Source organism: Rhopalosiphum padi, chromosome 3 (genome assembly GCF_020882245.1).
Source record: "Rhopalosiphum padi isolate XX-2018 chromosome 3, ASM2088224v1, whole genome shotgun sequence".
Classification (NCBI taxonomy): Eukaryota; Metazoa; Arthropoda; class Insecta; order Hemiptera; family Aphididae; genus Rhopalosiphum; species Rhopalosiphum padi.
This window is the reverse complement of record NC_083599.1, coordinates 14392603-14536781: the sequence shown is the minus strand read 5'-3', so window position 1 is coordinate 14536781 and position 144179 is coordinate 14392603. Positions and strand designations below refer to the sequence as shown.

Here is a 144179-nt window from a genome sequence, read left to right as displayed (position 1 = left end):
ATATGTGCATTTTATGAACATTCGCTGACCGGGCCCCCGCCCGTGGATGGGTCTCCCTTGGACTGAGGCCCTAAGAATATTTTGTGTCTATTAACCATATCGAAAAACGGAACAGAAAACGATTAGAGCTAATAATCCCGGGAACGATGTGTCACGAAGTGTTCACGATGCATTGACTAATGACTATGGCCTGTGAGCTAATTAAAGTTTAAGTATAATAAGTAATAATTGCATCTCGAACGCATATAATACATACCCGCATAATACATATTGACTATCCGTGAATGCGTGTATATTATATTCTAAACGTAATATCATAATATCGTTTATGATTGTATAAAATATATTACATAATATATTATGGCAGACACTCTTAAGTCTTGACAACGAGAACAGAAAACTGGGAGAATCTTTACAAACCTATTATACAACCGAGTATTTGATATAGTATTTATACATTTTTAGATTTCGAGCAATTCGTTTAACAATGACGTTTTTTATTTTTTGTGTGTATATGTACACGATTTATAGTTGGACAAATACATAAATATTCAACTTTGACTTTTTTGGATGGTTTCTTGTAGAAATTTGAATTTATAGTTGGTACTTTTCGCGCGGAGGTCAGAATAAAATGTTTTTAAAATTTTTCAAAATACTCGAAAAAACCCAAAAATAAATTAAGCAAAACCAGTTTTTAAAAAAACGTTTTTCTTATTTTGTGTTAATACAGTAAAGAATAATTAAAGAAACCTACTTGAAATTTTTATCAAATATTTGTATATGCATTTTCAATTCATAGTAAAATTTTCAAAATGTTTTGGCTATTTTTAAACTACTCGTATATAAACGTATGAAATTTTCAATTTTTTTTTAAAAATATGAAATTTTATACAAATTTTCTCTCGAGTAAAAAGAAAATGAGTGTAAATTCACAATAATTTGTTATGAATATTTTAAGTTTTGTGAAAATCGCAAAAATTGTCAAATTATTTTGTTGTTGAAAATGTATAACATTTTTAATATTGATGTCGATGTTTTGAAAATTTAATACAAGGTTTCTCATATTATTATTACTTCAAAAAAAAGTTTAACACTTAATTCGACAATTTATTAAAAAAACGTCTATAAGTTTCATTTTTGAAAAAATTGAAAATTCACGCTTCAATTTCGTAAATAACGATCTTGTATGATTCTTTTTATTTTGTGTTATTTAAAAACGAATAACCATAACTACTAGAAATTTTCACCAAATATTTATACAACATTTTTAAATATATGATATAATTTTAAGCTATTATTGTAGACATTTGATATTTTTGATTTTTTTTTCTCATAAATATCGATAAATATAAATATTGTTTCATTGTTTGGTCAAAAAGCCTGAAGAATTAATTAAGGTTTTAATTAATTTAAAATGTATGTACACAATTGCCAACAAATTGTTTTTAAACATTATAAGTTAAATTCTGAACAAATTAAAAAAACGAAGAAAAATGGTTTTAGTTATTTTTAAAAATGATTGAAACTTGTGCATAAATGATTATATTTTATATACACAATGTCACAGTATCTTTTTCAGAACACAAAGATTAATTTTGTGATATTACGGAATGCTTTTTTATACCATGAACCTATAATCTCGTAGACCGTAGTTCAACAAGGTAAGTCCGCGGTACGATATTTTTTGACTCGATAATATAATATGTCTAATATGATATATTTATATAAATATATACTATTATAAAATAAATGCAATATATTCGGTAAAAATCAACTCAAGGTACCGCAATACTAACATAAACTTCGTAAATACTAAATAGCAATATCAAAAAATATATCGTCTTATAAGCTGACAGACCATCAGAATCGTTTTTCGTATTCAATTATATTTAATTGAATTTAAGTTTAAGACATTACTGTGACTTGGGTATACTCGATGCGTACGACGGTACGCTCGTCACTTGCAACTGTACACCAGAGCGGTTACCTACTTTAAACTTCTCTTTTCTTATTCCTTTCCGAATGCTGTTTTTTAAAAGCTCTCGTTTAATATACGAAAATTTCACTTTAAATAAATAATTCATAGCTAATAACATTTTGACAGTGAAATCTATTGGGTCTTTTTGCGGACAGGATGAGCTTTTTCTTTAAGTCCACCACTTAGGACATATTATACGATTTGCTGGGCGGCGACGACAAAAACACAACCATCATATGACATGGGTCGTGATGGTCACAATATTGTTATGGCGTACTACTACGCTATCGTTCACACAGATCGCGGACAAACGTCGCGTTGTCCGTCGTGTCGCGCGTTTACATGTCCGCGGCGTCGAACGGGTTGTCCGTCCGACCGCCACCGGTTAGGACGGCCGCGGAATCGAGTCTCGAGGCGCGCCGTTCTGCTGCTCCTCATCCGCGCGCGGTTTCTGCTGCCGCGGCGGGGACGGTCGGATACCGCGCGTACGGCCGAAACCCGCGGAGGGACAGGGTCTACGCGGTGGTATATTATAGAGTGACGGAGTGACGGCGAGAGATGATGGACGGAGACGGAATTCGGAAGAGTGAGCGAGCGAGCGATCGGGTGAGTGAGAATACACCAGCGAGCAGCCGGAGCCAGAGCAACACACTTCGGGTGTACGCCGCCCCCGAACGATGTACCCACCCGATGCAGCGGCGGCGGAGCGGCTATATAATATAACAGCGGCGGCGTTCTACAGCCCGTAAACGGTACCACCGCCCTCCACAGCCGACTAACGCACATAATATATATACTTGTGTACGGGTGTGCGAGTGTACGTATATATATATGTATATATGTATAATATACAATAAATATATATATATATATACATGCAGCTCGTGCGTTAGGGCCCTACGGTCCTATATAGCCCCCCCACCCGCACGCCAGCCCACCCGCCGACCGACGGTAACTGCGTGGCAGCTGCACCACCGCGCGACCCACTACGCCGCCGCTCCATCACGCAACGCTATACATAAAGAAACTACGGCGGTGCGCGCGGTGGTAACAGTGACGGTGTTGCTGCGGCGGCGGCTGTCGTGGCGGAGCGACGGGGCAGGGGACTGTGAACGGCGCGCACCGGCGGCGCTGTTATAGTAGTTTACTACTACTACACGCACGCCGTACCACTACAACTATACAATATACGTCGGCCGCGCGCGCGGAGTGGTGGGCGGCGGGTAGAAAGAGACGGGTCGAGTGAGACAGAAATCGAAAGGGCGAACGGGCGGGTGGCGGTCGAGTGGTAGTACGGTGTGCGTATATCGGTGAACGATGGGCGGACGGGCGGGCGGGCGGGCGGCAACAAGAGAGAGACCGTGGGGCGCGCGCGTGGGGGAGAAAGAGAGCCATAACGGAAGAGGCGAGAGGGTCGGACGACGGTGAGACGGGAGCGGTGCGAGAGAGAGTGAGCGGGTGCGAGCGAGAGGAACCGAGCGAACCGGTGACGGGAGTCCGAACGAGCGAGACGGAGAGAAACGACCGTGTGTTGTACTACTACTACTACGGTACGACGACGATCCACCGCCGCCGTTCGAACTATCGCCGTCGCACGGTTTCCAACGGCGTACTCGGCCACGATGCACAAAGCAATAGTAGAAGTAGTAGTGGTTGCCGCCGCCGCGTACTAGTAAAATATTATTATTATTAAAGCAGTGCAGCCAACACCCGAATGCGCGCGCGTATAAAACCATAAACGCGGCCACGAGCGCTCGGCCCACAGGACGCCGCTTGACGGTCTTGACGATGTATCCTCTCGCCGTTGCACCACCACCACTCACTGTTGCTGTTGTTGCTCTATCGCGGCGACGACGATAATTTTTAAACCGTACAGGCCACGACCGTACGCCAACCAACGCGTCCTCAACCGAAAATTCCCATTTTTTTTCTCGTTCTCTCCGCTTTTGACCTATAATATTATTATACCGACTGGCCAAAAACGACTCATTAATGTAAACACCGTCGTCCCAAATGTATAACATTAACAATAATATAATATTCACGTTCGAAGATAACGCACCACGATTGAAAATTAGGCACAACCATAACTTATGACGGACGCGGAATAGGGGAAAAAATACTTTTGAATTACCTACACCACACACACACACACACACACATGCACATCACTTGGGTGGTCGACGAGGATCGGCGTCGACACTAAGACGCCAGCGCGTTATTTCGTTACATTAAATTATTATTTTCTTAAGGATTTAAATATTTTTTCGAATATCTCCGAATATTATTTTTATTATTATTATTTATTTATACACTGAGCCTCACGAACACGAACGTTGTTATACGTAATCCTCTGCCTAAATAAATTGATCGCTGCACTGCACCGCCGCCTTCGCGGTCGTTACGTAAAATTCGATTAATTACGGAATATTCAGAATTAGTTGCGTCCCAAAATCCATTTATGATGTAAATTGCGGCCCCGGGGGTTTTTATTTTTTGTCATTATAATTTATACGTAAGTTGTCCAATGGTTATTTTTTTTTTTTTTTATGAATCTACGAATCCAGAAACATATTTTAAAATAATATGATTTTTTTTCCACTTATTTTAGTCTGTTATCATTTTTTCTAGTAAAATAAACGAACCGCAACTTTTAAAATACCAAAAAAAAAAAAATACTCTCGTATCCATCGATTGCACATTTTATATATAATACTCGCTATAGATTAAGTTATTTTTTTATTTTTCTAATAATTACATCAAGTTCTTGGTAACAAGTATTTACTCTCGGAAAAATACAAAAATAAAAAATTGGTGAAATTTACTGTAAAACATTTCTGGTAGAATCGATTTAGGTTAGTCAGTTGTATTAAAAAAAAGGAAATAATCTTGTAGAGACTTGACCGATTTTAGACTTAAGTCCATCTTAATCTATTTAGTTAAGGATAACTGGAAATAATTTTCAAAATATGCTAACCATTTTTGAACCAAAGATAAAATTTTAAAATATATAGGTAGAATGTTTTCTCTCAATTGTATTGTTAAAATTGTTATACACTGTACAACGTATTATATTTTTAGATCTTGATAATAGAAAATATTATAAAATATTACAATGCTAAGCGTATTATTCTAAATATATAACTGAAAATCGTAAGTTGATGCTGTTTGATATTTGTGTCTACATATATTATTAATTTTCAAAAAACTGCGATTATTTTAAAATGTTTAAAGTAAATCAAATTAACAATATGTAACTTGTACTTTGTACTAGATATACTATTAATAATACCTGAAAATGCTACATAAAGTAGGTAATAATAAATTGTATATCTTGATAACAAATACAATAATATGTACCTATTATATATTTACTCTATATAGATTACAGACTGTAACAGGAAAAGTCGACTAATGTAATTGGCTATTTACATGTAATAATTTTTATTCTAATCAATTTTTAAATTTAGATATTAAGTGATAATGTATATTTATAAAATCATTGTTAATTATATATTTAATATTTTCAAGAACAAAATATATTAAATTTATCAGCATTAATTACGTTTTTTTTTTTGTTATATCTCGTATTTGTATACTACCTAAATAATTATTTGAATTGCCCGTCTTATCCTGTATCCCTTACTTTGTTATCCTTTTACTTTTTATTTTATTATCATGGATAATGAGTAATTTATAAATGTTTAAAAATAAAAGTCTATTGACTATAAGCACATACTTGTACAGTAAATAATATAATTATATCATGTTTAAACAATTGTTGTTTCGAATGCGGTAATTTATTGTATCATAATTTGTTCTAACAATAAGCCCTAACTGTCTTCACCAAGGTAAGCGAAGTAAACCGAGTTGCTAACACCCGGTATCTATCTATATTACCATATTCTGTCTAAAACTCTAAAGTCTAAATTTTAATATATTTATGTATTATGTGTACTTAAGTCAGTGTTGTTTTGTATTTTCTCGTGTTCACGGTTTGAGGTGTCAAAAATGGTAAGAAGTTATAACTATAAGTCTGAACTACATAATCTAAATATATCATGTTTTCAGACATATAACTTTACGGTACCAGTTGTAACAAATTTGGAAAAAAATTACAAATTCTTGCAAAATGTGTTTATTGATCAAATTGTAAACAAGTATTATAAAATCATAAGTTACAATACTACTGGAGGTTAAATAATAAATCATAAATCAAATTTTTTTTTTTTTATCCGAAAACATGTTTGAGCATTTTTGAGCTCTTAATAGGTCTTTATTGCTTCTATATATTATGGTATTGAAAAAAAAATAGATTGTATAAATATATACTCATCAAAAGTTATTTTTAAAAATATTAATTAATTTTTGAAGAAAATAAAACAAATTATATGTAACGAAGAGATTATGATCGAAAAGTTTTGAATAAAGTGTATTAGTTGTGTTTTGAAGTTCATATGTGATTTGTAAATATGAAAAGTATTTTTTATTTTTAAACTTATTATTTATAGAGAAATGTATAATTAATTTTTTAAACTTGTCTTATAGACACAATAAGTTGAATTGTTTGAATAACAGTTCAAATGTATTTTTAATTCTATTATGACTGATTTAAAGTCAATTGGTATTAAGTTATAACGAATGTTTTTTTTCCATTAAGTGAAAAGACTTAAAAATATATTATATTTAAAAAAAACTTTTAAATTCAGTTTATAAAATTGTTTTAGGCATTTTAAGTTTGGTAATTTTATTTTCTGAGCGAAGCGATGAATAATTTGGTTTTACAATGATGCGTGTTTTTTTTTAATTAATTAATTAATTTTATGTATTTCATAACCTTTTGAAGCAGTTTCAATCTTCAAGCGTGGTTTCTGATAGCAAAATGAATTGTTTTTGCTTTGAGAGGTCAAAAGTAGAAATTCCCAGTATTTTTTAAAATAATCGGAAAAACCCAAATGGGATTATATTTTACATAGCATTGGTTTTCAACAAAATCGATTTTTTTTTTTTGTAATACAAATATTAATAACCTTGGAGACTTATAAATTACAATGGTCACCAAATTTTTAATTAATTATTCTAGAAATGGTGACCTACAATTTTTTTGAGCTGAATTTTTGGACATATAAACATTTTTGATTTTGTTCGATGCATATTAATATAATAGAATTTTTTTCCTAGTTCAAAAAGCTTGGAAATCTACTATAAGGTTTCTCATAAATTGTTCTTTTATAAATTTAAGACATTGAGTATAAACGGGAAGGATTTTTTGTACTAAGAGGACGTTATATCCGCATGTGTTGTCTTTGTCTTACTAACGTACATCATAGCAAATTTACGTTCAGCAAAAAAACATTTTGAGATGTTAGCTTTCATATTAGAGTAAATTTACCTATTATCAAATTTAAAGATAAGAATATTGTTTAGAAAATGTGATATGTTTTTATTGATAAAATAATTTAAAAATGAGTGTAAGCTATGTAAAATATTACAACTTTAAAATGTTCATAACTCACTTTAAAATTATAATATCAATTAAAGTATATCACATTTCCTAGATAATATTCTTGCTTTTAAATTTTATAATAGTTAATTTACTTTAATATTAAAGCTAACATCACAAAAATACAAAATGAATTCTGCTGAACCAAAATTTTCCATATTGTATGTATGTAGACACTAGACAGATAACATATACGTGTATAACGTCCTTTTAAGATTAGAAATGTTGAAAGTTAAAATTCAATATCATAAACATTTTCTATTATTTTATCGTTAAAAATTACGTTTTTAAAACTAATTCTTGAAAAGGTTTTTCATATTTTGTTCAAAGTTTTACTTTCTGAGATTAAAATAAAAGAAATTTTAGAAGAATTTTTTATGAACATTTGAAAATCAAATCATTTAATATTTATACAAATAACAATGATTTTTGTTTATATTAAATTGTACTTTAAAAAATAAATAATTATAGAAACTTAAAATATTTCACTATTACTAAAATTATCATTTTTTTTACACGTGGAAAATATTACAAAATTATATTTTGCTAATTTTTAGTATTTATAGCGTTAAAGAATTCGAATTTTTAAATTTTATATTTTATTTTTTATAAATTTCGATAAAAATTATTTTCTTATGTCAAAAAGCTTGAAAATTCAAAATTGAACGCGAGATTCATCATAAGTTCTATTTATAGTAAATTTATAAATCACGAAAGTACCAATATGATGAAAGTTAAAAATAATATTTAGATTAATTTACTATCTTTTTATACCCAGAACCTATAATATTTGACTGTTCTATAAATAATACTATATCGATATTTACTTATTATAATAAGTATATAGATTTACATGTACGATATATAATTATACAATATAATAGTAAGTTGCTATTTTGTAATATGTACGATGTTTTTAGTGAAAATTAGTTTAATTTATTAATAGTAAATTAAATTGTTTATAGTTAATAGTAATATACATAAATAATAAAATTTTCCTTGAAATAGATGAACTCGGAGATGCTCAGTATCGTTTTTAGTATGAAATAATAATGAATAAACATTTATCACTGAATTTAAATATTGAAAACGTCCATTAAAATATTGCATTATTGACCTACTCAATAATAAGATACATTCAAAATTTACTAAACAGCAATGTGACTTGCTAGGTTTTTCAAATTTATTCTTTCAAGGATGTTATTTTATTAAACATACAATTTCACATTTATGCAACACAATTATTGTTACAACTATTTTCTGAATATGTATATAAAAATCCTAGCTAAAAAACTGTATGCTATAATTTTTGTATTTAAAATATAACATAAAAAAAATACACTGCAATTTTTTGCAATTAATTTGTTAATTATATCTTATTATTATAATTTTTATACCTCATAATACGAGTATACATTATAAAGTGCAAACATTTTTATTAATTATAATAATTATAATCACTTAATTTTACAAAACTGTCACGAGCTCTATAATACGACTATAAACCAAAATATAATATAATAATAATCTATAGTGAACAAGCTGTACTCAAAATATTTTTTCGAATACGGTTGCTTTCAAATTTATAATAATTATTATTATTGTTCTGCAGTCTACAATACACTATCAAGTACTGAGTTGAGCGAACCGAGACGAGTGGCCGACAACACCCAGTCTCGGTATCTGGGCCGCTTTTTTCATATTTAATAATTTATTATAACTTTAAAGTATTAGCCATTAGGTAAGTAATGATTATTCGTCGTAATTAAAATAATATTTAATATAATTAATACAATTAATACAAATTATTATATTATATTCCGTACGGCAAAATAATAATATCGAAACAACACACATGGGTTTGTTTTTACTTCTAATATTAGGTATATATTATAATATGTATATCTAAGTATGGCGCGCATGTATAATATTACGTTATTACGTATCTTAATATATACGGCAACAGCAACTGCGGCGCATTGCCGTCGAATGTCCTCGGACAAACCAACAGTTTTAATTAACAAGCCCTCGGAAACGACAATGGTTTTTACGTTCAGACTTCCAATGTCTTTATTCGCTGCGCAGTTAGTGGCCAGGAAGATAGGTAATACCTACCAATAAACGCATTTTATATAAAATTAATTATACAAAACGACGATTCGGGTAAAAATCGTTCGCGTTTTCCACATTTTCATTTCTCGTATACCCGTGCCGCTCTCGATACGGCGTGCACGATGATATTGGAACGAAACGCGCGGTGTGATATTTATATAATATAGAACGTTCTACGCCGCTCTCTTTGCCGCGTACCATAGCGGAACGTCGACGTCGTCGTCGTAAATAACAAGGTGGATGGCGGCGGCGGCGGCGTTTCTAATACAGCTGATAATAATAATATTATTATTGCGAGTACGTTTTAAAAAGAAAAAAAAAGTGTTCTTAGAACTCAAACCTCGCGATTTCAAGACGATTTACCTACATTTATTGTATACGATTGCGGTCGATCGCCGTGTATCGAGGGGGAAAAATTCGATCGCAAAATTTACAATCGATTCCGGAGGATCGACAATATTTTAATACGTTTATCGATACACACGTTAATACATTATACTATAGTTTGTTGATTTTTGTTATTTTTATTACAGTGGCGTGGACGTCATACCACCTACCACTATATTATCATGTTCATGAAACGTATATGGGTAATAATTAACATAATGCACGATGCAGTCTAGTTTTTTTTTCGCTTTGGCGCTCGTCCGTCAGCGTATTTAGCACTGAAAGTTGCCTTGTACGCGTCAGAGCGCTTTACTCAGTGGAAACGCCGAATTCAAAAATATACATCGCTGATCATAGAGTAATGTAATGAAGGTACACTATAACTACAAGTGTAGAAATACGAAATTTAAAAAATTCACCAATTATTACAATTTGATGACAACAATATCGCTTTGATGCACGGTAAAAACGTACATAATATTATTCAGTATTTTCGAATTGCACCGACTGACGGTTATGCGATGGCTTGTCGGCGGGAAAGAATATCAGCACCGTCTGATATTACCCGTAGTGCACGGCGTCGGGAAATTCCGGCGGCGATTGCGATCGTCAGCACGCCGCAGGTCTGTCGCGTACAGATGAGAGGACGCCGCGGCCGGGTGGTTATATAAACGCATTATTATTATTATTATTATTATTTGTTATGTGCGTCACACGAGAGACGTACGCGGCAGATGACTCATGCGTTTTCCTCCGACAGATTTTTGTCGCGTTCGTACCCCGGCACACAAGGGTGAACGACGATTCGCGGACGCGACAGCAAAAACCGTTCACCCACCGTGATCCGCCACCCTCGTTTCTCTACCACCGATTATTCTCGTTTTTACGCGCGCGCGCGCGACAATAATAATGCAATATTATAATACAACATCATATTAATGTTTTTAAAAATATTATCGTAACTTTTAAACGGGAAACGTTTGCAATGAATAACTCGTCCCGTTTCTGAGGCGCAACAACCGATTCGGAGCGACGTGTACTGTAGTGTACATTATATAACGACATCGAAACATATTTTAATATTATTACAATAAAATAATAGTAATAATAATATATCGTGTACGACCGAAACGCGACGGTATCGTCGTCGTAAGGTGCGCAAGGTAGAGCGATATACTCTCGTAGTATGCAATACATAATATTATTATTATTTATTATGTAGTTTTTCGAATCCGTCGAAAAATGTGTTAATCGCGCGCTTTTTTTTTTTCTCTCTTAATAACAAATTCCGAAGGGCATCGTAGCCGCGCCGCGTCCAGCACCAATGCCGCGGCGACCGCCACGCTCACGAGTTTACGTGCATAATATGCGCGTTATTATTACGGACATTCCGTGTCGGGTTAGCGCGTGTGTGCGTACGCCGTGCCGTGTGTGCGTGTGTATGTGTGTGCGCGCGCACCGCTGACGAAGGCAGCGGCGGCGGCGGCACCGACGACTAATACGCAGCGACGGTGGTAATGGTATGGTATAATGCCGAGGACTCGTTTTGGTCGTACGCCGCCGCCGCCAGTCGGTCGGCCGCCGCCGCCGCTGTTCTCCCGCCCGCCGGCCCACCGCGGCTTTGTACATCGCTTCGGCGGACGCCGCTTCGCAATCGGTGGCGGCGGCAACGAATGCTACGACTGTATACGACTACGGCGACGACGTCGACGGCGATGGCGGCGGCGGCGGCGAACGCCGTTTTTACAAAACAACCAGCTATATTATAATATGGTCGGCGGCCTTCCCGCGCCGCCCGTCCGCCAACGCCGCTCTACACACAACAACACTACCGTCACAGTGTTGCCGACACCGACCTCTCTCGTCGTCGCTGGCTTACAAGCTTTAATAATAATAATAATAATAATAATAAGGAGTAGAAGAAGAAGAAGAAGAAGAACATTATTATGATAATGACGACGACGTAGTCCTTAAATAAAATAAATATATGTATATATATATATATATATATAAATATTATTATTCGTAGGAATATCGTTTGTCTCGTTTTATTTTAATGTTTTTAAAAAAATTTTTGTAAAAATTCGAACGGCACGCAATACGCGATAAATAACGCGCGCGGCGAAAAAAAATAATTTCGTAATACACACATACAAATGCAATGCGCCTGTACGCGCACGAACGCGTATATTTTACATAACTTTATTATATTATTATGTACACGTTTGTATTCTATATATTATTATACATGTAATATATAAATGGATGTAATATATGAATACATATGCAACGATACGCGTGTACCTACGTCATTTATAAATATAATATATTATAATATAATATTATAATCGTTGTTCGGTTGTAAACGCGATTGCGATTGGCACATATACGGCGATGGAAAAAATATGCATAACGTTTTGGGAACAAAGTACGCAAGATGATGATAATAATAATAATAATAAAAATAATAGTAATAATGATAGTAATAATATGATAATGACGAAAAGAAAAATTGAAAAGAAAAACCAAAAAAAAGTTTTTACGCAAAAGATAATAACGCTCAGAGTAGTGCCCCCGATATAGTAAAATATTAGGTCCCGCAGAATATTTAATCACATTGTCAAACGCGATAAATCCTGTCGGGATTCGTTCGGGACTCGGGTCGAAAACGAGGGCGACGATATTTTTACGTTTATTTTTTTGAAAATAAGCGGGCTTTTCACGGACGGGCATAATAATATTATTACTATTATTATCATCTCGTCTCTACGGCGCACCTAACGGCAGGCCTCATTGCCAGCAGTGCAGGCAACTAGTAATGTGTGCCCGCGCTTGCGCGTATGTGCACGAGCGTGTATATTATTTGTATATGTGTGTGTATATATAAATGTGTATACACTCGTGCGCGCGCGTGTGTATATAATATGTGTGTGTGTGTGTGTGTGTGTGTGTGAATTAAAAAATGCAGTAAACCGACACAAAATATCCCCGCCATCCGCTTGTCCTTATTTCGTATACGACGGCGACGTAAATACACATTATATATATCTTTCGGCGGCAAACTCGACTTATTATCAGTGACACAAAAAAAAAAAAACCACGATACACTCGTGCTACGCTGTTGATCCCGTAAAATAGTAAACAAAACAAAATTTTAAATAAAACTTCTTCTAGTTTTGTTTTAAAAAATCGGTGTCAAGACAAAATGTTTTGTGTGTTCGTTGCTCTGCGCTAACTATTGTATTGCAATAGTTACAGATAGCTCGTGTAAGGCCATTGTACATTGATAAAACGTTCGAGATAAAAAATTTTTTTCGCGCGCGCATTTACAATAATAATAATTGTTATCATTATAGCGATATAATAATTATAAAAAAAAAAATAGAATATGTTTTTAAGTATCGGTCATAGGACTCTGGTTTCCGCTTGTCGGTTATTTTCATTTCTAGAGAAACAATAACGTGCAAAAACTTTGTGCGTCATATTTTATAAAAAATCTGGCTAGGGCTATTACGGAAAACCATTTCGGTTGAGTAAATAACGACTGATTTCGTGAATATATTTTCATTTCTTTTTGCCCCGACCTGTTTTGGGTTTGTGTAATGAATATGAAACAATTATAAATAAACTTCTACGTTTGGGTTATAATGTCTTCTACTCAAGTGATTAACGGTGTGATTTTCTTGTGGTATTTTAATGAATTAAAACTTACGAGAAATAAGTGTATGTTTTTAGCAGTATTGTTATGTTATATTAATATTTTTAAACATTTAAACACGGCCACTTAGTAATGATATTTATCTAGTGTGTTGTGCCTGTTTTAATGCATAAAATAGTCGTCGACGAAGTAACCGAAGGCTGTTGTGGAGATTCTTCGAGGTGTACGGTGGAGGCGTAGGCTTGACCGGGAATCGGTAGGTGGTAATAGAAATGGTGGTAGTGTAGTGTAGTGTAGTAGTAGTAGTATTAATAGTAGTAGTGTAGTAGTAGAAATAGTATGTATATAGTAGTCGTAGAAATAATGGTACGATAAGGCCGGGCGAGTTGACGGTGAGGCGGCGGGAAAACCAGGTGTACACGTTATACGCGCGTATATTATAATTGGTAGGTGGTGGCGGTGGGTGAGTAGCACAGAGTGGTGGGCGCGACGACGAGGACGCGCGGTGGAGCGGATGGGGAAAGGGAATGGTGCTACGACGGCGGCCGACCTCGGTTGGGCGCTATCCGCGCGGTAGGTATGTGGAGAATCCTAAAGCTATCACGCTCCGGTCGGACGGCAATGTGAAGTTCGGCTGAACGCTTTCGACCGAACCGGTCGAGGCGACCGCCGTCCCAACCCCGAAGCGAGCTTTTGAGCTACGCGCATCGCCGCTGCGACAAAATCACCGGAAACCGAGAGAGATCTCACAGAACCGAATCGAATTCGAAAAATCATTGTCGGCAGTCTATTGATAGGCCTCGAATACGGTTTGGCGCTGAGACAGGTGCAAGACAAGACAAAGACGTGTCCGTCGTGTCAAGTGTCTAGGCGGCGATACGAGTCAAAAGTGTTTTGTCGTCGAAGCATTGCTCGCATAGTTTCACCCGAGCACGTGCATTCGATTGCCGCCGCCGATAAACGCATATCGTACACCCAACGTCCGCGCAGAACGTAGAGATAATACCGCGGAACAGTGTACCCGCCACACACCGGCCGAGTGTAATAGACAAATAGACAGTAACGAAATCGCAAGAGATAAGTGGAAAAAAAACAAGGAAAATCGGCGATAAGCGTCGCTGGTGCGCGTGCGCTCCTACGTACGTTGCACGTGGTGATAAAGTATTACATGTATGGTAGTCGCCGTACTATAAACCATACACGCACATTATTACAATATATATAATTCAATGCGACGCGCTACCGCCGTTTTTGGTTCGGCCTTTGGATTCGGCGGCGGCGGCGGCGGCAGCGACGGCGGTGGTGGCGACGGCGAGAGCGCGCTGTCGGCCACGCTTGTTTAGATATTACAAAAATATGCGCGCGGACGATGTAATGGCGCGGCGGCGGTGTGATCCGCGTACGGCGGCGGAGGAGTAGTCGGGCGAGCAGCGTACAGTAACGGTACGAGTGTGGCTCGGTGGTAGGGAGCGGCGCGCGGACGACGATATCGCGACTAGTGGGCCGCCGGTGATGGCCGACGGGTAGAGGCGGCGGTGCGGCGCGGGCGAGAAGTGGAATATATATTATATACTATATAGTTATAGCGCGCGCGTGTGTGCGTGTGCGTTTTGTGCATTGGTATAAGCGAAGGAAGCAGAAGTGTACAGCGTCGGAGGTGCGTGGCGGCGGGTCGGTGGGTGAGCGCTGGCAGCGCGGCGGCCGTGGCGGGGGTAACAGCAACAGCGAAGGAGCGTCGTCAACAACAGCGGCGGCAGTGTTATTCACGAGTAACGCGCCGTAGCGTTCCATAGCCCGCCACTGTACGTCCAGCTCGTTCGAGCGCCTCTCAAACACGTCTCGCCGTTTGCGCGCGCTAGGATTTTATATTTAATTCGTGCGTACAGCACACGATTATTAATTACCGATTAATTTTTTTTCCGCGTCTATATAATCCGTTCTGTCGGTAAAGAATTAATAAATAATTAATTTTTTTTTTCCCCCGTCGTCCAAACGGCGGATCGCGTCTGCGATAATATTTAAATTTTTCACGAACCGTCACCGACGACCACCGGCTGGGGCCCGTCTGATAAATCCGTGTTTATATATAATTATAATATTATTATACACGTTGTCTACTGCGGTTTCATTTTACACTATACCATTTTCATTATCGTTGCTAATATCAGCCGAACGACGTTCGACTCGGGTTACACTCACACGTCTGTCCGTCCTTCAGTCACGACGGAGTTTCACGCGGACGCCCGGTGGACGGAAACCACTGTCATCGCAGGCGTTAGCGGTATATGATGTTGGCCCGGCGCCGAAGACGCCGATACCGACGTGACAACGCCACAGCGACCGTAAGGAAGACAGTGACTGGCAGTGGAGCAGCAGCAACAGCAACAGCGACAGCGACAGAGACAGAGACAGCGACAGCGACATCGACAGTTGCAGCGACGGTCGGACACATCGGGTACAGCAGCGACCGCGCACCATCGACGAAGAGCAGACATGACAACGACGGTGGGTCTTCTGTCGCCTTTGTTGCCGCCTTCCGCGGTGACCGCTGCCGTGGCCGAAGAGCACCAGCAACAGGACTATTATTACGTGCCGCAGCCGCAGCCCACGCGCGTCGTACGCATGAAAATGTGGAGTGACGACGACGACGAAAACAATTATTGCGCCGACGACAATTCGACGGTGAGCATTAAAAAAAAAAAACACAATATTTTTTTTTACGATAGTTATAAGTAATTAGTCATAAGTATGATCATAATATTGGAATCGGCCGGTGATATATCGTCGCCAAGACGACACGGGTGCTCGGTAATATATTTATTTGCAATGTGTTAGTGTGACGGCGGACGAGGGTTGTTGTGGTGTTAGTAAAAAGTGGGTGCGAATAAACAAAAAATAAAGGGTTGACGAAAAAACAAGTGGCTGGAAGTAAAGAGGCTCGCGCGCGAAAGCGGTCCCGCACGATTCAAAGTTCCCGCCAACCGTCGCCGACGTCGCCGCCGCCGCCTGATCCACCGCCGCCTCCTCCGCCGATTCCGCCTCCGTCGCGGGGTTGACGGCGGCGGCGGCGGCGGCGACGACGGTTCGCGTGGAAAAACATGTGCGTGATGATAACGACGTCTTTTTTCCTTTTATGTCCCATCGTTTACGGGTGATAACTCGTAGATTAGTCGTTTGGCCTTTATTCGCACACCGGCTTTTCTTCTGTCGTCGCCAAATTAAAGCTTTTTAACGTCGGGTGGCGGGTGGGGGTGGTAGGGGGAGATGGGTGTACGGTTTACACGTCTTGCGCGACGTTCTGCTATAGTATATTATTATTATGTATTAATGTCTAACGGGTGTATAATATGTATTTTGTTGTTCTGTCGGGTTTTATTGTTACGAGTACTTGTGCATAGTAACATTATAATAATTATTATATAATATAAATATTTAATTTTTATTTTATAGACATCGATTTGCCGATATTTCTTTTAATGCGTATAAAAAGCAAAAGTGTGTCACGTATTAAGAGATAATATCGGAATCGATCGATTTTAATTCGACCGGAAAATCGCTATGTTCGAACGCCGGTAGTAGGTAGGTATAGCGTGGGGTCGCTACTATACACGGCAACGGTGGTCAGTGGTTTTAACGATTTTGCGCGGCGACCAAATGGGTGCGCGGAACGGGTCGGTCCGAGTCTGGGTGATTATTAATTAACGGCGGATCGATGATGTGGGACTCTCCTCCGTCTGTGGCCGCTGCAATATCTTTTTATCTCGCGCCACATTATTGATAATATTACCACGATTACACAAGTGGCGACTATGATATCCGTGGTTTTTTTTTCGGTTAATAATAAGTGGTATATAATATTATGTTATTTATAGAGCCTAGTACATAGACATATTATAGTCATTGTCGTCGTATCGTTGTTGTTGTTGTCGCCGTAATTGTAGTTGTACTTTTGTCGGCTGCAGTGGTAAGTGAAGGTGGTGGTATCCATATTGTGGTAGTAAAACGGCATATTAGAAAGCAACGTAGTACGACGCGGCGGCGCGTAGGTTGATACCGCGGTGGTGGGGGAGAAAGAAGTATGTGGAGAAAGTGTGTTAACGACACGCCACCGTCGTCGACGCTATAAAATTATAATAATAATATAATATTGTAACGAATAATATTAATAATAATAATAATGGATACATGGGTTAGTCGGGGATACTCATTGCAAAAATACGTCTCAAATTCGATGTAAACATTTTTTTCCAACATGGCGCACATCATCGCGGGTGTTCAAGCGTGTTCGAGAAGACTGATCAATGATTGACGAATGGAGAACGATCGATTTTCCAATAATCATTATATCATTATTCCGTACGTTATAGAATATTGTCGAAAAGGAGCTTAACTATACGTTTTATATACGTTTCTAGGACCTTAATATGTTATACAATATACGTTTATTTGGTCGGGTTTCTTCGGCGTTGGGAGGGATATTACCCATAATAGTAATAAAGACCGAAAATACAATTTGATTATGTAATTACGTTCGTTAAGGCTATGTGCGTAAGACTCTCAATGCACCTATTGGTGCGAGGGGGCTGTTACCGACGTTAGGAAGGGGTGGTGTATTCATCCCTCCGCAAAACCCGTCCCGCGCACAGACGCGCCACTGTTTCTTCCTCCGCCGACGTCCGATAATAATTATATTTAATATCGAAACGAACGTTTCGTAGAAATATAGGTGCGCGTTTCGGGCTTATGAGTATCCAACTCGAGTTTGTTTTAAACGTCAAGTTCAGTAGGCAAAGAGACCGCCATTGCATTAATATAATCTATTGTGTTATACATGGACGTTATACGTATATAGCGTGTATGTACTTACGGGACTTCTGGGAAATCTCGAGGCAGCCACCGTAATTGGTAACAGTCGCACTTTTATCACTACGTTACCGTCTCGCGTAGGTAGAATTATATAATAATAATGATGATACTGTAGGACGTGTGCCGTAAGGAAGGTAGCAGGGCAATTTTTTTTTTTATCGAAGCGTTTTATTGAGGTTCACCGTGGTGCTAGGGTCCTAGTTCATCGGGCTTTGCAGTTTTCCCGACCGATTTAAACGGGCGGTTATGTTATACGGTAGGTACCGACAATTTAATGAAAACGTTTTCCTCGTGATCATTATCCCAACGCCATCTACACGGGCACGCCGGGAAAAATCATACGAGAGTAGTTACCGGATCGGCCGGACAGATGGCGTCGTCGTTGCCCCCGCCACTAGATTGTGTGTCGAGTAGACCCAGTAGTTTTATTACTCTGAGAGTAGGCCAGCAGCAACACGTAGAAGGCGAACGACGTACAACGGGAAATTGAAAAAAAGAATAATATATTATAATGTATTATAAACCAGTGATTTTAAAATTATTTTTTTTTAACACTTTTAACAAAAATACATTAAAACACTTAATTTGATAAATAAAATGTATTTTATATTATCATTTTATAATTATTTAATTATTTTAACAAAATTTCGTAGCATCCTATTTGAAAATCACATTATAATTATTAGAACGCCGAACACTCTAAAATCTAAATCCGTAAAATACAGCCACAACGTCCAGACATTATGTCGTAATGTACAATTGACATAATGTATAACGATAGTTTTAAAGGGAAAAATACATGTGTCACTATTACAGTGAGATATTATATCTCTTTATGGATAATATATTTACGTTGAACGAGTTTTATTTAATTTTTTTTAATTTGGTAGATACGAATGTAGGACAGTATTGTATTTTTATTTGTACATCTTAATCTAATATTTCAATAACTTTTTGCATAACATTATAGGAGTTTATAACTGTTTTTTGGATTATTAGTTAAGCTCATATTATTATTTTTACGATTTATTTCATACTAATATAAATGCATTTATAATACAGAATGTTACGACGTTCAAATCGGAATAATAGTTTATTTTAAAATTAATATATAAAAAATTACATTACAACAATTATTTTAATTGCATATATATTTTATAACAATGTTTAATTATCTAATATATTTTTTTTTTTTTTTTGTCAACAGAATAGTTTCTTATTACTGAACAACATGGGTATTCATGTTCCTCCGATGACAACGATAAATGCAAGCATGTCAAATGAAACTGGCAGTGAATCAAATGCTTGTAAAAGACGGTTATCCTCGTCATTAGAAAATGATCATATTCCTAAAATAGCAAGGCGTATGCTTAATAACGAGGAACTTTTGCAAAATGATCATATTGTCGAGCAATTGGATACGGCGTCTCGACTAGACGACGACGATGCAACATCTTCAATTGTTGCTGCTATAGCGGCTGTTACTGATGATTCTGATTGCAGTATTGACGATGACGACGATGATGACGACGATGATGATGATGAAGACGACGACGACGATCAATACTTGCCCGCTGGTAGCTTGTCACTATCATCATCCAACAGTAGCAATGTCGCAAATTCCACAAATTCTTCAATGTCGACATTATCGCCTTCCCAACAGCATCACACTCAGAACCATTGGAGACAAAATCACCAGCAGCAGCAAACTATCAAATGCGACACTAACGGTAAGTGTTATTTGGATTTAGGTAGCGGTGGTAGCAGCACAACGCTGACAACAACCATGACTACAATACAACCACGAATCAACAGTGAACCGGAATGTTGTGAACTGGGGCGTTGTGTACCTTCAACGCAGTGCTACAGACGGCGTAGAGCCGCAGTGTTTGATGCTTCAATGCGCAAATTAGGAAAATCAAGCGGTGGGTCTGGAAATAGTAGCTCACAACAAAGCTGCGAAGCTGGACTCCGGAGGTCCGTACTCATTTGCAACACGCTGAGATTGATTGAGCGTGAAATGTCCCGAGAAGCTGCTGCCGCAGCGCAACAGGCTCAACAACGGCGTTGCTGTGCATCGAATACGTCACAGCAATTGATCCAACAGCAACAAATCGATGTTTCACACCAACATAACAACCATAACAACAACAGACGATCTCCTACACCATACCCCTCGGAATACAGAAATGGCCGACCGGAAATGATGGTTGAACATAACAGTAGTAGCAGTAGCAGCAGCAGCAGTAGTAGCAGCACAACAGATTCCATAGACTCTGGTGTCGATGACGAATACTATTACGATGATGATGAAGACGATGACGATCAACATAGCCACACTACAGTGATGGCAAATAATCATCAAAATCTAAATAATCATCATCTCCAGTATTACCATTTGAACGGAAGTATTGAAGATTGTGACAATTATATTCATTCTGATGATTATGACGAAGATGATGACGATGAAGACGACGAAGACGAAACTACTAATTCTCCTTTAACGGAACTACAAATTTATGATAACAGTTTCAACAACAAAAGAAACACTGCATTGAGTATTGGGGATCACCATTGTGACGATAACATACTACCGTTAATGGGAAATAGTAACACAACGACAGTTACATCTATCGATTGGGGCTCAGTTCTAAGTTTGTCATCATCGAACAGCAACAACAATGGCAATAATTCGCAGTCTACTTCGTCAAATTCAATAACATTGATGACCAATATGGATAGTGATTGTGACGATATCACAACGATAATATCTTCTTCAAATCTAGATCGCAAATCTCAACAACACAAACGTAGAAGGCGACACTACAAACATAATTATCATCATAGTCAAATTCATACCAAACACAGACATCACCATTCCCACAACCATCAAAGGTCGCAAAAACGTCGAGAGCGTGGAATAACATCATCATTACCAATGTCAAAAAACAGGGCATCAAATTATCAAGTTCTGTCACAAGTAGGTCCTTGTAACAACGAATAGATTATCTACTTTATAATCGAAATAATACGCTCATTGGATATTTGCTTCAAATTTTAAAAAGCATCAACACTAAGGTATCAGACTTTGATATTACAATGGCAAACTATATTTACCTAGATGTTTACACGTGTACCTGATAGATCACATATTATATAATTATTGAATGCCTACCTAAAAAGGTATGGATATGCAAATAGCAACCAACAAGGATGGCTGTGTAATATTATAACCACCGGGCAGCTCAATTATTATTATTATTTTTTAATTTTAATGTAGGTTATGTTATTCTTTATTATCTCTTATAGTATATATTTATGCGGACGTATGTTTTTTTTTTTCAAAATAAATTAACAACCAAACTTTACTAAATTTTCCATCATAACACTTTCACTATAACAATTTAATGTTTTGCAATAAATATATATGAATGCGTTGATATAATGTCATATAACATGTTAAGAGACTTGTTACCATTTTAAAAGTTTTATATATAATATAGTATATATATAAATTTTTATATATATTATTATTATTGTCTTATCGTAATATTAGACTATAAATTATATATTACAATCAATTGTTTTATAGACTTAGGTTCCAAATTTCAGTTACAGATAAGAACCCCTCCCACAACACCAACAAAAATTACTTATTTATTATTAAATCTTTTATAGTATGAATATAAATTTTAACCGTACACTTTTGATTTTTAATTGAAACTAGTTATTCAATACATGGTGTAATGTAACAACATTATATTTTATCTGATGCGGCCTATTTTGTATTTGACAATTTTTGATACTAAATGTATCATTATATCCGTCCATAGATAATGAAACACAAGATAAAAATTATCAACTTACAATAATTAACAGCTGTATCTGAACAAAATTAATTTATCGTCCAAATAGTAACATTTGTTTTTTATCAAGATCTCTTTTTTCTTTTAAAACTTATTTGTATGTATACAATCATTTTGTTTGGTTTTTTTTAATAAGAATTAGGGTTTTGGTTAATACTGTAAATTAAATGTTGTGTTGTCTACAAATTCAATTATGTACTTATTAATAAAATTACTTTGTAATTACAGTATTATTAATTTAAATAATAAAATATATAAATATGTTAAAAAAGCAATAATAATAAGTAAATTAAATTAATTTTTACTCTCTGAATGCACTGATGATGTTTGTTAATAATAGTAAAATATTGTATTATATTATTAATATCGAAGAGCTGCTCAATGAACCAATATTTAGCAACATTGTTTATTAAATTATGTAATTAAAAATATAAATTGTATAGATAAATAAGTTATAAGTAAAATATATATAAACGTGTATAGATATAAAAATCATAATGTTTATTTAATGAACAGAAAATGTATAATGTATAATATATTATATTATAATATTGTTGTGGTAATTTAATTGTTTTACCATAATCAAAAGTCGAAAATTACAATTATTTTGTTAAAATAAATAAAGGATAGGTATATATGTGAATTTTGACTCTTAAATACATTATTTCTAATATAGTTACCTAAAAATTCCTATTTAAATATTACTTAATTTATACATGTAGAATAGAAATTGATCAAAACGACAATGAATGAAGTTCTTAAAACTGAATAAGGTACACCTTTAAGTAAACAAAACTTATGCATGAAAATATTGATGATAAATACATTTTAAACAATTTAACCAACAGGAGTATAGGATGGTTTGAAATATTGCAGTGGACCTATAATATAATCAATTAAATGGTCGTGTATATATATTGTATACTAATCATAACGATTTGCATATTTATACAATATTCAATTTAAACCATCGCCTCGAAATGTTTAAAATTCTAAAATAATTTAACCAAATTTTTTTTCATGTTAATAAATAGCAACAATATGTAGATGTATTCCATATTTAGTTTTTAGTTTAAGCTCAGTGGTGTTACTACTAATTTGAGATACGTTAAGTTAGAGCAGGGGGAAATAATAAGCAGCCCAATATTCGTATAGTAAAATCAACTGTCAACAAAACTAATCGCTTCGCTCGCGAGGACTCCTCTATTGTAGTTATGACTTGCCAATTAACTCGACCCTCGACAGATGACCTGTTTCCGACAGACGTTCGTATGTTAACTTATGTTTGTATAATATAGTAGGTATATAATATTATGTAGGTATTAAAAGACGACCAGTTGATCAACTGGTTATTAACCGTTCTGAGAAAAAAATCCAACCAGAACAGATATTAGTAGAGGTCCCTGTAAAATATATCTAAACAAAATTAATAATGTACCGCCGTAATACAGGGATATAATAAATTATATTATTAACTAATTAAGTACACCATTGTTTATTATTGGGTTTAGGTATAATTGAAAAACTAATTTGTCAAAGAATTTTGCAACAAACTTTAACTTGCATCGTCTGACGTAATAAATATCTTTAATCAGAATAACAATCAATTTAAATACCATTTTATCAGCTGAGGAACGAGTTGGGATGATATAACAGCAAAGCCATTATAAGTTAGTTCACAACGAAATTATATAGAAAGTTAGTTACAAAGAATCTTTACTAAATGTTATTGTAGATTTTTTTTTATAATTTAATTTTAATAATTACTTCACTTTAATCAGTAATCACATACTATTAAACAAAATATTATATAAATAAATACAAAATTAAAAGCTGTGCTCAAATTTGAATTTGTATAATAATTTAATTTCTACGAGTGCAGTAATTAGTAATAACTCAAGTCTTAACCATAGATCACGGTATAATTAATGTTTGTCATTACGAAGTATGCGAAGTAATGTCGATTTAGTATTTATAATAGAATGTTTTTGAACACATTAAAAAAAAAATAAAGGAGTATTTTTGATTTTTAATTTTAATTGTTTCCAAATAAAACCTTTAGGTCTGATCTTCTAATAATTAATTGTTGTTCTTTGTAAATCATTGTAAAACTTGACAATTGCTTATAAGTTACAACTTACAAAAGTATTTACTTACTATAATTCCATAATAGTGGTGTATGATTGTTTTATTATTTTATTGAAATAATACGTTATAGGAGCTATTCAGTATGTAGTATTGCTGGAGTAAAATACGAACGCTCACTGTCAAAAAGAATAAGGCATAGTGATGAATGATAGGTTTGATCTTTAATTTGGTGGTATCATTGTTGTGTTTTGTTTATTTAGATAATAATCACCGGACTTTTATTATGTTAACAATAATTGTACAATGTTTAAAAATGTATTCAAAGTCTAATTTATGTTTACGTTGACTTGTGGGTGTACCTATAAATAATACAATATAATATATGTATATATATATATATATATATAAATTATTATTTAAATAACAATACATTGTGCTGTAGAAAAAAAAAGTGGTAGGTATGGTTTTATCAAAGCACAAAGGTGAACATTTAGCTATTTAGTATTAATGAATATAAAAATAATGGTTCTCATCTAACATGATACATATGAGAAAATAATATGTACCAATATCAAAATATGATCAGTCTAATATAATTCATTAACATGTTTTATTACGTATATACATTATAATGCAAATAATAGTATGTACTAATAATACTTTTTCAGGTTAAATTAATAATTATATCTAGAAGCTATAGTTGATACAGTTGAGCAGTAATTATCTTTGATGTCACGTAAAAATATTGACATATTTTATTCATTGAATTTACTGGTAATGGACATTGGATTTTTATACTTGGATTCAATAATCTATTACTGACAATTTTATTTTTACTATAAGCATTCAAATAGTCATTCAATTTGTCATTCTAGAATGTTAGCACTACGAGCTGCAGTTGTCAGTTGAAATTGAGATTAAATTCCACATTTAACTAATACATGCCGCATATTTAAATACTCTAAGCTCCAGCTCCATCAACGATCAGCCAAAAATTCGGTTTCAATTTTAATACTAATTACGTTTACCTAGAAAAGTGCTAGGTATATTTTACAAAAATAATATCAATTTACCATTCAACCATTGTACGTTATATAGGACGCAAAGAAATACGGAAGATAAAGAAATATAAGAAAATAATGAGTTCCTATAATCCTATTATATTGTTTTGTTAATAATTTTTCAATAATAACATATAATTTAATTTGTTGTTATGTTTCTATGTTGTACGAAGTTTATTTTGGTGTAGAATGTGGGTTCATTTTCCGCGTAAAGGTATAGGTTATTGGACAATTACTAAAATTATAGTTTTAAACGGAAACTTTATGTGTTACGTCTTATTTATTACTTATTACAATTTACAATATATTGTACATAGTAATAATATTATAACGTCATAGGTATGCTCAGATTACATTTAAAACTAAAATTAATAATAATTAATACATATAATAAAAAGTATATGTAGTTAATAGATAGGTTAATATAGATATGAATTATTTTATAGAAGACAAATTAATATAAATATATTATTTAAAATATTTTAGTATAGATTTGATGCTGTAATTTTTTTTTTTAAAACAGTATTGTAATATTGTAATGATTTAGTACGAGAGCAATAATTAACAATATTAATGTGATTAACAAAATATGACTATGAGAAAAACATAAAATTGTGATGTCCATTTAAATATAAACTAATATAATGATGAAATCAAAAATCTGTAGCATCGCAAAATATATGATCTAAGATGTTTTGAAAAGTTATGTTCAAATTCATTAAATGGATTGATTTTACCAATCGGCACTCACCACGACACAAACAATGTGACATTTTCTACTTTGTTCACAGGTAAACATATTGCCATTATGTTAAAAATATTTTGTTGTTTATAGTAATGCATGGAATTTTATTGAAAATGTAAAAATAATCTAACTGATTATAATATTCAAGAATTCAAGATACCATTATAGTAAATCATTCATTACAAATTTTAATAAAATTAATTTTGAAATGTCTATTGGTTTATAGTACCTATTTAATTAAGCCATATTTGAGGAAGCCTGCGGGTTTTACCAATTTTTTACTATGATTTTATAATATACATTTATTTTATTTTATTAGCTTTTAATCAGTGAGTGATAGCTCGGAAATTATTTTAGTAATACACAATTGTATATACATATTATATATTTAATATTCTTTATACATAGACAAAAATTATAACACATTTTGGACCCTCTATTGTCGAAAAAAATATACTAAATACCATCTTTATCGTAAATACCATATTTATTAAAAAGGCTATATAAAATAATTTTTTAATAAAAAGTAATTTGTTTTATTCTATAGAAAAATTAAATTTTATAATATGTTTAGGAAATAACTGTAAAAAATTTCGATTTTTTACGAAGAACTGTACAAGTTTGTTGAAATCTGCTGTCCACTATGGGATATCATCAAACTAATTTAGAAGCTTTATGGTCAGTCTACTTGTCTACAATTGCAATTTATAAAAGTAAGCACATTCTTTGAAATATTTGTAATTATTTAATTTATATTAAAACTAACTTTTGTTTTATAGGTACTATAGTGGTACTATCTTGAACCTTTACAGTTTTGGATTATGGTGAATAAAAAATACGGCATTGGATTCAGCATAAAACAATATATAATATTAAATGTAATTTTTGCTAGGTTATAATGTAATATAAATTATTAGTTTAATTAATTAAATTAATTTATTGTTTAATTATTGTATTACTATTAAGTAGGTATGTAGTCTATGTCGGCAAACATTTTAGTGTACATTATTAATTTGGCACATGCCACATACCTACTACAGGTTAATTTATTATAAGGTGACATTTTGAAATGTTGAGGCTAATTCTGAATTATTATTAATAAGTTCAATTTTTAAAATACTGTAAAATCGTTTATATTACTCTTATGAATTTAATTCTAGAGATTTAAGTCTTAATTATAAATTATATTACCAATTGTATGAAATTGTGTTCTTTTTTTGGTTCTATTTCATTTTGTTGATATACCTACTGTTAAGCTAATTGTTGATTAATTATTATCACCAAAAATGATTTTATTCGGGAAAAAAATTAAAAGATTACAGACATATCAATATATCATATTACCATCACACAGTGCTAAAGATTCTCATGATTTATCTACATAAAATTATTTGTAAAATTTCAAATCTGTTTATCATAATACGTACTTATCTTTAATTATAAAATAGATAAAATATTTAAAACTAGTATTATTTTACTTGTTTTGAAGATAATGCATGTTCATTCTGTTTTGCAAAAAATAACACGAGTGTTGTTATTTTTTTCTTATGAACATTTGATGTTAATTCTATGTTTGAGTCTTTATAATCTTTCTTTAGATTGTTTCCCAGTTAAAGAATTTTTTTTGTATGATTTTAGAAAATGATCAATGACTTAAATGGTACTGGCATAGTGGCATGTGATAATTTTTAATTTAATTTAAAAATATATTTGGGTATGTTATTATCTAACAATAGATTTATATTTTTGATGATAAACATTATTTTACAAATTGTGTCTGGCATTCAATAAAAAAATATACTTCTAGAATCTAGATAGTAATTAATCATACTAAATAGTTACTCAGACTTCAGAGTATAGAATATTGTTGAGGTCATAAATTATTATACAAACCTAGATACAGTTCATTGAAAAATGTTCTGCATTCAGTTTAAAAATATAATACTATGTAACGAATAATGTGTTAATCATTATGTTTTTATTTCTATAATGGTTATTGAAATTTAAAGAACAATTAGGAACTAAATACCTAATTTATTGACTATTTTTCCTGGTATTTTATGTGCCTAAATTGGTAATCACTATAATATATTTATAATATGTAGGGTTTTTGGACTTTGATTTAATTCAGTTTTGTATTTGTTAAGCTATTTTTTTTTTTGTAATTGTTTAATTAAATAAGTTTTTGAAAACAATTATGTATTTGTCAATTGAGTTATAAAAGAAATACATTAATAGATATAGAGACCATACATTAATTTACTAACTTGAGTTAAATTAATATTTATTTAAATTTATAACTAGCCATTAGTTAATTTAATATACATTTTTGTATGGTATCAAAAATAAATACATTTTATTGAATAATTCTGTCTAATAGCAACAAAAATAACATTTAAGAATTAAAGTTTTAATTTTCTTTTAGCCTTTTAGGTATCATCAATAATCGTTTTCTTATATTTATCATTAACCGATTTAACAATTTGTATATTAATGTAACTTTAGATTTGAATAAGTATAACTCATTATTTATTAAGTTAATATCAATAAAAATCAATCAAATTAAAAGTTAAGGCAAAAAGTTAAAATTTACCTAAATCCAACTTTTTAATTCATTTATTCTCAGTTATAAATTATAATTCACTAGCTTTGGGAATTAATTAGGTAGAAAAACTTTAATAAACATTGCTATTAACTAAGTAAAAATTGAACGTTAAGCTTTATACATATTTATTTTCTTGTATTAGTGAACTTCTAAAAGTATTTCCTTAAAATGTATTTTAATTTGTCAGCAATGTGAAGAAGCAAACATTTTATAAATTTTCTACAAATGGTTAATTGTTGGTTGGTAACTTCATGCCACTGTGTAAATAAAATATTATGTTTTGTAAAAAAACTGTTTGGTCACTGTTTCCGTATAGAAACGGATGTTATGTATAACAGAACAATAATGTCATTGGTGGTCGCTTGCATTTGCTGAAAGACGAGCTACCGGTTATTGCGAATAAAGATCAGCTGTATCGTCTGATTGATGAGAGAGTGGTATAAATTACCTAATTTTGAATAGGGTTTACTTTAAGGGGAGATATTAACAGAGTATCTAATGACTTTTTGCAACCAGTGGCTTTTTAAACATTTAAAACTAATTTTCTAATTTATGTGTTTTTTATTACATTAATGTAAATAAAACTGTATACTTACCTATAAATGATTAATGCATAATATACAATATACATAGTAATAACTAATAAATGATAAATAATAATAGGTAAATTGATTACATTTTAATAAATACTTGTACATATTATATTTTGTTGTTTTAATATATGTGGTTAAAATTAAGTATCCATATTAACAAGAACGTCATAATCCGCTTACGTTGTCACTATCTAACGTCTAACGCATAACATAATCAATTTTACACTTAGAAAAAGCTACTTTACTGTTGTTTTTAATAATAAGTTGATCTGTTATTAAATTTAAAGATCAGAATTTTATTTAGGACAAAATATATGTAATTATATGTAATATATATAATTGTTGGATTAATTTTTTTGTAAAAATATTAATGTATAATTTACAAAGAGCAATTAAAAAATTATAGTCTATAATAATTAATAAGTAATAACTGAGCTTAAACTTTTAGTGTTCATACCCCCAATAAATGGGTCTAATGTCATCACTAGATCAGTAATCAGTTATATAGGAACTTGCAGTTGGAATTATCACAAAGAGTTGTGTTGTATAAATATCTTCTTAAACTTTTCTTTACCGCTGTTACATGTTTTAAAAATTAACTGATTATACATAGGTATTAACTTATTATATTTAAATTCATGTTAATCTTATTGATGTTGATCTACATACTATTTTTTCATTCTCATCTTAATGTATGTGTCAGTTCCTTCTGCTATGAACTTTCATTTATTACTTACCTATATAAACTAATAAACTAAATAGTCTAGTCCAAATATAATATTAACATGTAATAAGTAGGGTTACATACAGTGAATTTAATGCAACTAGTGGTTATAAATAACGCTTTACTGTTGTTTTTCTCTACCAGAATGTGTTATCTTTGTTTATACTACAGATTTACCATGGTTATTTAAAGAAAGTTCACCTGCTGTTTAGTTTATACATGATGTTAAGGATATGAAGTTGTTCTAAAATATAATTTTAATTTTACTATAAACTATACATTGTAAAGTTTTTTATAATTTTTTGTTGTTTATTATAACTAGCTATTTGTATCAAACGAAAAATAAAACAATTTTCACGCCATGACACATTTAATATTCTTATATTTTGATAATTGGCGTCGTTTAAATAGTCTTCAATTTTAGATAGCGTGTGTATTTAACATATAATTTATTGTTATAATATCTTATATGTGTAATAAATACAAGAATCGTCATAACTAACCAGAATAAAGAACGCCTTTAAAGGAAACAGATTCGATATTTATTTTGTATTATGCGTTTCACTAAGTATTTTATTAACATAACAATATGTAAACGTTACACGTAATATTTCTTGTAATCATGTAGTATATTTTATACCAATAAATATTATAGTTCTAATTATTACTCATAATATACTTTTGCAAACATAATTTTGAATAATTTACAAAAAGTTTTTAACATTTTGACCACGATTACTATATTATTTATAAATGATTCTTATTGACCAAAATGTACCGTTTAGCTATGAAAATAAATATCTCAGGTACCTAACAAAAAACACTGATAACTGTACACTTATAAACAAAAGTATATTTTATATTTGAACTATTTAATGAATACCAATGTATGATAAAAATGTATTCTATAATGCAGAAATTACTTAGAACGTTTTAATATGTAACAGCCAGATTTAATACAATACAATATTTTACTTTTTTGTTTTTAGTCGTATGAAATTGTTGCTTATAGAATTCTAAATTAAGATATGGTTATGTTATGACAAAAATATAAGCAAAGAGTGCAATATAAGTTAATAGAAAGTTTAAAAATATCTTGTCTTAAAATAGATGAAATACAATTGATGCATTCATATTGCATACACATTACGCCGTTTATACATAATGAAGGTCGATTTAAAAAATATGATAGTTACGACATCATCCATTATAGTAAGAATAAGAGTGTACAAAAATAATATAATTGAATAAAAAAGTTATTCAATTTAAAGGAAAAAATAAAAGTATTAGAAAATAGGTAATAATCACTTGTATTAAACACGGTATCTAACACTTCGATTATTAATAAAATTATTATTGATAGCCAATTAAGGGCTAATGACGTTATAGTTTTCCAGAATATACGGTTTTTGTTTTTCTGGAATAGTTTAAGAGTACTAGGAAATGTTTATTTTTTATTTCCCGAAGTATCACTTGGTCCAATTTGCTACCAGAAACCACTCTCAAACTTGAAAATCGACGCTTATTTTTAAATTAACGACAACTTTTATTATCGATATATTTTTATTGTTCATAAAAGTGATGTCAAACCAAAAGAAAAAAAAAACAAAACACTTTTCATTATAAAACAAAATATATAGTTCCGCTCTGAATCTAAAATGTAAGTAATTTTAATAGAAACAAACGTGCTTTAAATATTTATTTATTTACCTATTTATAACGTAACAGTTAAATAACAACTCAACTATCAAGTATCAAATAATAACCTATCACGGTCAACGACATTTATACTTGTGTTTTATTTATACTATAATATTGTGTATAAGCTAACTATAGTTTAACAATTTAACATTTGTTTTGCTAATTATTATAATATAAGATATAACTGGTTAGCAGTTATTATTATTATTATTATTACCATTTAGTTATTATTTTGTGTCATGAAGAGTACCTATGGTGTGAGCGACCTGGGAGCGTATAGCAATAATACTCACGCCAGGACACTAATTTAATTCGCGCGCATCACTAACCCTTGGAATTGAAATAATGGAAGAATAGCCGAGTGTATAGTGGTGTATTAGTTTGAACAGCAGTGGTCTAGATTGTCGGGAAAATTCTGACTAGCTACATTATGTGAAAATGTGCTTATGCGTGTGTGTGTGTATATATGAGTGGGAGTGTTTTCTTAAGTACTAGAAATATATGTGGACACATAATAAATTGATAACAAGTGTTTCTGTATAATATATAAAATATATACGTATAAGAATATTATAACAGGAAGTAGTCTTTCTAGTTTAACAATTACAATTATATAATGATACAGCCCTTTTGGTCTAACAGACAAAAATAATAATACATTTTTTCACTATTTGTGCTGCGCGAACAACTTATTGTTCATAAATATATATATATAATAATAAACGCACCTACGTGTTGTCGTTTATTAAATGTTTGTGAATGTAATAAAAACAGAGATAAATCAAAGACTCACAGCTAATCAGAGATTACATCAGATAAATAAATATTAATAGTGCGGCCTACTTAACACTAGACATCAAATAAAATGTATATATAATAACAAATAAAAAATAAACAATAAAAACTTATACAATTTGCGAAGCGCAGACTGGCCAGCTGCTACCGCATCGTCCGCATCTAAATAAGTGTTATAGTAATTTACACAGCTTATATCGATATAATAATATAAATAGTGATTCGCATTTAAGTGTATAATAAATAATAATATTAGTGGCGATTTGCGCTCACACAGTAAAATAATACGTATTAGTGGCGATTCACGCCCTCGCAGTATTATTGTAATACATGGTGTATTATCTACATATTAATATATTATATTTATATAGCTCTTAGATCACTCACAGTAATTATAAAAATATAAATAAGGATGATGATAATGGGTGTGAGATCAGTTACTCTCATATAGATCATGAAATTAATATTTTCTTTTGGGTATTTATTCCATTGCGGTGACATTGGCGGCAAGCATTGCTGTTACTCGGGTCTTGGGGTCCAAATTGTTATTAAAAAATATTGCATAATTCCAGGTACCAAAATAACAGTATTGTAACAATATTGTAACAATATTTATAAAATAAGTAAAGAGTAAAAAAATATAGCAAAAATATACAAGTTTATGCATAAAAATACCTAGAAAATGGTATGAATAGTTTTTAAAAATATACAAATTGTAATGTATTTTTGATTACTTTTTTTATGAATTTATCTGAAAATAATTTAAATGCCATTAATAAAAAAATTATAAATTAGTATTGTATAAAATATTCAGAAAAATAAATGTATTCAGCTGATGGTTTAATATAGTAATATATATTAGTCTGGAAATAGCTTAATTAATCCATTACAACTAAAAATGTAATAAAACTGATCAATATTTATAATATTTTGTTTAAAGTTTTTAAAATAATATTCAACTATTATGTGATTATTTAGAGAAAAAGTAATTTGTATTAAATTTTACTAAAATAACTACTTTTAATGGTATAATACTATAATCTGCAGCGCATAATGAAACGTCAAAGTATTTAATCAGTTTTTATTATTAAAGGTATAAAAAAAAATACGGATTTACATAAAAATCCCTACTTGTTATTATTTATTATCATTTAGCATACGTCATAGTACTTAGTACTTATAGATAATCAGTTTTTAATTATAACTATGTGTCAATTGTAATTTTGTGGTAAGTATTAATTATGTAGTGGTTTGTTATTTTGTCTTTATAAAAATATTATTAGCTAATATGTTGACTGTATATTATAATCAAAAAACAAATAACAAGTGAAACTGTCAAACTGACCAGTCATCTACAGTTTATTTTGAAAATAAATTAGTCATAGTCACGTAATAAAACGGAGAAGTTGCTTTGCTGTATATAGGTAGTAATAATTAGTAGGTCTTGAGTGTACTTACATTACCACTGAATGTCATTGAGGTTATTGTAATGGATATATTTTTGAAGTCACTATAGTAAATCGAGGCATACGAAAAACCTATATTTTTTTATCCTTTGACATAAAAATTGAAACAAATAAAATTAGAATATTCAAAATGTCTATAAAAAGCATAAAAAAGATTCAGGGTTTAGAAATATGTAAAAAAAAAATATTTAATTTTTCAAATAGGTATAATTATATTATAAATATGGAAAATTATAATATAAATTGTTTTTGATAATATTAAGGAATCTATGGATAATTTTATTTAAAATTATAACAAAAAACAAAACTGATTTCTTGAAAACGGCGATGAAAAGGTGACATTTTTATGCATTTATACTTTTTATAATCTGAATTGTAAACAAAAATTATTTTCTGAGTGGTTAAAAATAATCACAGAAAAGATCAAATTATCATCGTTGGTTCTCATTTCTCATCGTCTTGTAATCACTGCTTGTTTTATGAAATAGCATTTTTTCATTGATATTAATTATAGATGTCTTTTCATAACAAATCGTAAGATATTATGGTTGCACCAATTTATTACAATATTTATTATAATTAGTTTCTATAGAAATTTAAATCTAATACAATTCAATAAAAATTAGAATTAATGATATTAAGCATAAAAATGCTTTTTATTTGTTATAGCATATGCCTTTATGTCAATATATTTTTAGTGGCCTAGCGCCTATAGTGATTTATTACAGTGATGAATCAGTGTTCTTATTTATCCCGTAGAGTGTAGATAGGGAAACTGAAATTATTAACATTATATTCTTATACATAGATCAGTAAGGAAGCTCATGTTTTATTTGACTGTCTTACGGGTTATTTGATTTTATGTTAGTTAACTTAGTAATTAGTTGACTTTGTATTATTTTCCTCGATGTTTAAATTTAATGAAAATTAATGAAGACAAATGTTTAGTATTTTCTGGTAACAGGAAATATTGTTTAGGTGTCCGTCCAGTTGTCCATAAAATTAAGACATAACAATAAGAATTTTGCGTATTATAAAGCTTAAATCTTTCCCTAATTTAATATTACTAAAGTTATAATACGGGTAAGTAACAGTAATATAAGTTAGTCTAATACTTATGTAACTTTGTAATATATTTTGATTTTTGAAAAGAACATCATATAACGATAATGAATAAATTACGAATATTATTACGTTGTTATTTTCATTTTAATAAATGCTACACAATTACTTAATTACTTAAAAAATAATGTTCGTAATTATCTATTTGACTATTTATGAATTATTTGCATTCAGAATTTATTTCTTACACATATAATTATAAATATGAAACTATTATAAAATGTTTTTTTTTTTAATTATTATATAATTGTCAACAGAAAGTGATCAATACCAATCTAAAAATTATACATACAAGGTAAATACATACATCATAAATGCATTACACGATATTGTATAAAATAAATATCTATAATATGAGTACTATTAGGCATAAATTCTAAAATCAGCCTTAGTATTAAGAATGATTCAGAAGTCTGAACAAAATTTTTTTTTATTAATTAATGTGTTTAAATTTTAAATATTACAAATCGTACATAAATAAGTATAATATTATACCTCCAATTATTAATTACCGTAATTTTAAACAAAAACATTAATATAAAATACAAATATTTATAATTATAGATAACACAAAACAAATTTTGGCTGAATCCATTTCCTTATACGATGTAACAAAATAAACATGAAAATGCATTAAATTTACAGCTCTGGTAATTAATATCAATTAACAAAAATTAGAAATTGTAGTTTCCTAGAAGGGGCGGTTGGTAACTGGGCCATATTTTATCTACCTGGATAAAAATATTTGTTTATCTTTTACTACCCGGAGATTGGGTCATAAATTAAATCTATGTTTTTAAAGTGTATTCGTAGATTGGGCCATGTATAATACAGGAATATACGAGTATATAACGTTTATTAACTATTTTTTTTCTAATACATAAAAATATAATTTGTACAATATTTGTAAATTACGTTTTTGACTATTTTTATCCATTTTATTTGGTGGAGGCCTTTTATTACTAATTTTATATCATTTAATATTGGATAATTTATTACCTTTTGATAATGCACGTGGTCGTTTCGAATAAAGTTTCGTGTGCATTGAAGTATTAGGTATTGCAGCAATTTATATATGACGTATTATATTAAATATTATTTTATTAAAATTTTAAATTTAATGGTGGCCCAATTAACGAATACCTACAATAATACAGTTGTTGAAAATAGTGGCCTAATCACCGGGTCTACCTATTATAAATGTAAAACAGAAGTGGCCCAATTATCGTATCTTTTTTTGAAAAAAGATTAGTTGTGGCTTGCTTCCGGAGCGCCCCGCCCCTTAGAATAAGATGTAGCATTTAGACGTTAGACCATAGGCGTTGCCGGACCTTTCTTTCAAGGCATACAAGAAGCCTATATACCTCAGAAGCCGTTATAAAACATTATAATATTATAAATTATAATACATTTTACATAACTTGTACCATTTATTAAAAATACCAGTATTTATAATCAATGCTTGTACCATATAGGTCGTCAGCACGTTTGTAAATTATATGAAAGACCAATAAAACACGGATAAAATATAGGAGTGCCAAAATACACTCAGCCACCTTTTCATATGGCACTTCTACGTTCATGCGTATGTAGTAGCATACCTTGCGGGCTATGATTTAGCTAATAAATAATAGATTTTAAAAATGCTAAAAATTTAAGATGAAAGAACTTTGTTTTTTAACGCATGATTCTTATAGTACGGTTTTGTACTATGCTCCTTAATTATATTATGTATTTAAGTAGGTTGTTGGTAATGTTAGGTTGTCGTTGTATTCGTGACTCAGATGTGCATTTTTTGTAACTTCAGAATTATATTTTCACGCTTAGTTTTTAGTGTTTTTACACTTACATGACATGCAAGCCCTACGATTCTACTTTATGTTTATTATATAACAATACAACTCGATATACCTACTTTATGCGAGCATAGAATTATATTTCGTTTATTGTGCGTGTTCCGAGATTATTGCTGATTATTTATTACACAATTCGTTGTATGATATACAAACAGCTACAAATTTGGTCTAGGTATCTACATCATACAACACATTATTTATATTTAATTTATTATAAATTAATTCAAATGAAAAAAAAATGTTGGTTAATTCGGTAAATAATGAAATATATATCAATAAAAAATACTGTGTTCTTAGGTATATATACTATATGAGTTAAAGTGATAAGATAATAATAGCTGTATCATTGCTTTTTTTCAAACAATGTCACTAAAAAATTAAAAACATAAAAGGAAATACCTGATCATTGAAAACTATATCTATTGTCCAAAATGGAAAAGATCAATAATTTCAATTATTAGAAATCCAAATACTCGAGCCATATAGTTCAAGGTGAGCAGATTGTTATAAATCATTATTAACAGAAATGTCATAAATTATTCATGCCATAATAAAAAAATAAATATAACATTTATGTAAAAGAATATATTATATACTATACATGAATGAATAATTAAAATTAATTAAATGAGAAATAAATGACAAACATCATAATGCTGATGTATGATGTAATAATTATTTAAGGGGCCGCAATACCAACATTAGTTTTCTCTGTTCATTTCTCACATAATATAGGAACAAGTATATCCCGTAGTACCACGATTACGACTTTCTGGTTCAGTTTAGCACAAAGGCACCTTTTATGTATTTTATAAAGAAGAATATTTCCTGTGCATTGACCGGATAGATTTTTAATATTTACATTTTTGAATAAGTTATTAGTGGTTAAAAATAATCGAAATTATTTTAAATTAAAACATACTTATATATTTTATAAAAATGTAAATATTAAAAATCTATCCGGTCAACGCACAGAGAATATTCTTCTTTATAAAATATATGATAGGTGCCTTTGACTTAAGCTGAACCAGAAAGTTGTAATCATGGAAATACGGAATATCTTTATTCCTATAATTATGTGTCCCACATAATTGTGGGAGATACACAGAGAAAACAAATGTTGGTGTAGCGACCTTTTCAGTAAAGTATTTACAAAATGTATCACTTGTTATTATACAATAAAGTTATTATTATTGTAACTGTTATTTATTTAGAGGACTTCAAGCACCCGCTATTTAAGGGGTTTAGTATAGGCAATTTTAATATAATTATGGATTAATTAAATTATATTTAATATAATATGTATTTTAATACTAATTCAAAGTATTTTAAAAGAGATCTCTTGTCAACAAAAACAATTGTTGATACATATTAATAAGAATATATGGAAAACTGTATCGCGTGGGTCAAACTTATAAATACTTGTATTATTTACAGTGAATTTTTTCACTACGTGGAAAATAATTTTATCTATGCCGTTCATTTTTAATTTTTTCTGTTACAGATACTCAATAATTTTAAATGAATTAACTAATAAAAAATAAAATTAACTTGTACAAATAAATTATTCGGATTGAGTTAAAAAAATTAAAACGTTATTATCATGATAATTTAAAACTTATTTTGTTGTTGAAAATATATAAAATGTTAAATTTTTAGCTAAGGGTTGAATATTGAATGCAAGGTTTCTCATAATTATTTTATATCTGGACCAAAAACTTAAAATAAAACTTAAATATATATACATTTTTTTTATTGACACACAATTTGTATCAAATTAGGTATTAAATGAATTTTAAGGATTTTAGTATTTATTTTTGTTGCAATTTGTAATTGAAAAATATTTTTCGCAGAGATTTGAAACTTTAAAAAATAAATGTAACCTATTGTATTAATAATATTATAAATTAATAGGTAAATATTTAACTTTAATAACACTATAAATATAATATCATAAAACATATTTCTATTAAAACAAATAACAGACAAACAAGCTTACAGGCTGACAGACCGTCTTCGCTCAGAATCATTTTTCGTATGCATTGATTTATCGATAAATTCAAATTCAACACAATGATCATTTAATGATGAGGTACACTCGCACCTATTGTAATGCAGATATAATAGTTACATACTTTCCTTTATTTTTATGAACATTTTAACTTTTAAGTAATAAAAGTTAAAGTTTCACCAAAAAGTTTTTTACAACTTCTTTGATCACAAATGATTTGTACATAGATATTTAAAGTTTAAAGCGCTGGTTGCCCTTTGGGCTCTGATATTATATTATAAGTTAGAACTTCATGATTTGTGATTACTATAGGTAATTTAAAACTTATGTTTTCCAAGTCATGAAAACATTCTACCTATTTTATTATTATCTCCAACATTTTAAAGTGTTTTAATTTTATGTTAATAATACCTATTGTTCAGTTTAGAACTATATAGTCATGAGTTTTATAGTAACGTTTAGGTATCTATATAAAATATCATATACAATATCAATGTCGGTAAGGTGATTGCAGTGATTGCATAATCTAAAATTTTCATCATTAATACTCAATTGAAAAAAAAAATGGAATTATGTACTGCTATATTTATATTATACTTTAAAAATGTATGTTATTATAAATTTTATTATAAAATATACAAACATTGTAGATGGTGAGAATATATTTATGCAAGATTTGTGTATGAAAATCTGTTTTTATTATATAAATTATTGTATTTTTGTCTCAAATAAAATGCAATGGTCAGTGGGTAAATTGAAGCACGTAACATTTTAATTGTTTTTGTTTGAAGTATTTTAAATTCTTAATCATCGTTGGCTGGCCAATCTACCACAAAGGTCTGCAAACTACGATGATATATATATTATACATCTTCGAATGATTTAAAAAAAAAAATTATAAATTATTCAGTTAATCATTATAAAATAAGTGCATGTACTTTGTGTACTTATTTTCATTACTAATTCTCTTTTCTAGTAAGATTTTCATGTATTTATAAAAAAATAGTAAAATATATCAAGTCACTGGCTAAGCGATGAACGTATACTAAAATTCATAAGCTAGAATTAAAATCATTTAAATTATCAAACAATTAATTTTTTTTTAACACTTAATATATTGAATGTATTAATAATATATTTATATTTAAAACATATTATATTATATATATATATTATATATAGTTATTACAATAACATTATTTAATTACTTAATAATGACCATTTATATATTGTTATAATGATACAAAAGGATCAAACTGTTTCGATGTGTCGAAATATCATTTTACAATGTTTTTTTTTTCCTATTTTTTATCATAACATATTTTGAAGTTTGTTAATCCTTTTCTATTTTTACTTCAAGGGTGTTTGTTGAATAGAATAAAATTGGATATTATTGGTACATAGTTAATAAATTAATATTTAAGTTATATAGTAGGTACCAAGCCCGGATTAAGATAACACCTAACCTTTGGGCCAGGGCCAAACAATTTTAGGGGCCCATAACCATAATAAAAATATTTCAGACAAAAAAAAAAAATTATTTATATAAATTTATTTCTTACTTTTTCAAATACAAAAATAAAAATGTTATTTGTATAAATAATTGTGTGTATTTCTTTTGATACATGAAATATACTATTATTATTATATCCAAATATTTCTGATTTAATAAAAAAAAAATGTATTATTTGCCAGGGGCCCACTATTGTTTGATATCTGTTGTGGGCCCGGCTCCCATGCCCCATGCCCCTTGGCTCCCCTTAATCCGGGCTTGGTAGGTACTATCATTATTGGAAAATAAAGAAAAATGAAAACTTTTATGGAAAACCCGTTTTTTTTAACAAAATTGATTGTGTTATTTTGTTGTGAATAAAAATTAATATTTATAAAGATTTGAACTATTACTCAAATATTTATATTATCATTTTTTAAACAATTATATAGTTATTAAAATATTTTGGTTTTTTGAATTAATATTAGCATATGACAATTAATTATACATGTTTACATTTTTTTTAGTTCATATATATTCAATACAAAGCTTGAAATAATTTTTTTATAAGGTTATTCTTCCAATGAAATTGGACCAATTATGTAATTGTCCTTCTTGATAATTATTTATAGTAAATTATATTTTGATTTTAATACCGAACCCTTGTAGAAAATGTAGTATAATAGTTTTATTATTTCAAAAATATCAAAAATACAGTCAGAGTTTTATATATATTGAATGGAGCGATAATATTTTATTTTTATTATTTTTTGTTTTGCATCTTTTATAGCAATAAAACTTCTTCGATTTTCAACTTCGAGAGAGGTTTTTGGTAGCAAATTGGATTTAGTTGGTACTTTTGGGAAATAAAAATTCCCAGTACTTTTCAAAATATTCGGTGGGCGAGAGAAGTGTGAAAAGGTAACCACTTTGCTTTACAGCGGAGTTTAATTCGTCATTAATTAAATTATTGTGGTTTGTAATACGTACGTGTTTATTTTAAATTTAAAAAAAAAACGAATAAATAAAAAACAACTGAGTGAAGACAGTTGTCAGCTTTTATTACTAAGTATATTTCACAATATGTATTTTGATATTGGTTATATAGTAACTTATTATTTTGCAATTAGTGATACCACGGTTGGTTGAAATATTTTTTCCGAAAATAAAAACGGCATTTATTGTATTATTATTTATTAATATTAAATTGTTATAATAGTTTAATATATTTATATCATATTATTATGGATATTAACTTTTGAGATATTATTTATTTATCGTAGATCGGTGAGAATAGGTTCATAAGTTGTTTATTATGAAATAAAATATAATAGTTTAGCGTTAAGTCACGTTTATTATTTATAAATGATTGAATTTTAAATAATGAAGTATTAGATATGTTCACACGTAAAATAACAATTTATAATTAAATTGTTAAAATTGTTTTGTTTTAATTTAAATATATTAATTTATAAGTATAGAAACTTAAAAATTTCCTCTTCATTTCTTCTCAAATTATTTTTTTGAATTTTTCTGTACTTAATAATATTTTCAAATTATTTAGGCTAATTTTAAGCTACTTTTAGGCATTTTACAAATTTAATTTTTTTTTGTTGATTACGTTGATTGAGCTTGGTAAAATTTTTAAAAAATTAACAAAGTGTTACTCACAAGTAGTTTTTAATGATATATAAAATTCCAATTATATTTTCAAATTTTTTTTTTATTAATTTGAAATTTCAATGAAATTGGATATTTAAACAAAAAATTACTGATTTTAATTATTTAATTATAATTCAAATACATTTTTGGGGACTTGAAATTTTTTTAATAGTATTTTACTTTACTTTACTATACACCATATTTGCTCATAATTATTTTATATATAGGTACAACGATTTATCATTGTTTTCATCCATTACATGGGTCTATTCATGGCGAGATGAACTTGAAACCTACAATTATATAGTAGAGCGAGTTCATCGGTGTTTTTAATTGCATTTGTTGATTAAGATCTTAAATACTTGACGTTTTAATATAAGACTACCAGGATTTAATGTACATAATATAGGTATATTTATAACCATATTATTATATTCAATTAATGTTTAAAACACTTAAGTATAGGAAATTGCTCACCCCCAGTTGTTATTTGAATGTATTAAAATGTATAATAATGTATAATACTTAATAAATAATAATATTATACTACCGTATTAAATTGAACTAATTAAGATTAGTGCACCACACTGTCAATACTTATATTTTGTATTTTGTCTCCCTTTGTTGTAAATCTATTTATATATTTCTAATTGAAATGAAATGTATTTATTTTAAATCATAATAAGAAAAATTGATCCATGTATTATATATGTGCATATAATGATTTTTTATTACATTAAAATTTGTTCTCTAATTTATAATACTGACAATTTTAAAATTATGATTAGAGTGTGTAAGTCTTATTATTTCTAATAAATACCTTGTTGGGCATTATTCATTTAGTATTTAAATAGATGAGACATTCAACGCATATAATATTATTTTAATATTTAAATGTATTCACTAGGTATTATATAGGTAGGTAAAACACGTATAGATATTCATTAAAATACGAAAATATCAAAGTTGTCTTTTAAAGGTTATAAAATTGTTAGACCAAAAATTGAACTCGTCAATAAACTGTATATATATATAGTTATAAAATTATATTGATATTGGAAGTATATTACATGTTTTCTTTTTTTTGATTTTTATTACAACTTAGCCATTAGTTACAGTGTCAAGTCTTAATATTATTTAAAGATTAAAGTATTTAAATTATGTTACATTCATATTACAATTATATTATATTTTTTTAATTTTAAAAATTTAAGGATATTTTTAACATGTTTTATGATTATAGAAAATGAATAAAAATAATGAATTTTATTCGTTCATTTTTTCGTTGTTATTTTAATTACATTTTATAATTTTTTTTAATTACATAGTGCAACAGTGCATACATGTCATATGATTTTTAGTGCTTTACATTGTCAGCTCTATCGATTGAGTTATGGATTACTCAATTACTGCAATTATTAAATTATTAATATTTTATTATTTTACCTTTAATTACTATTATAACTATACTTGTACTTTTTGCCGAGAGTTTCGTATTCTTTTTTATTATTATTTCATACAATATTTTCGCTTCTTTCACTTTATTGATAATTATCTCATGCATATTAATACCGGTTATTCAAGTGTAAAATAAATAATAATTAATTGAACATCAACGTTAAAAAGTATTGGTAATTATACTATATACCTCACAGTGGTGGACAAATTACTCTACAGTCATTGCTTTCTTTAATGATATTTTCAAGTTAATTTTCGAATTTGTTAAACCTAAAATAGAAATATTACACGTTTCTCGTTTAAGATAATTAAATTAAGCACCATAGTACAATTATATAGCTATTATACACCTTTTTGGTTATCGAACTATATTGCTAGAATGAATCTAAAAAATAGTCTATAAACATTAAAAATAGTTAAAACATATACATTTTTAGAAAAGGGTACATTCATTATTGTTGTATTCTTTGTAAAAATGGGTTCTCAATGCGAAATTTAAAATACTTACATTATTTATTTGTGCTTGGGTATATTTATATTAGTCACATAAAAATCAAACGCATTCGTTTTTTCAGGTCGAATAAATTTTTGAGTTTGACCAAATTATTAAAATAAATAATAAATAAATTACTATCAATAGTATTAGTGTAAAATATATGCTTAAAACGTGAACAATTTATTGTATGTTATAGTGAATTTGACAGCAAAGTTTGATGTATTTACAAAATAAATTTCGTATAATCTATACATTTTATTGTTTAAATAACGTTAAATATTAACTATTATTGAGGAAAAAAATTATGTATATTTATTTAAACCTGTTGTTTTTACATTGTATTTATAATAAAGTAGTTGATATTTTATAATTTTCACTATTTTAAATTTTGGATTAAAGTAGGTACGTTTTATTGCTTAAAGTAGTTGTAGATACTTAAAACTTATAAGAGCGCAACCGTATCATCAAAATCTAATGTGAAAGCACAATTACGATTCATATGGTACTCCAGCTAGTACACCTATAATGTATAATGCTTGACTCAATGGTCATAGAAATAAAATGTTTTCACTATGATAAAACTCGAGAACTTTAAGTATTATAAAATATGTAGGCGAGGGCTTTCAAAAGCTTATATTAATGTTGGTTTATACATTTATAAGGTTTTTAATTTCTTTTTGTAAAAAATAGTTAAATCTACCGAAAAAAATGTGTTATTATTAAAACAAATAGGAAAAAAAAATGTGGCTACTTAAGAATGAAAATTCAACGCGTTTCGTGTTTACACATTATAATATATATATTACTAACATATATTATGTCCGCTCGTTACATATCTATAATATGACGTACTTATATCTACTCGTACGGCAATAATGTTTTCTGACATTTGGTAATGGGGTTTTGGGCGGAATGGATTTGCTTTTCGTATATATTAATAATAATAATAATAATATGTAATCTTATATAATAAAATAATACAGTTGGGCGGTACACGTCATAATATATACATCTGAATAATATTGTATTACCACTTCTCTATTTTTAAAATGTTAACTACACGCAGTGACCGCTAATATTAATATTCTTCTCCTTCCCCGAGCTGCATGCAGAAAATCTTCTCGTCATTGTCGTCGTCGTCGCTGCATATTCGTACGCACAGACACCTATACTCGAGATACAATTATTACACCTATCGCGCGCTTTATAAATCCTTCATAATATCATCACTATATAATACTCGAGTCGCTGCAGTTCTTGTCGCGTATCTACAGAAGAATATAATGATATCATAATAATTATTGTTGTATTAAAGGTTAGTAACATCGTCGGTTCGACGAGACCCACTGCACGCAGCCGTCATCGTCACCAGCGTCGCACAGCCTTTTCTGTATATAGGTATACATTTTAATCTTTCATCGTTGTATTATGTTCGGGCACATTATAATAATGACAACAATAATAATAATAGTGATATAGTAATAGTAATAATAATAATAATAATAATAATAATAGTATCGATATAACATTTTCACATTATTATTACACCAGCAGATACCCGAACGCTCCTTCTCCTTTCGTTTCTCGACGTCGGCGACCGAACGACGATAGCGAAGGCGTGCGACGCTGTTACACAACGCTTCGGCCTCGACGGCCACCACCACCACCATCACCGCCGCCGGTACTGCCTCAGCCACCGCCACTTCCACCGCCGCCGCGCTCGACCATTACACCGTACAGACATTGACTCTGCAGTCTTAGCCAGCGTACGGCGATCCAAAGAAGTTTTTATTTTTTTAGTGTACATGACGACGGTAAATATTTGTTTTATTCAATAATATTCGCGCTTTCTCTATATGATTGGTTTTATCAGACAGTAATATACTTACCTTTATGTACGTTACCCGTTATATTTTCTGCGCATGATATTTGAATGTAACGTGTGTGAATTTGTTATTGTTGTAGCATAACCATTAGTGCGTCTCTCTCGAGTAAAATCAGAAATATACTTTACCGAGCAAGAAACAACCATTCTACAGTGTACGGCTACAAACATCTGCAACCGTAAGAAAATATTATAATAATAATCGATGTCTTGTCTCCGTTTTCTCTCTTATTTATAATTTGAAAGCCACTATATATCGCCACAAGTGTTAGCGAGCTTAAAGTTTTTTTAAAAGACGGTTTCTGTTTTTTTTTTGTAAATTAACATTTGAATTGATCGTATTATCAGTATTATCGACATCACCGGTGGTCAAGAGTCCCAGAAGGTTATAAGGTCATTGCCGCTGACACATAAGTTCACAATGTTCGCCGACAAGCGGACGACATACAGAAACGCAGATGGTGTCATCGCCACCACAAGTTTATGACGAAATAATCTGCACTATAAAATGTACTGGATTCATCATCGGAATCGAGGAAAACACCTGTGTTTGATATATATTGCATGACGTGCTCCGAGTTTTGTTTAAAAGTATGAAACAAAACACAATTTATCCAGAACACAATTTAACAATGTCGGTATTGGTCATCATCTTCTCTGCTACTTTACTGGCTTTTGCGGGAACAACAACAGCACAAGGTACGTTGTACTTCTGTTTACCACATGTACATTTTTAAAAAAATTATAAAATACCTATTGTCTTTAGCTAAATAATAGTTAGGTATATGTCTATTACTTATGGTGGCCACTGGTCAGTTATTATAGCTACATATATGGTACTACTATTTATATGCTACTATTATATAGTATATTTTATTGCTTAGGTAAATAATAATAAAAAATTAGACAGTGTTATCAAAACATTTTAGATAATATCAATGAACTACCCTTATTGGATTTAAATTATTGTCATTAGTACGTTTATATCCTATGTACCTAAGTAGGTACTTCAAATTCTCAAACCATTTAATTGATTATTTATTTCTTAAATTAAATACATAAATACAAATAAGCTGGTAATCTTTTCTTATACTATAGCCATTGCAGAACCGGTGTAATGTGTGTGTGTGTGTGTGTGTGTGTGTGTGTGTGGGGGGGGGAGTATCTAGGGGCTCGTGCTTAGAAGTTAGAAGTACGTCAAAAATGTATATTGGTAACAAATAACTGGAAATATAATATTTTTAGATATTATGTACTATTTAGTCATATTTTGGCGTAAATAATAATCGTATGCACGCTCGTCTTTATTATTTATAATTGTATCAAACGCTTTTACCGGCCGAGGCTCTCATCTATCTTATTTAGTAAAATAATATTATATTCTATACTAAGATTTATGCAATTTAAAATCTATACTGACAAGTTTGGTGTTTTGTACTATATTAGTGAACTTTGAGCAATAGCTAATGAAGATTCGATGAAAACTACTTAGATTTGCAGAACTATTTAGGTGATACCATTCTTGTGATATAGTTTCCTCTGAATTATTTGAAGAGTTGTAAGTATTTCGAAATGCAATTGAAAAATATACTAATATAGTACAAGCACTAACTTTCTTAAAGACAATGCTTCGTACATTTCCTGACACCGAAGTTTCTCTTTTAATCGTACTAACAATATCAGTAACCTCAGAATCTGCTGAAAGAAACTTTTCTTATAATTAAAAACTACTTTAGAAATAACATTTCTTAAAAAAAAAACAGACTGACCTGGCTTACAGTTGACTCAGAAAAAGAAGTAGCAAACGTGTTGGATTTTAAAGACATAAAATTAAAATAACATGATATTTTTTGTGTCTTATAAGTCAAGAAAAAATATTTTAATTCTTGTATACTTTATTTTTATTAAATACGATATTAGTACCTTACTTAATAAATAATTAATTTACGTGTAAATAAATTTATATTTTATCAGTGAATAATAAATATAAAGTATTGTTCCAACTGTTTATAATATAGTTTGTTTGTGAATATTTAAAGATAAAAAGTTTTATATAGCACTCAATAGAATAGAGTATTATGTAGTGTAAGTTTTACCAAAAAATAAACCAAGATGAGATTGGACAAGAATTTAAAATGATAAATAAAAAAAATGGACCACAACCTATAAACAGAAAAAAAGACTCGCAATTATAATTTTCACGGGGATTTACAATAGGTAGCGCCGGTCCTGAGCCATTGGATGATTTCATCGTCAATGTCAAGCAATCTGTTGACAATAGAATTGACAAACTTTTTGTCTATATTCCATATTAATACGAGATTTTCGAACATGCTAAATATTGTCCAGTTTCCTCAGTAGTTCATCCATAAATGATTGATTTTCTATAAATAATATTATAATTGCTATTTAACTTATATGGAAGTGGTGACAACGTTTTTCAATTACTATTTCCTCCCCAACCTGTTATGTACTCATGTGTGGGAAAATTGAAAAGACAAAAAAAGAAAATGTGCAAACGTTATTCGTATGCGCACTGTGCACGCGCGCATGTGTATTGCTGCAGGTACGCAATTAAGTTCTTAACTATTCATCAAGTAATAATTGTTCGCTATACACCACATCCTGCGGTATCTAAACTTAATAATATTCATCTAAAGTGCTATTTCGTACATAATAACCATAAACGTAACACAATAATGATGGTGAGTTTTACGTAGGTATGTAATGGATTATAATTTATAATGCGAATAATGCGATATACATTTATTGTATCAAATTGTACAGTACATAATATTAATATTATCTCTTATAAAAAACAACAACAAAAAAAAATTAAATAATAATAATAAATAAATAACGATTTTTGACTAATTATGAAATGGGCATCGCCCTACAGCTATAATATGTATCATGTATGCGATGGGTGTCCTTGGTTCGTGACGGCAACGACTTTAAGAATTGTATACCTATACAACTATACACCACCAGGTTGCCAAGCCGTCTTAAGCATATATAGTGCCTATATACATTCCTCTATAGCGTACTGCAGGTGTATGATATAGCCGAGAAGTATGTGTGTTACGACGTTGCCACGATTTTATATCGAATGCGATTTACAATATACTTTTACTTTCACTTTGTTACGACGGCCGCCCTCGCACAGAATACCGACGGCATTGCGCGATAGTAACGGTGGAGGTGCCTCGCGAGGCCGTGGACCGTAGTCCGCGGTAATGGAATTTCAGAATTCAGGAAACAACCAGTCCTAGACACATTACAATACGAACGAACACCACATGAATAATATTATTATTATGTTTTGATGATATTATTGCGCGACGGTATAAGGCGTGTGGCGCCGAGTGGCTAACCGAACAGTTATTATTATTACTATTTAGATTCGATGCGTTTGAAAATATTTAAAAACTTAAACTAACATGTTCTGCGAGTAGGTATACCTACCTATTGCATTAGTCATCGCGAACCAGCTCCTTGATCGTTTCAGTACCTAGTATTTAACTATTATACCTATATAATTATAATTCACTCAGTATATTCAATTCGTCCGCGAATGGTTATTATCAGAGCTAGGGTTTTATAACAAAATAAATCGTTAAAAATGCATTTATTAGAAATTATAATTGCTGAAGAAATAAAAAAAACATTTAGGTATTTAATATTTTATGCTTGTCAAAAAAAAAATTATTTTTATTTGACTTTATAAAAATAAAGAAACGTTCACTTTAAATTAAAACCACAAAACCTGTATTCCTATAATAGTTATTCCATCTACAGATCAATTACTGCATTTTTTATACCATTTATACCATATCGACAAATGAAATAATTATTTCGAAGACTTAATGTGAACATATGTTACTTGTTCTTATGACAAATATAAGTAGGTAATTTGGTTAATATAATACAATTAAAGAAATATATGACATTTTCGTGAATATTATTCAATAAATGATGCAAAAATTAGCAAACAAGTACATTTTAGGGAAAAAATTTAGAGAGTAAATCAAAATAAAGTTTACTTTGTTACAATTGGAAAGATATGAAATTAATTATAATACCTCCCGCCAAAAAAGCATTTACTACAAAATCCAAGCCTCATTTAAAATCATTGTTTCAGTATCCATGTGTTGTAATAGTATGTAATACCAACAACAATGTAATTGCACATGAGGCGAACAATTATTATTTCTTTGAATTTTTTTTTTAACACATTATAGATAAGATTTTTGCATATTTTATAAATTTGAAAACATTGTAATGATAAAATCAATGTTAATCGAAAACATAGTTTCTTCGTTACTAGGTAGCTATATACTTACAAAATTATTCAATTGAGTTTGATAATTAAAAGAAAAAGTAATCGTGGGATTTGTATAATATACTTTATTTTAATATTATTCGTAATGTTTTCATAATACGAAGAAAAACATGGACTTTTTATGTACATAAATCGATTAATTAAAATGTCGGTAATATCACTTTTTTTTTATAAATCATTTCATACCTGTATTCATTACAACACCGATCGAGGGTAATGTTCTATTGGGAACGTTTGAGACATTAATAATACAATGTGTCATAGATTATCTCATAAAAGTTCGTTTTATTTAACCGTATCTGTTACTTTTTTAGTCCTGTAATCCCACTATAATGGATCCATTGCGCAATTTCGAACTGATTGTTGTGTAATAATAAATACACGGCATGTATACACAGGTACCATTCACACCCCCGCCACATAATATAATATTTGCACAAAAATAATACGCATTTGACACAAAAAGCAGGAACACCGCGCGTACAAACGGCAGATGAATTGCGCAATATACATTGATGGACATATTTTGTCGTGACATATTTCAACAAAATATACCTAACACTTATATTCCTATATGTAGCGTTACGCCGACAATGGTGATGTTATACGTACATACATAGCTATAGGAAACAACGTCGATGGCGGAAAACTCTAAATAAAATCGGAAAAAAAAATACACAACACGTTTCGTCATGCCGCGACTTACCTAACAAGGACCAGCCGAGGGTATTCTGTTTCTACCTATAGGTATATCGGCCATTGGCAACGTGTTTTGGCGTGTTGTGTAGATAAAGTTGAAAAAAAAAATGATTTTAAAAGTAAACGTCATTATTTAATCGCGCCCGGAGTCGCCACCATCATTCATCCGGTTAATGGCACTGCGCACAGTACAACATTAAAAATTAATGAAGGAAACGCTATAATGTGTTCTTCGAATATCTCCAGGCCTAAAATGACTATCGATTTAAGTATATTTAGTCTATTTAAAATTATACCCACGGTTGTAAGTCGGCACATCGCCGCCGTTAAGAATATCTTTACTACAGGTTAATGTGCAGTTTAGAGACACTGAGACTATTATTACTATTATATTCGTGTAATGACGATGACATCACCATTGTAGAAAGGCTGATTCCCTAAAACAATGCAAAGGATTCTTGAAGATTGTATTTGATGGGATGACAAAGTATTATTATGTTGGTTATAATGTTATAACACTTATAATTTATAACTCGTAATAAAGTGACATTTTATTATATCTTACGTTCCAAAAACAATCACGAAAAATGTGTACATTTCTTATTTAAATACAATTTCTTAACGTATACTTACCTTAATTGTAAAAAATGATATTAACTTTACAATTTTTAAATAAATAATTTTTTTTCTTTCATCGTTTCTCGCTGAATTCAAATGCGTTCAGCACAATACGATGCGGGTTGGTGGTAGGTACATACTACATATACTATTGAGTCATACCACTTATTATGTATAGGGAACATATTTTTTATTCTAATTATTTTTTTTTCAAACAGATTATGCATATTTTACGATTTAATAACAAAGTATTAATATATATATAATAGTATTTTTCAATGTATTATAAAATTATAATATTATGTTATAAGAAAAGACGAAAAACAGGTTTCTTTGTTATTTCTCAGATCTGATTGCAAATTACATTATAGATTGGCGATCGCCATAACAATCCGGTATAATTGACACAAGTGGTTAGATGAAATGGAAGATGATAGATGTTGATAAAATGTACAAATTATTTTTGTTAAAACGTCAAAATGTATTATACTTTACTTTGTAACTGTCAGTCGGATCAGTCTTTGTTCCTATGGTACATTAGATCAATTTAATCAGTCGAATTCAGTATTGCTAAACTTAAAGGGAGGTATAAAGCTGTTAGTGCTCTTATACTTATATTGTTCTATATACGTATATACTGCTATCAGTGCTATCTATATTAATTTCAATTACACGTAATAGGATAACATTTTAGAATGGAAAGAATAAAAAATATTCTTCACAAAAAATAAGAATTATATTATGTATAGTTGAATAAATTGAGATGCATTTGTAAATCTATAAATTTCAACGGCAGAGTTATAAATTTAAAGTTTTGACATATATAAAATAAGTAGTTTTTAATTTTTGAAAGACCTTTAAGTGCAACAATTAGCAACTTTAAATTTACGTCACAGAGATATATTACATATATTCAGTTTACTTTAAATAATTAGAAAAAATATAGCACATAATGCCACGATAAATCTGGATGTAAAACTTATTAATTTATAAAATAATCTATAATACCTAAATTAATATACAATATTATATATATTAATACCGGTTTACAGTAATAGCATTAATACAATTTAAATATTAAGTAATTATCTTTAGTAACTGAACAACCTTGGCTACCATAAGAACTAACCAAACTTACAAGTAATAGTATAACTGTTGTGAAATACAACCACTTCCTTTTTAAATTATTGTAACATACATATAATACAACGTTTAACGATTTACCTACTTTAGTTTTTTTACTGTATTTTTAATTTAGGTATTGTAAATATTAAAAATACAATGAAAGTATGGTAAAAGATTAATTCTTAGTATCCTAAAATTATTGTATTATTTCTCTTCCATTATCTAATATGGATAATAATGTTATTTTATATTGTATTATTGTTTATAATATGCACGTGTGTGCATGTATGACAGTTTTGTTAAAAAAAGGTCAAAAACATGTGTCTGCTCCGAAACATTAAACCGTTAAAAGTATTAATTATCGTTGTTATTAGAATTTCACATTAAGGGATTCTGGTTGCCGTTAATTCATGTAATACTACAACGGAGTTGATATTGTAATATAATATAATATAATAATTCATAATAAACCGAGACAGAGGCAAGAACAATTAATTCCGGCTGTGACCAGCGAGCCGTTTTAATTGCTCCGCGATTGTAATAATTAAAGTCGTTGACTTTTTTTTTTTGTAATCGTCTTTGGGTGGTCGGAATTATTCTATCATAACATCAACTATAGTACCTATCTATTCCACGCCAGCATGTGGTCATTCTGAAAATCGATTTAGATTTTTATATTCAATCAGTCCATTTGAAACCAATAAACAATCATCATCTATTATTATCGTTTTCGCCTCGCGTTTTTCTGTTGTTATAAGATATTATAAAATGTCTCGAGGGGTTACATTTTTCTATTATGAACGCACGTGCTGTCTTAAAATTTACATCTATTAAAACTAAACGGTATTTTATATTTTTAACAATAGTTAGGTTCGATATAATATAAAGTCTATGTATGAATAATAGGTATATATTAATATTATGCATTACAATTTCAACTGGTATGCGTATAAAGTATTATAATAACAGTTGAACCGTTGTTGTTAAAAATTTGTTTGTGGTGATGCAGTAACCTTCGTCTATCACACTTTCACTTGGTATTTAATAAATAATAATATAGGGCAACTATAATAATAACAATAATAACGATTATTATCATTATTATTATGTTTCATTCAAATTTCTTAATTTATATATTATAAAAGTAACTATATAAATAATAAAAAAAATATAGTTACCTACTTTAATACGTAATATCTATATACGTATATTGTTAGTAAACTATGTCGATAATAACTTGAAATTGAATGTTATTAAATGTTTTTTGATATTGATACTATTAAAAAAATAAGTGTCAAAATATTACAATAATACATACTTTTTTCATATTTCACTCTGAATTACAAAAAACGATTATAGTTTTATTTATTTTTAGATACTAACTACTTATAAATTTATCATTAATTTTATTAACTTTCTTGTTTATTACTCAAGTTTATTAACACATAAAAATTAATATTATAATATTGTTTTTCCATATTCTAATAATTTGAATTGCGTAGACTTGAAAATGGATTTTTTTTTTATTTCAATATTTACGAGTATTTTGATTTTTATTAAAAGTGTGACGTTGGAGAATGCTATAATATAAAATATGTTATAGGAGTAATGAAATACTGTCAAAATATTGGTACAACGTATACTATTTATTCTTACATTTAATCTTATTATTTATTTTGATACGTTCGCTTACATTTTAAAATGTTTTTATTTTCAATACATATTATAATTATTTTGGAATTTTGTCTGATGTGTAGAATCATGTTCAGCTTTCTACACATAAACGTGAATTAGCTTGTGAAATTCAGATCCGTTATCACTGTATAGTCTCATAACGAAAACACCAACAGTAAATAATTAGTGTGAAATTATCATCGAAGAATTAACACAATAATGTCATCAACTTTTAAATTAAGTTTTATAATAATAATTAATTTAAATGTAGGTAATTGTTTTACTTTTATTATGTTGGTAGATTTCAAAATAATAATACAACAAAGTTTGTAAGTCATAAAGTATTTAAAAAGTTGATGCACAAAACAAATGATTGTTATGTTTAAGGTATTTTTAAACACCATGGAATGGCAGAAAATTGTCTTTTTCAATAATTTATTGTTATGTGATAAAGAATAGGTTTTTAAAACCGTTCTATTAGTTATTGATAGGCATTTTTAAGTAATATAATAGGTATAATTTTAATATTTAATATTTTTGATAACAGTTTAATTGTGTGTGAATATCTTGATACAATTGGCCACTCATTTTAAATTTGTTATCTACAATTTTAGTATTAATGGAAAATAGTAATCATGTTACTGTGAATATACTTTATACATTATACAAATTACAAATAGTTATTAATATTTAAATTTATAATTATACATTTACCTATTTAGTAGATACTTATAAGTATAAGGAATATTTAAATAAATATGTTATTAATTATTAGATACCATATAAATTATTATTTATTATTAATAATAAATTGAAATACTTTTTATTTTATGCAAATTATTAACTATTTATAAACATTTTTTTTACTTCGTATTTTCTCTAAGACTGACTAATTTTTCTTATAATTCTATGAACAATTATCTATGTTATAAAATATTTCGTTAATTTTGTTCAATAATATAATTTTGTAATTATCTACCTATTATTTATTAAAATATATAATTAATACATTTTTTTATAATTGGTTATATAACGTATAAGTTATGTTGTTAGTTTTAATTTACTTGAAATCTATGTGTATAATAATAACATACGAATAATAAACAATTAAAATTACCAAAAAAGCTATAAAACACACAGTGAACATACAGAGAAAACATTTAGGAAGAAAAATACTCATAAGAAAATATGCATTAATATTCGTCAAAAATACTTAAATTTTTCATATATTGTCTTTACCATTTTTCAAAAAAATATTTAAAAACATAAAAAATATGTAAACCTGAACTTTGTAAGTAATTTCAAAATTGTACAAAAATGTTGTTTTAACTTGCATATTTTACAACCATTACAAACAACATCCAAATGTATTAGAAATCACGAATACGTAACATGTTTAAATAATAAGCTCTGACATTTAATATAATAATTTTGGAATACAAAAGTTATATCTATAACTACTCAAATAAATTATACATAAATAATTAATAAATATTTAAATATATTTATAAAATTACATTTTATAATAGAAATTATTCAATATAATTTTGCTTATTGATTTCATAATACTAATAACTCGTACCTAGATTATATAATTTATAAAACTGGTGTTTAAATTATTTTAATATTATTCAAGTTTTTAAGCTAAATTAGTTAAATTACATTACATTTTAATATAAATACATATTTAATTTGGTAATTCGTTTTATGACTAAGGCACAGTAAATAACTTAATAGTATGGTTAATTGTATAGTGCCTTCTTAACTTGTAACTTCTTATTTATTTTCACTATAAACTGAATGATTGATGTAAGTAATATATATTAATATGAATAATTTACTGGTTTCAATTAGTTTTCATGTCAGGGTTTCATTTATGTAAACACTTCATATTTTATAGCACTAGTTTATTTATGCATTTAAATTCTTTTAAAAATATGTTTAATATATTTGTATTTTGTGTATAAATTGTACAATATGTATACTGTATTATGTATTTATTATTTAAATTAACAATTTTACAATCAATATTAAATAAGCAGAATAAAATAAAACAATTATGATGATTCATTTTGTTTAATAGGAATTATAGTGTGCATTAAATATTTAAATACATTTAGTAGTAAATGATAGACGTATTTTTTTTTATAAGTTAAATAAAATAAAAATATACATTCTATGTTCATATAATTTAGGTAACTATAATAGGTAACTTTATTTTTTATATCAAATATATCATTATAATTTTAATTTAGTAAAATAACTAAAATACTACTGTACATTATGAATTATTCTTATATTTACTAAGCACTAATTAGCTATTTTCATCTACGGTATATTATTTATAACGAGGGAAACTTATCATTATTACATATAGTTTTTTTAAGTATACAGTATATAGTATAAACACTACTGGAATATATGATGTGATTATTTTCACCTGCAAGTGAAATTCCATCACGACTCTCTCTATGTGCCGCCATTAAAAAAATACACGTGCGTTTTACCAGTTTAGATATTCTTTTGAAATAATATCTTTAATAAGCTTAAGTAAAATGTTATGATGTGACCTATAATTTTATAATAACTGACCAATATTTTTTTACACGTATACTTAAAATGTCAATTACGTTTATTCTATTGTTATGTACTATTGTTTAGAAAATAAAATTACCATAACTATTCTACCAACAGAAATAATATACCTGTATATTGTACGGTTGTTTATAGGTCAACAGCAGAGATTCTTTTTGCCTCCGTCCAATAATGGGAATTTCGCTTTACCTCGAGTACAATTTCAAGAAGATGCAAATAGTGCTGAACTGATTTTACCTCAACGTAGACTATCTTCTGCTGACCCTTCGCCAATATCTAATCCTAGTTCATCGAGTTTTTTTTCATCTCAACAACAGCTTCCACCAGGAACATTTACAAATTCTGGACCATTTTCACGGCCACCGAATGTCCAGCCATTTATTTTAAACGGGCAACAAACACAGTTTCAACCACTTCGAAACTCAGGTTCTTTAAGTTTCGTTGATGCTGTTTCACCACCATCCTTCTTTCAACAAGCGCCACAGCGTCCACCATCATCACCGCCACAACAACAACAACAACCAATAACACAACAGCAGTTTAATTTTTTTCCAAGTAATTCACAACAACAACGATTTCGATCAGCTGTACAACAAAAACAACAACAACGCACAGAACAATCAGATTCTACAGACAATTTTGATGAACGTCAAAATGCACAACCCTCGTTAATATTACAACAATCGAGCCAAGAAAGTTTTAATAGTGATGCTTCTCGTCGTCCTTTATCTCAGACTAACGGAGTGATACCAGTTTCTAGAAATCCTTCACCCACAGGGGGAATTAGATGGTGGAATCCTACAACGGCTGACACAGAATTAGTGGTCGTAAGCGATGAAGACACAGCAGATGGAATTAATATAAAAGACGATACTGTAGAATTAACCCATCAAAGACAAAACCAACCACCAAAACGTGGACGTGGTCAACCACAACAGCAACAGCCTAAGCGAAGACCCATAACTACACCAGAGCCATCTTCAGTTATTAACTTAGAAGAACAACAAGAACCAGCTGCTATTGGATTTACAGTGATACACGATGACAATGATGATCGACCAACGTGGTCTCAACCAATAATTACTACACATAGGCCACAACCGGGGCCAAATGTTTTTAGAAATAGAAACCAACCTGCAGTAGTTTCAGGATCGGTGATAAATCGGCGGCCTACTACACTTAGTCCCTTATCTTTTATAGAATCTTCTTCTACGACTATACGATCTGCGCCACAGCAACCTTCAGCATCTTTTGGAACAGTTAATAGACAACAGACAACTACTGTAAGAAGTAGAAAATCATCATTGTTTCCTACAACCACAACTACAATGAATACTTTAGATTATGAGCAGGAAGAAGAAGACGAAGAAGAACAACCTGTGGAAGAAAAGCGTCAATTCCAACCACGAAAGTCTATAACGACAACGACACAACCACCTACAGTTCCAATTACAACCTTGAGAACTGCCCTAAGACCAAGAATAAATTCTTTAACAACTTCGATTCCACAACAACAACGGATGAAAAAAATTGTGAACAACCCTGCAATAATTCAAAGTATAAACACTAGAAAACCATCAATAACAAGTACTACTACATTAGCTCCTACAACTACTACAGAACAGCAAATAGTAGAAGAATATGAAGAATATGAAGATATAGAACATACAACAACAGGTTTTACAACAACTGAAATACCATCAAATAAAAAACAAACAAAAATTCCATCTGTAAACCAATCGTCTACAGTAACAATAAATCAGAAAAATAATAATAGTTCGATGGTAACTACTGAAAGTTGGGTTGTAGTCGCAAGTGTACAGACTAGTAGATCAGTTTCATCATCGTCGTCAATGGTAGGGGGTGGAACAAATAAGAATCATTCTGCGCAAGAGTTAACTACGGCTACAGCACCTACTCCTACAACAAAACACAGGTTTAATAATAAACCTACAATAACAACTACTAGCACAACAACAGTAGAAAGTATCATTGATAAATTAGATAGAGTTCAGTCGGAACTTTCAAATGGTATATTGTACGGTAGCTCTTCCAATACAAATAATGGTAGCCGTATTTTGACTGATATGCAGAGTAGTGGTAACAATGATGATAAACGAAATGATGTAATTATATCATCATTTACTACTCCAACTACTGAAAAAACAACCAAGACTTTAACAAGTACAATGGCCCCCACAACTACTACTACAAGTACCCCTATTACTTCCAGTTCTCCCATCACTACCACGTCTTCTAGCACTACCAGTGCTCCCAGTACTACTAAACAATCTGACAAAGAAGAAGACGAGGACGAAGATAAAGAAGAAGAAGAAAAAGAAGACGAATCGGACGACTCCGATAAAGAAACAACATTTGTTCGAAAATTTGTACCTTCTAAACAGAGAACTACTACTGTTGCTTCTATTACTACAACCAGCACAGCCAAACCTTCAATTCAAGTTGGAAAGAAAAATAGATTAATAGATTCTGTTAAATTTGACGATTTATTAACTAGTGGATTACTTCCAGCTGGGTTTAATCCAAAGCCACCCCCAGCATATAAATCTAAGACGATTACAACCACAACTACAACTGAAACACCTTCACCAGTTACTAATAACATTAGTAGCTCTCAACCAAAAGATATTAGTAGTAGTATTTCTACTAGTACTGCACCCAGTACAACTACAACAAAAGCAAAATCGTCAGGTTTGAATATTAAATTTGTGGATGACTCTTCAGCATTAGCTTCCCTATTACCACCAGGATTTAAATTAGAAGATGCTATTAAACCTGTTGAAGTTTTGTCACCTTCATTACTACCACCAGGATTCAAACTACCAACTGAAAATGATGAAACTAATAATAAAAATAAAGAGCAAGAATCGATTACAACAACTGCTGTACCAACGACTGACGTTCCGTTAACTACTACTACAACAACAATTGCTAGTAGTACATCAGGAATAGTTTTTCCTAATAGTGGAAAAGGAACAAATAGTTCTGGAACCAGGAAACCATTGCCTTCTAGTAAAAAAATGCAAGCTGCAGTTACTATAGCACCTACTATTCAGAAAGGATGGCCAGTTAGGTAATTTTTATTTTTATTTGAGAATTCAAGATTATTCTTTATTATAATATGTAGAAGTATATAACCTCAATTAAATTTTCAGGGTTGTAACTGAGTTCACTGGCTGGTCTACTCCATCAACAACACCATTGTCTATTGAAAAATTGTTACAACAGTCTAAAGCATCTGAATTAGCTGCTATGACATCTACTTTAGAGCCAACTACTAGCACTACAACTACTACAACAACTACCACAACTACTATGAAACCACCTCCAACTACAACACCCGGCCAATGTTCTGAAAATGATTCAGTGTGTGAACTTGTTGGTACAGTGCGATTAGTTGGTTCTGGGTCAGAGAAATGGGTACCTGAGTTATTAGACCACAATACTGCAGAATGGAGGTTACTAGCAAACGAAATTGAAACCCAAGTATGTTTATATTTATTTATTATTATTATAATATACATAATTTAAAATTGTTAATTAATTATATAGCTAGATAAAGTATACAGTAAATCACCGGCATTGAGCAAATGGTATAAGACAATAACCATCGATTCATTCAGGTATGTGTATAAATTATGTTCAAAAATAAACAAATTTTAAAATATCATAATTTATCATCATTGGTAACTTATTATCATCTACCAAATTATATATTAGAATGTTGAGTTATTTTAACTTATTACTATTTAAATTTGTGTATTAGTCCTGGAAGTAATGCAATCAGTAATGGGAAACCCGATAAAAATGCTGGGGTTATCGTTGATTTCTTCGTGCAACTTAATCAACTTGGACGTACAGTCAGTACCGCTGATATTCGACGTCTATTTCATGAAACATTACAAAAAGAAGGAAATCTAGGATCATCCGCACAACCATTACAATACGGAAATGGTGGTGATTATGAAGGCCTTTATTTAAAATTAGGAAGGTTTACTGTTGACCCAGCACGTACAGACTTTATAGGTAAACAATATTTTATTTATTTAATATAATAAACTTTCAATATACCTATTATAACTAATATTAAACTTTTTTGTTATTAGTATTACCTAAGCCTATTAGAAGTGTGACAGCAACCGCTGGAACTGATGACGCGTGGTTACCACAATGGGCTGTAGCTGTTATGGTTATTGGCCTTGCTTCATTACTTTTCGTATTAATATTTGGCATAACAGTGGTATTTAAATATTTTTAAAATATTGTGTTTTTGGTAAAAATCAACGTTTTAATATTATTTTTTTACATTTTACAGCTCGTAAGTCGTAATAAAAACAATAAAAAAGTACCTCCACCGACCCTGCAAGCATCCATGATGGCTGATGATCAAAATCAACATATATATGGTACGGGTAAAAATGGTCCAACTACTGGAAGTCGTCATATGATGCATCATCCACCGTCCCATTCTAATTCTAACTATAACATTAGTTCATATGGTTATGATAATTATGCGATTGATGATGACATGATGATGTTAGACGAAGACGATTTAGAAGACGTGGATCGTTTGTACGACATGGATGCGGTTTGGTCCGATCATGATCACGAAAAAGTCAAAGTCCCACCGAGTATTGCGGGGAAAAAGGTTTGAATTTGTTATTAAGAAAATATCTATGTTATAATTTGTTTTAAATGTCCTTTATGAAAATGTATTAATTACAGCACCGAGACACACAACACGGTGGTCATTATGATAGTTGGCGATCAACAGCGTTGTCCCCTCAGACATTAACACCAGTTCAAACTGGATATTATACTGGCGGTAGTGGTTATGGTTACGGCACAGATCCAAGTGGTTACGGAGCTGAAAGACGACATTATCACCGTGAAGCCACATCTGTTGCAAGTCCACGATCGCATCATCATTATCCAAGCTCTCACCATAATCCCAATGCTTCTTATACAACTGGACCGAGGAAACCACCTCAGCAGTATCACCCCGACTACGACACCGATTTTTAATACATTTTTATTCGTTTCTAAAACGTAATTTTCAGTTGCCATTTAGATTGATGCCTATTAAGAATTTCCAGTGATAAATTAAAAGTATTACTGTGTACATAATAATACTCGCTCATTTATTATTTTTGTATTCTTTTTTGTATTACTTTATTTAAAATAATATATAGGTATTAAAGTTATAGGTACTATCTCTTCGAAGTGAATCATAATTTAATCATTTTATACAACGTATAACTCTAGTCAAACAACTGCTGAAAGTAAATTCAATTGTATGACAAAACTATTCGAACGAAATATTATGTGATTTTATACTTACTTTTTATACCTCTTTAGATTTTTTCATTTTACTATATTATTAAACAATTTATTATATGTATATTTTTATTAAAAAAAATTACCTTATGAATTTAAGCATTTTACTTTTACACGATATATTTTTATTTTTTATTTATATATTTTTTTACAAACACTAAATATCGATTATTATATTGTAGAGGTGCTATACTTAGTTCAAATTTTATCTTCAACTTAGTATATCTCTATAACAAATAATTTTAGAATGCTCAGTTTAGTGAAAAAAGTTTGATCTTACTATTCTTACTTTAAATATACAAATAAGGAATTGAAGTACTGTTCACACTCAAGTGTACAATTTTATTTTATTTTTAAATGGCTGCTAAATTAGGTGATAAGTGTTTAGTCATACAAATAAAATAAAATCAGAAATGAGAGTTTTATTAGTACTTTATTACTTGTTTAAATATTTAATATCAGTATAACCAAATTCATTCTAAAATCAGCCTTCTATAGCCATTTGTTTATGGAGATATTCTAATTTAAAGTTCAAATTAATAATAATTAATAAAAATACTTTATAGCTTATGAAATAACATTAGCAACAATTAATTCCGTAATTGTTTGACTCAAATTAAACTTAATTAAAAAAAAACTACTTTAAATTTTACGGTCTTAATTATTTTCATATATTTGTTTTATAAATAAAATTAGGTATGTACATAAAAACATAATATATTATTACGTAATTTTAATAAAACACATTTTTAAATGATTATTTAAGTTATTATTCAATTTTCTTGGTTCATACTAATCTTATATTTTATTTTTTTTTAAAATAAATTACGTAACTTAAAAGTTAAAACATTGATCAAAACTAAGCACGGTATTATTCAAAATATCGTGTTGATAATGATAAATGTATCATTGATAAAAATTACCATTAAAATATTTAAATTATTCTCCAAGTATAGCACTTCTATGGAATTATTATTATTGTAAATTTTTATGATATCTTGTGTTAACTAATTATTGTTATTATAATATATTATATGTATATATTGCAATATTTTTTATGTTATTTAAAGTTATGAAATTGTATACCTGGATTCCAGAAATATTTACCAATTTAAAATGGTACCTACAAGGGTAAAAAATCTGTATAAGCCCGCAATATTAAATATTAATAATTCCTACTTGACAAACTCTATTTTAGTATTGTGGACAAAAGTACAAAATTACGAATAATTATGAAAACATTGAAATCCATATTACGTATTTACGCATATATTTGGTAATTTAATATTTTTATTATAATTATCAGTCATTTTCGATTTTACAACCAATGTTTAAATTCATCAACCATTAAAAAGAATGGAGACCTTTTAAGATAAGGATAACGTATATAAAATATAGATATTTTCATGTGATTTTATAATTTAAAAATTCAATTAATTCAATTACTATTCTAATGTTTTTAATTAAGTGAAGACCTATTATATATTTTTAGAATATTATTTAAAATTGTATGATAAAATAATGCATCTATGTAGGTATAATAATTCATTTTTTGATAAAACTTGAATTATTCGTAAATTCATGTATAACTTTAAGTTCTAAGCAGAGCTATAATTATCGGACTTACAATAATATGAGTGTATACTAGAGTATCCCGTCAATAGAGCAAAAGAAAAAAAACGAACGCTATAATGCACGAAAGCAAAAGATCGAAACAAAATGAGCGAAAACATATATACAGCGAGCGAAACAGTCATCATTTACGTTTTCACCTTTTAAATACTTTATACGGGCTGTGTTCTATACGTGAAACTAAAATGAATTATTTTAGAATTCGATAACTTTGCTATTGCGATTTAATAAGCTATTTGAATATTGACCATGTATGGATAAATATTATGTTAAGGACGTTTATATATCAATACCAAAAAAAAAAAAAATGGCTTAAAGGCCTTTCTGGTCACAATAATGTTATCGATATATTTCAAAATGAAGTGAAATTAAAAGTCGAAAATATTAAACAGCGTGCTGTTGAAACTAAAAATAATCCTGGAGTTACAATAAGTAAAAATAATAAAAATACTATACAATATGTCATCATCTTCTGTAGCTCCATTTTTTTTTTATATATTACCTCGAATTGCACATTTGAAACGTACAATTCAAAGAACGAAACAAAGAAATTGCTTGGCTACGTTTAATCTTCAATTACTCAATCATTTACACCAATTGCCAAATGATTATAAATTAACAACTAATGGTAAACAATTTAATATATTATACGACAGTGTTATAAGTAGTATAAATAGTATATTTATTAATTCAATATAATATTATGTTTTTAATTTTGCTTTTATTCATTCCCGCATTTGCGTTAACTCTTTAGTCTTTTCATTTCAATTTTTTGTCGTGGAATTACGTAGGTATTTACGACTAGATTTTTAGTAACGTTTACCCGTTATTTATTTGTTAGTTTTTCCAATTTTTTTTTGAAAATTAATGGGAATTTCCTACTTTATATCACCCAAAGAACCAAAGAACGAGATAATGTAACTAAATAGTCGTAAATATGTAGGCACACAACAAGATTTTCAAACAAAATCGATTTAGATTAATGGTGTAATGAAGAAAATGATTATCATTGAGATTTAAAATTTTCACCATATAATAAAGTTCATTTTCTATTATTTTCTAAACATAATTTCATTTCTAACATTTTAGTATGTGAACACTGTAATAATACACAATTTTTGGCGTGGTTTCCGAGATTTATTTGAACTTTAATTTAAAATCTTATTAGTTTTTAACGAAATGTATATAAAAGTAAATTATCCTAGTGTAAGAAAAAACTAATTTAATTAATTAGTTAATTAAAAACAATTGTTCATTTTCTATTAACTACAAGTACCTCTTACGTGGTGACCTTTGAGTCTAGGTTAGTTAGTGGATTATGATGTCATGGAAAAATATCAACATAATTGCATCCCCAATTAAAATTGTTAAGACTGTATTAAACTGTTAAAAATTACTAAGAAAAAAAGATCCTAATAAAATATATTAATTAAATTTCTTCAAATATATGTAAAAGAACACATTCCTCTTTGTTAACCTCATTACAATCACAAACAGTCGAAAAGCTAAAGAAATTCATGTTACTCGTCATCCCAACTGTTACTGACTGATACCGATGGTGTAGTTACTTATTACGATGTTTACGACAAAAAACGTACATATTTCAGCCAGGAGTTGTCTGATACCGCTACATATACATCAAAACGTATTTTATCTCTACCTATCTATACACAAGTTTTAGTAGATTGTAATGGATTACTAAACGACTACAAATACATTATTGATCCGAACAGTTTTATTTGCAAATCAACGTAAGTTCAAAAATTAAAAATTAATCCTTAAATAATTATAGAGTATTAATACGTTATATAAAAAATATCAATGCCTAATATCATACAATTTATCAATTTTAATTTAACAAATCATACAAAATATATGGTAATAAAAAATATTCACCCAACTACTCTGGTAGACGATATTACTTCGGCGATAGAAGAAATATAAAACACTGTCGCAAATATTAATTATATATTACAATATTATCTTTCAAAAATAATATTGTCTTTATTATTCTTTGATATTTAATCCGGTGGAAATAACAAGATTATATTCATCAATTTCTTGCTTCACAAATACATAAAGGTTGAAGAGTTTCATAAAAACATCAAATCCCACTATGTCAAAACTGCTAGTCATACAGCTACATTAGAAATAATTATGTCTGCTCTCCAAGATGTGTCAATTACTGGGACAATAATCCACCCTTGTCTTCCACTAAATGACACATCATCCAAAACGATTCACCCTACCTATTCGTCTAACATTAACTCCAACTTCAATCATCATCAACCAACTACTGAAAACTTTTTGAAGCGTACATATTATGCAGCTAATGTTTCAGAAGTTAACTTATCATAAAAAAACTCTGATCCAAAATAATAAAATTCCTCAATGAATTTAAATCTATCTTTAATCCTCTTACATTCTCATCTCACTACTATTCTCACAAACTTACTTAATATTAAAAAATAAAAACAACAAAAATGTATAGTAAAATTTTATTGTTTTTAAGTGTTCGACAATTTTTAAACAATAAATAATGATATCAAAATATTTAGTCAATTTTTTGATATTAAAAAAAAAATGTACCCCAGAAATTTAAAAATGTTTGCTATTTTTTTTTTGTAATTTTTGGTACACCATAAAGTTTTCAAAATATTTAGACTAATTTTAAGCTACTTATATACACTTAAAATATTCTACAGTCCTCATACCACCAATAATTTTAAAAGATGTATTATTATATTTTAGTTTGTATATTTATTTGCGAGTAAAGTCACTCGTGCATCCTCAAAACTTAGTTTTTATAGCATGACATGAATTATTATTTTAACTTTCATTATAAAACACTATACACAGAATTTATATTGTGTTTGATTTATATATTTATTGATATATTTTTTAAATTTAGAAATATTTAATAAACTGGATAAATATTTTAAAATAACGAAGTAGATACAGTCTATTTTCATTAATCACCACACTATTGATAAATGTTAATATAAAATATAAGCAAATAAAAAAACGATGGTTTTCGATAAAACTAATGAAATCAAACAATTATGATTTCCGTAATTAAAAACATATATTTTTGATTAATTAGCTGTCTTTCGGTATTAACACAAATAATACTGATCTAGTTTTATTTAAAGTTCTGAAAATACTATAGTTTTTAGACCTATTTAGAGGACACTAAACCCGGATGTGTTGTCTCTCAATCTCTGACTTACAAACGTTGTTGATTTTAAAAATAAAATGAATTTATCTATTTGCAAACTTAAATATTAGGGTGCCGCGTAGAATGAAGTCCGGGCCTGGGCACCCACTTGATGAGTCCAAATTCAAAATAATCGAACATAAACATTTTGAACATAATTGTAAGATTAATAGGTACTGTAATCTCTATAGAAGTTGCTGGCAGAATTTTTTTTATGTTAAACCCTATGAGTGCTTTTAAGTGATACGAATAATATTAATACCTAAGAATAACAATTTGTAGGTATAATTAAACAAATTTTTTCAATGTTATAAATAATTTGAAGAGAATTTCATTAGTGAATTTAAAAAATAATGTTTGTTATGAGTGCATTAAATCGTATTTTTTTAAGCAGTTTTTTTTTGTTTTTTAGAACATTTAAATAAACTCCCTAATAATATTAGTTGTAATATTTTACATTAATTCTAATTATTATAACTCAATTTTAAAATTAAATATCAATAAAATATTTGAGATGTCATGGATTTTATATTCTTATATAAGTTTCACAATAAGTAAATTCATAATAATATTAAAGATAACACCATAAAATTGGTTTTGCCAAGCTTCATTTTTTTTGTATTGTAGGTTTGTAATAGACAGACAAAATTTCAAGAGCGTTTGGCGTTCTCTTAAAATAGAATAGACTTAAAAAAAACTTAACAGCATATTATAAATAATTTAAGACTAGAGTTACAATTGTTTTTCATCTATTTATTTATTTTTATTTTATCACAATATCTATGTTTATTGGTAAGATATCAATAAACTGGGAATAATTAATAATAATAAACTGAGAGAATTATAATTATTTAAATAAAAGCTTAAATAAAATGTGTTTATGACTTATAAGAACAGAAAATAAACTGAAGATAATAATAAAAGAAGTTATGTTGTTTTTTTAAAAAAGTTATAAATTTTCTTAAGCCAGATTTAATATTTTTAAGATAAATAAAACCGTAAAGTATAAATTAAAATGCATGAGAATATGCAAAAATATGCAGTACAAAAATGCTAAAATATATATTCATTATTGTGTAGTTATTATTTAATACACCATGCTAAAATTTACAACATAAATTAGTCGTAAATATTACAAAAAATAAACTTTTGCAGATTTAAAAGTATATTTTGAAAATAAACCAGGTTATAATATATATCAGTGTTGTCCTAGGATGTTCTACTTTGAATTATAAATAAATTATTAACAACAAACATGATCGAAACTAAAATAATAAAATATAAATGTGTTTATTTACAATCTAAATATTATATATAATATTTATTTTATTTTTTTTTATGTCAAAAACTTTAATTAGTTAAGTTGACATAAAACATTATTAAATATAATTAAATTTTAACATCACTATATTTTATGTATTTTGAGAACAATATTAAACTGTACATTATTTATAATGTCATATTATTATAAATTCGATAATTGTATGATTTTGGCACAAAAAGTGATAAAAAGATCAATGAAACATAATATTATACTTATAGAGGAATATATTGTGACCAAAAAATCGTATGAAATAAAAACCAGTACAATTTTGGAAAAGTCAAAAATATTTGTTGGCAATATATATATATATATATATATATAATCATCAGGTTACATTGATCTCTACAAGATAATATTAAATTAAAGTAGTTATTCATATACGTGTGAAAGACACTTGGACGTGTCAACGTTATTCAATGAGAATTTTTAGAATTGTGGTAATTTTTTTATAGATTTTTTACGAAAACGCCAATCAGTAGCCACGCGACCATGGCTATAGTCAAGACGGTAATGATCCGCGTTTTTAGTGGATCCCAGGGTGACGATCTAACTGCTGGACATTTGGGCTGGCATACGTCCGGCGAGCCGTTTTCGGGAGACTTATCGCCGGACAGATGATTGGTATTGCCGTTCAATCCGCTACCACAGCATCCGGTCACGACAACTGTATTCATTCCATCATCGGCCACACGATCCATTTCAATCGACGATATTTGAACTCCACCAAGTTCGTCATTTGGGTTACATGCGGTATTTTCGTATCCGTTTTTGCAATTGTCCATATTTACAGTTGAATTTTTTTCAAATGCCGATTGCGAATAATCGTCTGATTAAAAAAAAAGTACGCTATTAATATCTATACAGTTCAGTGATATATCACGAGAGTATTTACGGGGATTAAATTATTTCCCCTCGCCTCTAAATATATAATATAATATTTGTTTTACTAAACAATTTACGCCGGTTCTACTTGTATCTACACAATATGGTATTTAAATTATTAGTTTAGTTAGTACACACTATATAGAGTAATCGAAACATTGGAAACGCTTAAAATAGGTAATTTACAATTAATTATTACATTATTGTACATTTGTACAAGGTATTTTAACAATATTCATATTATAATATTTTTAACGTGATTTATTCGTCGAGTTTTCTATTTAAAACTGCTGTAATAATCAATATTTTTTATCGATTTAATAATATGATATTATTACAATATTGTAATTATGTTAAATTACAATGATTAATGTTTCTTATCGTATTATACATTTATACACATCTAAAATTAAAAAGCAATAGATGTAATTGTTTAACTTGCTGTTCGTATGTTTATAGATTTTTTTTTTTTTTAACTATTTTAGATCTTTATAAATGTATGGTAAAATCAAATCAAACATATAAGCAGCATATGATCAATCGGGCATATATCAAGGCTGTCCGTTCGATTTGTTCACGCGTGAGAACTATTCGTCTGGATTTCTCGTACATAATATATTATGTATTTTAAAAAAGCGATAAATTTGGCGTAAGACTCGAGTTCGTTCAACTCATGGCGGTGAAATTTAAAAGAGAACTTAGGTATATTTTATATGTAAGTCCACCATTCTATCGTTCTATATGTGTGCTAGATTCCATGACCATGCCGATTTTACCAGTTCGTGATTAATTAATAATTTTAGTTTCGTAACGTTGTTAAACTTTGCGCTGCACTTTGTCAATGTCGTTTAAATATTTGAACGCGCGAATATGTACACGGACGCGATAATATTGCCCAGCGCTGAAATAACAATAACTGTGCAAGACCGGAAGTCTATTATATTATAATAGCTGCGCTCGGTGAAATGGTAAAAGAGAGAAATCGACGGCTTACGACTCATGACGACATTTCCGTGCTGTACAGTTTCGACCTATTAGTTTATGAATCGTAAATGAATAATATATAATTAATTATGAAGTTGAAAACCACTGAACGCGTACCGTACTTGTACATATACCTATAAATATATTATATTATATAATGTATATATATTATGTATACATATGCAAACACGGACAGGGTTGGAATCGTGTATGAAATCGTCTATACCCCCAGGGCAGTTATAATATAATAATAACAATAATACTAAAACAATAACAGCATTTGTATGATATTTGTTATTAATAATAATATTGTGTTTGGAGGTATGTACGGTAAAATACGCAAAACGCAACAGCAATCGAGCCTATAATTTATGTGCATAAGAACAACAAGAGCGTTGCCCAAGCCCCTGCGGATATACCAAGTTTTGCGTGTAAAGAAAATTATTATTTTTCTTTGAACTTTAAAATAAAATGTATTTCTGTAGTCTACACAATTACAATATGCAAATAAAAATGAAATAATCGATGTGGTCATCTAATGCGTGGCAATAAGTGATGAAAAAAATGAATGATGTATTTTTAAATACAATGACAAACGTGACAAGTGATATTTTATTAAAATTATTAAAAAATTATTTTGGACTTTAAAATCGTGTTATTTTTACTTACAAAAAAATTATGTTCTTTAAATGTGACCAATTAAGTAACACTCACTTATTTGTACTAAATAGTGTTCTGTGGCGCAGTTATCCCAGACGTTGTTTGTGGTCTGGATTTATTCCATCCACAAAAACTTCCTCAGGATCTCGTGTTTTCTCGTTTTCTTTGGCTCTAGTGTACTACAAAAATAATAATAATAATAATAATATCGTTCGTTTGTAAAAATTTAAAATTGGATCTCGTAGAGTATATATTTTTTGTGAAACTTATATATACACACCTTGACGACGACGACGATGACAATACAAATAATAATTATAATATCTTAGTGCATTATAATATTTTATGGTGTGGGATTTTGGTAAATAACGTCTGTGGCGGTTTGGTGTTTACGCGTTTATGACCACACACACATATATAATACGATTAAGCACTGCGACTGACGGCCATCTAACCGCTATAATATATATAATATGCCGTGAACAGTATTTTATATTGCACACGGTGTTATCACGCGGTTTTAGTTTGTAATAATAATAATAATAGTAATAATAATAATACAAATACAAATAATAATAATAATAATAGTAATAGTGATGATATTATATTATAATAATTGTTATTTCCTGTTGATCGCAACACTGACGTATACTAATAATATGATGATGATCGACCGCCGCCGCCGCCGCCGCTGCCGTCGTTATCTGGCCCGCGCACTAGTATAACGCATACACGGTTCTAACACTCTCGCCATACTGCCAACCCATTGCCTATCGATGTGTGTAGGTACTACACATTTTTACATACTACAACCTACCTATATATACAGATTGTATTACGAAGATTTGATATGAAATTTCAACGTTAAATAATTGTCAGCTCTCCTCATACGCTCTGTATACCATATATTATGTTTATAATAATATAGTAATATTATTCTGGTCGACTATGCATCGTAATTCGTAATAATAATAATATAAATAATACAAACACGGCGACTGCGCGTGGTATATAATAGCTGGTATAGGTTGGTAGGTCGTACTTGCAGGTTTCTGGCGAAAGTAACATTTTCTTACCGGTTTCTTACAAACGACTTCTCGTATAAATTATACTACACAAAACGTCAAAACATAGATGCACTCACTGCGCTGTAAAGCTAGGTATATTTTATATAATGTCTTTCGTTTCGGAGGAAGACGATGTTATTGATATTTTATGTTTCGGTATTATGTTATCGGTATGCTAAGCAGAAAATGTTATAACACGAAAAACGATTTTAAAAACCGTCAGAATGTTTTCAAAAACATTTATTGTATTAGATATATTACGAGATCTAAGAATGAGGTGACGGGGGATTTTTTTTTATTATTCATCGCACTTATATTAAACAAAATTTGATCTAAATTTGTGTCGTATTCAATTATATGTAATATATAATTTATATATACTCGTTAATTGTGGTTATTATTTTTTAGATATCAATGATTAGTGATTAGTGATTAGTGATTGTATTGACATTGTTGTTAAACGATTTTTGGTAATACAAATCAATTAGAAAACAATTTTTCAGAGCGTGCTGTATACTATAATATGTCTATGATATATATTCGTTTTTTCTCACAATACATGTCATAAAAACATTATCATATTTGATATTCATTTTGTATATTAGTTTTAAGTGTTTTAACATCAAACGGACATTACTATTTTTTATTTGGATATGATCAATTTATATTTGCTGTGTATTTTAAATGTACAAGATTTAATTTTTGGACATTTCTAATCTATGTAGATACTCGTAAATCGTAATATAATATTTTTAATTGCATGGATATATTATCAACAATACAAATAGTTTTTCTATAAATGCTTTGAAAATAGTTATCATAATATAATATTGTGTGAACATTGAACAGATTTACATTTTTAAATTATTATTCTTTCAAAAAAATGATTGAATATGTATTAAAAGTTATAACTTATAATTAATAAAATAATCTTTCGTGACATACTTAGCTTCATGTAGTAAGCTAGTATAGGTAAAATTAAAAGTATTCATTACATAATATTTGAAAATTAAAATTAAACTCAATAAAAATTGTATATTCTATTTATGTAATACATAAAAAATATAACTAAACACAACATAAATATAGAGCCAATAAAATCATAAATATGCAATGGACAAAAAACTGGTTTTTAAGTGAGCCATGAGGTCGGATTTAAAATATTGATAAATAGTTGAATTTCAAAAACGAACTTTGTGAAATGTAATTTCAAGTTTATGATTTTAATCGATCTTTTTTTTTATTTTTTGTCTTTTAGTACTCGGGACTATTTTTTTTTTTTAGATAATATATATGAATTGGCATTACCTTAAGATTACATTTTTAAAGGTTTAGGCGCTTCGGAGCGTTAATCTAATTGTTGAGTTAAGACAAAATAAATAGGTTTAAAATGTTGGTATAATGTTATTGTATTTAAACAATTGCCCATAATAATATATAAAATATACTTATGAGTTTTTATATGTACAGAGCATAGATTAATCTTTATAATATAAATATTATGCATGATATCAAGACTGTTTATCAGTTTGAATAATTTGGTATATTTACCAATAAATCATTCTTATTTGTTAATATTATAACCTATAAGTATTATTTAACGCTTTGAACCGCACTAATTTTCTAATGTATTTTTAGTAAAAAGTCTTCTATTATTTTGAACATCTGCAAGATTGCTACTAATATAAGATATCGATAACTAATCTTTATTTTAGTATGTGTGGTTAATGCAATAATATCGTTTAGTAATGTGTATTTGAATATTATATTTAATTTTGTAAACCAATAAACCTAACATTAATAATAATTTTTATTTAATTTTCGATTTATAAAATATTAAATTAAATGCTTCCACTTTAACCTAACCAACCACCACAATTATCTAATATACGATCTATCCATTCGTGATTTCCCAGGTGATCCCAGGAGACGTTTAAAACGGAAATGGTCTTTTGATCTTCTAATAGTGACTAAAATCAAACAATCACTGCCATGGTTGTTTTTCTTAAGAATTCTGACTAATTGATATAATTCTTTAAATAATTGTTTATAGAAAATTAATACATTATTACCTTTATAATAAAATTAAATACTAAACTAAATAAGGTATTTAGGTATATAGGTATTAAGGTACATAAGATATATAAGTAAGGTATTATTCCCAATTAGCATATCTTTATGAAGTAAGGTTTATTCCCTTATTTTTTTTTATTCACATCATTTGTCACAATAACTATTATTGTAATCTACACAGAGCGATCTATTTTAGTGTTTATACCTATTTACTAATGCAAAACATCATTTTTCTAAATATATTTTTTTATAATTTTTATCGTTTATTAAGGTTTTTACTTTTTTGAATAACAAAGTACATTTTTAAAGCAGAATATTTTTTGAGAGTATATTAATAGAATACATAAAATATAATTTAAAAAGAGTAGTTAATTAATTATAAAATTATAAGTATTTAATTTGTTGGAGTATAATGGTACATGGTTAGCCCGTAAAATTGTAGTCTTCTACTCCGTTTATCTAAACTTTATATACTTATGAGTTATGACTATATTTAACTACTCATTTGAAATCCGATAGTATCATGCATCACAAATCACAATACTTATAGGCAATTATTTTGTTTTGGGGGATTAAATTAAAAATATATTCATTAAAAAAAAAAAAAAACTAACTAACTAACTTAAAAATAATAACTATAAAATATTGTTAAAAAATTATATTTTGCTAAAACATGAAGTTATTTAAAATAATATTTAAAAAAAATTAAGATTATATGAGATAATGAGTAGACACTTAAATTAATCAACTTGTATTATATTATATCTATTAAATTAAACGATAAGGCTTACGACATTTTGATAAAAAATGCTGATATTATTTATTTGTAAATATAATGCATTTTAAATAATAAGGATCGAAGTATAATATTAATAATACATATATTTTCAATTTTCATAGCTAGACAAATAGTTTATTTTTGGATAATCAAAGTTCAAACTAATCAGAAATATTTTAATCAAAATTAATGACGGTCACTATATATTATTATGAGCAAATATTCACAACATAATATTAATATTTTTATGTTTTCACACCTATTTCATGATGATCGACTATTATATAATCTAAAATTATATAGTTATATATTTATTACAGTATGTATATAAAAGTTAAATAACTTATGTTTTAAAATTTAATTTCACAAATTTTCTACTATTATTCATTTAAAGTTTTAAATCTTTTTTTCAATTAATTAAATTGTAATAAAAATATTTTGTTTAAAAATAATAATATAAATTCTTTAGTTCTTTATATTCGGCTATCTACAATAATGTAAAATGATTTTTGTATTAATTGTTGTTTAAAATCGATCAATTATTTTATAAAATGTATTTTTGAATAAGTCTGTCTTGCATGAAGTGATTTTGAAACATTATTTTATTCTAACTAATTATATTAAAATACAGCATAAATATATGTATATATATATATATTTATGGAACAGGTTACGACACTTTATTTAGTATCGATGTTACAAAAATATAGACGTTACAAGTCAATAATTTTCTTATAAAGTAAAGAATAATGTCAATAAGAATTTTCGTATAAGAAATAGATAAAATAAAATAAAACTATACTGATAAGCTATTATAGCCCAGATTGGCACTGCTTAACTTTTATTATGGTAATTTTTACCACATTTTATTCTACTCGTATGTGCTTTGGTTGAAAAATATACGGGAATATAAATAATTATTATTTTCTTCAACTTAACATCATTACCATTAATTAACGTATCGAAGATAATGTATACTCTAGGCTACATATTATTACCATAATTTTTAGTCACATTTAAAATAATAATAAACAGCTTTCTGAGAAAAAACCATAAATGTATAATTTGAAATTTAAATATTGTAAATGTGCACATATTTAACGCCTCATTGGTGTTTGATTTATAGTTGAGTTTTTTTTGTAACGTAATATTATTTTACCTTGATACCGTGTTTAAAACTACAAGGAAATTAAAAAAAAAAACGATATCTTTGATAAGTACCATCAGTATTCTGCAGTATCTACCAAATCTCTAGAGATGCTGAATAAAGTTTTAAACTTTTTTTTTACCATTTCAAAAAGTGTTTTCCAACAAAGAAAAAGAAGCTTTAAAACTAATAGTCAATACATTCTTCCAGTGATCGACCCGCATCAAAAGACCCTGCCCACGATTTGGTATAAAAAGCTCGTAGAGCCGTAGAGGGTTTCTTTTTTATATTTTATTATGTCATTTAACGTTTTTCAATTGATCATCACACTTCAACTCACTTAAAAATAAGAATTTTCTAAATACATGCATTTGTAAAAATTGGAGTTATTTAGATATAAACACTGCTTAAACAATATATATTTGAACATTACACTGCAGAACACTGTAGAATGATCTCCATTCTTATTTTTTTTTTATAGTTATTTTACTTAACATATATTAATTTCTGTATCAAAATAAATATAATTTTATAAATAACTACTAGATTTTATCATTTTAAATTAAAAATTAAAGTACATATATTAAATTAACAAGTAAATTAATATGAACTTATTATTAATAAAATAAAATTACTTCTGATACTTTTAACTTTCATTGCACCATCAAATGATAAATAAAAAAAAAAATTAAAAATAACTTAATATGATGGATGGTGCCTAAAGCTATTCTGTTTCTTCTATTTCTTAATTTTATGATTTATTACTTATCTTGAAAAATAATAAACTGAGGACATAATTTTCCATGTTTACAAAATATGTTTTTTAGTTATTTGCATTAAATTACTTATTCATTCTTGGTTTTTACCCAACAGGTATACTAAAGTTTGCATGATAACGGATTTCGTTACATAATAATTTACACAAGTTCTGTGTTAAAATCTGATAATTCCTAAAAAAAATTACTTTAAAGTTGAATCTAATTAATTTATATCGAAGTATCTACTTATAGATTTATGAATTTTTAATATGCACAAATTATATAGATAGGTTTTTATTATAATTGTATTGATAGTCTAAAAATGTATTACTTTAGATACAAAATTAATAAATTAAGTCATTAAATAATTTAAGAAAAAAAAAAATCAAAATAGTGTTACACTTCAGTTCTGGTATATAAAATGGTAATGGTCAGATATTTTTAAAAATATAAAACTTATTAAATTCACCTCATTCGTGATTAGATAAAAATATACAATTTCTAATGCTATTTATAGTACCTAAACTATTAAATAAATAAATTAGGTAAAATATATTATTTCCGTAGCATTTTATAGTGCATACCATTTCCGGATTGAAACGAAATATTCTATTTCTCATGTTGAGATTAAGTAATTTAACTAGGAAATAAATGTGCTAAGCTTCATTTAGATTTACATTGACCTTATTTCGAAGAAATTTGTCAAGAATAAACTTATTAAAGGAAATAAACGTAGTATGCAATACTTCTTATTAATACCTAATCGTTTTAAGTTTTTATTTTAACAAAGTAAAATGAAAATATGTGAACTAATATAATTTAAATTTATACGTAATATAAATGTGTTTGATAGCGGTTTGTGGTTATAACTTATAACTAGGTATCAATAGGTTTAACCGGACCGTGATCTCTGGGACTTTATAAGACAATAAACACAAACAACGAGAAAACCAAACAGCAATTCACCTAAATGGCGTATCTGTCAACAGACGATAGTTTTAATTTTTAATATTTAATAATTAGACTTGAAACCTGAAAGGATGAAGGAGGTAGTTTAATAGATTGCATTAAATTAATTAAAAATATACTCCTGTGGTTTATGATTCAGTACTTGTTTAAAGGCCGTAGTTCATAGGTAAGCACTTATTAGTTGCTATATTAACGTAGTATAATTATATAATAGATTTATATCAAACATTAAACATTCGAGACACGTAAAAAACAAATTAAGGTTGTTTTTATGGTAATATGGAAAGCGTTAGGTTTTTTTTTTGTTTAATTAATAAAGCGTGAAACATTATGAATGAGTTTTACGAATTCAATTATTATTGACTTTTTCGTAGATGTATACATTTTACACGTAGTGACGATAAATAAAGAACATGATTTCCTTTGGTTAAAAACGTATTTATGATACAATATATTATTTTTACATATAATTGAAATTCCAATCCAACATCAGTGGCGCCTGCTTTTGAATTAAATTACTAATTTTTACAGTACATTTTTATTATCTTAAGTTTTCAAAGTCACATAAATAAACCATAAAACAAGTTTATCTATTCTAGTTAAAAAAAAAATATAATGTTTTCATTATTTTAAGTCGATGATCACTTTGTAGTATTACCCCTATATTTTATTTATTTATGATATAATATGTACCTAATTTAACCAATTTTTCATACGCACCATGGAAGTGAAATTTGTATTCTCACCTCGTCGCCTCGAATGATGGCTACGATGCTCAATGCTCATATTCGGCGCATCCTAAACGGCTCCCGTTCATTGTTTGCTTATTCTAAAACGGCTCCCGTCAAAAAAGGTTTTACGAACAGGAAAATTCTCAAACTGCTAACGGTAATACCGGTATACTAATTTGAGCTTTTCTAAGTTTCTGGTATACCTAAGTAAACGAATTTTATGAAAAAAAAAAACAGGAGCTCATTGCGCAAATAATCGAAGAGTTTTCATTAAACAAAATAACACGCATTGAGTTTATAAAAAAATTGTGCCAAAAAAATTTACCAATAATTTAAATTTAAAATTTTTTTTTAATATTTTTATGTATATACACGTTTCACATTTTTTAAAAATTATTCTTAATTTAATTCATAATAACGCAATAATATAATATGCTTTTTTATATAATTGTTATACATTTTTTTTATATTTTTTTAACTTTAAAATATTACTCACAATAATACGTGCTTTTTATATATAATTGTTGTACATTTTTTTTATAATTTACTTAGTGTTCACCAATACATTTTTAACCACACCTCTTTTGAGACAGTCCTAAGTTTATATGAAGGGGGAAAGAATTTGTATTGTAAAAAACTGGAGCCGTTTGGGTAATTACCTGTTCGTAAAACCTTTTTTTACGGGAGCCGTTTAGAAATTTACCTTTTTTTAAAACAGGAGCCGTTTAGGAAAACGGGAGCCGAATGGGCTACGTCCCTCATATTATGTACTAAAGAGCATATGATGTTTGCAACCAGCTTTTTTTTTATAATATTGTAGTTTAAAACAATAATTTGTTTTAAACTTTGGAGAAAAAAAGTTTTATTATTTTATAATTATTTATAAATAATGACGTAATTATAAAAATTAAAAATTATAATTAAGAATAAATTGGAGCTTGAACAGTATAAAATGAAAATATATTGTAATTATTTTAATATTTTTAATTACTTTTATTAATAAATTAAAAAATATTTGGTAGTACTTAATATAATTCATAAAAAATGTAAGTCTGACCAATATAATTTAAACAAAAACTATTCTCAATTATTATTATTTTTTGAATTTTAAATAGCAGTAATAATAATTTAAAATGTTTCTAATAAATTGGATATGATTTATTTTTATAATCATAAAATATATTTTGTAAATTAGAATACCAAATTATAATAAATCCATAAAAAATATTATAATGAGCAAATACAGTTTTTGTAATCTAATTTCGACGAAGGATTAATTAACGATTGGGTATTATTTTCTTAGTTTACTCATTTTTCGAGTGGAAGGACTGAAGGGGCTGAGGGGTGGTTCAAAATGATTTAATCCAAATACATACCATTTTTCATTATAAAAAAAAAATATAAAATATAGTACTTGGGTCATTCATTTTTTTTTTATATATAAGTGATTGAAGTTTAAATTGCCAAACTGAGTGAAACTGAAAGAGTTTCAAACGTCTGTCTTTTTAACCTACCTAATTTTTTTTATATAAGTTTTTTAATTATGATTTTTTTTTATACAGGCTGTGTTTTAGTATGAATTTTTTTTATAATGTTTACCAATTCCCTCTCTATTACACACTCACACTTGAGATGATAATAGACTATATAATGTATGTTAATGTGGATTATTATGCTGCACTTCTAAAATGTTTTAAATTTAATGTAATTTACACTTTTTAAATAATTCTATACTAATACTATGCAATGTATAACTCGACTTATTAGTTTTAAGTAATTTGGAATGTTATTTATAATACATTTTTTTAATAGCGTTTTTCGTAATTTTCTATGTATGTTTTAGGACCACCCAAATATTAATTTAATTTAATTTTTATTTTAATTAAAAAAACGAGCTTGTGTTTAAGTAATTAAATTAATGTAAGAAACGAAATTAATTATATTTAAAATCTATAGATATAATTTTATTATTTGAGTAATCTTTGAAGTTCTTTATCTACCCATAAATAAAAATAGGCAATCAAAAAAGTTTATTATTATCTATCTGGAAAACTAATATATTTATTAACTTACTTATAATCGATTAAAATAAATAATAATATTTTATACATCGATGCGTTCATTAAATCAATAAACTTAATTATTACTGTTCTTAAACTTATGAAAAACTATTGAACTTAAACATTTTTATACATGCTATTATAAAATATGTATTATTTTTTTTTATTTACTGTTTATAAGAATAAACATAATATATATAGAATACACATTTTTTGAAACTTTATTACCTACACATTAAAAAAAAAAATTAATCTGAAAATGTGGACATAAAAATATTTATTTAATACATTGATCAAACAATGAAAATTGTTAAATTAAATTTAATTGCTTTTTATACATTTCTGCAAGTTTCCGTGGAAATTATAGTATAAAAAATGAATATTTAAGAAAAAATTGTAATCTCTTTAAAAATCATTTTAAACCTAAAATAATACAGAAATAATAAGCTTACTCTTTTAACAGATATTTCATTCTTTAATTCATAGTTTTTCAAAACTTTCTTAAAACTCGCTAAAAATTGAAAAATTATTTTTCTCATGTGACACTCGCGTCTCTAGAAGTCTTGAACATAATCTATATTATATGCATTGTTTGTAGCATTTTTGTAGTGTAAAAAAATAAAAAAACACAATAGATTTTTTTATAATACCCATACAGTAGTATAAAGAATAATACAGTCATATATATAACATTTTTGAACTTTTAGTATTCATGTCATTTTTCATAAATTAGGGTATTGATAAATTTATTAGTTCTTATGTATTGTAGTTATTTCATTGTGAAATTCAATGTTTGTAAATTATATTTATACATTTAGATGTGGTAGATTTGTTCGTATTATGTTAATACCAAGAACAAATATAATGTAATATACATTTAATTAATTTCAACAAATCGTCAAAATACATTAACAATACGAACTGTCCAATGAATTTAATACGAGGTATACCTACTTCATAATTCAATGTGCACGGCTATGCAACATGTCGGTTGTTACGTTTATAATAGCAGTTATCCGCACAATTAAATACGAATAAACAAATACATGCATTTTTTTATTTTATTTTTTGTTTATTCGATAATTTTTTATTTATAAATATTTTTGTATTATTTTGTTGTCAAATTTTGTCAAAAAAAAAAAAACTTAGACATTTATAGTTAAAATATATATTACCTACATAAAATTTCAGAACGTTAAAAAAAACGTATTAACCATTTTGAATCTTTGTTAGATATCATAGCGGTATTGCTATTATAAAATATATATATATAATCGTTAAATTTCAGCATGAAAAAAAAAACTATAAATTCGAAAAAACGTAAATCGTTCAGCGAACTACGTAGACAAGTTTAGGTCATCACGATGACGCGTATGTAATATTATACGCGTCAAGGATAATATACGAGCCGGCCGAAGTTTGGGCTTTTTGACTTTTGCGCTAGAAAAACCTGAACTTGGTCTCGCCGCGTTTATAAGAGAACGTTGTCATGGAAAACAGCCGCGCGGTCACTTAGGATTGGCCAAAGATTGACAACGCGGACGATCGCATGTATTGTACAGGTATAAATATATATATATATACGTAGCTATAGGCGGCGGTCAGAGACCGTTTCGCAAGCACAGTGGTGCGATACGAGCGGGTCACGCGCGCGTGTGGGGGGGGGGGGGGTAGCGGAGTGTAAAACTTATATAACAGTACATATATATTATATATAAAACCCATTGGTCTGGTTTATACCATATATACCACGGTATACAGCACTATTGCCGCCGCAGTGGGTAGGAAACGTCGACGCATTTATATTCGTATATTATATATTATTATTATTGTTATAATAGTGTTATATATGTAGTTAATAGATGACTAACAGTATAATATATTATAATGTCGGTAACTATTTGAACGGTAACGGCAGTCATATATATTTAGGTAGTTTCGTACTGCAGACACGGTATGGACATACCTAGCGCACAAGCGGTGCAATATAACGCGGCAATCGGGAGGAGAGCAGCAGCAGTACCGCGACGATGACGACGACTACGACGACGACGACGACGACGAAGACGGGATAATGACGACGGATAGACGGCGGCAGAAGGTGTACGCGATAGAATGATAGTAGTAGTATGAGAGAGAGAGAGAGTGAGAGAGGGTGAGAGAGAGAGAGAAAGAGAGAAAGATAGCGGACGCGCGCGAGAGCGAGAGTGAGAGGGTTGGTGAGAGCGAGCGCCGGTCGGAGATAGCGAGAGTGCGAGTGAGAGTGAGTGGACGGACGAGAGGTACGCGAGGAGGACGGTCCCAGCTGCTTTGGCCGCCGCCGCCGCCGTCGAATTAGAAGCTGTGCCACCGCCGGCGTCCACCTGCACCGCACCGGTGGATGTAGCGGGGCAGCGGTGACGCAGTAGAGGTGGCGGTGGTGCGGGCGTACACCGCTGCGGGTCGAGACGCGCGCGCGACACGCCGGGGGCCCGGTGGTTTGCGCAAGCGGCACCACCACGCCAAAAGCAGGGCGCGCCACAGCCTCGTAGCAGCAGCAGCAGCAGCAGCAGCTTCGGCCGCCGCGGAGGGTGCATCCGTATGGGCTCCGGCGTGCGCTAGTGTTGGCGATGGTAGTTGACCGACGGCAACGACGCGGAGCGGATATTATACGCAATACTTTATTTATATTATTTCATCGCGCGGCGTCGTTCGCATCCCCGTGTCCCGCACCTCGCCACCCGGCGACGTGTCAGCGTCTGGCGCGAGTAACCGTCGTCGTCGTGCGACGACACTGCATCGGCACCGTACACCGTATATCGTCGTGCCCATTCGACCGTCGTCCCGTTCATTCATTACGCGTCCCGTCGCACCGCCGTCGGACACACACACGTCCGCGGCACGCTTTATACTCGCCACGGCGGTCATGGGATCGCCGGACACCGGTCTAACCGCCAAATGCTGCAGCACCACGACGTCCGCTCGTCGTCGCCGTGCCGTTCGTCGGCGTCGCGGTCACTGCCCGGCGACTCGGGACTGTAGTGATGCAAGTCACACCACACTCGCTTGAGTATATAATATAGTATCCGCTGTCCGTACGATATCGTATATATATAATACGATAACGCGGATCGCTGTTATCGCCACTGTTCGTCTAGCGGTCGAAGACGAAAGATCGCGTTTTACGTCTCTACTGTACGTCTCGGCGCGATGAACGCCGTCGTATCACGTCCACTGCTGCCGCGCGGACCGGTTTACGGCGGTCACTGTGTCTGAGTGGGTATACTACGACACGACCATCGGCCATCATATACACGCCGGTGACAGCCGTCGAGTGGACGAGACCGTCGGCGTGCGTTTCGTAGTTCGATGCCAAGTGCACTGTTCTAAGGTAACAGTACCTATATATAATATTATAATTTTAAGTCGCACATAAAACATACTCTGTGCTACATGAAGCGATTTGTGCATAAACTATATTGTATAGTATAATATACATGTGTTGTTTACCCCCGTCGTCGTCTGTTGTATTATTAAAACTTGAAAAAAAAACGATCTTATATCGACTTTTTCGATTATAGCGACCATACACGTATACGGCACGACGACGACGACGGACTAATATAATGAATAAATATCTTTGTAATGAATAGTAATAGTGTTATGGCACGTGCGATCACATAGTATAATAATAAATATACTATATACTTGTACAATTATGTGCTCCAAACATTAGACCCCAGGCATAGGCGCAATATAAGCACAACGTTTAATCGTATACCACAATTGTTTCTGTTTTTAAACTTCGGGACAGTTGTTACTGCACTACTGCAGATGATTTTCTATCGATAGACATGGTTTTTGAAATATCATTGAGGTTATTTAACTTTTTTAAAACATAAATAGTCGTATGTAAAATGTCATAGAAAACATCAAAGTTCAAAATTGCTAGTATATATCAAAAACTATTTTCTGTGTGTGTGTGTGTTATCAGTGATAGTGAGATTGGGCTGCTTTATGTATTGTATACTGATTATAGCAATCCTCAAGGAAAAACAATTACCATAAATTGCGCCTATGACCAGAGGTTAAGCCCATGACGTTTATTCGTTTTTGTTTGTTTGTTTCTTGTACAGATACATCGTTCTGTAGTTTAAAAAATAATAATCGGAGACCGTGGAAACGCCGTAGTCGTCAAAATAGATGGCTATCACAATGTCTTTGGAGCCCGCAACGGTCAGTGAACGACGCTTAAAGAGCAACCAAGTGGCCAGGATGGTACGGAAGAGTCACGATGACTACCACAGAAGTTGTGGAACCAGCCCATTTGTAGGCGATGATAGCGATCATTACAACTACTGTCAACGGGATGTTGACGGTGTCGATCAGACGTCAGCCGTATTAGAAGAAATGAGACCGCCGGTCCAACGTGACAACATCGGCGGCGGTGGCGTCCACCATCGGGTGACGTGCAACAACGGCGAAAAGCCAAGAAACGTTGAAGTGCCCGTAGATTGGGTGAAACCTCGGGTGACCGGAGACCCAAACATCGGCGACGCAGACGGTTACCATCCGGTCCGCCGACGACTTGTCGTGGACTGCGAACGCGATGAGATCGTGACTGTTGCGTCCGCAGCAGCGGACGACGTATCACCCGAAGACCAACGGCGACGGCTGGACGACTGCAAACAGCAGTGGTTCGGCAATTGTTGGCGACCGAAATCGTCGTTTGCGGTTACCGACATCCATCAGCATCACCATCGCCGAGTGCACCGACACCACCGTCACCATCACCATCACACGCACCATTTGCACATGTGGACGAGCAGTTGCTGCTGGTGGCTGTTGGTGTTCTACGCGGTGGTCGTGGTTGTCGCGTCGTTCGCCCGAGCCGCGCATTCCGCCAAAGACGGTAAATATAATAAAATATTATTATACTCGTACATAGGTATTCGGTATCATTTATACCAGTTATTATGAATAAGATCTGTATGTGTATTGATGGAACACGGTTATTATTTTTGGTGGGAGGAGAGGAGGGGGGAGGTGATAATTGCTCATTGAACGATTGCTATTAAAATTGCATTATAGATTATGTAACAAACGTCCTTCAAAATTATTTTTACAGTAATTTAAAAATATCGAAAATATTATTTGATGATCGTTTTCAGTTCAAATTGTCGGGCTTCTTAACTCAAAATGGTTTTTTTGGATACCCATAATGAATTATTGAATTCATTAAATTCAAACCGACTATATAGCAGAAGCAATAATACTCTGGTTTTTATCATTTATTTTTAAAACAAAGACAGTTGGTTATGCCGTAAACAAAGCACTTAGAAAAAATAAGGAATTTTATTTTTAGTCAAAATATTGTTAAGAAAATATTGTTTGTAGATACCTATATTATAGTACTTTTTCATCGACATTTAGGACAATATTTATAAATACAAATATTATTATAACTATTTTTATTTGTTTTAAGTGGGACTTGGACTAACTCTCGACCGCCGTCTTACATGGGCTCACCATATCAAAGCCAAAAGATTACAATTAAACTCCCGATTACGAATGCTCAAAACCCTAATTGTCAACAACAAACATTCAAAATTAAATATTAAATTACTTCTTTATAAATCTCTCTTAAAGCCAATTTGGACTTACGGCCTACAGCTATGGGGCAATGCGAAAAATTCTAATCTAGATAAAATCCAAAGGTTCCAAAATATAGCGTTAAGGAAAATAACCAACTCACCACCATATGTGTCAAATCACACACTTCATAAAGACCTGCATATGAAAACAATCCAGGAAGAGGCAAAAAATTACTACAAACGGTTCCACCTACGCCTTAACTCACATCCAAACCCACTCATAAAAAATCTAGGTGTATTAACCATCCCTGGTAACCCTCCTCGGCGTCTCAAGCGTAAATGGTGCAGAGACCTACTAAACCCTTAAAAAAAAAAAAAAAAAAAAAAAAAAAAAAAAAAAAAAAAAAAAATATTTGTATAAGTTAAAATAACATATACGTATGTAAAATAAAAGACGAAGTGTCATCAGTGGGTGGCTTCTTCACTCAAGATTTTCCTCCTGTAATATTATAGCCTATATTCTTATTGTGCCTTGTGTACAGATTGTATATATATTAATAAAGAAAAAAAAAAAAAAAAAAAAGTGGGACTTGAATAACTAGAAAGGGTTACTGTACCTTTATTATATTGTGATACTTTTTAGTGTATAAAATATTAAAATCAATGCTCTAATCAAATCCAATTCTTGCATCAAAACTTTTGATCGTTTCATCTAGGCTAGGATTTAGAAAACAGAAGTTAGGCCGTTAGGTCGTATAGTTAACTGTTTTTTTTTTTTTATTAAACTTAAGCTTAATGATATGATAATCGTTTAAACCATTATTTTGTTGTTTTTGTTATTGTTATTCCTGTAGTTTTAATTTATAGAGAGTTCAAACATAAAATTAATTTCGATTATAAAAAATTTCCCTTTACAGTATTCGAAGGGTATAACCTTAATCCCGGCTGGTATAGTATATAATATACATTATAATATAAATTTTAACAATATCACATAAATCTGTAAAACATATCGTTATTGTTTTTATGTGATGGTGTATCACTATAGTAAGTATAATACTACTCCCCTCCCCATATGATAGCTTTCTATTTTCACGTGTCGTAAACATTTGTTGAGCTCGACTGTTACAATAAAAAATAAGCCAGAAATCTATAAAATTGAATTGGTTAGGGGTGTTTAAATTGTGCTGAGTTAACTATTATAAAAGTTTAAATATGTTACATTCAACATTTTGTTCACGGATATTAGTACACTAAGTTTGACATTTTAATATTTTTAAAAAATGTAAGTGACCATATAAATAATAATTAATAAGTTATATTAAAATATTAAATAGTATATAATATTAATTGTTCTATAATTTTCCAATGATGCTAACATGTTACGTTCTTGCGTTAGATTATTGTAATAAATTAAGTGATAATTTTAATAATTCCCTTGTTGAGACATCAAAGGAAGTAAAATGGTGGTTCAATGATTCCATATCTGACCACTGTAATCGATTACGTTCAGTCACTGTGACATTTTGTCATCATTACAGTCATCATAAATATCAACAATAGAACGCCTATATTCTATAAACGAGATAATTTATCATTATAGCATTAACCGATTGTTAAATTATAAAGTTATAGGAGCATTCAGACTAAAGTGATTAACTATATATATGCACCAGCCTCGAGATAAACTAGTAATACCACGGAAAATAAAAATAATAATCGAATGCAATTATTTTACTTTTTAAGTAATACATATTTTATTTAAATTTATATTGCGGCTGTAGTGACCATATGAATGTACAATAATTATATTATAAAGAACAAAATAATTAAATTAAAAACTTATCTCCATTTTTAGCCATATAACCTAGTCATCAGGTATTTAATTTATCCCCTAATAAAAGATTTTTATTCTTTTTTTCATTTGTCAGAAAATTTATTTATTTTCATGAAGTAAAGATAATTGATGATGCACAAAATCATCCACATACTAAATATTATGATTTAATATAAGATAACCGAATAGAACAAATTTTGATTTTAATTAAATCATCATTTGCCCTCTAGCTGTACCTACGTGACCAAATGTCCATTTACAATTATCCAAGTTGAAGTTAATATTATATTAAATAATAGTAAAAATACATTTATAGCGTGGAATCAGCGTTAAAAACCATGGTAAATTTAAGATTAAATAAAGCAAAATAGTTACGTACTTTAGATTTCTAAAAACAAAACTATAAATAGATATATAATAAGACAGACATTATAAATGAAAAATCCTCACTTAAATTATCTTGCTGCTTTTAGTTTTATAACTAAGTGTGTTGTTATCTCATTTTTTGGCAGCGAATTATTTCACGTAGAATCTGTATGCAGATTAAAAGCTAAATACATATTTTACCTACTTTGAAAAAGGTTATTTGTTGATTTATATATTCAACCCCAATATTTATAATTGTTTACTAATCCCTTGCGATTTTTTTGAGATTACCTATGAAAAAGTTTAAAAAAAATATCTTGAAGTAATGTAATTACACTTGCTTTTAATAATAATACTTCAACTATACTTTTGGATACGCTTAAGTCCGATTTTTATTCAGAATCGTTTTTTTTTTAATGTAATAATTATTGTAGGATTTAAATTTAAAAAAAAACACTCATGTATTACGTGACTATTATGTATCAAAGTGAGCGAAACAATACATAAGTATCAAGTATAAGAATATTGTATACTATAAATTTATAGTAGTAAATATCCCACATTACTTATTACCTATTTAATGCATAAAACTGTTAAACTGTCATGTGAAAAATCGGTATTTTTTTATTCATATAATATATTGTATATAACTACATCGTATACAATCATAATAATTATTATTATAATATATGATTTATTACACAATTTATTATATAAATTTGTATAAGCTGTGTAATCATTTGTTTTTGTTTGATTTTCAAATTTTAGTTTTAAAGCCTTGACATTTTAATATAAGATAAACTTAACCGTTTATTATTCCTGCTATCACGTATAATAGTTATTTTTTAAGAACTTATAACATTTAAAACAATACTTGAGTTTCTATAAAATTAAGCTCAAATAGAAAACCTTTTTTTTTCATATGAAATAAGAATATATATATATTGCTTTTTGAAATTTTATGATAACAATAATTCGACAGTTACAATACTATTGTACATATATCGATATCAAGTGTAAGGAGAGAGTGCTAAATATGTTAGGACTGTTGTATAATTATTATCCTGTCAGCGGCTCATAAAAATATAAAAACAATGGCTCAACTAAAACTATTTGTTTAGTTTTTTATTTTTTAGTCTTATTTGACTTATAAAAACTTATATTTTAAAAATTTTAATTTTGACTAACAGTATTATTATTTTAATTACATATTTAAAAAATATTTACAAAAATTACTTTTATTTCGGATTTTAGCGGTGTCGAGTTTAATTGTTCTAGCTAGGAGTCTATTAATACTATAATAAGTATATTAGTATTTAATTATTTAAATAAAATATATATTACAGGATTTCATTAGATTTTTGTTTCATTAATGGAAAACAAACATTGGTTTCGCCATTGGCATTGCAAGATTATTTTGCTACATAGTACAACAGTTAATAAATCTATCAGTTACACCAATTTTAAGATGTTAATTTAAGGAACTTTAGGTTGAACTACTACTGTTTTTTTTATAGACAAATTGCCAATAATTAGAAAATTTTTTAGAAAATATAAAGTTCTCATATTCAGATTACAAATAGTAATTTTAAGTAATATTAGATTGATTATTATATTTTAATTTTAATATGAATCGTTTTTACATGCGATCGGTACCAGCAGATTAATTATTTTTTAGATTAGCTATATCGATAGTTATGCGCACACTAACTAACTAAGTACACATTTAAGAATTTTTCATGAATCATGTTTAAAGATTTACGAAAATGTATAAAGGAATAATAATACCACTTTCCTTTCAAATATATATTTAAAAAAAATTGTTAGCCTCTTATGAACATAAATACTTCATAATTATAAATTTATAAAATCATAGGATAATTATTGACTTTAAGTAATTATGTTATCACTTAACACCTATGTGGCAGTATTACTATAGTATATTAGTATTTATCATATTATTTGTTACCTTTTTATAATAATTAATTTAACTTAATAAGAAGAATTCATGGTAATATAATAGTATATTTCATTTTTTTAAAGTTAAGAGTATTAGTCTTAAAGTTTTAAGTAATAAATTAATCACAAAAGTCAGTATAAATCCATTATAATTAATAAATGTAATCAAATATTGTTCACAATAGTTATTTACAAATTGTTAACTCGTGATTATATTACTTATGTAAGTATTTCGATTTTTTATTATAAATACAAGTAGTATTTTACGTTTTTAAAGTTGAAAAGGCTAATCGAAAAATCGACATTTCCCTTGCCAAGTATCTTGTTAATAGTCTCTTGTTTGTTATTTTTACCACTTCGCCTAAACAAAGTAATCATCAACGTACTTCATATTTTAAACTGCACATTTTATTTAAAATTGATGCAATTTTATTGAATCTATTTCCCATATTTTTTATCAATAATATTTGTAATAAGATTTTAAATTTCTTTTTTAATAGAATCGATATTAATTTTATATATAAAAAAAACCAATTATATTATTTTTAAGCTATTACACATGTAGGCATTATAGTATAATAATTAATTGGTTATAAAAACTATCTTTTTTATATTTTTACTTGAATACTAATAATTATTTCCAAAAAAAGAAACGTATATATGCGTTAGATCATTAGTCTCTTACAACGCGTGTACAGAAATAAAAAATGTAATTATATTATATTCCAGTGGCGCATATCTAAAAAAATATTTTGTTATAATTAAGTTTGTTGTTGATTTTTAATTAATTAACATTTAATTTAGTTAAGGAATAACTAGAATAACTTCAGGTAAGAATTGTTTGGTGCCGGAATCGATGGATGCTTATATTTGTTATTACCCAACAGAAAGAGACGCTCCTCAATCTGTAGATGACTTTCGTTTATAATGGGTCCCTTATTCAAAGCTATATATTAATTACATATCAATTTAAATTTAATTATTTAAAATATAAATACCATAATTTAAGTCGTTCATTTTTATTTTATTGTTATTATATTAAAAGATGAATAATATGTTAATTTGATGTTCTTAGTTAATGCCCAAATAGTTTAAATATTCATTATTGATTTTATTATATAGGAGCTTTTATCGAACTATTCATAATTTAAATTTAGTTTGAAATAACAAGTTATTTAATTATATATAAAAAATAAAAATAATTTACGTTTGGTTATTTAATTTTAGTCTACAACAAGTAAAGACGAGTTTTAAAAATAGTGTTTTTTTTTTATATTTAATTGTCTTTATGAATGTTACTATTTGGTTAAATTCGCAAATTCAAACAATTTCGATGATTTGATATGTCTGTATTCATTATGCAGATTATGTCAGTATAATATTACAAATGTGAAAATGTATCTGCTCTGAAAGTTTAAACACATGCGACCAGGAAATAAAAAAAAAAATAACTAATGACATAAAAATAAATAATTGCAATTTAAACACATTTTAAAAAACAACTGGAATTGTATGGTATTAAAACTTCAAACTAATTTATAAATTGGTAGTAGATAGTAAAAATGTTTGTATTAGGTGTAAATATTTACACCTGTTAAACATTTAAATGGAAGAAAAGTAAAGTGCATGCGTGATGGAAAAACGAATTATTGATTATTTTTTTACTAATTCATTAGGTATGGGTATTGAAACAAATAATAATAACAATGCGACCTTTCAGATTATTGATTGGATATGTTTTTAATTCAAAAAACGAATTTACATTGAATTACTTTCAAAAAAACAAAAAAATAGTTTAATAATTATGGATTGAATTGTTTGAATAGGTACTTTGGTACACTTACATAGTAATAATATAAACGTTTTTACTAAAAATTTAACTGACGCCTTTGAGTGGTTATAGCGGGTTATAACTTATTACAACAACACTAGTGACAATTATTATTGTCATAATTTATGTATAATCGAATTAAATTTTGTGGACTGGTCGGCACCGGAAGTTAGAGTATAGACACGAATAAAACGTTCTTTTTTTTAAACCATCTAAAAAAGGAAAGAAGTAGGCGTTCTTAAAGCGTTTTATATCCATCTTATTTAGTAATGTTATTTTTCTCGCTGGAAGCGTACGTCTCGGGTAAAAGGGTCGGTAAATCATCTGGCTTGATACAGGCAAACGGGCTTCGGGCGTCCGGTCAGGCGTCCTGTTTGTCGCACCCCCTCCCCCTACTATACTGTCGCAGTTATAGCAACTACTTTTTTTTTTTTTTTTAAACGACGGCGTCGGTGAGTTTTTGTTCCGTTTTCATCGTCGAGATAGGGAGAGAAAACATTTTTAAAATTTTGTTTCCATACATTAAAAAAAAAAAAAGAAGAAAATACAAAAGAATTATATTTCAAGTATTGCGTAAAAACAAGGGCATTTAATTGTATCATGTTAAAACAAATGTCTGTATGAAATAAAAAATAGCACGTACAACAAATGACTCCTTAACTTGATTTAAATGAATAATATTAAACACTATTGTAGTTTATATATATGATTAATAGCTATTATCCATCTATAAAATAATTCAAGCATGTTTAAATTCAACAAACATGCACAGATGTAAAATAATAATATTCCGTTTCCTGTTTCCAGAAAGTTGTATATAGAAACTTTTCAAGTATTACTATTTACTAGATATAATAGAAATATGTTGATCTATTCGTGGGCTTGTGGTTATGAAATATAATATTAAGTTCTCGGATATTAAAAAAAAAATCGTGAGTAGTTCGTGTGTAGTGGATATGAATGGCTGTACCCTACTATTGGTAAGTCACTGAGGTAAAAATGTTGGGATTGTTGATGTTAATTCAATTTACAAGTGATGAAATACAGTTTACCAAATTGTTTTTATTATGTTGAGAAAATCAGTTATAACTCTTCAAATCCAATCTGTCAGATGTCTTTAAAAAAAAAAATAAACACATTTTTAGAATATTATGTCGAAACTAAAATACAGTTTAAAAGGAATTTATTTATTAAAAGTATAAATAAATAGCATGATGATAAACAACTAAAATATTATTTTAACAATTGTATCTTAAATTAACATCAAGAAAGAACACGACAAAATAAATCACAGAAGACGCTCATCTGTATAGTAGATATTGAGTATATCTCGTTATTGAATAAGTAACTGCAATGGGTTTATTCAATTCAATGTTAAATCATTCGACACTAATTACTATTTTGAGCAAAGATGATGTGAATAGATTCGTGGTAAAAATTACAAAAAATTAATTTTAAAATTTTGATAATGTCATTGTGTATAAAATGATAATACATGCAGTTGTAAAAAATCACTAGTTTTTATGAATAGTATTTTATAAATTATACAAAATAAAATCCTAGTATAATTTTCGTTCAAATATAACTACTTCATATTATATTGAACTTAAAATGTCTGCAAAATATGATCACATATATTTTGGAGATTTTCAAGTCGATGATAGAATCATTTTTGAGGGACTTTGAAGTGTATATTCAAGCTTTTAACTGTTAAGAGTTGAATTTCAATTATAAAAAAAATGTGATTATATATTTTCAATATATTTTAAATACTATAAGAAAAATTTACTAGAAATATTATATTATATTCTATAAGTTCTTTCATTCATAGTCAAAATTGTATCATACATAAATTGAAAAAAAAAACTACTAAAACTCAAAATTTTTAAATTTCAATAAATAGGTAGTTCAAAAGAGATATAATATTTTGAAGATGATCACATGTCTAGAAAATGCTACCGTAAATATTTCGTCAAATTTTTAAGTCTACATCTAATCGCTCAACTCCGAATCTAAACTAATAATAAAATAATTAAGGTAAATATTATTAAGAATAGCAAAAAGATGGTTCTATATATTAGCAAGATTTTGTATTGTAGGGTGAGTGGTGCATGTCTTACGTGACCAAAATGACTTTAAATAAAATACAGATATTCATTTATATATTAATATTATCGATTTCATTAAATTCACTAAATCGTTTGTAATGTTATGTACAGTATTATAAGTAAAATACATATTATTATGTATTTTATAATCAAAGGCAAATCAATTAAAATATTCAAAAAATTATCTAATTATTAGATTATTTATTCAATTACATATTTTAACTTACCTTATTAAATGGTAGTGGAGTGTATAATGAGTCTAAAAGACTATTTTTTTAAATGTTATTTGTTAAGTAAATTGAGGCTATACTGTTAAGTTTAATATTCGAATGAGTCAAATAACTATTTGTTAGAGCATACATAACTGTATTAATATTATTTTATTCGAAACTAAAAATAATTTTTTATAATAAGTTGTGAGATGTATTTTAAATGATATATTAGATAAAACTGACTTACTAAACGATTTACTTGTTACGCGATTACCGAGGCCGTTTAAAAGGGGCATAGTGATTATTGGATTAGTGTAAAATTAATATAAATGTCGAATTCTTATTGATAATGTTATTCATAGCTGCCAAAAATTCTTGTTATGTTGATATTTTTCATAATTAACGATAATTAATACTTAGCTTTACAAATAAAATGTGTCATATAAAAATTTAGACATAATAAAAAATGACACTTACAAATTCAAAAATCCCTTAAAATGTTTAAAAATTACCTAATTAGGTAATAAAGTGAAATAATGCAAACTAAAACTAACATTACATTAAATAGTATAGTAATTGCTATATGTATATGTACCTATAACTTACGAATTTAGGTCAATAGTCAATACAAAAAAAAAAAAAACAATTAATAATGAAACAAAATGCCAGCTACTCTTGTGTATATAATATATTTATGAATAATAATAAATTATATATATTAATAATTTAAGTTGTTATTTTTATTTTGTTTGAAATAAGAATTTTTAGATTTAAAGTCTACAAATAATAATAATAATATTTTAATTAACTTATAAGTAACAATAATTTAATTTAGTCAATTCATACTATAATATTATATGGCTATATTAATACTTTAACGAGTTTACTTAATTTAAAAATAGTTGTCAAAATGCCTGAGTGTTTATCATTAAGAATAAGACGCCACACCAACATTTACTGTCGTCTGTATTTGTTTTGTTTGTATCATTACGACCATCTGTTGTCGTCTTGTTAAAATATAAAATACCTAGTCCATCATAAGTACTTTTCAGTACAATTTCAAATATTTTAATGCACTTAAGCCTCTAAAAATATCACACTAAACGTCTAAATAATAAGTTCATCCTTAAAAATTAAAATTTTTATTTCTTTCATAAATTCTGATTATACGCTAAATAAATAAATATTAAAATATTAATATTCATATTTTAGGAATGAGTAAAAATGGTATTTATATTCGGGATTTAATTGGCGCATTTAAAATTGAGCATATTTTATTTGCTTTCTAAAACAATTTACTGAACATTGTTTAAAAATGTCAATAAATCCACTTGTAAAATGCCAAACTCATCTCAAAATAATGAAATAGAAGATGATGTTAAAGTGAAATTAATGAATTTGTATGTATATATTCTAATTAAAATATTGAACCAGTTATACAGATATTCAGTTTAAATCGACAAAATAGCTCTAATAGTAGCAAATCTTATGAAAATTATATGATATACTTACTGAAATTATAATATACACGCATGTATTTACGTATATATAATTCTTAAATGTAAAATATATTAGATTTGTAATATAATATCTTCTTTTGTTTTTCATTCTCAACGAATGTGGCACACATTATTGTTATTTATGTTGTAATATTTAAATGTAGCTAAAATTGTTTTATGACTACACACATTATGTTTTATATTATAGTTCCAGTATACCACGTAAGAGCAGTTGCGGGGCAGCAAGCTCGTTTACCTTGTGATATATCATTGGTATCCGACGAAGAAGATGATTTATCAGATCCAGGAGCTGATTCACCGCCCCTTGATGGTGAGAGCTCCCTTGCATCTGGTGCAAATTTACGCGATGCAGTACTACTGGTCTTATGGTACCGTGATGACCTGGGCACACCGATTTACAGGTATTAAACAATTTAGAATTATTTTATTATAAATAAATCTGTGCGCTCCATTAATAAGATATATATATATATATGTTTCTTTAAAAATTATAATAAACACAACGAAAAATAATTCCATTTAAATAAGCCGATATTTAAAATGCAAATTTTATTAATAGGTAAAATATACTTATTTTATTTTTGATATTGATTGCTCGTTTTTATTATTAAATATTAATCATATTTAATTTTTTGTATAATAATGAAATACAAAATATATTATTCGATAACATTATCTTAAATATTAATTCTTTGAAACATCTATAATATGTAATTTGTGACATGGCTGTTTTTATCTTCAATATAGAATCATTGACATATAATATTATTATACTATTAAAGAAAACTACATTTTTAATTTAAAATATATTTATAAAATATAATACTTATTTAAATTATCGATTCTTTATTAAGATAAATGTAATATACCAGTAGGTACATATTTACTCTTTTTGCTTAGGTAGGTATCCTACGTGGTTACGCATATCATTACAAAACTTAATATGTTCGTATTTCCCAGAAATATTCACATATTATCTTTAAATTTTAGTAAGAGGCGGTTAATATGACCGCGGTTTTTATACTAAAAATTAAAGAGAATAACATTTTTATACCTAAAATCATTTAAAGTCTCTAATCTTTTATAACTCTACCATGTTCAAAGCTATACAGATAGTATAATATTATAATAAATACCTACATTACAATAACACTACTGTCTAACATTAATATATCAAGTTCTTTAATTTTTGAACTGAGCAGTGAGTATTTTTCATATTAAATAATTCTGAAAAATATTTCTAAAAAATATGACTTCAATACGAATTTAAGTTTTACAATGTAATGCGTAGAGTTAACAAAGAATGAAAATATGAAATAGTTAAATTTTAATAAACATTACTTATTGATTATGTAGTTATGTTCAAAGTTTGAAAGAAAGGAAGTTATAGTAATCATGTATAGATATAGGTATGCAAAAATAAAACAACTTCTTAATATAATAAGATATAATAAACATAGTAGGAATATATATAAATATTACATAATATTGTAATAATAATTTTAACAATAAGTATAATATTGGTTCAAATGTATGATCATAATGTACATTTTTTTTCGTGCAAATATTAAATATTCACTTCAATAGTTAATTTAATTTAAATATTTGTTTATTTTAACAGAAGTATGACGATGGTAATTTTTTTTTTTTTAATGACAGTATGTTTAAACATTAATAAATTGTGACACGCAGATTATCAACTATCACGCAACAATTGATCGAGTCACTATTTATTTACTTTTCAAGTATTAAATTGTGTATAATAAATTAGGTCAGACAAATTCAATTTAATAGTATACATCATAGATTAATGTTAATTATTTTTGTTTAAACTTTAAACGACTACTGAACTATAAGTTCTAGAAAATAGGAACAATTTATTTTCAGAATGACCAAATTTTATTTATCATCAGATATTTTTTAATTATATCTTTTAGAGGCAATACTAGTCTTTATACCATCAGAAAGATTATCTTAGTGTACCGAAGATTTAAAGTTATTGTCACTTAAAATAAGTAATTCCCTATCTTCATCGAAAGGACGGATCCTCTAATTTAGCTTTTTAAACATAAATTTATTATTTTATTTGAAATTATATGCGTATAACGGATACTAGGATAAGGGTGTAGCAACCAACAGGGTTTGTTTTGAAAAATACAGTTTCTATAACTTTGAATTCTATATTTTAACTTAAAGTAAAGTTCTTATTTTATAAGACATTTTATACATATTACTTATACATAACCTCACGAACTCGAATAAAACTTTGACATCTGTCAATTAATAAAAAAAAAAATTCTTATTTGTTTGTATATTAAGATTAAAAACAATATTTATATAATGTTAGGTTAAATATAACCGAGTCAAAATTGTTTTAAAAATAAAGTAATACAGTAAATGTAAAATATGAAATTCTAGTAAGAAGTTTGAAGTCCATCTATTTTTATATTTATAACAATAATAACAAAAATGTTATATTTTATAAACTATTTTATGTTTTGAACGTGCCAAACCACATTTTTTATAGCCATAGTTCTTAAAATGAACAAAATATAGTACTTCATTAGTTTAACTAAAAATAATGATTTTAGAACATTAAAGGTGTTCAAAAGTTTATGAGTCATATTATTTTATTGGAAATTAGATGAAGAATTTAAAAAATTGAAATATATGGTTTTTTTTTTTTATAAATTATGTGTATGTATGTAGTATCTATTATAAATATTTAATTATAAATTATGGAGAATATAGAATAATTTTACGATTGTATTATATTTAAATTTTTTTTGATATACAGTGTAATTATTTAAAATTACTAATTTTACTTTTAATACAAGTCATATTCTTACTTTATTAAAAACATCCTTTGTTTACATTCGGTTTATAGAGGTTTAAAGTTTGATTTATGGTGAAAATAATTAAATCATTTTACTTTGATAACATTTTAAATTTTAATATTAAAAACATACAATCTTAATAAAAGGTTAAGAATAATGTATTAATTTTCAAATTTTCAAATGTCTGTATTTTTTCCATTTTTCAAAATTGAAAACTCTTGGTTTAGTTTATTCTTAACAACAAACAGATTCTTTGTATGGCTTGTTCATTTATATTGCATAATAATTATCAAAACAGTTATATCATTAACACATTGGTGTTTGTTATTTATATATATTTGTATTAGTGCAAATAATAAATTTGAATTTAATTTTAGAAAACTGCGATTCGAATCGTATTTTGTATTCACATTTTATATTACTTTTTAATAAATTACATTTTATCATTATTGTCTTTTATATGTTATTTGGTTATATATTGACATTTAACAATTTATATTTTAAATATTTTTTGCTTTATTGTCGTAATATTTTGTATTTGAACATTTTCATTTTATAATTTTTAAAGCGTGGATGCCAGATCTACTTCTCATCAGCCGTATGACTCCACGTCATATCATTTGATGACCACGGGTGCAGAAAGATGGTCTGACCAACGAGTGTTTGGCGACCGAGCACATTTTCATGTTAACGCAGGCACAACAGAAGAAGAAGTGAAATCAAAAATAAATAATCAAAAAAAATCAACTGTGTCAACATATTACTCATCAGAATTACGAATTGACCGGGTCAGTGTAAAAGATGCGATTCACCTTTACCGTTGCCGAGTTGATTTCAGATTAGCTCAAACCCGCAATTCTAAAGTGAATCTAACTGTGATTGGTAAGTCTATGTCATTTACTCGTAGTTCATAATATATTAGTGTTATTTTTCTATAAATAAGATACATTTTGTTACATAGTCTAAGATATATAAGAGCTAGTTACAATAAGTATTTATTAAAACAATTTTAACGATATATATATTATAAAAAAGAAAAAGTGAGTTGATTGAAAAAAAAGAATTTTCACCTAGTTATTAAATGATAAAATTTCACAAAATTACGCAATGTAAATAGAATTAATGTTATGAGAAATCACCAATTTTTCAAGTACAAATACATCATACATTTTCAGATATTTTAAATTTAATTTTTATATTAAATCGGTGAATCTGTAGAGTTTTGTGAATCAAAAAAAAATGACGTAGCATTAATAAAACTTTATTACCAATTATTTTTTTTCGACGTTGAATAAAATTGGAAATTCCATATTATAATATTTCGTTTAATGTTTAATACTTCGCCATTTCGGTGTGTGATTACAATATAAATAAATTATTTCGTGGTATTAATTACATTTTAAAACTTTCATAAATCAAATTACAATGATTGAAAAATAATGTAATTTGTTATAATTAATTTAATGCTACGGAAAACGTTGTTATAGGGATTCCGCGAAAGGGCTCTTTAGACATTTCCATTATTAATATGATTAAGTTTAGGATTTGGTGCCGAGCGTAAGAATACACCTCTCTATCTATAATCTCTCTTTATACATATATATATATATATATATAGAATTGCGAGCAAAACATGAAACGATATAATATATATAGGTATACAAATAAAGGCAGAAAATTGTATGGTGTTACTAATAAGTAATAATGGTCGTAGTCGAGGGGTGGCAGCTACGGGAGATTACAGGCCGGGCGGCCTGCGATGCCGGGACGAACAGCTACGGGGAACGAGACTTTTGGCGCGTATTATAATACGCCGGTGGGTTCAGCTTCTGCTCGGGTTGTTGCTTGGTTTTTCAGTGCAAAAACGTGATAGGGGTGGGCCAGGCGGGTTAGATGGTTGGTGAGGGGGATATGAAAGGTGGACATGGAGTGGAAGAGAGATAGGTTCGTGCACCCGCCACCGGGCCATGTGTGTGTATTATATATATATAATATAGATATATGTATAGTATGAGAACATCCGGGTGGAAATTCATCACCGTTGCGGCCGCGTCAGATAGCATAATATATATCTACTATCTACAAGTGTAGCGTATATTTTATATTACGTCTGGTCGAATACCACAACGACCAGGTTTGTCCACGAAATTCCACGTGTACGCGTATAAATGTTGCAACACGCCGTCGTCGGTTACGTGCGCGATCACTACGCGGAAGCCGGTTACGCCGTTGTACTTACGTCGTAGCGGCGTACGCGTGTACACGCGAATGGGTGGATCGAGGATGAACGAGTGAGCGGTGGTGAACAAAGTGGATGGGTTTTTTGGACGGTCGTCGTCGTCGGGGGTGGTGAGCGGGGGTGATGTTGGCGGCGCGACAGTTGGACGGAGGAAGTGTGAATATACGGACGGGCATCCGGGCAGGGTTTGACGACAGCGCGCGCTGGGTGACCGCGCGTGGGCGACGTATAACGCACGGAGCGGTGGCTTGGCAAGTCGTGATGGTTTAGAGTGAGAATGGAGGAGGTTGGGTAGTGGTGAAGAGGGTGTACTTGCGCGCTGCTATATCGATCTCGTTCGGGTGGCAGCACCCGGTGGTGGTGGTACACGCGGGATGGGGACGCTGCGGCAGTGTTTTCGAGAGAGGCAACAGTGGAAGGGGTGAAATGACGTGACTGGCGGGACGGGGGTGAAATGAAAAGCTCTCGAACGTTGGCGGTGTAGCTATATAGAGTCGTTGTTATTATTATTGTTATTATTACTATTACTATTGCTATTATTATTATTATTTTCCTCAGTGCCTGGTGTTGGGAGAAAGGGAGTCTAAAGGAAATATAACCATGAGTGGGTGGGTAGCAGTGGAATGATACCGCGGACGATGGTGTATACACGGGTGCTGGCGGGAAAAAGAGTGTAGCAAAAGCAGGTGAGGTAGTGATTGAGAGAGGGTTGAAAGGGTGGAAAGGTGATGGCAGGTTTTGTATGACAGAAGACAGTCATGAATCGAAACGGTGGTAGTTGGGATCCGTTGATTCCTTTGCATCCATTATTATCCAGTAATCGTTACAAAGGACGAGCGACGTTGGCAATTTATTTAAAACTAAAACAATAATACATTAATCAACCAATTTCGATTCTATGAATAATAATTAACCTACTAACAAAAAACTAACTTTCTCATTCTTGTAAGTACATATTAGCACTTTATAACTGTAATTGTAATTTATGGATGGGAAAAAATCTCAATTATTTTCCTCTTCATAATTGATTCGATAACATCGCTCGGATTCGTTTTTCAAATGCTGCAATAAATGTTATCCCATTTAATAAATCATTTATCTAACGCATACCTACGTGTGATTGTGTATTATGGTCCATACTAAAATAATGATTTACCGATGATTAAAGAATGTTCGGTTAAAAAATTATCGATTTTAATAATTTATTATTTTATTACGTGTAATAATATAATAATTGGCCCTAATTTACTGAATCGGATTCCGTCGTTAATTTCTAGTACCTACTCCTTTACGGTAGAATTCACTGATATTCTTAAAAATGATTTATTATTTCACCTAAAATATTTAAATTTATTTAAATTTTATGACTCATTATGTAAAAATGTTTAACAAAATAATGAATAATATTTATTTTACTAAAAAAAAAGGAAAATGTTCGCATTATACACCAGTATACCAGACCAAAGTTTAAAAAACCTTTTTTAACGATAGCATATTTTTTTCGTTTTCAAACACTAAGCGTAATCTAATTATCTGTCTAATTATTATTAACATTTTTAATGAAAAAACCAAAAGATATGTACTTATGTTATTTTGTCACTTGTCATACAGGTAAAAACCACATTACCTCTTTTTCTACAAAACGATTACCTACCATAATTGTGACGATGTGGTGATGAACACAACACTGTTGTGTTCACAAGACGGGCTGCACGTACAAAAATAATTACTATACTATAGTAATGCGCACGCAATTGTCTTGTCTGTACTCAAGTCACGTCTTTTACTATTAAACCCTGTAACTGGACACGACTTGCAGTTTCAAAATTATTAATCGTCTCCGCATACATTTGTATTGGTCGGGGTATTCGTTGGGGACAATTTACTTATCTTCCGCTGCAATCATTGGCAATCCGAGCAATACCATCGCAATAAAACAATAATATAGGTACCTAATAGTAGTTGGTCGGGCGTGGAGACAGTGGAGTGCGGTAAAATGGCAAATTGTTACGGCAGTTATAACAGCAGTCACCGAGTTCTGCGAATGGAATTCGGAATGTCTCCCCTAGGTCAGAGTATTTTTTTTATTTTTTTTTATTGCTGTTTAGTCAATCGAGACAGCTATAGTGGAAAGGGTATGTACGCAAAAAGAATATCCGAGTAGATGATAAATTATGGACTTTTCTATAATGTGTAATAGGGTTGGCATAAATAATAAATAATGTATAAAATACGTCATATAAATATATAATAGGAAATCGATCTATATAGTGATGATAGTTACAAAAATGTAGATTACGAGTATAAAATATAAATTTATAAATAAATTATTAATGAATTCATAACATGACGACGTGTTAAACGCATATGCTTTTAATTTTGTGATTATTATATGTATTGTGTTACACAGTGCCACCGGATCGCATGGAAATTATGGACTTGGCCACGGGTCGACAGCTACTGCGACGACAAGATGGCGATAGCGTTAATAGCAAAAATGATCGAGGGTCAGAGGCATCTACCACGACTACAACGACGGTCGTAGGGCCTTATGTCGAGGGATCGGACGTGCGTGTTCGCTGCCGAGTATATGGAGGTTAGTTTCGTAATAATATAATAATATGTACCGGGATAATAGTTGAAATCAAATTTCCATTTGTGTAGTATAATAGTGGTATTGTACTACTCTACAATATCTTTCGGTAGTGTTTAGAACAGAGGTTATCGGTCACATATTCTACAATAGGCAGTTCAAAATGTTATTTATCAAGTTCGCTAAAAAATATTAATAATAATAGTACAGTCGTATTTTCATATCATGCAGGATCGTGCTTAAACTATATAGAGTCAGACTCATCAGAGTTTATCATCGTGTTTTACAATCTGGCTATAATCTTTTACGCTTATTCATTTTACTGTCTTTGTATATTGAATAATACAAAAGCAGCGGGGTAGGTATACTCGTCGTCTTTGTGTACAGCGGTACTCACGAACGCCCTTATATTGGGGCCGGTGTGTATGCAAACATTATCAGTCGTTCCTGGTATAGTATTCATCTTGCCTTTAATATTCCCCCGCCGACAGTATAGTATATATACTACCGTCTTTTCACTTATACACCTACGGTAATTATTTATTTATTGCTATCATCGTTTCCATATTATTTAATATGCACCCACCCACCAACCAAGTGCGTGTTACGTGAAATATGTTTATTGTGTATACGTGTATCTTAATTATGAGGACGACAAACGTTAGATTGGGGCTGTCCACACAATATATGGATTTGCATAACCACACTTAGCTCCTGAGCATTGAAAACAATAAATTATTATCCTTTTCTATAGAAACATCTGGTCTTGCACACTCAGCTCGTTTTTTCTGACGAGCAGAAATAATTATTTTGAAAAAAAGCTATATGTACTATATAATACGTGAATGTTGGTTTATTAATAACTCTCCCCGTTTACGTTAAATGTATTCATAATATTTTTACCAAGTAAACAAGTAAAATATCCCAAATATTTATTCCTCTTTGTTCATGTATATAAATTATTATAAAGTAACAATATTTATTAGCTTCCTGTATCCCTATACACAATATGAAATATGTTATTATGATTTTAGAACCTTAAAAGTGAGTAGAAGCGTTGTTGAGTTTTAATTTTAGATTTTAAGCAGATCAAAGGAGTTATTGGTTATACAATATAATGTGTTTTTTGTCGTACCAGAAAAATATTATTCGAGAAACAAAAATAACTCAGTAATTTGAATGCAATGACTTTATAATTTAATAATTAAACACAGATCATACATATCTAAACCATTAACCATTTTACCCTATAACAGAATTTTGTGTCACTAAATTATATGTAAAATAATACGCATTGAGCGTGCATATTTTTTTTATTTCATAAACTAAAGATTAGTCGTCAATCGTTAAAATCTACATTAATAAATTCGTAGTATATGAACAAAATAAAATGATTTATCTGTACTAGCATTTTTTCATCCAGCAAAAATATAAAAAAATACTAGTGTTTTATTTTCCCAAAAGTTTTTAGATAGATTTTCATTTTTATAACTAATTTTTATGTAACTAATCTTTTTTTTTTATACAGTTATACCAGATATTTTCGTATCTTACTAAGTCAACTCAAAATCAATCATATATTTTTAATTTTCCAGTGGTTTTTTTTAAATATTTTCGAACAAACAAATCTATTATTAATAACATCTTGATTGATTTTTATATGCAAAAGTATACTAGAAATTTGTTTTTTTGAATACCACAGTGCCTTAAAATTAAAGATCATCATACATCCTAGTCTACGTTTAAGTGGATATTGAAGTGATATTTTAACAACTATGAAGTTTTGACCACAAAGCTATTTTCGTTAATACTATTTATTTATTTATATTTCAATTAATCTATTAACGAAAAGTGCAAAGACCTCTATTAAAAATAAAGAACTATATTAGTATACAGATTAATATAGATAGTTTAATTCATAAAAAATATTTCGATTTTCCACCATAAAATAATAATATTACAACTCATAATTATAATAGGCTAACTATATGTAGGTCCTTAATTGTTTAAGGTTAGCATATTGTGTATTAGAGATTTTTTGACTATTATAGTACCTAACATAAAATAATTTTATATAACTATATAGAACAGAGCTATTTGAATTTAATGTTACAAAACTTAAAAGGATTACATAAGACTATAATAATTTATAATCCCTGACATTTTTGCGACATTAAATTTGAATAACCTTGTTCAAAATATTTCGTGCATGTTATATTATAATTTTGATATGTTAATATCACATTAAGTTCAATGTGCATTTTCTTAATGCACATCATACTGAAACTCAAATTAATGGAATTAGCATTTTAAAATAGAATTATAGAAATTGAATAAATGATTATTGTTTAAATATCTAATAAAATATATATTTATTAATTATTGATTTTTAATACATAAATTAATTGTTTAGTCTCTATTTAATGATTATTTATACTAAATACCTAAAACTTTCTATTTATTTCAATTAAAGGTTTTATATTATAATGAATATTTTATTCTTTGGTGATACTTAAAAGTAGGTAATTATGGAATTTTAGTAGGTACTGATTGTTAATTTATTTATATATTTTAACAGTTTAGTATGAAATACATATTAGATTTCAAAACCACAATCAATAATTAAATTACAAATGTACAACAAATATCTTTTGTAAAATTATCATTTTTAACCAACATCTAGAATTTTCTATATATAATAACCATAATTTTTAAATTATTATAGGTAGAGGAAAATAATCATTAATATTTTAGCTTATTATTATAATTAATAATAGTAAATAAAAAATTAAATTCTGATCGTGGCAAGAGATTTATTGATTTATAATGACGTTTGCTTTTCTCTTAGAATAAAAAAAGCTCAAAAAATGTCACACAAGACTTTGATATATGAAAAATTAAATATAATAATATATAAGGTAACTTTTATATTTTTAGAAGTCTTGGATAAAACCAGGGAAAATGCATTAAAATGGTGAATAAATATTAAATATTACAGATATTGTAATATTTATTTACTGTAGTGTACACATTAGCAATGCAAATACATTTATTACATATAATATAAGTTAATTTACCTAGTATAGAAGCTTTATAAAAATGTAAATTTACTAATCGTTGATTTGTAAATTTCCAAGACAGAATATTGTAATTTTATACCTACTTAATTCATTCTTTTATGATTTTTCTTAACTAGATACACCAATAATACGCTTTAAATGATTTAGTCTTTCATATTTGATGGTAGCAATACATTTATTGGTTTCATAGTAATGAATTTTCTAGTTTGATTTCCGGGAAGTCGAATCACATGAAACGCTTCAAATAGCACTTTCTATTAAATCCTAAAAGTTTTTTTTTAAAAATAGTTAAGGGTAATCTATGAGAAAAAAATGTAGGTATCTCAGTTCTTTTATTGCGATTGAAAAAATGTATGGTCCAACGGTGCTTTAAGTTTTTGAATTTATATATTTATATTTACTTAAGTTTTGTACAGTAATAAGAGGATCATGGAATAAATATAATAGTTTTATTTACAATATATATTTGAAATGAAGATATTAAAGTTGTACAAAACATTGGGAATCCAAAAATTATAAAATGGTTGTATCGTTTGAAAATATTATTACCTTATTTATATAACAATAACACATATTACATCCACGCATCAATAATATGATTTGATGTATTTACAGCATTAGGTCCAGTTGGCATTTTGTTATTATTATTGAACATTTATACCTATTTGGTATAATTTTATTTAATGAAATGCTAATTTACAAAATTATTCAATTTAAAATACGAGTAATATTAACAATATTGTATAAATACAATAAGCTATTTCATTTAATCTCATTGTATTATTTATTTTACAGGAAAACCAAGACCTCGTGTAGCATGGTTTCGAGATAATCGGTTATTAAAACCAGAATCGGATGATCCTGATAATATCAACGGTGCTCAACAACAAGACGTCACTGCTATTGATGGTTACGCGACAGCAACTGTTACTTCAAGCTCGTCCACTTCTACCGGAGGTGACAACTCGGAAGGAATTTTAGAAGTAGATTTGACTCTGACAGGATTAACACGAAGTGATTTGCACACCGAACTCACTTGTCGAGTGTGGAATTATTTTTACGACGACGAGGAGTATTCAATTATTGTTACCAATAGTGGTTCCAGTAACATTGATACTAATATTGAAAAAGAAAACATGAGCGGAGAAGTTGATCCCAGTCGTTGGACCCTGAGACAACGTCAGTCTTCGCTGACAGCCGTCGTTCATGTAGATATGAATTGTAAGTAAAATTATTAAACATTCAAATTACAATATTATACAGTTATGTAAATCATTGTGCGAAAAGTTTGGTTGGATATGTTTGCCAATGCCCAATTTCGTTCGATTGAATGCGTTCATGTATGATGACATTTAGTCTATCCATTCCTAGAAATTTAATCATAAATCGAACTTAATAAAGTTTTTATAATATTTTATTTTATTTCTTGGGAAAAATGAATTGAACGCAAAACAAACTTAAATAAAAAAATCATGAAAAATATAACAAGTTTATTACGTCGTATTTTTATACATAATTATATGGGCAACAACATTATTTCGTATAAAATCGACAGTATCCCCGAAATATAAATAAATAGCTCCTGTTATACTAGCATGATAAAATTTTACAAAATCATCACCGAATCCGCGCGTTAAACTCGCGAAAATCCCGGCGTAACACCAACATCTGCACAATATAATCATATAACAATAATAGCCGTCATGTTTCGTACAATACATATGTAATAATATTATAATATTCTATCCCACTCTCTTTTCATCTCCACAGTATATATCTCTCTCTCGCTCTCCTTCCCTCTCCATCGTGTGTGACTCTCGTTAATTACCAGCCGAGTACCGAAAGTGTGTGTGTGCACTTGACAGCTACAGTTTTCCGACTGCGCAGGACACGCGGACGTTATAGCTGCAGTATAGCTTCGCATACACCCACACTCCCCCGAAATCGACCACCCGTACCCCCACGTTGGTCGTGTACTCGTGTGATGTGTATACGTGTTTATGTATAATATATATACACACACACACACATATATAATATATATATATACATTAAATATAATATGATATGTACTTGTATACGTATATAATCTATAATATGTACATGGTTATGTATCCTCGCGTATATGTAGCGTATAGAGTAATTAATTGGCACGGTACACTACACCGCCAAACGACACGTCGTTTTTAATTACACGTAGGCAAAAACACTCATTATATAATATATATAATATGTCTGTTTGGGGGTGTTTTGTGTGTATCTGTTCAAGGATATAAGTGTGTGTGTGTGTGTGTGTGTGTGTGTGTGTGTGTGTGTCTGTGTCTGTTGGGGGGGGGATGACGGTTTGTGCGAGTTACAATATACGCGCGTATGGTGGTTGATTGTGGTGCATATATTATAATATATTCGTACTTGGCGGGAATGGGGGCCGTATAGTTGTTCGTGTCACCATTTTTCACATGGTGGCTCGACCGCCGACGACCACCTACCCCACCGATCTTGGCCAATATAAATTAATCGGTGACCTCGGTTAACGGGTGGTATAAATAGTAATACAATATTTTAGCGACGACAAAAACGCCGAAACGTCGAAAACCAGGACCGCGCGTGCATATGCTAAAATACACGTAAATTAACCTTCCATGCAATGTGCATACATGGATACTATTCTCTTGTATGTGCGGCACATATATTACATTACACAGGCGTGTATAAGTTGTAATAATTATATGGGTAAGCTGTTTAATTCTATGAGTATCTGCGCAGTATCTATTATCTATGCATTATATGAATATATTATATTATATACTATATATAATATTTTGTTACCGTAAATGCTCGATCATGCATAACTATTTAATCGTAGGATTACAAAAAAAAAAACTGTATAATTTAGTACAAAATATATTTTAGTAGTTGAATAAATCTATCACATAATAAGAATTAATAAAATAAAACATTTATTCAGATTTCAATCGGTGTAAAACTCATAAGGATTTTTGTATTTTAACTATATAATTCAGTCGAAATCAATTTCCTCTATGAAAAAAAAAAATACATGTCCAAAAATCTCTAATGATTCAACAAGCATATAAGGCAAATCAACTTTCACGGTTCAGTGTCAAGGATTTTAAAGACATGAAAGCCATATAAATTAAATTTCAATCAAGTGTATTATATTTAGTAAATATATGTGATACATTTTTCTTTATACAAACAAATAATAATTTAATTTAAATATATATTTTTTTTTTGTATTGGTAATTGATTTAGGTAGGTCACTATGAGCAAAATTATTGCAAGTTATTTATTTATTTATTTATTATTATTATTTTTTTATTATAACATTAAAAATTAAGGTTATAAGTATAAAAAAAAACATTGACAATTATAAAATATTTATGTTACAAAATTGAATGTACAATAAACAATTCAAAAAAAAAAAAAAAATTAAGTTAAATTGTGTAATTTTAATACATTTTAGAAAAATCAGTATTTTTATTTGTACTAGTGCTTTTGGGGCATCGTGGAATTTTATCAAGATTATTTTAATTATTGTTATTATTATTAAATAAATTTTCAATAATTCGATGTATTGACTGTTTGCATAAATAACATGTCTCAGTATCGTCAGAGAGATATTCACTTTTGTCGAATTTAGTAGTACCCTGCAATGCCACCTGAAGCATCTTGTTGGCATCGAATTGGTTTTTGGTCATTTTCATAAATGATTTTAGTATGAGTATTTTAATTTTTTTAATTTATCATCCAGGATTATCAGATAAATATCATTATTATTTTAGTAACATAGGTTTATAAGGTGATAAAAATATATTTGTATTATATCATTAAATTATGTACAAGTAAACTACATTTTCGAATGTTTGTTCAATAATAATTTTGTTAGATGATTAAATGGCTAAATGTCGAACTTGTTATTTTAAATGGGAGGTGAAAATTTAAAACTGCTAGTGTTGAAATCATATAGTGTAAGTAGATTTATAATTCAAGTATTTATTTACTTAGGTATTTAATGTAAATAAATAACATGACTTTATAATCATATTAATACTGTAATATATGTTGCTAAATAGTATATATATGTAATATAATATTTACGACTGGACTGCATCAACAATTGTGTAAACATTATGTCGTTTTGTGAGCAAGTATCAATATGTAAATCGAAAACAAATCCCTATTAATGGGTATAGCAATCAAAAGTCATGTTCTAATTAGTAATATTATATGTAGAAAGTTAATAGTAAAATACAATATTGATATAATATGTACCAAAGGTGCTTGAAATGATAGAATATTAATAGTATATTTCAATATCTTCCATTAATTAATAATTTCTTTCATATTGTCACTCGTATGGCTGAGTTGGCTAACTGTATTCTAGAAAACTTCTTTTATTAAAGATTTGGTCAAGATTTTATCAGTCTGGTCCTCTGTTGTTATCCAATGTATTATAGTTGGAGCAATTCATCTTTATACTATTCTCGATGACACGATAACTTTTGGCAATGCATTTGGTCTTCTTTTGAAAATTCAGGTTTTTCATTAAATGTATTGCATTTTGATTATCAACTTATGATAATGCTTGTACTCTGCGTTGACATTTTTTTTAATCAACTGTGTTATCCACATGATTTCTTTTACTGTTACACTTTCCGCAACATATTCTGCTTCCATTGACGATAATGATTAGGGTTCGGAACTTGTTACACTTAAAATTATCGAAATATGCATATACACTTATATGAAGTCAAAATCGTCAAAATATGTTTAAATAAATGCAGCTAATTTTTTATTTTGTTTTTGAAAATGCATATTGCATAAAGCATATTATAATTAAAAAAATAAAAATTTAAAAATTAAGTATATACATAATGAAAATCTCAATAATAAATAATTTATATACCGGTTACTCATCTGTATCGTTTTATTTTATGTTCATCTGTAACATAAAGCAAAAAAAAACATGAATGTACTATCATTTTTAATTATTGTTTGAGTAACTTTACCGTTAAAATTATTGCTCTGATGGTAAGACATTTTCTTATATTCTCAAGTTTGAATGCTCGGTGATTATCATTTATCGGTCAACATATTTTTGAACGTTGAGAAAGATCGTTCAACGTCAACGGAAGTGATCGGCGTGTACTTAAAATATATTAAATCGTTGATGTTCATATCTTCAGGTAATCCGTCAAAATGTTCTTCATCTCCCGATAAAATGTTCGAAATTTTTATCCAACACGTTTTATATTTTTGTTTTTATCGACTTTTTGTGTTCACCGCGTATTTGAGTTAGTCTTAATGTTACATCCTCTACTAATAAAATAGAGCTGAAAAGTGATAGTTCCTGCTCGTTATTATATTAGGCAAAAATGTAAAATTTGGTTTAATAAATACTAATTAATTTTTTAATGTTTTTTTGTTTAATATATTTTGTGCTATTTTCATAGAGATTGCATCATCTTCATCAAAAGAGTTTAAAATTGATTTAATTGAAATGTTTACTAAAATAGAGAAAAGCTTTAATCCATCATCCATGTGTTTCATTTCGTTAAAATTGGTTCAGATGGAAATGTTATGTTGGAGCAATATTTCTAAAAACTTGATTACGAGATGGAGCTTTACGAAATACTTTTTTTTACATTTGCAATAATTTATCAAATTTAGGATTATTTATACATACTATTTTAGCCACTCTATGAACAGCATAAGCCAAACATGTCACATGAATAATTGTTAAATAAATATTTCTAATTGCATTACTGGACTTTACCATGTAGTGCACACTAAAGGTTAAAAAGAACAGCACATCATTGTATTTTACTCCTTCTGGCCACAGAATATTCATTGATTTATCAAATAATTTAAAAATCGTTATTAATGATATACTTTGTTGTATCTATGATGTCCATAAAAAAACTCATAAAAGTTTTATAATTAAATAAATCCACTGACGCTGTATTTAATGTCAACTACATAATCGACATCACTAAATATTTCTTATAATCATTTTAATAATGATAATTGTGTATTATCATTAAAATATAAACCATAGATAAATGTTTGTTAAATACAGCGTATAATAGGTTTAATAAAAAAAACTCTTGCCAAGTCAGAGATCGGCATATAAACTTTCTTGATTTTTAATTTTTAGAAATTTATTAATTGTATGCAATATTTATGTATAATGTATTTTATTTTCATTTTGTGAGATAGATCTCTGAAACCAGAGAGCAGATTTTGTTGTTTGGGGTCTTGTTAGATTCACATTGGCTAAGAGAAGAGCAGTGAAGATTTTCAGAACTTTATCTTATATAGTTACACTACAAAGCTTCAAAAAAAATAAAAAATAAAACACATTTTATTGGGCGTTTTTCATGTTTTTCAGCTTTATAGCTTTGTAGTGAGTTAACGATTGAAGATAAAGTTCTGAAAATCTTCACAGCACTTCTCTTAGCCAATATGAGTCTTACAAAACACCAAATAACAAAATCCATTCTCCAGTTTCGGTAATCTACCACGCTAATGAAAATCTAGCAAAAAAACACTATTTTTTTAACTGTGAAAACTTAAATAATTTTTTTTGAAAATGTTTAATCACACATTTTGTATTTAATTGATAATCCCTTTTTAATGAGCTATCGACCAACTTTTCAGCTATAATAGTTTTGGAGGAAAGTTAAAAAATAGACATTTTGGGACTGTTCACGCCGACATATTTGTGCATTCAAATCGTTATACCGCTTGGGTGTGATATCGGATCTCTCTCATTAATATTTTATGTTAAAGCTAGCTTAATTATTCACCTATTAATTACAACTGAGTTACATTTTTATCATTTTTCTATTGAACAAAAATTCTTGAAGTTTTAAAAATTCAGACTTTTTTCATTTCTATTACCATACTTCAAGAAAATAAAAGACTAGCGAAGTTTACTACATATACAGTATCTAGTCTTGATACTTGAGATAAGAAGAAAAAACTACTCACTTCTTGTTGATATTGAGTTTTTTCATTCAATTTTTCCAATTAATCTTGGTGTAAAGGACATGTCAAATCGGAAACGTAAGTCTCTACATTCTAAAAATTAAACAACGTACCTACATAATTTGTCTGATTTACAAATGTCAAATAACTCAAATAATGACCCAATTTTCAATATGTTTATTTGCATACCTACAATAAAATACTCTAAATTACTCTTTTTTATTCGAAACTCTTTTGTCCAAGGTTATTAATAAACTATCAATTTTTTGTTTATTAATTTCAGAAATTAAACCACCATCTACTAATATTCTAAAAATAATTTGATTCATCATTTGATCAAAACACACACATATCTTCTTTACTAGATTGTAAACCAAATGTATTCAAAAACTCTGAGTCATTTTCTCCAACGAATTGGAGTTTTTTAACACATAAGGATTCTTTGCCGTTTACATACTTTATTTGGACGGTCTTCACCACTCGCTGGCTGTAACATATATATTTCTTCCTGTAGAATGTAGATATTTGTACATAAAACATAAATGCTGTTTTAGTATCAAACTGTCGTAATTTTAGTTTTTCCACAGCTGCGACTGCGAAAATAACCTCGATTGATTTGTATCAGACTACTGGTAAAAATGTTTATTGATAATCTATATCATATTTTAAGAACAATACTTGATGACAAGTAGTGCCTTAAATGTATCTATATTAATGTCCATTTTATATTTTGTTTTGTAATCCATGTATTTTATAACACAATTTTATTCGATAGTAAATTAACTAATAACCAAGTTTCATTTTTGTTTAATGACACTAATTTATCGTTCATACCATATCTTGATTCATTCGCATTTGTCGGTTATTGCATCGTCGAATTGTTATCGTTTCATACAATTAGCAATAACAGATTGAACGTCGTGTCTGATGACCAGTGCGCGGTGGTGACTCTATACTCTCTTACAATCTCTTTAGAAATGTGCCTTCTTAGTTCTTTTCACAGTAAAATCAACACAATTTACTTTTATTGTTAGGTAATAAATTTTCATTCACCTTAATTATAAGTGCTTAATTTTTCGCTGGATTCATTTTGGAATTCGGTTGAAAATGCACTCGACTTTTCCTTCACCTTTCATCTATTGTGTTCTTTATTCTTCAATAAATAAATGACTTCTTAAGTTATTTACCATTTTACTTTTAGTTAGAATAGAGTCATAAATACTATAAAAATGTTTATACTATGTATTTAAATTTTTGTTATAATTACATTATCCATAATATGTTAGATTCCCCTGTTAAATTTTCTAATTAGAAAATATGCGTCGATTGATTATCAGTTGATACTTTTGAATGACTGAAAATTTTTTTTAAGAAAATGTACGCTAGGTCTTCTACTGGTAAATAACAAGCAGTTTCTCCCATATTTAAAGTTAAATTAATTACATACCTATTGAAATGGACCATTTGAATTTTGAACATCTGATATAAATATATAATTTTTCAATTTTTTTTTTTACCAATAAAAATTTGGCTTTCACAAGTTTTTTGTACGATTTTCTCAGATTTTTTAACTAAACTTAATAAAATCGCCCGAAATAATATTTCCCACTATGCAGAAATTAAGTTTGACTCTCGTTTGAAATTTCAATAACGGCTAGTTCTCTGTACTTCTCTGTTCTCAATTTAGTACCTAAACTTCAGCTATTTCTCCATAATCAATGGTTTTTGTACAGTTTGACCTATATAATAAATTATTATCGAAATACAGCATTCTTGAAATTCATGATACCTGTGACTGGTTGTAATTTTCTGTGTTAATTTAAAGGCGTGGGGAAAGCAATTCCGTTGACTTTGATGTCGTAGACGATTGGAATAGTAAATAAGTCGAAATGTGTGAAGTGTTTTTTTCCAAAAAATGTTCATAATCTATATGAAAACGACTTGATTTTTTCGTATTTTACTTAATAAAACAATGTGTCATTAAGGCGAAAATTACAGCGGCGGAAAAATAAATAAAGAACAAATTACAGTTATGTTTTGTGTTACTATGGAGGATGATTTTGAAACATCTTTGGTGATTGGAAAATCACTAATACCACGATGTTTTAAGAACATTATTGTTAATGATCTTGAAGTAACGTGGAAGGCTAATTGTAAAGCTTGGATGACACAAAAATTGATGAAGGTGTGGTTATTAATTTTGATAGAAAAATGAAAGGCCGAAAGGTTATTGTTTTTCTTAATATGACCAGTCACTCCCATTTGAACTTACAGAATGTGAAACTCGCATGCTTTCCACTAAACGTGACTTCAACTTGCCAATCGCTTGACCTCGGAAAAATATAAAAATTAAGACTCATTATGAATCTTATAAAATGATAACTTTCTTGATTAGGTTAATTGCTCCAAGTGAGTTGTAATTTTTTAATGTAGTCTTTTCTAACTGATCTAAACATGTTTTGCCCAACTTTCCCAAAATTTGCCGTAATCTTTTCAAAAATGTATGCACAAAACGGTCTAAGAATTTTTGGATAAAATATTTAAAATACGTACAAATGATTGATAACCTATAGTAGAGGGGTCGAATTATTTGTGTTATAGTATAATAAATATATATATCTAGGTATTAGATTCGGCTATTTGTTTGCTGGTAAGAACGTTGACTATTTTAAAGCATGTCCGCTGTGTGTCGATAAGCCGGATAAACTTGAAAAAATAAAACAAATAATTGAACCTCAGCCGTTGTTTGTGTAATGACAAATTTTTTTTTTTACTCTTACTCATTTTTAGTTCCGCCGTTAACCGTTCAAATCCTTCCGATCGCAGAAAATGGCCACTTAAGTGGTATTGACAACGATTTACAGCCACCTCCGTTCACACAGTCTTCGGCGAAAATGACACCATTAACGTTACCCGAAGATGATGATCGTTTGTCAGTGCACAGCAGCAATATTCAAGAACAACGTCAACTGCAACCACTAACGGCTGGGAGGAAATACGAGTTACCGTGTCGTGCTTATGGGTCTCGACCGCCGGCAAAGCTAACATGGTGGATGGACGGTCGGCGATTAGATACTACTCGAGAGACGGTATGTAGATGTATTCATTATTGAAATTTACTTTAATTTCTTGTCTGATAGATGTTAACTGTAAACAAAATAAAATTCCTGAAAAGGAACACCTTTTATAAAATCCACCAAATCAATACAATACATACATTTATAAATTTACAATATATCGTTAAATTTAGGTACAACAGTTTTTAACCTCAAAATATAATTTAATAATATATTATTATATATTAATAAAGCCGTTAAAGTTATTATATATGATGAATATTTTATTATAATTATTGAGCTATCAACGTTATATTAGAAGCTAATTAGTAATTAATAATAAGAAAACAAAATTATATATAGCTATACACATAGGTTCCACGACAAAATACATATACCCTACATTGAAGGCCTACAAAATATCCCACGTAAATAATAATTTAAAATGGTAACCTTTATTATAAAAGTTGCGATTAGAAATAATAATTGAACTTTATCTAAAGTGAATGTGAGTTATTCGTTATTTTGATAATGGTATAATGTAATTTTATATCAACAAAATAAATGGCGAAAATATAAAAATTTGGATGAGTGGCTAAATGCTGTCGTAAAAGGAGATGATTAAACGAATAACAGTAAACACTTAAAAACAATAAAATATAACTTAAGCATAAAAATTTTTGACGAAAAACTTACCATTTTAATATTTTTTTAAATATTTTTTAATTAATTTTTTTGTATTCTATAAATGTTAATAATAAGTGTATTGTAATGATATTTATGTAACTTTTATAAAAAGGTTTAAATTTTGAATTAATATTTACGCGGGGTATTTTATCATGGAATATTTTTGCGAGGATATTTTGTTTTAGGGATATATTTTCGGTGATATTTTGAACCGGGTATTTTGATTTGTACTAAACACAGCTTATTCTGTTTAACAAACCATTTTCTACAGCTGAATATTAAACATAAATATTTATGTCATAAATCATGATAAATATGAGTATGTTGAAATATTTAAAATTAAAAATATACTTCATAATATCCTATTAATTTTTAATTTTTTTTTTAATGGTGCAATTAGATTAAATCTACTATCTAATATAATACAATTTATATAGTTGGTTTTTGGAGATAAGGTGGTTAAGAGGTACATAACTTAAGATTGAAAATGTTACTTAAATTCATTGTATGATATGTATTATTTAATTTTCAAAATATATGCACATATGTTTTTTTTTTTTTTTTTTTATTAGATAAAATAGAATATTTACAATCTGTAATTTATATACATACAATAAGTAAATATGATAACAAGAAAAAGGTAGGTATTTACATGAATGGCGTGAGGAGGGAGGTCCACCAGTGTGGATACCCTCTAACTTGGGGGTAATACATATGTTAGACAGAAAATATTGTATAATTGTACGTATTTATGGAGTACATATTTTTATTTTTAATTACTAATTACTAATTTAAGATTTGTTATTAAATTCAATATTTATTATTTATTAATTAAAATAGATTTTAAAGTGGTTTTTTTTCAAGTTTATTGATTGACATTTATTTTTATATAGGTATTGTTTAATAGTGAATTTTATTTAAGGTCTTGATGATTTTATATTATTAATTTTGACAAAATTAATTTAATAATGTGTTCTTACACGTTTTATTTTAAGCATTTTTGAAAGTTTTAACTTTATATCTTAACACTTAACAAACATAATGAAATAAGCTAGAATTATGAATACATTTATTTTATTTTATATGAAAATATTATTAATTTAGATTTTTAGATTTGATTTGAAAAAAAGTTAAATCATTTATGTTAAAACTTAAATGCAAAGTTTTCCGTATTTCATATTCTTCTGTTTGAAATACATTTATAAATTAAATTGCTTTAATTTTTTTAATGATTACATACAATTTGAAAAAAAATGTTATGTAAAAACTATATATAGTATGAAATATACATTATTAATAATTATATGGTTCGATTGGAAATCACCCGTCAAACGCAATGGCATGATTTTTATTGTACCCATTAGTCATTTTCTGAATTTAAGCACTGATTTTAACTTTTATATTATTGAATTAGATTGCATTTTCAAATTTTCTTTATAACTATACGTCTATACACCTTGAATATTTATAGGCCATCTCAAAAAGTACCATTTATTCAACGAGCAGAAAATGTATAACAAAATGTTAATACTAAACGATTTTGATATTTTAATAAAGTCTTTAATTATTATGTCCATCTTTAATGCAGCCATACCAAAGTCTTAATTCAAATTCTTAAATTATTAAATAGTGATGTAAATACACACAATCTTTTTTAAATAATAAATGGTAGTCTATATTCGTGAATGATGAGGAAATTGACTTTTAAGTTCGCAGTGAATAAATCATTAAGTATAAGAAACATTGTGCCACTAGTTTTTTCGAAAAAATTCGATGAAAATAGTTTGGAAAATAAATGTTAAATGATATTTAATACTATTGGCTTAAAAAGTTCAACCATTGATCAGCATCAATAATTTTGTTGATTATTGGTAAATTAGCATTATCTATAACTTGAAAATCCGAAATATTTAAATGACTTTCCAGTGACCCTAGTCATATTATGAATTCAACTATCTTAACTATTAGTGTACAATATATAATTGCAAGTATCACTTTTAATAATCAAAGTTTAAATTAATTTTACCTATATTTTTTACTGTTGTATAATACATACCCGCCTCAGAACTATTTGAAATGGATCAAACGTACCGTATTAAATGGGTAAAATTCTTTATTTAAAAAGTCCACCTGATTAGCTGACAACTGATTTTACAATATAAAAAAGTTTCTAAACCAGGTTTATTATTATCCCACTTACTTAAAAAATGTTGATTACGAGTTTATCCTATACCTCCATCCCAAAAACATGTAAACCCGTTTTTATTCCACACTAAAAGGTTTTTCAGAAACTTTATTCTACAGTGTGACACGACAAAATTAATTTAAGCTTGATACATTTTGCATCGTAATCAATAAAATAATAAAAAAAGTTTACAACTTATAGGTCTTATTTCAATTATATTATTGTAAATATCTATTCTTATTTTTTTTTCATTCTTTTCAAAGGAAAAACAAGAACGTATCCAAACAGAAAAATGAACACTGTTCTTAATTATTATTTTACACAATGTGCATAATTAATGAAATTAATAATAAACACTACAATAAGGCGATAGTTAGAATATAATTTTTACAATACTAAATTATGACTTATGTGTGTATAATAATAGTCATTAATTTTATGTGGTTTGTTTTTTAATTTACTTTCCTCTCCATTCTCATATAATTTAACTTCCACAGCTAAAGTTTGCTATCGTAGTATTGCTTCATTGTTTGAAACTTTAAACTTTAAATTTGGTTGCCCTAAACCTTTTCACTCATTATTCGTGACATATTTTTCTTCACTGGGCTATCTCGTTTATCGCTTTTGTTACATACAAACCATTTTTTTTATATTTGTATTAACTTTTAAAGTTTCAACTTTTATTATTTTTCATTGGTTTACAGTGTGGCGTGTAAAAATATAGAAATAAAAAACCGAGATTTTCAACAAAGCTATAGGTACATATAGCCGTTTACATTTTTTTTTTTTTTATTAAATTATGCGCAATATAATATTAAATTGAGTCAAGTAAGCGGCTATAGGAGGCATAAGCGTAGTCGACTTAAAGTAGACTTTGTTTATTTATTCAAACTTTCTTTTATTATTAAATTTTACACACACAAGATACACATACACATAACATATTATATAATAAAATACTTTGTAGCTGCAATGTACACAACGACGAACGATCCATTATAATAATAACACTAACAACTGTAGTAATAACAGTATTTTTACTACATCTACATTATATTGCAATAGCAAACAAGTTTTTATTAATTTTTTAAAAAATTTTTATAGTTTTGATTAGTAAAATTTTAAAGGTGGTATTGACTTTGATATTTAATATTATAATAATAATTATTAATCAATAATAATTATCCATTAGTTAATAATTCTCAATCTCATTTAAATGAATATACCTAATAACTAAAGAAGGTTTTAATAATTTAATATTTTTAACACAAAACAAAGGTTTAGTTATCGAGGCTTAAAAAAAATATACTAAAACATTAAATACATAATTAACATATATTTGTGCATTTAATATTTATTTCATCCACGTTGTTTTCATAACACAAATTCTCCAACATATTTTATACATATTTAGCTGTTTGGAAATTGAAACAGCTGGACGTATAAGAAAAAATATCTTCAAATATAATTAATAAAAAATTAAAACACAATACAAAAAGTACTTTACATTTAACATACCAAAAATATTTAAAAAAATTAAGGAATGTTAACAATATTATAATTACAATGTTAAATACTTTGGGTAAATTCACGTAAAAATAGTGCTTTTGCACCATTGTATTAAGTGTGTTCTCGCGCGTATTCCAGTGTAGTAATTAAGTGTAATAATAATATAATATAAATGGTTGTTCATATTATATTAAATAAAAACTATAAAATACGGTATCTATAATAAGTAATGTATAATAACAAACATTAAAATACAAAACGATACGATACCATTAGTTAAAATAATAACCTGCATATCATTAGCTTATACTTTATAACCATACCGTATATACATTGCCTTGGAAATAGGATATACTTAATCACTCATTACCCAGTAAATATTTTTCTAAATAACTAGTCTAATGGATCATAAATTCTTGTGACTTACAATTTTTTTAACTCATGTATTTTGCGTATACGAAACACAACTCAAACACAATTTTTTTCAAGGAATTTTGATTTATCAACTTATATTCCAAACCCAAAATTGGCGAAATTATTAGAGCTAGGTATAATTTAAAAAAAAATGTATTAAATTTGTTTTTATTTTTTAGTTATAATTTAGTATTAAAGTAATAAATTATTATTTTATTTTATTATTCCACATTATGCAATTACATAACTTAATATAATAATATAAACACATGTATTTTCAGAAAATATAATTCTATAAATATATATATTTTTTAAATACTATACATTTTTATTTAAAATTTAAATTACAAATATTATATTGTATTATACATTTATAAATAGTAAATAATTTATTACTTTAATAATAAATGTACGATGTATATGGTGTTTAAAACGCAAAAATACGCACAACTAAAAAAAGAAATCAAATTTAATTTTTAATTATACCTAGCTCTAATTTTGCCAATTTTGGGTTTAGAATACAAGTTGATAGATCAAAATTGCTCGAAAAAATTGATTAATTCAAAAATGATATTCAAAATGGGGGTTACCATTAAAAAAGGAAGTTTTACAAAATACATGACTTTAAAAAATTGTTAGTCATAAGATTTTATGATTCATTAAGTTTAGTCTAACGCCCCGCAAACAAAATCCAAATATATTTACAGGGTAATGGGTGATAAAGTGTATCCTGTTTTCGCGGATACGCGGTATATTATACCCAGAAGTAAATTAATCTAATTTGCAGAACATGCAAAATTTGGCTAACAAATTGATAAATTGCCCATTTCACGAATTTACCAAAACTAGTATACAAGTATTTTCAATATTGATAACATTTTTTAAAACAATATTTTTAATAAATTAATTATAATTATAAATTAGTGAATTGAATATAAAAAAAAAAGATTTAATAATAATAAAACTGTTTACTGAACAAAATATTTGTAGTAGAAATAAATTAAATAAAAAAATACATAAAATGTTCAGTTTTTGGTTTATTTTCTATATTTTATATTTATATTACTTCACTTCTCTAGTCGTTTTTAATAACTTTTGTGCACTTAAAAAGTACGACAGGTAATAATAACTAATAGCAGTAGTTTCAAGATAAGATTTTTAAATAAATAATAAAACAACTAATGAACGTCACTTCGTGTTATAAGACTGCAAATATTGATTAATATTGATAATATCTGTTTCGTCAAATAATGTTTAGTATTGAGTCATATTTCTTAATTACTAGTGGCCTTGTTTATGAAATGAACAGCACTTTTGAAGTCCAATTCATGAAATGGGCAATTTAATTAACCATTTCAAGAAACAGCAAAAAATAAAAAATAACAATTGTAGGTGGAATCGCAAAAAAATATTTCACTTAATAAATATTATATTATATAGGTACAACATTTTTAATTATAATATTTTTAATATTTCTTAGTTTTTTTTTATTAATATTTTAATACCTACCTATTTTCGGCATATTATAATAAATAAATAGCACTTTTTTAACATTATATTTTATTTTATATATTTTTGAATTCCTACTATTTGTATTTATTCGTTTTAATTTGACGTTCAATTGTTTCAAGTCCCAATGGCCACGTCCAATTGGTTAAATCCATTTATCCTAGATCAAATCGCTCGCAGTAATACGTCGACTACTTAAAAATCCGTTAAGTATTTCATCTCTATTTGTTTTTATAATGTCGTATATTCACACATTTTTTTTTATTTCATAATAATCTCTACTTACTAGTACTTTTTTTACAAAACTTCATTAACCAATTATAATAATTATATATATGAGTAATATGAGAAGTTGTATTCTAGATGTAATAAAATATTATAGTCATTTCGATTTCGATTAAGTATTGAGGAAACTTTGGTCTTGATTTTATACTATAATTTTGTATTAGGCAAAGCCCTGCGAATACTTGGTTTTGTGAGGAAGCATACAAGGTCAGTTATGTTTGGTAAATGTCTTCTAGCCTTAAATTACTTGTTAGTTCGATTTGTAATGGAATACGGATCGATATAGTTTGGTCCCCAGAAACAGCTCAAGATAAATTACGAATCGAACGTGCACAGAATCGCTTTCTTGGAATGATTGCTCAATATATGAATATAAAACACGAACCACACGACTACCGACCCGTTTAGATTATCAATATTAGATAGTTGTAGGGATGATGCTTGTGTTAAGTTTTTAAATAAATAGTTTCTGGATCCATTAATACACTAATGCTAGTATGCTACTATATCTAGAGTTGGATTTCGAATGCCGGTGTTGGTACTAGAATTTAAGAGAGATACCACAAGTCTATGCTATGTACAAACTACCTATAGAGGCTGATAATCTAAGAAAATTAGGTCTCACGCAACTACGATGAAAATTTTTTTTAATCAATAATCGTAATTTTATATTAATAAAGTATCATGTTTTTGTATTAATGTCCTAGCATTTACTAAAAACAAAAGTGTATGGCGTTTTTTAATTTAAATAAATAAAATAAATAATTATTATTTGTTTATAGTTAACATAATAGCCAGTCTTAAAATTATGATAAGACCTAAATATGGTTATTAATAAGTAAGATAATTATATTAAACGTGTATTAACAGACTTCAACCGACGGAAACTCGACAACAAGTGTATTGACATTTGTTCCTGTTAAGCCAACGACCAAATCACGTTATCGAGAACCCGGAGAAGCTGACGAACATAGAACGACTGACTATGACGGCAGGTTAACTTGTAGAGCCGAAAACCCACAGCACCAACTGTCGACGTCCCAGCGAAAGCACACAATAGCGGCTGGTAGTGATTCGTCTGATGATGCTGGAACGCCTTTCATACAAAGCACATGGTTGTTACGGATACAATGTGAGTATAATAGTAGAATTGTATATATACGACTTATTATTTTATTCATACGCGCAAACAGCTGCATATGTTTCTCGATACCTACCACACCTGTACAAATATATGTACTGTTTTATAAATTATTTATTATTAGGACTAAAGTTTGAAACTAACCACGAAACCGTATTGGGTAAAGAAAGGATAAAGGATTCGTTTACTATTTTCTTATTTGAAGTTTTTGATCGTAAAAACATTCCAAATCAATGTTCTTAAATTTAAAATTAAATAGAGATATATGTATTTCGAGTTGGCCTAACTATGATATATAGTTCTAGAAGGAAACTTAAATAACAACTCCGTTTTTAGTAAGTATATTATATCGTATTCAAAATGTTCTGTACTTTTGTTACCTAATAGTAATAACCATAGAATATGGTAAATACATTTTCGAACAATTTTATAACTGTGGTTTATTTATTACACTTGTTGAACATCAACAATTTTATCAACATAAAATGTCTTTATTTGTCAGTGAAAAAGTACAAACATTTTTTTATATATATTCAACTCATTTGTATATAAATAATAATTATATATTATTTATTGATTATTATGTATACAGTATACACTTATTGGCTATTATGTATATATTGTATTTATAAAGACCGATGGTCGTCGTCGTTTAAATAAATATGAATGTGAATGCTGGGTAGTTTAAACGTTTAAAATATATTTATATCTTAAACAAAGCAGTTAATATTGAGAATATAACTATTTATGATGATAATAAAAATTTAGAATTCTTAAAATTAGTTACCTTTGATCTATTACAGTTATAATATGTATACTCTTTAGTATCTGTTTTCAGTATACAAACTAAAATTGAATACAAATTTTTTTTGTCTCGTGGAGTTAGTTTAAAACTATCTATAAATAAATTATATTAATTAAATAGATACTTAAATTAAAAGTTATTGAAATTAAACCAAATAAATAACTATATAATATGTTACATCTTATACATATAAAATATAATTTGTATACTCTTAAATAAAATACAATGTCTGATAAATTTATTACTTCAATATTTTATTATATGTAGACTTGTAGTAGAAATTGAGTATTATTTATAATATATATATATATATTATTCTTTTTTAAACAATAGTAATACACTAATGCACAATAGCTTAGAGTAATTTATAAGGCTTAAGCGGTAAGGTAGCTACTATAGCTACCATAGCAGTTACACAATTCATTATTTCTATAGCAGCATTTAGTTGGGTCCAGATCATGAAATGGCAAAAAAAAAGTACCAATCTCTTGAAATGGGAAATATCACGTTTTGTGTGTAAATATTTATATGAACATTATGTAAGTATTAAATAATTCAAACTTACTTAAAGCAAACACATCATTCAGTTTGTATTGTACTGATGTTGTTTAGTACCGACCTATATGGTGTAAACGTAAAAACGTTTAATCGATATATTATTATCTACCATGTCGACGTATCTAGCTTCCAAATGTGTATACCTAGTTAAAATAGTAATTTGTAGAGATACAAACGATAAATAATTTTAACAAGTAAATTTGGCCAACTTTTTATACGTTTATAAGATATAGAAACTTTTAACATCTTAAAATTTAAATTATTTATTGAAAGAGCAAATTAAATTTGAATATGTTTACTGTAGAAAACTATACTTCAGACTGTATCTATTATTATTAAATTTGAATAATTTTAACGCTTGAGATATTATACATTATTTTTTTATAAAATTGTATTTAATTGTTAATTAATGGATGAGCGGCATACCAGTTAACATTTAAAAGATAAATTAATTGACTTTATGAGGGAATGGAAAATATATATCTAAAATGTTTGTATTGTGCATGAAAATGCAGCAAATATTAAAAATGCTGTTATTGCGATGGCTCCTAATATCAAAAGTAGAACATGTTTCGCGCATTCCCTTCCCTTAGTAGTAACTACTACTTCCCACATGTATTAGATTTTAGAAATGAAGAAATGAAATGTTTAATCGAATTTCGAGATTCACTGGTTATGAAACATGGCGCTAATAAAATCTACCAATTTTCCAAAATGTATTGCTTTTTTTGCATTGCAAAATTATTATATTAAGTTCTTTACCAATTTACCATATTGAGTATTTCTTGGAGATTTATCGCATAGTTAGTAAATTAATGATAATTGGGTGTTTCACTATCCAAAGACTGGCTACGATTTTTGTAATTTGCATTTGAATGTCATGTCAACTTGATTTTTTCCAGAAACTTCTACACAGACACGTATTCTCTCAAGTGACAATTCAACAAATTAAAATAGAATGGATGTTAATTCAATTACGAAACAGTTAGCAAACAGATGAACTTGTAGTTTAACTGTTCACTTAAAATACATACTTAATTAAATATAATATTGTAATGCTGTATGTGTTTTTTCTGTTTTTCTTATGTTACTAAACAGCACGTTAAAGAGATAAATATAATATGGTTGTTGATAAAAGGGATGCACAAAATACGCCCACAATGTCGTATAAGAAATAAGAAAAACTTTATTACAAACTTGTAAATATAACTCATATAGTAGCAAATAACTTGATAAAAATATGTGAAATCAGAATTCATTTAACTAATTGTATTATTATCGTATATATGTATATGATACATATTATATTATAGCAAATATCCTTATAATTACAAATATTTAAATTAAATTGAAAAATGTCTGTATGTATCAGCTTTGTAAATAGATATTGAATAATGAATAAGTAGGTACATAAAAATATAACTAAATGAGGTAAACAAAATAAAAAAATTACTTTGAATAACGTAAAACGATTTTTGAATGAAAATGTTATATTTGTATTTTTTTATACTTTTTATTCGAGTTTAGATATTGTTTGTTGTTCTTACAATTCGTACTTATATATTATAGAAATGGCAAGAAAATATTATTTTCTGTTAGTTGTCTTTATGTTTGAAATGATTGTAACGTACCTTATTATATTACGATGTAAAAATAAATAATATTGCTAATAATAACATCTCAATGATATTCTATTGATATATTTTAATAGCATATTTTTAATATAAAAGAGCAATTATTCTATGTTCTATATTCATAAATAATATAGTTAGAAATTAGATCCAATTGCTATTGATAAATATTATTAAAATTAATTATTTAATGAATATTAATTTTTTTCTTTGAAGGAACTTCAATAAAACATTTTTTTAGATACCTATTATTTATTTTAAAATCAAATGTGTACTTCATAATTAATTATTGACGTTATTGTGTGTAATTTTCTATGATTAATTAGAAATTTTACTTATTTTATAATATTAATTTAATTCACTTTTAGAGTCTTGCAAAACATAATTAATAATTCTTATTCAAAATAAGATCGATAATACTGAAAAAACTTGATATTTTTATACTTCTAAAATAATGTTCTACAATTATTTTACTATTAAAACACTCAATTCTAAAATTATAATAAACTTTTTACTGTGAGTATAATATAGTATAAATTGCAAATATTTTAGTGACATACTCAGTTTAAAAAGTCGGTTATTAAATGCCTCAATTATGAACACTCCTAAAACACACTACTTTTAATAGTGTCATTCTATAGAATTTAAAAATATATTTAATAGAATAGGTGATATTAAAGTCACGTATATATAAAGTTATGTTATTAACAGCTAAACACTTATTAACATGTTAGTTGTTAACTAAATATTTAGTTTATTGTGAAATTGTATATTCTGTCCAAATCATTAAAGCTGAAATTGAAGTACAAAATAGACTTTATAAAATAATTATACTTGCTATATGTTAGAATAATGCCGCAAACTTGTAAGTTTCAGGAGAGCGGTATTCAGGTTTTGTTTTAGTGTTTATAGACAGTTCTTAGTAAATTGTACCTACCAAGAAACTTAAGTTCAGTTGTTTACGACATATCTAGTCTCTTCCTATAAATTATTACTTCTAACAGATCGTTAGAAGTTTGGTATAGAGCATAGGTACTTTCAGACTTTACTATTATTCGAGAGATTATATTCTACTTATTCTAATCACGTCATTCCCTTAATGTTTGGACTGATCGTGTGTATTTTATTTTCTAAAAAAATCTTTGTAATTCTAAATCTTGGCAATTAATGTATACTATCTAAATACCCAAGTGACAATATAAATTGTTCTCATTACGCAGTGCCAGTTTTACTTTTTGCTATATTTTCAACTTATTCTTTGATTATTGTAATTATAATAATTAACTACAGACTGTTCTTTGTACTTCTAAAAAAAATATATATATTAATGTATAATATTAATTTTAATCATTCTTCAAGCCATTTGATTATTTACACAAATTGAGAAAAATGTGATTGTTTAATCGATTAATCAGGAGATTTATGTTTCATTTAAATAACACGTTCAACTTTATTAATATCCTCATCAATTAAATCTTGTGAATCTGAGAGTTAAGATACTGATGATAACATTGATATTTACAAATATTCTAAACTCGGATATTAATTAAAATTAATAATTATTCCTATACATTTAAGTAATTAGTTATTATGGGGTAGTAAATGGTATAATATTTTATAATATAATATGTATTATATATTATATTATATTAAATTTTTTTATCACATTTTTAATAGGTAACTCAGGTTATATAAGATTAGGTAAAACCAATTATTAACATTAACATCAAATTCTGTTTTCTGATACGCACTTAATAGGTCTGTACAAAATATAAACTTGCGGTCAATTCGCAATGACTGTAATAACTGTTATAGGCTTTAAAACTTAAAATTTTTACAGTTTACTAATACTTGATATTTTATAATACGTAATAAGTAATAATGTAAACTAATGAAATAAAACATTTTTGTAAACCTTATTGATTTAACTAAAATTATTATTTGTTCATAAATTATGACTTAGTATAAAATATTTTTGTTCTTATATCGAATAAGATATTTGTTTTACCTTATAATAAAATTGTTATTAACGCATATATTTTAGAAATTATGAATGTAATTATATTTTATTTTCATTGTTAAATAATCTAAAAAGCAAAATGTAACCTAAAGATTTTTGGGATTTGGGTTTTTTAATTTAAAATGTAACATTATATTCACAAGAAATTAAGGTAAAAGTAATCTAAAATATATGAAAATTTAACGTTTTAAAAAAAATGAAAATTAGTCATTTTATTATAAACGAGAACTTAAATATAACGGAAAATATAAACATGAAAATATTATTTTGAAAACAATGTATAATGTCGAACCCATACAATAGACAAACTTTGCTTGTTGGGTTTATTACCATAACCATACAATATAAACCTAACATACAAGTATAAATCAATATATATTACGGTGAAGGTAACGTATTTTTTAAACGTACGTTCCATCAATTCACCTTTTTAAAAAATGTATTATAAAATACATACTATAAGTTATAAGTTATCGTATGTATGTATATACTTAACGTATACACTAGCTACTGTTGGTTGGCTTTACTACGTAAAACTGTCATTCTGTCATCCCGCAACGCTGCGCTGCTATAGCTCGTCATTGTCGTTATGTCCGGACCATTTCTCGTTGAACTCTGTCGCCGTGCCAATTTCGTATAAAAGAAAAAGTGTGCTCTGCGTACATAAAAAATAAGTTAACTCACAATGTCTCGGCGTTTATTATGATAAAAACTATACAGAGTCGGTGGCATAAATAGCAAGGGCATTTTTTATTGTATATATACGAGACGGGTGGGGTCCCATCCGCGTCGTGGTCAATCGGTCGTGAAATTGCTCTTCCACCCCTCTTATCGTCTCGTTATTCAAACGCTACCCTACCCGCCAAAAAGTTAAGTCACCCAGCTAATAAGTTACCGGTGCTGATACTATATAGTAACTGCTGGGAATTGAAAAAAAAAAATATTATTGAACAGATCATATTATTATAAATTGCTTGCGTAATTCCTTGGCAACGATAATACGACATATTATTATATGGTACGCGTCGTATCTTTTACAGGGTTTAATGCTATAAATAATTATCAGTTTTATATAGTCCACACCTTAAAAATATAATTTTATAGATGTTCCTGAAACTCAAATCACATTGGGTACAAACTTACGAGCAGATGACATTCGTGAAGGTACAGACGTTTATTTCGATTGTACGGTGGATGCTGTGCCACCTGCGTACAAAGTCCAATGGAAACGAGATGTACGTTATTAAATTATAGTATATTTTATCGATTTTAAATTCAAATCATTTATACAATTTAAAAAAAATATACCTAATTTATTAGTACGATTATTTTTATTGAATATTACTTAAAATATAATAATATATAAAACATCGTTTTCAAAATGTTCATATTTTTAAATATTATAAAAATCTTAAGTATTTAAATAATATTTTAAAATATTATTAATTTTTTATAGTATTTAAATAATATTTTAAAATATTATTAATTTTTTTATAGTATTTTTAATGGTTTTTAGTGTTTATTTTTGTTTTTACGTTACCTATTTATTATAAATTTGTTTATTTTCAATATCTTAGGGCGTTGAACTTCATCACAATGCTGGCGGAAGTGGTTTGATGACAGGAAGTGGATCAACTACAACAATTATTATCAGTAATCAGTCATTAGTGTTACAAGGAGTCAGTCGCCGTGAATCGGGTCATTATACATGTGGTGCTGAAAACGCCGAAGGTCCCGGACCTCATAGCAAATCCATTCATCTCGATGTTCTCTGTAAGTTTCCATATATACTATGATAAATAATAAAATATTATATGAAGTAAAATTAAAAAAAAAAATGTACGAATTTATTTTAGACGCTCCGACGTGTACACCAAGTAATAGTGCTGGGAAAGCTGTTCAACGAGTGGTTTATGGTGTAGCAAAAAAAGAAACCGTAACGATTGCTTGCCATGTACAAGCTAATCCTCCACCAACAGAATATCGTTGGTCATTTAACAATACAATTTCTTCAATTGCTACTGGTGGTGGAGCTGGATCAACTTCGACGGGATCCTTAATCAAACAACGGTTCAGTAGTATTGGAAATTTAGCTGGTTCTTCTTTAAATTCATCCAGAGTATTAACTTATGCTCCAAGAACAGATTTTGACTACGGAACGGTTGAATGTTGGGCTCGAAATCGAGTGGGTATGCAAGCACATCCTTGCGTCTATCACGTTATTGCTGCAGGTTAGTAAGCGGAATTTTCTATAATATTTGTATATACATATTAATTATAATACGTTTTTATATATTTATAAGTAAACGCTTCATAAGAGTGCTTATCTATTAACTATAAAATAAATATTGTTTACAGGTCGACCAGATCGTGTAACTAATTGTACAGTAGTAAACTCTAGAGCTGCCATGAATCTAAATGGTACAAGAAGATTAAGAAGTTCTAAAAACTCAGGATCTCACATTTTTATTAGATGCACCGAAGGATATGATGGTGGCTTACCTCAGCGTTTATGGGCCGAAATTAGAGAGGATTCTAAAGTCCAACATTCAGACTTAGGTGGCGATGATTTGGGTGGTGATTTAGTACTTAATATAACAGGTATTGATGAACAAGACCAACCAGGTTACTCAGATTTAAATTCAGATGAAAATAAAAGATCAGAAAATGCAGCTTCTCCGCCAGTAAAAGTATTTGTAGCAAGAGGATTGAAACTAGGGGCTGTTTATAGAGTCGATGTGATGGCTAGTAATGCCAAAGGAAGGTCAGAACCATTAACATTAATGGTATCAATACCAATGGGGATGACGACAGTTGATTCTAATGAACAAAATCAGAATGGAATTTCAAATACAATGACCACAATTGAAGGTCAAGATCCTGACAGAGCCCGAAATTTACTATTGGAACAACAACGAGAACAAGAACGTGGTAAGTATCATTTAAATATTGATAAAATTAAAAAGCAAGCTGAATTTTAATAATTTAATATTATACACTATTGTATAAAATAAAAAGTATAAAATATTGATGTATACATGTGTTTGCTGTTTGGTAAATCGTGTAAGGTAGTGTTTACAAAAAAGTATATTTGAACAATATGTTTAATATATTTTTTTAAATAATTGCCAATTGGGGTATAATATATTATTTGCAAAGTATATTGGACTTTTTGTACAATATAAAATCTACTAAAAAAGAACAAATATTAAGTTTATATTTTAATTTGGTTGAAACAATAGATACTCTAACCTATTAGATACATTTAAATTAAAAATCTCATAAACAAAAGTGATTTAGTGTAACAAATTAGGTAAAAAGTAAAAGTATTCAAAAATGTCATAGAAAGTTAAAAAATTATTAACAATAAAATATTAAGCAAATAAATCAATGCAAATAGCATTCCCTACAACTAATTACAAATGTTAAGTCTAATTAAAAAAGTATTCATTTATATTATTTAATGTGAATCCTAGCTGCAGTGTCATTGAATATTTATACTTTAACAGTTTTCATCATATAATATATTTACAGAGGCCGGTAGCAATTCTCTTGTGTAACTACAGTCAATGTTGTTACCCTACAAATTAGTATTCCCTCGTTACAACCAAGTTTATTATATCTAAAGGGGCAAAAAGCGCCTGTTACACTATAGGTGATTATTACCTCTTGCGATTTTTATCCCCTTTACCTACCCTAGAGAATACATTTATAGGGGGAGGGTTATAATTACTTGTTGTAAATATGTCAAGTTGTACTGCAGTATTAATTAAAAGTGCAATAACGCGTATGAGTCCAAATGTTAAAACACCAACCGTAGAAGACAAAAATTAGAAAGAGTTTATTTCAATTGATTTAAAAGCATCTATATTATAAAGTACATAGATATAACATATCCTAACTTAACCTGCAATTAACTTAGTGCACATTTATCATGCATAGCATTACAAATCAATAAACCTTATAAACACAAAACGTAAAAAAAAAATGTTTTCCTATATTGTCTATTTATTATTATTTACGTTAACTATTAAAAAAAAAAAAAATTAAATCATTATATTGAGTTATGAATAATGAATTTATCCTTAAGTACATGATGTTACAATTCATTATCAATTATTAAATACAAACTGAACACCCACGTTAAGGCTAAGTACAAAATTGAATATATTTTTATAAAGTTTTCAATGAATTTTTCTATTTTATTCTGTCAACGTGTAATATTAATAATATTAATAGTGTATCATATACTATTACAAAATTATTACAAAGTTTAATAAAATGTCCCTATATTGTATTTATAATATATATTAAGTAGTAATTCATTGTATTTTACAATTATTTTACTGGTTTAGTTCAAAGCTTTAAGATATTTTTTTTTCTTAACTTTAAAGAAATTGTATTCCATAATACATAGATTATATTATTTAATGTATTTATTAAAACTACTTACTTGTAAATTCCCAAAGTTTCAAACCTGTTTTTCGTTCTTTGATTTATGTAATCACTCTTGTTCTTTTAAGAAACATGTATATATTGCATTATGTGCTTTTAAGTATTCAAAAACCAAATACTCCGTGACCAAAGATAAAATTTTAGAAATTTAAAATAATATGTTAAATAATAAATACTCGACAATTAAAAAAAAAAATACATGCATGATGTTAGTTGTATATTATTAATATTATTATATTTAGATAAATCAATACAAAATTTGAAATTAATTGTAATTATTACTTATAATTGTTTTATTAAATACAGCCACGTTTGTGAGACGAACATCAGACCTGTAATTTGAGGCCAGAAACCCCATCACAAACTTAATCCACAAAAAATGTATAGAATAATAGTAATAATAATAATAATATCTATTATAGCTTAAAATTAAATTGGATAAACCCTATAAAAAAAACATGTTTTCAAGTAAAACCAGAAAAAAATACTAGAATACTTAGTCTAAAATAAATATTCACACTGCATCCGACACTCAGAGGATTAGGACTATGGACCTGTTATGCAATTCTAGATCTTAACTTTTTAGATGAGGAATGTAAATAGTATTATTTGGAGGGGGACTATTAAATGATCCGCATCTCCTAGAACGACTCAGTATTTGGGTACCTACATAATCACTCCTGCAAACTTGCAGGTAATACAGCTTAATACAGCTAGGTTAGTCAGACTAATTTTGCGAATAATGCACCCCTGACTAGGATTAATCGAGATTGTAATACTTCTCTTTAGTACACAGATCATTCTTTTTTCTCTCATTGTGTTTTTGTAAATTCATTATTAATGATATAAATAATTTAAAGCCGTTCGGTATATTTTATTTTGTAAAACTAAATAAATAGGTAATAATAGTTAATTCGGCGAGGTTGTATATACTATATACATATTATTTGTATATTATTGTACAAACGTATTAGGTGTATAGTTCTGTAGCTAATCGTATACGCGTGGGGTGGTTTGCAGATCGAAGGCTGCAAGAGAATGGCGGCGGGGTGGGCGATTTTCGGATGACGCGCGCTATGGCTATTGTGCTGCTCGTTGCCGGGTCGTTGGTGGTGGTTGCTTGCGGCGCCGCCACGTTCCTGCGGTACCGGCGGGACGACGACGACGGCGACGACAACGACGAAGACGACCGGGACAACGGCCGCGGACCGGAACGGACTATAGTGGACGCGAGTACGGTTTGCATTGCTGGACCCGGCAACAAGCCGGACGGACCGGTGCACTGTCAGCCGGCCAATGTGGACGGTTGCGCGGTGCCGCCGAATGGCGCGATGCCGAATAACAACAACGGCGGTGCGAACTTCGGCAACGGCAACAGCAACGGCGGCAAGAACATGAACGCTACCGACAACGGCAAGGAGTTCCACTGCGGCAACGTGGTCGGCGGCCGAGTGGTCGGCGGTCTGCAGAGGATCTGCAGCAACACGATAGGCAGGAGCACGCCGATCGGCGCCTCTTGCACGGACGGCGGTGGATCGCAGCAGGACGTGATCTCCGGAGCGCCGATCGCGCTCGTGCCACCTTCGCGCGTGTCCCCGACAACCCTTTTGCGTGGCACGCCGTCCTCCAACAACGCGCATCAGTCGTCGTACGGCGCGACGTGCAAGCCATCGTTGCAGCAAAAGATGTCACTGTCGGGCTCGGCCGCCAACGACCAACCAGGACCGGGGCGAATACCACAGTCGTACCACAGCAAGAACCCGGACATCATTCCGGCGCCACTCATGTCGCCCGGCAACGTATACAATAACTACAACAGTGGTAAGGATCTATATCAGTTTTCTTTGTCTTATTGTACATAGGAAACCTTGTAAAAGTATTCAAGTACACATCACATAGATAATTATTTTTAAAAGTATTTAAAATAATATATACTTCAATAATCGGCAAAAATAAAAAAATAAAACGAGTACAAATTGCATGACGTGTATAGAAAATACCAGATAGCCGGATACTTTGATAGATTATTGTCGTCAACAAAATAGCCGCTATTCGTTATCCAAGAGGTGAATGTTTATGTTGTTAGTATTGCAGATAAAAGTGCATTTAAAATAGATTAAAATATAATATATTATATTTATTATTATTATGTCAAAATCACTGATATATAAAAACAATTAATCATTAAGATATATGTATATCTGTGGTTAAAATACTTCAAAAGTGTCTCTTTTTAAGTTAAATTCTAAAACATTCGCACCTCTTATAGATTTAATAGATTTTATTTTTATTCGGCTATTTCATTGAGGACATTATTTTATACGTATAGGTATGTATATAGGTATATTGGGCCATGACAGTTGATAATCTAGTATTTTTAAATATCTCTGGACCAGTGGTATAAATACAGACACTTTCAATTAGTATTTTATAGATGCATTCGAATATTTTCATTTTTATTACGTTACGTTTTGTTGCACCTTGTAAAATATCAACTCAACCAAAATATTTTTAGCATTGTTTTATGTCTTACATTGTTTAATTTATAGATACAAGTTAATTTAAATTTATTAAATGTTCGATTAGGTATAAATTCACACAAAACGAATATATTTTACGCATTACAAAGTGGTTTTATATATCAATAATTTACTGTGATAATATTGTACAGTACACTAGATCCATACTTCATAAATGATATACTAATGAATAATAATAAAATTAGATTTGTAATATTTTATATTTTAGTATATATTAAATTCTGTCTAGAAGGCAACATCCATTTCTCATTTTTTTTCTTTGACACGATTTAATTAGTATTTGATTCTAAATACAAATGCATTGAGAAAGTATTTAAAATACGTATTTGATTAATTATTAATAAGTATTTTAATTATTTTACGTTAGTATCTTACAATACTTGATGTATTTAATTATAACTAATTGCCATTTCAGTTTTTGATTTTTTTTTCACTGGGGAGATGCTAATGATGGTCCTTGGGCATCTCTCATAAATCCGATCCTTAATTATACATTTTTAAATGTATCATAGCATTATACATTATATAATAATTATGTAATATGTTATGCTGCGATCGGTTATTTCGTGTTAATCAAAAATTGGACCCGTGTAATAAAATATCCTTTTTAAACACCGTGTAATTATAATTTAGTATTGAAAAGTTTAAAAATATAATACTCTTCATCGTAATAACTAATAATAATATAATATATGATAATTATATTATAAGATAATCGAACATGACCTTTTAGCTAATGATGATTCTAACGGCTAATAAAAACGTATTATACCTATCGAAAATGATGTGCTTTGAGAATTCGCAAGTGAATTGTCATAAAATTTAAAATGTTATTATTATATTTTTATATAACAGTTATAAAATATACTATTTGAAATTTGTTTACAAATTTAAGTTTATTGGTATTTTGGATCGAGTTATGCTTACGATTTATAACACTGTAATTACTATTTTTATTGCAGTGTTGTTAAAGACAATAACCTACATATTTTTTATTCCACAAACGAAAGCAGAATATTCATTTTTACGAATGTTGAAGTACAAATACCGAATAGATAGTTATTTTTATTAACAAACATTTAAAGTTTAAACGAGTTAAATAAAATTAAAAAGAGTTTCACGTACGTCATACACTGCACGATTATTTCTGTCCGAGAAAATAATTTAAAACAATTATTTACCATTGCAAATATTATAAAAATTCAATTCAATCTAAAATCGTGGAGTTATAAATATTTTTTTTCTTCAAAAGAACAAAAATTACTTAGGAATTTTTTTTTGTATATAGATACATACACGAAAAACTGTTTTTAATTGTTTGCCCATCACTACAAATAATTTTCATCGTTATTTACATTAATTTACGATGAAATAATCGTGGTTTTCTACAGATCTTGGTGACCCGGTTGACTCCATGACTCTCATCATGGCTTCATCCACGTCTTCATCCCCGATACACAACCACCGTCAACAGCAGGTCCATCAGCACAACCGTTACAACAACCCCGCAGGACAATACCACTCGGGCGTCATGACGCTCCGTCGGCCCGTCGTTATCAATACGCAATATTATGGTGGAGGCGGTGGCGGCGGCAATCTGCAGAGAAATAACCAACAACCACCCGATGTAAGTACTAAAAATCAATAAAAAAAAATTACAATTAAAACACGTATACCTCTACATAATATTTTATCTAGTATATAATGATTTGTTAGAAAATAATAAGTTGATTTAAAAGTATATATTTATAATTACTTCTTTAGAGCAAAACAATTCTTCTCACTCAAAATAAAACTATTATTGATACGTATTAGTTATTGACATTATTGTGTTGATATTTCGTTATAATTATCACGAACGCTTACAAACTACAGTACCTAGTATAATTTTTAGAAGCGGTTCCCAAAATTAAGATACCACGAGCCCATTCCAAGGGATCACAATTCAAATTCAAATAGAAAAAAATATTATTTACAATTTATTGCAATTATTTTTGTTGATTTCAATTCAAATTTTATAAAATTAATTTAGTATAATTATTAAATATATTAGTATATTAATAATAGTAACACTAATTTTATGTTAAGAACTATATTTATTAGATTATTAAAAAATGTGTCCATCTTTTTATTCAACTGTTTTTAATATTTAATTGATTCACAATGTATATAGTACGTATTCATAGTTTGTGGCTTCCGAAATTCACATAATAATGCAGTATGCAGATATACCTACGTTATATAGACAACTTCCGGTGATCGGCTTTGTCTGTTTTGTCAACTTCCTTCCGTACTTGGCTGATATTTTTACCGAGATGAACGAGCTTTAAATTATTTATCAATGAGAAATAGTGTCCGTCTTTTATTCACGTCGCTCAAAGTATTCACAGCAAAATAGCGCACGGCTAAATTTTATCAAAAAAAGTCCATCATTAGCTAAAAGTTTGGAAACCACTGCAGGTATCAGTGGTATCTATAAAATATTTAGCTTAAAATATTAACATAATCTATTAATATATATCTTAATTCGATGATGACACTAAAATAATATTAAATACACAATTTTTGACGAATGTTGGTAATTATAGGTATTTTAAACTTATCATCAAATTGAGATGACCCACTCGTCCTTTTCAAAAAAAAACAATAATAATATTCACAATTGTTTAGAAAATAATGAACGGTTTGAAGTAACACTGATTTCTGATTTTTAATCGCACTCTACTCTCCACCTGTGACCTGTATTAATTATAACTATCAGCAACTTAATTATGTAGTAGTTGGGTTTTCTTCTTGCGAGTCTTTAAAAAGATAAATAAAATATTATTATATTTTAAGTACTTCTACTGCCCTTTTTATTACATCAGAGAGATTATCCGATCTTATTATATCCTTATGAGGTATGAGTTAACAGTATTATAACTATATAGAGCTTATACTGACTATGGACTAAATGTCCAAAAAAAACCCTTACGATAAAGTATTCCCGTAAAAATACGAGATATATAACCGTTGTTATTTCACAACACAGTTTTTTTATTGCTTATTGTAGATTATTTACTATTGCCATGTTATTTTGGTACAACAACTATCCGGATTAACAAAAAAAACGTGTGTAGCGCGTTATTGATATATGGGAAAGCGTTCCGCTATTTCTTTCTAACCAATTTCAACAACAACATAAATGTGCAGTGCAATGCATTTATGAAAAAAGGGGGGAATGGATAACTATTCTGCTGTACAGTAGATTTTGAATAAACCTAGTTATTAGACACTCTAAAAGTGTAATGTATCTATGTATTAAATTTGAATTAAAGGATTATAAATCATTGTATATGAAAAACGATACTGAGCGAAGAAAGACTGTCAGCAGTCTATATCACTAAATACATTTCATGATAGGTTTTTCGTTATTTCTATTAATGCAATCTTTATTTTGCTATTAGTAATATAGGTAGTAGGTAGTTGAATTAATTTTTGCTAAAAATATTATATTTATTATATTATTACAATTGACTTTGAGTCAATATCGCCCAACTGTAAAACAGTACAAATAGGTAGTATATAGGTTTTTAATGATATAAATAGGTAATAGCTTTAAACTAATCTATGTATACTTTGAAAATACCACTGGATATAGTAAAATTAAAAATATACGTAAAAGTTTTAAGTCTTCGAGAATAATGTTCTTTAATTATAACAGAATAACGTTATTCTTCATTTAAATATGTAATTTTGTTCAAATTTAAATTTCAAATGTATTCATAAAATAAATTGTGATCACATATTTATAATACCAATATAAATATTTGTGATAATTAGTATTATAATATAAAATACTCGTATTTATGAGTTAACCTTAAATTAAATTTTTAAGTCTTAGCTATGTACACACATGTGTTTAATTTAAATATTTTGTTAATTGTTTACTACTAAATAATTTACACATTTTCGTTATGTCGTTAAAATTATTTAAACGTTTATAAAAAAATATTGTGACTATGTATTTTTGCATTTCCACTGCATTCTTACTGTAATGACAGACAAAAAACACACACACACATTGAAAAATAAATATATTCAACGCTCCGTTGATAATCTAAAAGTTAGCTCTGCTACACGAAGAAAAATATGTAAAACATTTTGCAAAAATGCTTATTAAAATCTTCCGGTATATTATGAAACACATTTCCAGATAACTTAGACACTTAGTAGTTAGTTGTATTTTGAATTATTAATGAAAAATATGCAAATTTCCATAAGCCCTTGTCATAACTTATAAAATATATTATTAGTTACGTCGTGCATAATAATATTATCACGTGTTTACACTGTCAAGCAGCCGATCGTCATGGTCAAAGGTGGCGTTTCGGCGGGAGCCGTCAATTATCCGACGACGACGTCTTCGGCCGCGGCTTACTGCACCCTACCGCGGTCCTCTTACCACCACCACCACCAACACCACCAAAATCACAATCTGCACAACCACCCACACCACCATCAACAACAGCAACACTGGCATCAGCAGCAGCAACAGCAACAGCAACAACAGCAGCAGCACCAACTTCCCGCCGACTTGGAAGTGGACGTGGTCGAACCGCCACCGCCGCCCTGGCCGCCGCATAATCTTGCGGGCGCTTATCCGGCGACGGTGATTGTCGTCCCGTCACCGCCGTTGCCCTCGCCGCCCGTACAGCAGTCCACGCCGACGGCCGCGGTCATCGTTCCCGCACCGGACAAGCTTCAAACGGTCAACAAACGCGAGAGCGCAGTATGACTACGACGGAGCACAGACGTTTGAACGATATATTTATAAAGTATAAAATTATTATATATAATTATTATTTTACTGTTATCGGATAGAAAATAGTTGTAAGTAATATAATTCAATTTCGTTTAATTTGTTTGTATTACTTTTTATCATTATAATTTCGTTTTCATTATTGTTGAGATTTTTATTTCAAGACTTGTAAATTATTATTATTATTATTATCGATTATTTATACGACTTCTTGTACCATACTATACCTGACGTGTGTAAAACCCCACACGTATATATTATATATACGCGCACCCACAATTCACAACAATTTCCATGCCCACACTGATACACATACGTTGTTCACTTGTTCGCACCAAATTTATAATTTAACCCTCCCCCCTCTCCCACATTCCCATTCGGAAAAGCTAACTCTCGCGGTAAGCAGAACATGTTTTTTTATATAATATAATAAATGAATATAAAATACAGTCGTATACTATAAATAGTAGTAATAATGAAATAATAAATTGTTATTACTATTATTATTACTATAAACAATTATTATTGATATTTAATTACAAAAAAAAAGATTTTTATTAATACAATTGTATTCACAATATGTTCGTTAATTTTTTAATTCTGTACAAATACCATTTTAAAAAAAACTAAAAAATATTATTATTGCATTGTATTTATATATAATATGTAATAAAGTTTCATTATTTCAAATGTTTACAAAAAAAGTACTTTCATATTATAATATTATAGAAATTATAATAACTTATAAGTTTTAATATAATATTTAATTTATGTCAATAATGCCGTTATGCCATTTGAGTAGATGATGGTATATACTATATATGGTAGCATGTGGCAGTTTGGGCTGTGATGAGGTAAGTGAGGGCGGCGCCTCACCTAAGAATATACTAACTTGATAATTAGTTTTAATATAAATTGTTTTATTATTATATTATTAAAAGTTGAAAATAATATTTTAGTACCTAAGTCAAATACAATTTTAGCATCAAAAACAGAATCTAATTTTTTTTAACAAATTGAAATATTCTACTTTAAAAACTATTGAAAATGTTTCAGTTTTCGATTTTTTTCTGTTTGGTATATTCTTTATAATTTGTTTAGATACTATTTGTGAATTTATCATTTGTAAATAAAATAAAATACAACTAATTTTACTTATATATTAATTTTAATTTGGTCTGATTGAATATAATGTATTGGTGACTTTTAAATCAACGCCTAAACATGTCTATCTTCAGGCTGTTATCTGATGATCAAGAATCGACAAAATCGTAGTACAGACGTGTTTACGTGCAGTAAAAGTTAAGTAAACATAAATGTGCTAACGCAAATCAATCGTTCGTTTTGCGATGAAGGCACTGACGAAGTTCATTAAAAATTATTTATTCATATGGCAGCTAGGCAGTCGTCAGGTAAGTAGTACATTAATGATGTAATACTAGTTCCATATTTAAGGGGACTCCGGTTAGAAATAATTGCTTCTCGTGGTACTTCTCTATAGGACCGGTGTAAATGTTTATAAATATTAGTGGAATTTATTGTTGGCCCATCAATACGATAATATAACTACAAAAATGGAATTATATATCCAAATGCAAATCATTGTTTTAGATTTAGATTATTGATTTATTTAATAAAAACGTTTTACCGGTTGCTAATAATCTTCTAATTTCGGTTTACTGAAAAGTGCAAATGTGCAATTAGTTTTTATTGTTTTTAATTACAAAATCTGATTTGGCTTAGTGTCTCTTATACGCACCAAAAATCGCTAGCTAATTTTATTTTATTTTTAACTTTAGAAAAATTTAATTATTAAGTTATAATGACACATCATAATAATTATTAGGGCTCGGATTTATATGTAAATACATATTTTTACTGTGACTTAATAAATTAATTTAAGTGAGTGATAAATTCGTTTCAAGGGATTTCCAATGAAATTGACTATATTTTATTTTACATATTTTTACATATTTTGCCATAAGTACATGTTTTTACATATTTTTCAATAATTCCATTTTTTCCTACATATTTTGACAATTTGTTCATTTACGATTTTTTTAATAATTATTAATTATGTACGATTGTATTTTTCAATACAAAAAATTTCCCAAATTTCCAAAAGTACAACATAGTAACAAAATAATACCAATTATTGAACTTAATCTACGGTAGATATAACTTACTCCTTCAGACATAGTATAAATGATGCAATACAGTCCAATAACATCAGTGGAAGTCGAAAGATCATTTAGTCAGTATAAGGCAATTTTACGACCAAATCGAAGATCTTTTGAATTTCAAAATTTCAAAATGGCTGTTATCATAAATTGTAATCAAGATAATTAGCATTTTTATTTTTTTTATTTCTATTTTATAATTTGTAACACCTTTTTTTAAATGATTTTACTATTTAAAATATAATTTGTTTCATTAGAAACTCATATGGATATATTATATAATTAAATATTAATAAATAAATCATATTAGTAAAATACATATTTTGATTTTTTTTAGCACATATTTATGTACATATTTTGCTGACGTAAATACATAGTTTGGTTTGATAAATACATATAAATCCGATCCCTGAT

General features: G+C 28.7%; 3 protein-coding genes and 1 long non-coding RNA gene across 6 annotated transcripts; 3 read left to right on the top strand and 1 right to left on the bottom strand.

Moving 5' to 3' along the window:
* The first annotated feature begins 15388 nt into the window (after positions 1-15388).
* On the top strand, positions 15389-23013 carry LOC132923808 (uncharacterized protein DDB_G0287625-like). Its single transcript, XM_060987779.1, has 2 exons — positions 15389-16320; positions 19712-23013. The coding sequence occupies exons 1-2, from the start codon at positions 16132-16134 to the stop codon at positions 21506-21508; spliced, it is 1986 nt and encodes a 661-aa protein (XP_060843762.1). The 5' UTR covers positions 15389-16131; the 3' UTR covers positions 21509-23013.
* A 22474-nt stretch (positions 23014-45487) lies between these two features.
* Positions 45488-63590, top strand: LOC132923704 (mucin-5AC-like). 2 transcript variants are annotated; one of them, XM_060987642.1, is made up of 11 exons: positions 45488-45643; positions 45797-46059; positions 46211-46309; positions 46479-46829; positions 57319-60277; positions 60360-60690; positions 60757-60827; positions 60971-61230; positions 61311-61444; positions 61520-61852; positions 61930-63590. In XM_060987642.1, exons 4-11 carry the CDS (start codon positions 46724-46726, stop codon positions 62227-62229), a joined length of 4494 nt encoding a protein of 1497 aa, XP_060843625.1. In that variant the 5' UTR covers positions 45488-45643; positions 45797-46059; positions 46211-46309; positions 46479-46723; the 3' UTR covers positions 62230-63590. The 2 variants fall into 2 exon arrangements, with proteins under 2 accessions (XP_060843625.1, XP_060843624.1); XM_060987641.1 differs by having other exon boundaries at positions 45797-46140.
* A 5925-nt stretch (positions 63591-69515) lies between these two features.
* On the bottom strand, positions 69516-72017 carry LOC132927350 (uncharacterized). The gene is made up of 3 exons (XR_009661705.1): positions 71521-72017; positions 71295-71419; positions 69516-69540 (listed from the first exon to the last, which is right to left on the bottom strand). It is a non-coding gene; the product is annotated as an uncharacterized LOC132927350 (long non-coding RNA).
* An 11345-nt stretch (positions 72018-83362) lies between these two features.
* On the top strand, positions 83363-142751 carry LOC132924030 (uncharacterized). 2 transcript variants are annotated; one of them, XM_060988087.1, is made up of 15 exons: positions 83363-84193; positions 84939-85714; positions 96417-96630; positions 99635-99948; positions 103716-103901; positions 107774-108199; positions 116780-117078; positions 124505-124766; positions 130894-131024; positions 131367-131562; positions 131646-132020; positions 132148-132720; positions 135265-136065; positions 138176-138411; positions 141124-142751. In XM_060988087.1, the coding sequence occupies exons 2-15, from the start codon at positions 85006-85008 to the stop codon at positions 141559-141561; spliced, it is 5160 nt and encodes a 1719-aa protein (XP_060844070.1). In that variant the 5' UTR covers positions 83363-84193; positions 84939-85005; the 3' UTR covers positions 141562-142751. The 2 variants fall into 2 exon arrangements, with proteins under 2 accessions (XP_060844070.1, XP_060844071.1); XM_060988088.1 differs by having other exon boundaries at positions 83364-84193; positions 141127-142751.
* The last annotated feature ends 1428 nt before the right edge of the window (positions 142752-144179 follow it).

Coding starts and splice junctions, on each gene's coding strand:
- LOC132923808 (XM_060987779.1), top strand. CDS start 16,132: ATGACAACGACGGTGGGTCTTCTGTCGCCTTTGTTGCCGCCTTCCGCG. Junction 16,321..19,711: donor GCGCCGACGACAATTCGACG/GTGAGCATTAAA, acceptor TTTTGTCAACAG/AATAGTTTCTTATTACTGAA.
- LOC132923704 (XM_060987642.1), top strand. CDS start 46,724: ATGAAACAAAACACAATTTATCCAGAACACAATTTAACAATGTCGGTA. Junction 61,231..61,310: donor AGCACGTACAGACTTTATAG/GTAAACAATATT, acceptor TTTTGTTATTAG/TATTACCTAAGCCTATTAGA. Junction 61,853..61,929: donor CGAGTATTGCGGGGAAAAAG/GTTTGAATTTGT, acceptor TATTAATTACAG/CACCGAGACACACAACACGG.
- LOC132924030 (XM_060988087.1), top strand. CDS start 85,006: ATGGCTATCACAATGTCTTTGGAGCCCGCAACGGTCAGTGAACGACGC. Junction 85,715..96,416: donor CGCGCATTCCGCCAAAGACG/GTAAATATAATA, acceptor TTTATATTATAG/TTCCAGTATACCACGTAAGA. Junction 96,631..99,634: donor CTGGGCACACCGATTTACAG/GTATTAAACAAT, acceptor TAATTTTTAAAG/CGTGGATGCCAGATCTACTT.